Raw genomic sequence first — 140,101 nt, 5'->3', positions numbered from 1 at the left:
TCGGGCAGACACTTGGACCCCAGCTAGCTGGAATAATAAACCTCTTGCTTGTTGCATCGATCTGCCGTGGCCTTCATCAACTCACTGGGAGACGTTGGGTCTTACAACTGCAGTCGTAAAGGTGAAACAGGTGTTTCGTCATGTTAATGAGACTTTGGATTCCCACCCAAGAGCAGGAGCTGGAGGCTGAATCAGGCAATGGCCAATAATTTTGTCAATCCTGACTATATAATGAAGCCCTCACAAAAAACCCTAAGAGCATTTTGCTGTCTCTCTCTCTGCTCTGCTTTCCCTTCACTGCTCAGGTGGATCCTACTTCTTGGTTGGAGAAAGCTTCTATGCTTAGGAAACCAGAACACCTCCATATGCCACTGAGCCAGGCCCCAAGTTCCATGAGGATATAAACTCCTTTATTTGGGACTTTGCCCTATGTCTCTCTTCATCTGGCTATTAATTTGTATCCTTTATTAAACTGGTAAAGTGTTTTCCTGAGTTCTGTGAGCTGCCCTAGCCAATTAATCAAACCTAACGGGGAGGTCATGGGAACCTCCAATCTGTAGCCGGTAGGTCAGAAGTACAGGGAACTGCCTGGGGCTTGTGACCAGCATCTCAGGTCGGGGGTAGAGAGCAGTCTTGTAGGACTAAGCCCTTAACCTGGGAACCTGTGCTGTCTCTGGACAGACAGCATCAGAACTGAGCTCTCCAACGCGCTGCTGGTGTTCAAGAATTGCTTGGTAAGTATGTGTGGGAAGCCCCCCTCACGCATATTTACACACACTGGAATTGGGTCCAGGTAACCAAATGAAGTTATACTATTACTGCTGTGTATAATATTGTTACTGTTATAAATACATGTAGGGGAAAAAATAGACCATTGCATTTGGTGCTGGCAGAGTGGGAATCACAGGCTTATAACCTGTGTTAGTCCACGGAAAGGAAATCCCGGGGCAAAAGTACCGCTAAAAAACTAAATCAGTCAAAGAGAGAAACTAAGTTTAAAATCCGTTGATTGCTTACAAAACTGCAGTCCAGCCCATTCTCTCTTGCTCAAGCAGCAGCAAAACCGACCCTCCCCCTCACCTCTCAGGTACAGATAAGCCCTACATTGCCCGGATAATTACCCATTGATATGGAGATGAACTTCTCCAGCTCTGAGGAAAGATGCAAATGCACTAAAATCATACTTCTTTCAACCTCTGAATGCCTGTTAATATGCAGATGTACCAAAGCCAGGCAAGATACTCTAGAAATGTTTCAATTTTACTCACAGGACACCCCTCCAGAAATCTTGCCTTACAATTTACTCATACCCCTCTTCTGACCAATTTAGTAACATACAACAGCAACAGAAATAAAATCTTGATAATCCTCAAGCCAGAGGATTCAGCCTATGCAGATTAAGTAAATGTACTTTACAGCGCAATCTCTCATGAAGCACAAAATGTTTCCAACTTGTTTACTCATTCCTAACAACTATGCTAGATTGCTCACAAAACTTTTACCAAACATTAGACAAAGTCAAGCCTCTCTTTAACCATTTTTTTCTTGACAACAGCAACACAATCATGATAATTCTCAAGCCAGAGGATTCGGCTAGGTTCAAAGTCCCATGCACATTAAGTACAAAGCTCATCCATTCCAGCCATGACGCAGTAGCTGCAACCAGGGGGCGCATCTGGGACACAAGAACTATAGAAGCAAATAACCGTGATTATGGGGGGCCACTTTGCTGTTATTCCAGGAATACACAGGAGGCCAGCTTCCAGGCCTTTTCTCCAAGGTGTCAGAAGAGCCAGCCATCGCCTGTGCATGTGTGGAAATGTCCAGGGCCATGTCCATTTTATTCGTAATTGCTGCACCCATCCTTGCAACGCATGTCCAATAAAGTAGGTGCCTTGATTGCCCTCAACCAGCGACTGGCCACAGACTGCAAAGACTCCCTCTTGGTGGTTTGCTGATCTGCACACGGTGCAGGGCACTCATTCCGGGCACAGCTGACTTCTTCAAATGTCAATGGCAAGCCCCACCAACAGGCTACAGCCCAGTCTTTTGCCCCACGTGCAACAAATGCTGATGTAGCCATTTGGCCACATCAGAGGCAGGCTTTCCTTTCCTTCTAGCCAGCGCACCTGAGCCAGTGCATCTGCTTCACCATTCCCTGGGGATGCCAAAGGCAAACAGCCAGTCATGATATATGGTAGGTGTCTGTGCCACACCACTCTGTGGCCTTTGGGTCCAGTCTCTCACTCACCCCACAATGGGATAGGTGGTTATTACCTTGGTCGGAGTTTCTCCAGCAATGGGCTCTGTAGCCAGCAAGGCATGGTACACAGCAGCCAGTTGCATCTCTGTTAAGATGTACCAGACCTTTGCTCCTTTCCATAGTTGGGACCAGGCTCCAGCTGGCAGCAGAATCAGCAGCAGTTGGCAGAAGCAGTTTCCTTAGACTCAGGCCACAGGCCGGGGTCCGCGCAGCCAGAAGCGGTAGTGGTGCCTCCCAAACCACACAAGTGTAGACACATGTCCCTTGGCGCAAGCGCCACTTCTCCCCATCACTTCTTGGGGCAGCCCTCCCAAAGGTTGCACCCATTATGACAGATTTCAGGTTTAGAGGAATCCTACCAACTGTGCCAGATGTAAGTCCAGGTAGAGGATATCCCAGGGCAAAATAACTCTAAAAACCGAAATCAGTCAAAGGGAGAATTAAGTTTAAAATCCATTTATTGCTTACAAAACTGCAGTCTGGCCCATCTCTCTCCTGCTCAAGTAGCAGCAAAACCCGCCTTCCCCCTCACCTCTCAGGTACCGATAAGCCCTCAGTTGTTACCCAGGTAATTACCCATTGATATGGAGATGAACTTCTCCACCCCTGAGGAAAGATGCAAATGCACTAAAGCCATTCTTCTTTCCACCTCTGAACACCTATTGATATGCAGATATGCTAAAGCCAGGCGAGATATTCTGAAAATGTTATTTTACCCACACCTGTAACACTGTGAAACACTGTTTTCAGAAGCGGAAACTGAGTTTAAGTAGCAGCTTAAAGATGTCAGAGATTTGAACCCAAAAGGACTGACTCAAGTCTCCATGCTCTTAACCCTGCCTTTTGGTACAAATAATGCCTCCCTGGCCCAGGTGAGAAGTCTCAACCTCTCAATAAACTTTGAGGGAATCATCCGGATGTAGAAAGACATCTAACTCAATTCCCCAACTGAAGGTTTCCTTCCCTGGAATAAGATTTTATCAAATGTTTCAAAGCATCCCATGGGAACAAGAAAAAATAACCTGCTTAGAAAAAGTTTTGTTAAAGTCCATAGTATATGTTCCTGGCTTACTTCTTCCACTAGCCTTCAGACTCCCAGAAGGCAAGGACTAGAATATTGCAGAAAATAAGCACCCAATTAATTCTTACATGCATGAGAGAGAATGAATAAATGAGTGAATGAATGAATCCAAAAAATGTGTAAAGGGTTCTGGAGGTCCTAGTCCCACAGAAGCTGTCTCCCAGTTTATCCATGGCAATAACAATACCAAATTCTCTTTGGGTGCATGCTGATAAAATAAGAAAAAGGAAAATCCTTGTTTTTCTTCTAATCCCACACATAATGGCTTTGAGTCAACATTTACTCTGGCATTAGCACAGAACAGCAGTATTCACTCTATTTTAATCCCAATCTTCATTTTAGCCATTCATGTAGTAATCTTGTCTCCACACAAGGCAAACAATGTATATCCCCCATTTTATATTTAATAATCCTGATCTCAGCCATGCACATAATGCTAAACTTAATTTCACTTTTCAGATTGAGACAGGGACCGTGGGTGTAGTCAGAGTAGGGTGAGGGCCTCCAGAAAAAGACGGCTACCAAAACTCCATACTAAATAATTAAACAAAGACAGTCACATTAATTCTCTAAAGTAAAATATCAAGCTAAGAATATAAGCATTCTTCAGTGAAAATTAGTTAAAACTAAAAAGCCAGGAATAACCTGGCCTAGAATGTTTGAACATCCCCCAGATAAGAAAATACCGCAGCATAGCCCATGTCTTGTTTGTGTCAATTAAATGAGGCTATTGTAAAATTAACTTTAACCTGCTAAAAAGCCCAGTTTATCTTTAACTTTATCCAGATGTTGCTTTTCCTCCTACAGTCCCTAATCAAGTAATATATAACCTAGGCAATTAAGTCACAGGCAGGCCCAGCCATAAATAACATAGTGAAGGGCAGGAAGGGTTCCATCTTAAGGATAAGAAATTAAGACTATTTAACAGACAGACAATAACTCAGCCCACCCTGAAAGAAAAACAAGCAGCCTTGATTAATACGCTCCCAAACCAAGAAACTGTTCGTCTAAGAAAGAATCAAAACAGTAAATTTCTTATGTTAACTCTGCAAAATAGTCTGGAAAACTGATTAGAAACTTAGTGTCTCTTTAAAAATAAACACTTAGAGACCATCTGGTGGATCCACCTCCCTAACTCTTGATCTCTCAACTGCCTATAAAACCCCTAGACCACACACCACCACGGACTTTCTTGTCCCCTCCTGGCGTAAGCCAGGAGCTCTGTCCTTTCACTTTATCTCTAAATAAAAGCCTGTACCTTGCTCTCCTACCTTGACTGTTTGTGAAGCTTATTCTTCGGCTTCGTGAACAAGAACCCCGGCATCAAGATCACTTACGTAATTTTTTCATGACCATTGGTATCCTTTCTCTCACTGATACCTGGAAACCTCTACTTGCCTATTTATCAGCTCTCTGTTCCTGAAGGCCCTAATGTTTGTATACAGTAAAATCCTTTCTAGACAGACTCTGGGGGAAATAACAGAGAATTAAATGAAGCAGTCTGAAAGAATCTGTTTTAATGAAACCGGATTTGTTGAATAAATGGTTTAACACAGGCTTCAAAACTAATTCTACATGGTCAATAATCTATTGGATGCTCTAGGAGAGAATCCAACATTAAGTTACTCAGTCACAACCCTCAAAGTATCCAGAGATGGTCAGAGACATATTTCCAGCATAAGTTAACTGTGGGTAAAACTGTAACATTTCCAGAATATCTTGCCAGGATTTACTCCATCTGCATATCAGTAGGCATTCAGAGGTGGAAAGAAGTATGGCTTTAGTGCATTTGCATCATTCCTCAGGGGTGAAGAGAAGTTCATCTCCGTTATCAAAGGGTAATTACCTGGGCAACAGAGGGCTTATCTGTACCTGAGAGGTGAGGGGGAGGGTCGGTTTTGCTGCTGCTTCAGCAGGAGAGAGATGGGCAGGATTGCAATTTGTAAGCAGTAAACGGGTTTTAATCTTTATTTCTCTCTTTGACTGATTCCGGTTTTTAGAGGTATCTTGCCCAGGGATTTCCTCTACCCAGACTTACATCTGGCACAGTCAGGAGGATTCCTCTAAACCCAAAATCTGTCATAATGGGTGCAACCTTTGGGAGGGCCGCCCCAAGAAATGATGGGGAGAAGTGGCGCATGCGCCAAGGGACATGTGTCTACACTCGTGTGGTAGTGGAGGTAACCACTACGCTAGCTGCGCAGACCCCAGCCTGTAGCCTGAGCCTAAGGAAACTGCTTCTGCCACTGCTGCTGCTTCTGCTGCCAGCTGGAGCCTGGTCCCAACTATGGAAAGGAGCAAAGGTCCGGTACATCTTAATAAACTGGCTGCTATGTACCATTCCTTGCTGGCTACAGAGCCCATTGCTGGAAAAACTCTGACCAAGGCAATAACGACCTATCCTATCACAGGGTGGGTGAGAGACTGGACCCAAAGGCCATGGAGTGGCGTGGCACAGACACCTACCATATATCACGTGACTGGCCATTTGCCTTTGGCATCCCCAGGAAATGGTGAAGCAGATGCACTGACCCAGCTGCACTGGTTAGAAGGAAAGCCTGCCTCTGATGTGACTATATCAGTGTTTGTTGCACGTGGCACAAAAGGCAATGTGGGCTATAGCCCATTGGTGGGGCTTCCCATTGACCTTTGTAGAAGTCAGCCAAGCCCAGAATTAGTGCTCTGTACATTGTGCAGGTCAGCAAACCAAGAGAGGCCTACAGCCTATGGCCGGTCACCGGTGATTGAGAGCGATCAAGGCACCCACTTTATTGGACATGCGTTGCAAGGATGGGTGCAGCAATTAGGGATAAAATGGGCATGGCCCTGGACATTTCCACACATGGAGATGGCTGGCTCTTCTGGCACCTTGGGGAAAAGGCCTGGAAGCTGGCCTCCTGTGTATTCCTGGAATAACAGCAAAGTGGACCCCCACAATCACAGCTATTTGCTTCTACAGTTCTTGTGTCCCAGATGCGCCCCCTGGCTGCAGCTGCTGTATGATGATTGCTCTGAACCCTCAGCTACTGCCTATGGAATGGACAAGCTATGGATTTAATCTGCATGGGACTTTGAAACTAGCCGAATTGCTTGGGAATTATCATGATTGTGTTGCTGTTGTCAAGAAAAAAATGCTTAAAGAGGTGCTTGACTTTGTTTAATGCTTGGTAAAAGTTCTGTGAGCAATCTAGCATGGTTGTTAGGAATGAGTAAACAAGTATAAAAACATATTTTGTGCTTCATGAGAGACTGTGCTGTAAAGTACATTTACTTAATCTGCATAGGCTGAATCCTCTGGCTTGAGGATTATCAAGATTTTATTGCTGTTGCTGTTGTATGTTACTAAATTGGTCAAAAGAGGGGGATGAGCAAATTGTAAGGCGAGATTTCTGGAGGAGTGGCCTGTGGGTAAAATTGTAACATTTCCAAAATATCTTGCCTGGCTTTACTCCATTTGCGTATCAGTAGGCATTCAGAGGTGGAGAGACTTGGTTTTAGTGCATTTGTATCTTTCCTCAGGAATGGAGGTTATCTCCATATGAATGGGTAATTACCGGGGCAACGTAGGACTTGTCGGCTTGTCTGTACCTGAGAGGTGAGGGGGAGGGTCGGTTTTGCTGCTGCTGGACCAGGACAGATGGGCCACACTGCAGTTTTGTAAGCAATAAATGGGTTTTAAACTTTATTTCTCCCTTTGACTGATTTTGGTTTTTAGAGGTATTTTGCCTCGGCATTTCCTCTGCTCAGACTTAGAGTAACCATTGTAAAACTGATTGAAGGCAAATAGGAGGCCAAAGGAATACAAAATAAAAGAATAAAGTGTGTAAGTGCTTGGGGGATGTCGGGATCAGAGAATCCTCTCTAAAGGTTTGAACCGCAGCAGGGGGAACAAAATTAGTATGAAATACTTGCCTATTTCTGTGTGGAAAGAGCTAAAGCCAAGTGTGCATTAAGATTAGAGGATGCAGAAGGAATTACACCAGGTAGCTAAATGATTGAGGAGAATATAGATTATTTTAGAAATATACAGAAACTACTGAATTGAATAGAACTGGAAAAAGGGATCCCTTACAGATACTTTAAGACTCCAAGATTTAGGTCCCATGAGTCCAGGCACATACCTTTCCACCTAATACAACACTTTGAGACAGGGACCATGGGGTGTAGTCAGAGTAGGGTGAGTGCCTCCGGGAAAAGTAAGGCAGAATATTTAGTCAGAGCAAGGAAACCCCCCTACCAAAACTCTGTGTTAAACATTAAGCTCTAGAGTCATTCTTAAGTGAACTCAAATAATATTCCCCTGATAAAGAGAAGCACATGTTTTTATTATGCTAATCACTTGTAATCATGTGTAAGATTCACTTTAGCATGCTAAAAGGCCCAGGCCTATGTGCTGTCTTTCCTCCTTCAGACCTTATGAGGTGACTTGCAAACTGGGCAACTAATTTAGCATGCAGACCCAGCGGTAAACAACATAGTAAAAGGCAGGAAGGATTCCACCTTAAAGATAAGATTGCATTTTAACACTCAGGAAGTTAAAAAGATTCTTAACTTACTCTTTAGCAAACAGACAATAATTCAGCCCACCTTGTGTGATATGCTCCCTGACCAAGACGCCAGTATCCCAGGGAGAAATCAAAGCAGGAAATTCCTTATGTTAAGTAATTCTAAATATTCAGAGACCACTTAACAAGTCCACACCCCTAAGCATTTTTTCACATTCCCAAAAATCCTCAACTGCCTATAAAACCCTTAGATAACACACCACTGTGGGTTCTCTTGTCCCCTCCTGGTGGGAGACAGGAGCTCTGCCTCTCACTGTCTCTCTCAAAAAAAGCCTCTCCCTGGCTCTCCTACCTTGGGTGTTTGCTAAGTTCTTTCTTCGACTCTGCAAACAAGAACCCTGGCATCAACTTGAACTGGAAGCATTTAAGGGACATTATTCAAGAACCTCAGGGTTTTAGTTGCCTATTCAAGTATGGTCACCAATTCAATTTGAAGGACTCACTGAATCATCACTAGGTACAGATGCACAGGCCCAGCTCCTGTTGCATCCCTCCAGCCCCCAGTGAAGCTGGCCTTCCACCTTACCCACTGCAGAATGACTCCTGAAGGATACCAAAAAATGCCACCCCCAAATAGGCCTATTTCACATAGGGATTTTGAGCTGATGGCCATTAAGAACCAACAGATACAGGAAAAGCTCTAGAAGTTGCATAATTTTCCTTTTATAAAGGAAATTTACATTTGCAAAGGTACCTCTCTTTCCTGTACCAGGAAGAGGACTTTAACAACTTTAACCAGGAAAGCATTGAATTAAACGTGCGTAACAAATTGTAATGTAAACAAGCTTTGTTTACCGCACTTTCCTTGTTCAACTTCCCATAACTTGCCTCCACCACCCAGAAGCTTAAATCCTTTTTCCTGTTTAGTCTAAAATGGTACAGAAGCCCCAGTTTTAACCACTCCCCTAGGGTTACCCATCACTGGGTGCTCCTGCATGTATGCACAATGCATAAATTAGGAAACTTCTGTTTGTTTTCACTTGTTCATCTGTCTTTTGCCAGTTTAATTTACAAGGCTGGAGAACCTAAGATAGGTAGTTTTCCACCCCTCCACCCCCACTTGGGAGGGGACACTGTGTGCTCTGGGGGCCTTACTTACTGCATGTCTCCCCTGCTCTATTGCACCACAGTCCCTGCCCAGTGCCTGGCCCAGGCAAGCCTCAGTACACTTCACCACAGCAGCCACTGGGGCTGGGGCTCATCTTCCAGAAGGCAGTCTTCAGTATTCCCTTCTTTGCACCAGAGGGCTATATAAGTGTGGGCCATGTAAGCGGGGGTCATATGATGAAGTATTCTGAATATCAATCTATTTGGGGGAACACCCATCCTGATTCTCATTAAGTTAATGGGCTATTAAGTGCAAACTAACATACCTCCCTCCTTTTAAAGCCTCAGTGAATGAGTAAAAACGTGCCAGTGCAGAGTGGCCTGAAATTACAAAAGACAGGAGGAGGAGCCACAGCTGGCAGAAAGTATTAGTGTGAGACTGCCCAGGCCCTGAAGCATCCAGAAGGAACTAAAGACTTGCTAAGAGACTGAGAACCAGCAAGCACATAAGACTGGTGATCTGTTTGGAAGCCCAGACAAGCAGCATGCTGAGGCGGAGTGAACACCTTCTTCAGAAAAGGCCGACCGTATCTGGGAGATCGTTTTTTCCCAGGAAGGTTGCAATGATGTATTTATCCCATCCCACGTGCTCTTTTCACAGTGTGATTGATGCTCATCCCACTGTTTCCTCCCCTTGAACCTGGACAAGGTCTTTTAACTGCCCAGACCAATAGGGCACAGCAGAAGTAATTCCATGTTATATCAGAAAGAAGATACAGCTTCAGCCTAGCTGGCTGGCTCCTCCTGTGTCTGTCTCCCTCTCTCTTTCTCTTGAGGACACCAGACTTTGCAATCCAGTAACCATGTCATGAGGAATCCCAGGCCACACAGAAAGGCCATATATAATGGTTCTAGCTGACAGCCTCAGCTCGAGTCTTAGCAGACAGCCAACTCCCACTTTTAGACCTTTCAGATGACTCCGGGCACCGCCTTCAAATCTTCCAGGTATCTCCCTACAACCCCATCTTTGTTCTGACCCATAGAAACCATGAGAGATATTTAAATAAATGAGTATTCCTTTAAGCCACTGTTCTAGGGTAGCAGATCTGCAACAAGAGATAATAATAGTACCCACAACTTGGATGCTAGCTCAACTCCTTAGCTGCATGCCTCTCAAAAAGTCTTCCTCTTCCTGAGCCGCAGTCTTCTTCCACATAACAGGTATGAGCACCCAACACCTTACCTGCAGGACTGTCCCAAGCCTCAGAGCAGATGACTGCAATGCCAATAGTCTGGGTTCTCTCTCAAGCTACCTTGCATGCTTTTTATTCTGCCTATTTATTTCATCTTCCCACTTTGAGAAAGTATATCCCATGGAAGCCCATCCTGTTCACTGCTCTAATCCCAGTGCCTACAGGAGTGCCTGCCACTTCAACTTTCCCAATCAAAACTTTATTAACTGATTGAAAAGATGATAAAACTAATGGGAACAGCAAAGTACCCCCAAAATGTTCCCTGTTAGTGACCAGGACAGGGAAACAAAAGGCGATTAGGGAAGATCAGATGCCCCCAAGGTCTGACAGGCAGTCTAGAACCTAGGGTACTTCCCCATCAGAAAGATCCAAAGCCTGAGAGAGAATCTTATCCTGACCCAGGCAGGGCTGCAGATGCCAAGGGCGGGACTCTTCCAGAACTGCAGAGCGGTGGTCTCATTACCCGGCCGCAAATCCCCTTCTACTCGGAGCCTCTGCTTGCCCTATCATTTGGCTTGTTTCCTGCATGCCTGCTGGCAAAAAATGTCTGACTCACCCTTGGCCACAGTAGAACTTGACTCTTTGTAATTTATACCCCATCTAAGTGTAAAGAAGTTCAAAGTGTAATTCTGGGCTAGAGTCCTACTCTAGCTGGTACATAGCTCCTGCTGCTGCTTCTGAAGTCAACTGTTCATTTTCCACACTGCAGGCTTACCTACTCCATAGGCTTCTTCCCCTTTCCTTGAGAATGTTCCACTGTGGGAAGAGGGGAAACTTAAATTAAGTTTAATTGGCCCAAGGTGGATAATCACAGTGGACTGGCTTTCAAGAACTAGTCTGAGATTTAACCCCCCCATGCTCTGGGGGAACTTCAGAAATTGGCTTTTAAATGAGATCATGAAATGACAGGGACCTGCCCAATCCTGCAGATCTTTTGCAAAACACATGAGAATCACTTAAAAACAGCACCAAAGGGAAAGAGAAGAACTAAGCTTCAAAAAGAAGCACTTCTCCAAGAGGACACAGAGAATTACAGATGTCCCAAGTAAGTCCCTCTAACAAACACACAAGCTGGCCATTCAGTATCTCATTTGGAGAGCAATTTTCTTCCAAGATGCTCAGAGTTCTTGAACAAAGGCTTTAGGGTTGGAAGTACTCAGGGGCCATCTCATCCAGTATCTCCCAAGCAGTTATTATTTTTTGTTACTCTTAGTTCCTAGGAAGGACAGTCCTCACATCTGTTCAGCCGTTTGCTCCAGCCCAGCCTCCCAATTTGTACTCCACAAACTGCCAGAGAATTCAGTCAACAGTAGTGACAGTGGCTATCATTTACCCAACATACTCCACAGGCAGAGAACCATCTTGAGCAGAAGTCCTTACAACCACCCTGTGGAGGAATGTATGGCAATGATAATGACTAAGGAACTATTTGGCATGTGGTGGCAACTGACTCTGGTAGTCTGACTCCAGAGCACACACTTTTAACCACTAACATCTTCACTCACTGATCTCAGCCCTAATCATCTGTTGCTCTGCCCTGAGAAACCCTCAGTGGATTAACACAAGTCTTTCCACCCCTCCACTTCGATGCCTTGTCATCAACACTGAATGTGCCCTCCCCCTTGGACTGAAGCCCACTCTGTTCACAGTAAGGGACACGGCGCTGAGTCACACTGTTCACTGGTTTATTGAGATTGGGGGAGATCCTTCCCCAAGAGAAACACCATAGTATGAAAGGAACACTACCTCCCGCCCCATAGGTCCACCTGTCCATGTCAACAGTCAAGCGCCTTCTTTGGTCAGGATTCTCACCAACTACCCACCGGAAGCAGCTCCCCAAACCTGACCCCGTTTCAATAGCTCCAGAAAAACACAAAACCAAAGGCAGCCCTCTTGGGAAGGATGATTTTGGATGTGGACTAAGGGTAGTACATGAATGCAAAGGTGAGATGGGGGAAAGTTCCAGCAAAACCCAGTGTGACAGTGTGATGAGAGGGTGTGGCCCCACCAAACATGAATTGGGGAAAAGTGCATAACAGTGTGCAGGGCAGGTACATATGGCTCTGTTGGAAGAACACAATGACTTTGGGGTGCAAAGGGGGAGGGTAGTACACAAGGTACCATGAGTACACAGGGAAAGTGTGTGTATAAACCAAGGTCTATCCAAGTCTGGAAGCCAGGGCTCAGCACACTAGGCAAATGGCACACCCATGACAGCAAGAGGGGCACGTGCATCCACGAATGAAGGGAATACACAGGAGCCCACGTGCCCACGGGAGGGTGAAGAAAACGTGGGAAGTGCATGTGCACATGAGCACGGCAGTGGGAACAAGCTGGGGAGGGAGGACCCAAGGGTGTTAGGAAGCATATGCAGCCCAGAGGGAGGGAGGACCCAAGGGTGTTAGGAAGCATGTGCAGCCCAGAGCAGAGGCAGGGGCAGTGAGTTCGCCGAGGAAGCAAAACTCAAGAGGGACAAAACTAGTGGATGTTTGGAGTGGCAGGCAGGATGGAAGGAGACTGACGGGAGAGAAATAGAGAAGCCCCCGTCAAGGAGGAAAGAGCACTTGGGGGAGACCCCTGCTGGTTGTAAAGGGAGCAGCAGCGTTGTCACGGCAACAAGAGGGGCATGTTGCACAGAAGGGAAAGGTGTAGGCAGTGAGGCTGCCCAGGAGCAGGTGAGGGGCAGGCTTCAAGGCAGGCACAAACTAGACATGAAGTAGTGATATAAAGGTGTGGGAACGAGTAACAGAGAAAAGGGTCTACTTTTCCAGAAAAGCGTCCTGGAAAGCCAGATAACCCCAGACTCACAGCAGGGTGTGGATTTACAAGAGATGAGATGAGGTGAGATGAGATGGGATGGGATTGGATGGGAGGGGGCCCTGCTTCCTCCCAAACCCTCCCCTCTCCCTTTCAGCCTGCCTTACACCCCCTCACTTGTAAAGTAAATGGACTCGACTCCCATCACAGCTAAGCCGGTCGGGGGGCTCAGGGGGCCCCCTAGGCAGGCCCCCTGAGGGGTCTGGGGGTGTCGGAGGGTGGCGCCGCGGGCGGAGCTGCTGCCGAGACCGGAGCTGATGGCGCAGCTCAGAGACACGCTCCTCTTTCTGGAGGAAGAGAATCAATCGGGAAAAGGAAAAGGGCAAGTCACAGCAGGGGTTGTGGGGAGGGGTATGGAAGGGAGGAACAGCAGAGAGAAATGTGGGGAATATATAAGGGTGGATGGACAGAAGAAATTAAGGAATTGATAAAGAACACGGGAAGACAAGAGGGCAGAAGGGGGGAAGCCAGTGAAGGTAAGGGAAATAAAGGTGGGGGCGGAGAGTGGGAAAGGAAAGGGAAGAGAGGTCAGCACACACAGCCTCCAGTAACTCAGGCACACATCTGCACCAAAGCAGCGGCGAATGCCTGCTCCCCCACTCTGGCACTGCAGGAGCCCAACCTACAGCCTGGGTGTGTGGACACATGGGGTGCAGGGTACCTGCCCACATCCCCCTTACAGGACAGCACTCAAACATCCAGCGGCTCAGAGTGTGGGCTTCTGTCAGCTCAGGCTGCCCCCACAACCTGCCACCCACAGCCCGCAGCACCCCCTGGCCTCCAGGGCAGCTCCCACTCCAGAGCCCCCAACAGCTGCCAAGGCCAACAAGACTTTACCTTTGCTCAGCCTTCTCTTCCCTGTCGTCCTGCACCCACTCCCCACATCTGGCACTACGTCAGCAAACCTAACCTGAGACGCGGGCCTCCCAACCCCACCATCACCACCACCACAACCACCGCACACCTCAGCAATGATCTTCTCCAGCTCGCGGTTCTCCTTCTCCAGCAGCCGGGACTTCTCCTCCTCGTTGTTGTTGGTTGATGACCCTGTCTTCATGGTGTCCTGCGCCTCAGACTGCCATTCCCCTCTGGTGATCAGCCTGCGCATCTGGGGGTAATGTTTGGGGCGTGGGATGGTGGAGGGGAACTATGTCTGATTAGTTGATGGCAGGATGGTGTTGGAATAATTGAAAATGAGAGGGACAAGCTGGGCCCAACACAAAGGGCGGGGAACAGAAAGTTGGGAGGAAGGGATGAGAGGCGTGGGCTAGAGAGGTGAGAGAATGCCCAGAACCTCACCTTGGGCACAAAGAGCACAACCAGAGTAATGTAGGAGGAGAAAACAATGGCCAGAGAAGCAAAGGCGAAGGCTGCATCCTGCTGGCTGGACAGGATCATAGTGACGGGGGCTGTGATGAGACACAGGACCTGGGGACAGAACATGTGTGAATCTCAGGTCTGCAGGCTCAGGTAAGACCTTCTTCCCCCAGGGGGGAATCCAAGAGGAAAGGTTCCTGGTGAACTTTCCAAACTCAAGATCATCCTTAACTCCAGATGGAAAAGAATACCAAATAAACTGTCCCAAACAAGTTCTTCCTCTAGGTCAATCCCTCCCAGAATCTCTATGCACACACTCAAGAGTCCTCAAAAGTCACTCCCTGGGCATAACTAGCAGGAAGTCAATTCAGATTCTGGCCTGTGAGTCACAAGCTAAAATTTAGCCTGTTTCTACTTCCTCATTTATATGAGGATACTAATACCCACTTCAATGGGTGGTTGTGTGAAGATGAATTAGTGTCTGTAGTGTACTCCATCATATGTGAAGGACTTTACCAATCCAGGGCATTAGAAACTCTTTGAGGCTCCTCCCAATGACCCCAGATTTAACACCTGATTCTTCCTAGGCTGCCCCACGGGGCTGCTGTAGTCGGCCCCAGGGTGGATGCCAAGTGTTCAGGGAGCTTACCGCCACATTGTAGATGGCCATGCCCACAGCCCGGTGGTCATTGATCTTCTCAGTGGACACACTCTTGGTCTCGTAGGCAAGAAAGATGCCCAGTAACAGCAGCAGGCCCTTGTAACCATAGAAAATGCCTAGGACGGCAGGGAAGGGTCATTGGGGCAACAAGACCTCCATACTCCCATTCACTCCTGATCCTCTCCATGTCCTTCAACTACTGATGCTCCTTTCTACAGCTTCACAACAAAAGGGACGCCTCATCCCCAAACCAGCCCCTGACCTAGCACATCCCTCCCTGTCCACTCCTCCCAACATCCACCCAAACCATCCACACCTCACTGCTTCCTAGGACTAGAACATTGCCACACAAGGAGATGATGGTTGTGAACAGCTTTCAGTCAGGCAAGGGAAGGGGCCACACACTGTCAGGCTCAGGAAGACAGCTTTCCAAGTCGAGGCTAGGTTTGCCATTTGTGGTCACAGATCAGAGCAATGTTAAAATGGCCAAGGGGACCTAAACCCATGCCCTCAAGCTCTGGTCTTACTTTGACCAGAGAGATGGTGCCAGGTCTGGAGATGAAGATAAGGACATCCTCACTGGTCCCTCCACCGAATCCCAGTTCTGCTTCATCTCTGCTTTAGACCCTAAGCTCCTCACAGAAACAGACCAACCCTCCCCCACTCTCAGAAAACATTACAAAAGAAAATGACAAAGAGAACATTCACACTAGGTTGACATAAACCCTCCACCTCTTCTTCCAAAGACCTTTCTCCCTCCCAACCTACTCTCCTTGCCCATTATCCCTGTCCCTTTCCCCCACATCCTACAAACCAAGCCATGTATTCATCTTCTTGGAGCTGCAGTGCTCCAGCTGGGGCAGAATAGATACATCAATATCTTCCTTGGGGTCCTCCTTGGCAAAAGTCTAAGGGAGCAATGGGGCCACAGGAAAGATGGTTGTCATCCTTCCCTCTCCCCACCTCTGCTCAGTCCATGACTCCCTGACTCTTTCCTGTGAGACCCTCAATACAATGTCAAGTCCCACTGCAGGCCCAGGAGCATTTTCCTGAACACCTTGGAAGTGCTTTTCCCCCTTTTTCCATGATGCCCAGGAAGTCTATACATCCTTCTCAAAACCCGCTTCCCACTTCCTTTCTTCAGATGAATCCAGTGGCCTCTAATGCTACTCATTCTAGGAAGGAGAGTAAAACTGCTGATATGCAGAAAGCTGGAAAGCACTCTCATGGCCCTGACCACCCGGGAGCCCCTCTCGGCCCTCGGACCTCAGCACCTCCTCCCAAGCGGTACCTCAATGGTCCGGTGCAGGGGGTCGATAATCTGCCAGATGGCAAGAGTGAGAACATCCATGCCCACCAGCAGGCCCACTGTGGCATACAGCTTCCAGGGCTCCAGGGTCTGGGTAAAGAGACACAGGCATGTAGGGGGCTCCTGAGAGCTAAGGAGCTAGGGACTGAGGGATAGGAAGCAGCTCACCTTCCTCCATTCCTTCTTTTCCTCCTTCTTTGTGAAGACAGTGTGAACCCACCAGATCTTGGTGAACATGGAGCCATAGCCCAGACTAAAGCCCAGACCCAGGAGCCAGAGACGGGCCTAGGAAAGGGGAGAGGTCAGGACAGAATATAGCAAGGCAGTGACCACTCACCAATGCTTACAGGCTGCAGCATGACACCCCCAGATGTGGCACGAGGCCCCTTCACCATAAGGTGAAGGCTGCACGAGGGAACAGATGACCACACAGGTAGGATGGAGAAGACAATGAACAGGAGAGGACAGGGCCAGCAGAGGAGGCTCTTCCCTTCAAAAAATTCCTCCCATTGATCTTATACTTTGCTACCAGGGCAATCTTACTAAAATCTGGTTTTAATGGCCAGTCACTTCTGACCACTCACCAATGCTTACAGGCTGCAGCATGAACACCCCCAGATGTGGCACGAGGCCCCTTCACCACAAGGTCCTACCCATCTTCCTAGGCGGTCTTCCAGGCCCTCATCTACCCCACACTCCAGCCATGCTTAACTGCTGGCTCTCCCTTGATCTGCTATTTTCTGTGTCTTGGCTAGCCCCCGAAGCAACCATCCTTAATTTCTCCAGCTGACAAAATCGTATGCATCCTTCAATATTCAAATGCCAGCTCTTTTGAGGTCCACCCCACAGCTCTGGGAACCTCTTTCTCGTCTTTGCTCCCACAGCACTATGTGCAGATCCCCAACTCATGTTGTACTCCCTCTGCCACTGCATTCTGGTCCCACTCAGGACAGGGAAGCTCTAAGCTTTATGTGCAAATGCCACGTGCATAGATGTATGACCAGGACAGGCACAGGCAGAGGAAAGGGTGGGTTTCCCTTTTCCCTGTTTCCCATCAGGATAACAGAGAACCACAGAAATAGGGCTACAGAAGCCGGTCTTTCTCCACAGCCCCAAAACCTTCCACGTACCAGAAGCCCCAAATGGCCTCTTCCCTGTGTAACAGTGGCCCTGCCCCCCACTCTCTCTGCTGTTGGTTCAGATCTTTGCATCTGTCCTTCCAAACCACAAATGAGGCTCCCACGGGAAGTCCGCAGTTCTTGTTCTCAGCCCCCACATCACAGACAAGCCATCATTGTTCAAGAGCTCTTTGTGCAGACCCCCTTCCTTTGCCTTCAACACCTCCCCCTCTTCCCTGCAAAGCATGCCATGGCAACCTCAGAACTAACAAGTGAACTACAGAATGGAAAAAAGAAGTGACAGAGCCAGGCAAAGACCAGGGGGTGACACTGGAAGAAGGAACAGGGACAAGAGTTGGGGAAAACAGAAGGAAAAGCACGGAACTATAGTCACAGCAGGCACTCCTGAGGGGGTGGAGAGTCATGTTCTGCGAGTACCTGCCCACTCACCCCTCCTCACCTGGCAGACAAAGGGAAACTGGTTTCGCCTGATGTGGTAACCATCCAGCCCAAGGGGGAAGACAGCAGCTAATGCAAGCGAGCAGCCCACAGCCGTCAGATTATTCAGGTTGGGCTGTGAGTTCTGAATATAACTAGGGCAGAGGCGGGAAGGGGGGAGGGAAGAGAGTAAAATTACCCATCTTCTTCAGGGAGGCTCAGCTCTCCAAAAGCCTGACCCCACTCGGCCGTGGGAAAAGGCAGGCTTATAGCCAGCACTGCCACCTTGGAGACAAGGCCAGCTCCCCCAAGGGGCTGGCAATGGGTCTGCGGAGGGCTTCTCCAGCAGACACAGTTCAGAGTCCCGCACTGTGTTACGCGGCCCCAAACGCCTTTTTGTTTCTCAGTTAGCTGCTCTAGAGCAGGGATGGGAGTTCTGTCTGGTTTCCCCCTTCCATTCTCAGTAGTCACTGGGAAAACAGTCAGAGGGAAAACCTCAATGATACGTGACCTCAGGAGTTACACAGGTTTTATTCTCTCTCCCTCAAGGGGCATGTCATTGTCTTGGAGAGGCAGACAGGACAAGGAAAATGTCAGCAGAGAAACTTACCGGACATGGGAGTTGTAGATGTTAAAGGACAGACAGACAACAGCTAGGACAATGCCCAGGCTGGAGAGAACCGAGACGGAGATAAAGAGTTTCTGTGACAGGAAGCGAAATGTCTTGATAACCAGGGTCTGGTCAGCTGGGGGGGCCCCTCCTGCATGGCACAGGGGAGAGTCGGGGGAGGGGAAGAAAAAGGAAGGACAAAGGAATGAAGGCGGGAAAGGAGAAAGGGAACAAAGGCATGGACACCTGTGCCTTCAGCTCTGAAAACGTGCGGCCCTAAACGCCCTGAGGAAGGGCTGTTTTGGGTTGGACACTCATTGCGCTGGGGCTCTGAGGAAGCAGTCAGAAACGAGATGAGAAATGGAGATAGAAGCTGGGATATTTCACCCAAGTTGAGTTTTTGTTATTGTTTGTTGTGGTGTTTTTTTTTTCTTTCTTGCCGCAAAGGAAAATGGGAGGGGAAAGAAGGGGATAGCATAGACACAAATTTTATGAGGTCTCTGTAACTCAAATTAAAAGCTGCCAAAGACTATAGTAGGATCATAAAGCTAAAGAGCTTCAAATGATCTAGTCAGGCCTCCTCACCTTAGCAAAAAAACAACTAATCTTTGATTTTGACCCTGGCATTGGGATATTCCCAAAGGTGTTTTCCAGTTATTATTAAGGGGAAGCTCAAATTTGCCAGAGTTCACGGGGGGGGGGAACAGCTAATTTTGAATTGCTTAGCTTAAATTTTAAAAAGTTCAATTTAGGCCATGAAGCATTTATAGCAATAACAGAACACTGTCCTAAATTCAAATTATTAAAAAAAGTTTTTTTCAAACCCCCAGCAGTGCTGGGAACTACTAGATTTCAGTTGGATAGTGTATTTGGCTGCTGTCTTCAATGGCTGTGCCTCCCCTCCCACGCCCTGCCACCCTTCATTTTTCCAATAGGTCCTTTCTTTTGCCCACACTGAGTATCTTTCCCATTTCCTATAATTTTTCCCACCAAGCACACAAGGACAAGTTGCTTACTTTTTCTCTCTTTAAAGCACATTTTAACAGAAGACAATTATATGAGGTTTTGCATCCACTCCTATAGTTCCTGACAGAGATGAAGAGTCAACTCTAGGCTTGAAGCAGCTGGTTCAGATAAATCAAGAACAGAACATCTGGGAAACCCAAAAGGAGTTTCCATTTCCTGCCCCCTGCCCACACCCTGCCTCTAATACCCAGTTACCCCAGGGATATACTATTTTTAATAGTGCATTGCCACCAATCGCCCATTCCCTCCTCTGAATATACCCATCTTCCCTACCCAAGTCCTGGGGTTCTAATCCCTTTCTCTTAACCCTGGCCCCCAGCCCATCTCCCTGGCACATTTCAACCTAATGGCACCTTTCAACCTAATGGCACCTACAGCCCCACCCTCATTCAAATTCATTAACCCTTTTCCTTGACTGTTGAGAGGGACTGAAGGATCCACTTACCAATCCACTTATCCATTTTGGACCAGGAAAGATCATCCTTGGTGCTATCATAGTAGCCAATCTTCTTGTAGCTGCCTCCTGGGCACATGATGATAAGGGTGACCACAGGTAGGTGGAAGGCTGTTCCTAGGCATTCCCGACTTCCCACTTCCCCAAAGCAGCTTTCCATGGCTTATCCGGTTTTACCTTCATCTGAGCCCCTGAGGAATACTTGGAAAGACCTGAGGTCGTTTGAATCAGCATTCTGACTTAAAAGCAATAAACAGTGGATCCCAAGGCAACATAAATAAGGAAGACTAACTTGTATATTAAAGCCCATTGGTAAAGAAGGCTCCACGGTATGTCTGCCACCCATTCCACCGCCTCACACCTCTCACAGCAAGATGTCTCTCACTTTGATTCTGGCTTCTAAAGCTTTAAACATCTCTGCCTATTCTCTCATGATAGCACCACAGGAGCTATTTTCCCTGTGGCTTTCATTTTAATTTCAGAACTTTCTCTTCCGCTAGCTTACGTTCTAACTCCTTAAATGAACTGTGTCTGCCTCCTAAAGAGCCATCAAGTGAAATCAGGCAGTCCTAAGATTTCTGTTCTAGCACTGCCCCAGTTACCATGACTTTTCCTTCAAAGACCAATTCATACCCCTTTCGGCATGGCTGAAATCCATTCTTCTTGCCCTGGTTACAAAGAAGATCTGAGAGGATGTGGAGGTAGGGAGAAGGAAAGAAAGAAACTTTCCACAGGAGGTCAAGAAATGGCTCTCTTGGCTGTGGCACAGAGGCTGAGGTGGTACAGAGTTGAAAAATTAACTCCCACAAGGTTTGCAAATAGTAAGTGTGCTAAGATATAAGAAAATGTGATCTAGAAAAGCCAAACTACACATACTACAGAAAAGTTAGGAATGCTTGTTTACACAGCAAGGAAATTCAATAGACTCCCTTTCAAATTAGCAAGTTTCCTAGATTCAGCTTTCCTTGAGTCCCACGGGTATGTAACTGACAAGTCACTAAGACTCAACCCAAGACACCATGGGGAAATTTCTGAAATTAAAATGGAAGCCACTGGGAAAAGAGAGTCATTGCTTTCAGTTTGCATGACTCTTTTCAAGAACACAACTGCAACTCAGAGAAACCTACTCATACCTCAGCTTATCATTATTAGTAGTATTTAAAAGCCTGATGAACACAGTTAAAAGAGAAGGAAGGGCAGGAGATGCGGAGGCACCAAGGCAATCATGTGATGTCTCCCACTGTTCTGCTCCCAGGCAGTGTCCTAGCCCAGCCCCAGCCTGGCCCCCAGCCTCCCCCATCCCATACGCCTGCTCACCCTGGAGCTGCTCAATAAGTGTCCATGCCATCCGAGAGCCGCTAGCATCAAACACCACATGGCCCTGAGGGAGAGAAACGTGGAGGAAGGCAAAGGGGACAAAAAAGCAAGAGCAGAGAGAGAACATCAGGGCTTTTTGAATCCTTATGTTTTTGATGTAATTGGGCTTCTGAATGAATTCTATTTATGGCATTGCCTGCATATAGGACATATCCCAGATGCCCATACCCTAGATTTTAGAAACATTATTCTTCTTTAAAAGAAGCTTCACACTTGGGATTTGAATTGGAAAAATCCCCAGATAGAGCACCAGGAAACCTAGCTTTCTGGCTGTGTGACCGGAGCAAGTCACTAAATCCCTCTGGATGCTAATTCCCCCACTTCAAGAGGAATAAGGAACTGATCTTTTAGACTGTTTCCTCTTTTAAAATTCTATAATTCTCATCTGACTCATAAATATCTGGACTAAGAAGATATGAGGGGAGGAGGGGTTTAAAGAAACATAATACACCAGTTTTCCTTCTAGTCCCTTGTGTGTTTTTCTGGTTTACAGGTCCCTATTTCCCTGGTCTGAGACTGATTACCGCAGAGAGGTAACTGAGAGAGACAGAAAATGCATGTTTCCAGGAGAAGGAGTGATGTGTCTCTTTGAGAGGCCAGGGGAGTGTAAAGGAAGCTGTTCTAACTCACGGAGACACCCTCAAAGGACGAGGAGTTCATCGCCCGGTAGATCTGGTCAGTGATGGTCTGGTTGTTGTAGTTGAAATCTTCCAGGCGCACACCCGAGTGGCTGCTCCCTCCAGACGTCTTGTTCAGGGCTAATGCCAAGGCCCAGATGGCATCGTAAGCCAGCGGTGCCTCCTGGAAGCCACCTGTCTCCTCAGGATGTCTTTTTAGTCGCTTGGTCAATTTCTCTACAAACTCCTGGGATGTCTGCGAAGAGAAGAATAGGAAGAAAGGATTGGAGTAGGGAAGAGTGGGATTTGTTATCTTATTCTGGCTCCAACACTTCAACCTGAATGCATGGTTTGTGTTCACATCATCAGACTGAGCATATGTACTTTCAAAATCTTTAACTATAACCATGTGTCTGTCTTAGATTAGGAGCTACTAGACTGCAGCAGGGATTAGTGGGTCCAATGGTCTCAGTGTGTACAGCTAGTGCAGAACTACAAAGAAAGATGTTTAATGACTATAGATACTCTGCATAATGATAGCAAAGGATAGAAAGTAGAGATAGAGCAAAGCAAAAGATACAGATATTCCAGTGAAGAATTGCAACACTGATGTTCTCTCATTCCTCAGACTTTCTCTATAGTGTTGACCCAGGACATAACAGCTCCTGCAATCCTGAAAGATCCTAGAAAAGGTGACACCTCAGCCTCACTCTGCTTGTCAGCCAGGAAGACTTTTATTAATGTGCTACCTTCTTGCCATTCTCATGTGCTTTCAGTTTACCTTCTCTTAGAGGGTTTTCAGAAGATCGAGGACTGCAGAAATACCCCTCACATTCTAAAGTCTATTAGTCAATCCCTACCCACACCCCTCCCAACCCTCAATCTTCTTTACCCAAGAAAGCTAAAAAGAATGACAGCATCCTTAACTGTTATGAAATAGGTCTAGAGACCTGAATTTCTACATGTGGCAGTAACCTTCTTTGGGCTAAATAACTGTAGGTAAATTGCTTACATTTTTAGAGAAGTCTTCCATGCACTGGAGGAAATCACATCTGCCCTTAACTCACAGAAACACTACCAAAAATGGTTCAGTGGCTACCTCTTGACAAGGCACAAGTAATAAAAAGGGTGCCACAAAACTGTCTAGATTTGGAGTGTATTAACATATACCCACTCTACTGAAGGAATGAATAGTGAATTAAGAACTAATAAAAATCTGTTACCCACACCCTGCCCATTTTTCTTTTTACTCAACTTTCTAGAGACATGGGGGAGTAGGAAAAGCAAAGGACAGGCAGGGTGGTGCAGTGGAAAGAGCCTGGGCCTCGAAAACAGATAGCTTGGGCTTCACTACGTGGAGGGTGGATCAGGTTCCATTCCTCTCTTAATCCAGCATCCAGCACTGTGCCCTGCCCATAATGGACCAACAACAAATATCCACTGGATTGGGGTAGTAAAAATACTGTGTGATACTGTAGCAATGGACACAACATTATACATTTGTCCAAACCCACAGAAGGTACAACACCAAGAGTGAGCCTCCATGTAAACTATGGACCTGGGTGATAATGATGCATCAGTGGGGGGTGATGAGTCATAAACACTCTGGTGGGGAATGCTGAGAATGGGGGAAGGAAGCATATGGGAAATCTCTATACTTTCCTCTCAATTTTGCTGTGAATTTAAACTGCTTTAAAAAAAAGTCTCTGAAAAGAATGTCCATTTGAAAGACAGATAGATGGATGGATTCCAATTCTAATTAATCCACCAATCTACTGCATAACTTCAAACACGTTATTAAATCTCACTAGTTGTTTATTCAGCTTTAAAATGGGAATAATACTACTTACCTTGAAGAGTTTTCCGGATAAAATAAAAATATATATAGAATGCTGGGTAAAAAGTAAGTTACATTTCTTTTTGTGAATTTCCCTCTTTCACTTTCATCTTTGTCACTGATACTCAGATCTATAACCCAACTCAGTATCCCAAGTCTTATATCTCCAACATCTCTAAGGCATTTGTAGCTGCATGATCAATAATCTCAAATTTAAAATATCTAAGATTAAGCTCGATTTTCCTCACTCCCCAACATTTCCCAATACGAGACTGAAACCTCAGGATCACTTTAGACTCTCAAATTACCAAGTCCTTTTAATGTTAATAATAATAATGTTAATAATAATAGCTAACATTTATATTGTCTTTACAAATGTACTGGGCACTTTTCTAAAGTATGTATATCAATATATTTAATACTGAAATAATCCAGTGAGGTTTACTGCCCATTAGAGATAAGGAAACTGTGGCACAGAAGAGTTTAACTTGCCTGAAGTCATATTGCTAGTGCATGGCAGAACTTGGATTCAAACCCAGGAGACATGGCATCCAAGTCCACACTCTTCCCAACTCCCCTACACTGCCTGCACAAACTGAAATGCATCTCTCCAAGAGTACCTGCTGGGCAAACAGCCGCTAGGCTGATGCTTTCTGAGCAGTTCTTCAACCTCCAAGGCTATCCAAATCTGTAGTTCAAGTAAATACTGCATTCGAAAATCACCCATATGGAACTGCTCTGCATGATGCCTTCCCCACCTAGATCCTCAGACTCTCCGCTGGCTCCAGGTCACTGCCACTGACCCCCCCCACACACACACACACCGGCCCCAGCCAGCACGACTAAAGTTACAAAATAATCTTTCTCCTTGGGTCAGGAAAGACATGGTTTAAATTTTCAAATTGAAATGTTAACTAGGCAGCTTAAAGAAAACTAAAAAACAAAAATTCCACAAGCCACAGGAATGAGCGAGTACAAATTTATGGCACTAATTTTTTAACAGCCCTGCCTAGCTGTCTTTGTATGTGAGCATGGATGCTCAACCACTATCTAAAATGTGTATCCTAGGCAGCTTTTTATTTTCCATTTCATCCAGATTGAGGGGACCTGTATCCCAGGACAATCTGCTGAGAATCTTATCCCCAGGTAATGCCACCTCCCACCTGGTCCTTGAGCTACACTTCTCTCAAACCACATTAACCCTCTTTACACTATTTGGCTCCTAACCACGCTTTTTCAAAACCAGGTTTCTCAATCTCTGCACAATTGACATCTGGAGCAGGGTAATTCTCTGTTGGTGGTAACTCTCGGGTGCACCTTAGGATGTTTGAAAGTATTTTTGGGTTACCCATTAGATATCAGTATGAGAATCAAAATTATCCCTAGATATTGCAACCTATGGTTGAAAATAGTCCTGCTCTAATCAAAATGTGATCCCCAAACCAGGAGCATCAACATTCCCAAGGAACTTGTTAGAAATGTAAATTCCCAGGCCCAACCTAGACCCACTGACTCAGAACTTCCAAGGGAAGAAAGAGCCTAGTAATCTGTGTACTTACTAACCTTCCAGGTGGTTCTAATAGAAGCTAAAGTTTGAGAACTACTGATCTGAAGTTGAGGCCATACTACGAGTTAAGGCAACTCTACTTCTTTTCTTAATCTCAATGGCTCTGGGTCCCCAGGTACGACCTGCTTCTGACCACTTCTCTTGGTCCTGTTTGATTCATCTGGAATCTCTTCTAGTCCATTGTTAAGGCTGCCTCTACCTTCTTGAAAATCTTGGCTTCTCCACCTGGTGTTTTAGGCTATCAAGTAGGCCTGGTGTCCCTATAAGTCCTAAGACCTTAAAAAGCAGGCACCATCTTTCTCTAGAGAACAAGAGCTAGAAAAAGACCCTCCAACTCATCCTGCTCCAAAGCCCAGATATCCCTTTACACTCCTAACCAAATCCATACTTCCTGTCAGGGGCTCCTTTATTTCCTACTATGGGGTGGAAACCACACGTGGCAGGTCCTGGCTTGGGGCACCAGCAAGGCTTTTGGCTTTTGTTACCAGCTCTTCTACCTCCCCAGGTTCCTGAGGACTCACTTCTGAGGTGCTCTGTAGGAAAACAACCTTCCAGAATTTTTCATTGCATTTTTCAACCAAGATATCTTAAACAGAGTCCCTTGGGCTGTCCAAGAATAGTGTCTGTGATCAGAGTCCATGTGGCAACTGACCCTTGCATCACAACCCACTGCCAGAATAAACTTCCTGAATCTTCTTTCTCCCTTGCTCAAAAACTGCCACCAGCAAAGGACTGTTAGCCAATCAAAGTACAAACTTTTCAGTCCAACTTCATTGTTTCCCATGGAAGGTGATGGGACAGAGTGGTTTGCAGTTAGATTCAACTAGGATTCAATTCCAGCTTCACCACTCAATACTTACATGACCTGAGACAAGTTGCTTAACCTCTCTGAATCTCTTTCCTGGTTGATAAAATGGAAATGAAAAATCTTTGTCAGAGTATTGCTGTGAGGATCACTGAAATCATGCATCTAAGCTCCTGGCTTACTACACAAAAGCAACTAATACTACAAATTTGTTCTAATGAGATATTCAGGGGCTTTACAACCATTAACTCACTCAGGTGTATTTCACACCTGGGCTACCCTTGGTATAACAAGCAGATACCAGTTGCCCATCAAGCCTACCCAAGATTCTTGTATTCCTTAAGATGTAACACTGAGCAAGGAAGGAGCCTCTTCCCTGTCATGCCCTACTCACTGTCCCCTCACTACAGGGCTGCCCCAGGCTTGCCAAATCAGAGATGTGTCTTCCAGCTCTAGGCCTGTCACTAACCAGCTCTTGGGGATGAGTGATTTCAAAAGTATCTAAAATTCTAAAAGAGGGTCATTCAAAAAACATCAGGAGCCAAGCTAATTGAGTATCCATCAGGAGTGAATAAGCAACTCTAAAGTGCTCTGAAATCGCCAAGAAAGTAAATTGTATTTCTGCACAGGAACAGTGCTCATGTAAAGGTGCGCTTTCGTATACAGCATCTATATCATCATTAACGCTTCTCCCCCATTTCACTTCTTGCAAACTGCTCCCTGTTTCCATGGTAATGGCCCTTTCACTCATCAGGGCCTGCAGAACATACCACTGTCTCTTTCCTGCTCAAGGAAGTCACAGCAGAGGTGGAAATCACAGGAAATGCAACATAAACAAGTTCTGGGTGGGCTGAGGCCCTCTGCCCACCTGTACCTGCAAATGCCACACCTGCTCCCCTCCCCTGTAAGGCTCCCTCAGCTGGCACCCACACTCTCACCATGTTGGAAATGCTGCGGGTGTTGGCAGGGTTCAGCATGACAATCTCAGTGGTGATGTGGCCCTCCACTGCCTCGGTCATCTCGTCCACTGTGCAGTTGATGGACGGGTCATAGGTCTTAAACCAATTGTCAGCATACCACCCAATGAGGAACCAGACGTACTTCTTCCCAAAGAGCCGCTCCTTATACACCTGAATGCAGAGGAGAGGAGGGTTGGGTCTTTGTTCATTTTCTTGTCTTACCTCACTTGACACTATCTGGCCTCCTGGGAATCAGAGAAGAGCAGAGAGAACTGGAAAGAAAATTCTACAAGTCTTGGGGAGCAGTAGGAAAGGCTCAACCACTCCTCCCGAGTTCCCCTGCAGCCTCTATTTCTAAATGGTCTTTTCCAGCCAGTCAGGAAAGAGGGGATTCATGGATTCCTTCAGAAACACAAAGCAGCAGGAAAATAAGATCTGGGCAAAGTGCCACGTGTGTGAGAAGCCAAGAGAGGGAGTCAGAGCCAACCAATGGGGGCCTCTTGTTAATCAGCTCAGATCATTTGCTATCAACGTGAGCAGAGATGCAGAGAGGAGATCCCATGAGACCCCCCCAAGGCAAAGGGCCCACCCAGTTCCCCTCCCTCTTCAGATTCCAACTCCACCTCACAAAACACTTTCCGGGCCTCTGTCTCATAGAAAAGTCCCACGATGATTCGGGCATCCTGGCGCTACAGAATGGAGAGAGAAACAGAGCTCCTGAGGGAGGCCTGGACACGCCGGAGGGGCCAAGCCGAGCACATCTGCAGGTTTGATTTCCTGTCCCAAAGTGCTGAGTGCAGGGTTCTATTCAATGCATAGTGGATAAATGTCAACTGGAAGATAGAGCTGAACCTCCCCAGGAGCTGCTACTGCCTCACAGACTCAAAATTATGTGACATGATAGAGGTGTTAGCTAATTAGAGTGGTAATCACATGGCAATATATAAATCAAATCAACACGTTGCATGCCTTAAACTGATGCAATGTTATATATCAGTTATATCTTAGTACCAAAATAACCACCTGCTCCTGCCTGGCTCTCCTCTCCAAGCCACACCTTTCCCCCTACCCACCTGGTCTCTCTGCAGACTGTGCCCACCACACCCAGCCACCTCACCTTAAGGTTTTTGACAGGCACAGCTGGATCGGAGAAGAAACTCTGGCGGAAAGTAATCTCGATTCCAGCCTCCTTCACTCGTTCCTCTAAGTCATCCAGAGTCTTGGGTAGGAATGAGAAACAAATGGAAAAAACATGGGGTTGCACAGTGGGGTAAAGACCAGAGATATTACCTGGAAATTGCATGGTCAGAGCCAAGGAACAGCAGTTCTGCACCTTCTTTCAACAGCTCTGTCCCCAGGGTGGGGAGAGATCAATGGAGCACATCGGGAGTCTTAGGATGTGGCTTCTATGTGGGAAGGTACATGGTGAGCCCCTCGTGAGGCTCTGAGCCCAGAGAAGTCAGACCATTCATCCCACTCCTACCAGACAGCGTGAATAGGGGAACGGACAGCAGAGGGAGCAGGAGAAGGTGGGGTAGGGTCTGGTATGGACAGGATGATGCCAACCTTAAGAAGCAAGTGGGCAGACAGAAGAAGTAGAGAAGAATGCCCTGAATCACTAACAGTAGGGGCAGGATTAAAGGGCCACTGAATATAAGAATGGATAGAGGATCCAAAGAACAGAGTAAAAGAGAGAGAGCAGACTGTCTTCTTCAGGTAGAAAGTCAGAAATTCCTCTTTGAATTTCCACAAAGTTCCCTCACCCCACTTCCACCTCTCCTTGTTTGTCCCCATCACCCTGGAACCATGTGCATGAGCTTGTCTGCCTGCCTCTCTCTCTCCTCTCCCACCTCCCTCTCTCCTCCCTCAGGTCCCATTCATATACATACCCAACCCCTTGAGTGACTCTGAAATCTGCTACCTCCCTGGGCTCCTATTTCTTATTCACTCCCTCATCTTGTCTCAACTTTGGAGTGAACCTACTTTAATTGAACTGGGTCATCTTGAGTCTGTCTGGGGAACAGAACATCAAAGGGGAAAAAATGTTCTAAAGCCAAAAAGTTAGAGAGGATCCTGAAAACTTCACTCCTGTGACTACAGAAAGAACATGCACTTAAACCACTCGGAACATGTCCTCTTCTGACAAAGAAACACAATCTTCACCCAAAATGAATGCCGAGTCACATCGCTCTCCACTGAAATCTGAGCAAATGCCCCCTTGACCCCATCCCTCCTCACCGAAGTGAAGACCTCAGTGGTCTGCTGAATGGTGGCGATCTTCTTCCAGCCCCACTTCTCAAAGAGTTTCACACGGGTGGGATTGTGAAGTGTGGCTGATGGATGTGTTCGAAAGAATGTAGGGAAGCGCTGCCGGTTTGACAGGGCTGGTGAGCTGGAGCCATAGGAAAGCTAGGGGGACAGGAACAGTGCAGGCATAGGCATGGCACTCAGAGCCCTTCCTTCAACCCTTCCCTGCCTCTGGGCATCTCTTTCCCACTCTCCAAGCCTCCCTACTTCTGTCCTAGGAAACTGGCTTCTCAAAGGCCTGCACACTCCTCACAACCCGGACGCTCTTTCACTGCTCTAACTTCAATTCCTCCTGATGAAGAATGGGGTCAGTGGCAACTCTGCCAGGCCACTGTTGCTAGGATGCCGAGAGCTCAGGTCTGAAAAGAACTCTGAATATTGGAAGCAGGTCCCTCACAGTCTTCTTAAATACAAACCTGCAATATACCCCCTCTTCAGTACAGCAACAAAGGGAACACCCCCACCTCCTCACCCCGACCCAGCCCAACGTACCACAATGAGGTTCCACATCCTGGCAGCCTCAGCCACAAGTGTGGAGACGGAGCTACAGCCAGGCATGAGGATGATCTTGATAGGGTCATTGTAGAGCAGCTCATACAGGTATTTGGTGGCCTGGCCTGGGTCACACTGAATAAGGACAGGGTAAGGATAGATCCTCCTAGTGCTCTTCGCCCACCCCCAAATCCTACTTGCATATTTCTCCAACAACCTTGTTACTTCTCCAACCACCCATGGGGAAGCCCCTTTTGTCATTATTACCCTTCTTCAACCACCCCTTCTCCACCCTGACCATTATTACTTCCCCAACCCATTGCTGAATCCCTTTTGTCATTATCACCCTTTTCTTATCCTTCCTAACACCTCTTCCTGTCCAGTTTCTTATTTGTTGAACACCTTCCTTCTGCCCCCTGGCGCCTCCCCCATTTCCTCTCCCGCTCAGCCTGCTGTCACTATTAACGCACACACCACCTTCCCTTCTTTTAGCTCAACCTCAGACAGCCCCAAGCCCACCTTCCCTCCACCACCCCTGCCCCTTACCTCATGTTTCTAAGCTCCAAACATCTGCAAGGACAAGAGTCTGCAGGAATATGAATACACCCTCCCCGAGTCCCCAGACAGCCTCCTCAAAGCCGTATCAGGAAAATTCCTCCCTCTCCCCTCAACCTTCCATTTTTTTCTCCCTTTTCTCTTTTCAGGGCTATTGATAAATATTACCAAGAGAGAAAGGACAACAAGACCACTAGGGGGTCCGGCTCCCCTCCTGCTGGGGCCTGACATTTGACGGGTCCATTAGAAAAAGAAACGCTCAGGGATGGAAGTGGGGAAGAAACCAGATGCATTACAGGGTGCTGAAAGAGAGAGATGGAAAAGTAAACAATGCAGAGCTAGGGAGGAAAGGAATCCGAGGGGAGGAGAGGAAACGTGGTGGGGAGCAAGAGCAAGAGCCAGCCCCGGTCTCCCACTGCCTATTTCCCTCCTGCTGACCATGACATTTCAGAAGCTGCTGGAGCACCAACGAAGTAGAGAAGAAACGGAAGCCAGTGGGGGGCCAGGGCTGAGAGGACACAGGCAGGAGCTACAGGGGACTGGGGAGAGTGAAATGGGGTGGGGGGTGGGGGATGGGGGAGCCAAGATGCAAGGAAATAAAAAAGGCCTCCTACAGCCTGCTCACTTCCCACTGAGGCCTGACATTTGGGACCCTGTGGGAAGTTGGAGGAGGGGACACAGGCAGGCAAATCTGAAAAACCAGCACCCACCCCTTCCCCCTGCTAAGGGCAGTGCTCCACGCATTTGTTGAAGGTTCTTCATCCCCCCACCTCGGCACCTCTGTGTATCTTTACTATTCTCAGGTACCACCTTCCTGAGCCCTCCCAGCTATTACTCCAGACCTTGCCCCAGCTTCTCCCCATGTCACTCCACACTTCCTGGTCTGAAGAAAAGCTTGGTAGGAACAATGAGGATGTAAAAGAACATATAAGATATATATGTAAACACGGTAACATATGCTACCCCAATGTCTCCTCTTTTGTTTCCTCACCCTCCCCTATCTTTGCTTACAGCCCTTTCCCCCTTTCCCCCTTCCATGCCCCAGTTAACACTGCGGATTTCCTCCACCATGTGATTCTCACCCCCTCCCCAATACACTTCCTCTGCTCTCCTCCCTCTCTGCTCTCCCAAGGACCCGGATTTGCAACAGGAAAGGACACATTCCAGCTTGTCTGCTGTTCCATCTCCCCCTTGCTGCCTCTGCTCTTTCCTCCCCCATCTCCCTTCTCAGGTCCCCCATCTGCTCCCCAGCAACTCCAGGGAATCACCTGTCACAGTAGATGAGTTTGAGCTCATGCACAGGGCAACCCTAGCTCCCTGTGGGCCCCATGAAGCTGCACCCATCCCTCCCTGCCTCTGTCCCCATATTCCCACCCCGCCTCCAAGTCAATCACCTCCAAGTCAAGCTCTCCTAAGCTTGACCCCTCCATCAAATCTGCCCCTCTACTTCTCTTCCTACCTCTCTCACCCTAACACCTAATTCTTGCACTGAGCCCTGCTGCTCTTCCCATAGGCATCCTGGGGTTAGCTACAAAGGCATCCGCCAGGACAGGATTTTTATTGGAAAAATGCAGATCCTTGGGAATCATCCCTGACCAAAGATTAGAATCTGTATTTTTAACAAACTCCTCTGGTAACTCTTACGTACAATGAAGTTTGAGAGTCACTGTGAAAGTGTCAGAAGGGATTTGAAGTTGCCTCTCCAAGCTCCTAACAGTCCTGTGCTCTTCTCCCCAAGCACCCTACTTTCAATCCCCACTTCTTCCACCTCTTCCCTCTCATACCGATTTCTAGGTATAGACCACTGGTCTAAGGAATGAATATAAAGACTCAGTCTACCTCAGGTGTAGGGGGTGAGGAAATCCTCAGCTCTGTGCTTTACTTCACTCCCCACCTCATCCTTTAAGTCTTCAGGGCCACATGTCAGAGACAGTAAATCAAGTCCCAAATCTCCTCCTCCCCCTGTGCCACATCCTTCCCCATACTCCCACTTACTCATAAAAGGAATAGGGGTGGGAAAGAAATCTTATAGGACCGCCCCCCTTCTGGCCCCCAACCAAAGTTTCTTACCTTCCCCCTCTCCCTCTTCCCCACCTCCCTAATCCTACACCCCATCTCCCTTCTCACATCCTGGAGACCACAGTGTTGTAAGAAAAAGAAACTCAAGACCTAAATTCCATTGGATGCCCCAGGATCTCACTAACCCCTCCCAGCCTTCTTGCTCCCCTCCCCCACTGCCATTCTTTCCTGTTCTTTTTCCTCCCCATATCCTGACTCCTCTCCATCCCAGGGCTAGAGTGGGGGCTTCTGCATGGACCTCTTAAATTCAAATCATTTTCTCAGAGCCTCTGTCTTCCTTTCCCAATCACAATATGCCTTACAGTCACACAGTCCAGGAATCCTCAACAAGGTTAGGGATGGAGGGATGAGAAGCCAGGTAGGGCTCACAGCTACCCTGCTGTTTGTTGTGATAAACTAGAGGGCTCAAGTCCCTCAAAATTTTCCTCATTCAGTTCCTATTCCTTCCAGCTCCAACCTGCTGCCAATATTTACCTTGTTACTATGGTAAATGTAAACCCCAAACCCAGCTCCCTACCTCTGACATCCCCTCTATCACCCAACCCATCCCAGGGTTAGTTTACTCCCCATAGGATCAGTATCAGCTTGTATCCTACATCTGTGACCGGTCTCCCCACCCCCCTGTACTTCCATGGGTTTGGGGGAGCAGAAGGGTCTGCCCAGCAGCATGACTAACAATCTTAAACTCCAAGACCCTCATTTTGAATCTCCAGCAGCTGCTACTCTCCCCAAGCTCGCACCCCCCAGCCCATCTCCTGCTGGTCACACATGGGAGGGGTCTGCTTTGCAATCCCAGAAGCAACTCAGACTGAGGCAAGTGCGGCGGGTCCCCTGCTCCCCCTGCCCCTCCCAGCACCCCCCTCCCCCCCAGTCCCGTGTTCGGGGCTACCTTGCTGTCGTGGTGGATGAGCTTGAGCTCATAGTCCGGCAGTATGTCCCTGCGGCTATTCACGTCCTCCAGCGCCATCTCCACCGCGGGCTGGCAGGCCTGGCCCCCGGGCCAGCCCCCGCTCATGGGAAACAGCGCCCCGATGTACACTGCGCGCCGTTCTGAGGAGGGGTGCGGGGGGACCCGCGGGTGAGGCCGCGGGAGATGAGAGTGGGGAGCCCACACCAGAGCCACCCCCACCGCCATCACCACCAGAAGCGGCAGTGGCCACCCCGCCCGCGCAGAGGGGACCCCCGAACCCATGGCGAGAGGGGGGCGGAAGCAGCCGCTTGGGGAGCGGTAGCTCAGGGAGGACACTTTTCCTGGGAAGGGTTGCTGAGGGGGTGTCGAGGAGGCGCCTCCATCCCTGGTTCTGTGAGGAGGAGGCGGCTAGGGCCCCAGGGAAGCAGGCAAGTTTGGCTTCCTAAGGCCCCCAAGGCTCTGCCTCCCGCCACCGTCACCGCGGACTCTCCTCGCGGACAGACCGATCGACCGAGGGGATGAGGAGGAGGAGGAGGAGAGAGGTAGGGCCGGGGGGGGGCGCTTACGTCACGGGCGGCGCGCGGCAGCGGCGGGGGGCGGGGCGGGGGCTAGGGAGAGAGGGAGGGAGCGGGGCGGCGGCGGGCGCCGCGGAGGGCCGGGGAGTGAGAGCGCGAGGACGCGATCGCTGGGGAGAAGGAAGGGGTCCCACCAAGGGGACACTAGGGGAGGGGAGAACAGGGAAGGGGCGTGCCGGGAGGGAGCCGCGGGAGATCAAGGCGCGGAGGCCAGAGGGCGAAGGGAGGGACGAGGGTGGGATGCTAGAGAAAAGGGGCTGGCGCCCGAGTGTCGAAAATGGGGGTGTGAAGAGGTGGGGTGAAGGTCTGAGGGTTGTGAGAAAGGGGGCGAGGGAAACGGTTTGGAGAGATAGTTGGGGGCGGGGGTGTTGTAAAATGGGGCGTAGGGATAGAGGAGGGGGACCGGGGCAGGGTAGGGAGCAGATTCGTTAAGGGTGATAGGAGCTGGGATGAAAAAGAAGCAAACGGTACAGGGAAGAAAAGGACATAGGGAAGCACTGCAGGAGGGAGAGTGAGGCCTGGCCGGGAGTGAGATGGGTGGGCTGGGCGGACTGAGCCGTCAGGTGAAATCCTAGGAAGGGGGCAGACAGGAAAAGGAGCCAGAGAAGGTCGGAAAGAACGCCCCAGGGGAAGACGAGATGGAAGCTCAGGGTCTCCCAGCACCCTGCCGCCCCCTGCTGGGGCTCTGCCTTTTGGCTGAAACAGAGTCTGGGAGGAGGCGGAGCCGAGGGAAGTGCAGCCAAGCAGGGAGACGGGAGGGACAGTAGCCTCGCAAAAAACCGAGACTGGAGGAGACAGAAAACAGGTAGGGAAAGAAGGGGCAGGCTCCAAATTGGAGTGGGTGGGGGAAGGTGGGAGACGGGCGAGATCACACAGCCTAAAGGGCAGAACCCTTGAGGGTGGAGGGTGAAGAGTGAGAGGTAAGGGGTTGCAGTGCGCGCGATAAGGGTTTCTGATCTCACCTGAGTGTGGCGTTCGATTCACTGGCAGCAGGAAAGACGAGGATCAGAGAAGAGTTACCACTGGCGCCCAGCTTCCCTGGCCTGATCCCCAGCCCCCTCCCACACCTGTCCATGCCGAAGAAGACGGGGAAGAGCAGAAGCGTTTCTGAGGGGAGGGTGCCTGGGGATAAGAGCAAGGTGGGGCTGTGGGTCAGGACTTGTTGGTTTTCTTCTTCTATTTTTAATAGGACAACAGAATTTGAGACAGGAGTGCTAACAGGTAAGCTATGGGCAGATTACTGGTTTTGTGGAGCCTAAATATAAAATCTGGGGGTTTCTCTTTAAAAGAAAAAAATTACAAACTACAAATACAACTGGTTTTAAATTATTGCTGTTAAAATATCTTACTTTTTCAATTTTTACAAAAATCTGTGACTATGTGAACAATTAGAGCCCTCTACATTATCAGAGCACAGGAGGAGGCCTGTGTAAATGAGGAACCCTGAACTTTCTGTTGGCTTTACAGTAAATGCACAGGACTCCCAATTTCCAGAATGTAATGGTAAAACGACAAGCAGAACAATAAAGTGAGGAAAGCCAGGTCTGAGGATCTTGAAAGAGGGTAGCTTAAGCATGAGGTATTCCTGCATCCCGGGAGACAAGACTGCAGAGGGAGAATCTGGGTGCCCAGAGAAAAGGGAAATTTGCAGAACTAAATGGAAAAAAAGGTGGTAGACACAAGGCCAGTTAGTTCCCCCAGGGGAATAATGGAGGGTGTCTGGGAGTATGGGAAAGGACTGTCCTCTTCCCACTCCATTCATGCTCTGAGAGTTCTGCCCCCAATTTTAAGTCTTTTAAATTTTTACCCTGATAATTTTCCACCCCAGATATTCTTTCCAGTCCTACTAATTTTTCTAAATATGACATGATTTGTTTATGAGTCTTTATAGTAATTCACTTATATAATGAATAAGGAGGATCAATTCTAGAAGAGGGTTATGCATAGAAAGTTCTAAGTTCAGAGAAAGGTATTTAGGCTAGGGAATACTAGAGTATTTAAACCTTAAGAAGGTTGATGGAAGGTAAGATTCACAAAGGAAAAGAGAAAACGTGAGACCCAAGAATTGAGAGCAGGAAGAATATATAGAGGAAGGCAAAAGGAAGGAAGCCCCCCAATGTAAGTAAAGTGAAAACTGGGGACTGCAGCAGGAAGTGTGAGGCATGTGGATGGAGGAAAGAGTTAGGCTTTCACCTCTGCTTCCCCAAAACCCCCCACTTTGTATGGCACCCCACCCTTCTCCCATCATTTCGCAAGCATCTATCAAGCAAGCTGCATGCAGGCAGCTGTTCCCCTCACCCTGGCAGTGGGGCTTGGGGGTGCTCCACTGGCCCTGAATACAGATACTCCGGGAACTGCCCACCAGATGGAAGTCAGGGTCACACCGGAAATCCACCCTGGCTCCGTCCAGAGCCGGGAGGTCCCCACCCGTCAGGAAAGCCTTCCCATTTTCCAGTGTCAGATAAGACTTGGAGCAGATTCTGACTGTGGAGAGATAGCAAAAGAAAGAAAGGCAAGTTGGAGAAGTCTCCTTCCCCTTGGAAAATAAGGGGCTCAGACTTGGGTTTGGGTCCACAGCATTCTACTCTGCGGGAAACAGGTGTAAAAAGGATTCCCCTGGATAGCTTCCCCTCCTCCCTTAACCCTGTAAGCATCTACACATTCCCCAAATAAAAAGGAAAAAGCATTTCCATTGTAGGAACCCAAGATGGAGCTGTAAGCACATAAAATGGGATCTACTCAAAGTCAGCTACAGTGGGCGGTTCTCGGGCTTTGAGATTGTGGATGTTTGTAACTTTAGACGCACAATCAAATTTGACTTTCTTATTATAGTCAGCTTATATTAATGTTAAGCGGGGATTTGTTTCTTGATATATGATCTTTGCATTGCGGATAGAAATATTAGAAAATGTGATGAGGTCAATTTAGTATGTTTTTGCATAATCCGCTAATATTCCTCAAAGACAACAATTCACAAGATGAATAATCAAGTTATTTTATCAACGGCGAGTGACGTATGGAGAATGAAATGAAATGTGCAGGCTGCTAACTTCACTGCCTGCAACTGCACACAGCAAAGTCCTTTTTGCATAGCAGTGATCCAATAAATGTGTTTCTGAATTTAGTTACACTGGATTTAAAGCGCTGACTTGCAAGCCATAATGCTAAATTTGGCTGGAAGAGGAATGGCCTTGAAGAGGGGGGACTCGGCGAGGCTACTCACCACAGCGGCTGGGTGTGTCCATATCCGTCCAGGAACCGTTTGCCAGGCACTTGCGGACCTTGGGCCCCACCACCTCGCGCTCCCCCCGGCACACATACTCAATCTCATAGTCCACAGGTAGGAAGTTGATAGCCTTCACCTGGTCGCGAGTCAGTCCCCTGTACCTGATGCCCCCTTCCCAGGGTGGGTGTATGATCTGGCAGCCTGGGAGGTAAGCCCGGTAAGCATAAAGACAGGAATGGTGGGAAAAAAGGAAAAGGCAGGATCAGCAGCGGGAAGCAGGGGAGCGTAGGGAGTGGTCAATGGGCAGGTGGAGAACAGAGGGAAGGGGATGGGATGGGATGCTGGGAGGTGGGAGTGGGGCTGGGTACACAACCCTGAGCTAAGGACCCAAGAGTAATGAACCAGGGGTAAGGCCAGTAAGGAAGCCCACAAGTGGGGATGGAAGGGAGCTGGTTGGAAGTAATAGAGAAAAGTAATTAGGAAATTGTGAAGGGGTATGCGAGTATGTTTGCTGAGCAAATCTGAGTTGAATTCGGATGAGGGGGGCAGTCTTATAAGACCACCTGGGCATCAATGTGGGACCAAGGAAAGGATAAGCTGAGGTGGTAATGTTGGGCCAGGAATGAAGGTGCGGTCACCGAAAGGTGGCCTAGTGTAGTAATGTGGGGGGGAGGAAAAGGCGAGCTGGGTGACAATGTGGGGTGATAGAAAGGAGGTCAAGAGTAGTAAAGTGGGGCCGAGCAGGCGGGGTTGTCAGACCGGCTGACGGAGAGTAATAAGGACCAGGGAAGAGGGGTTTAAAGACGGGAAGTGGGGTGGAGGGTGCCCGAGATCGCCGGAGAAGGGTGCACCTGCTGAGGTGGCGTTGGGGGCCTGCGCCCCGCCCGTGCCCGGGGGCCCGAAGAAGAGCGGCGCCAGCAGCACGAGCAGCATCTGAGCGAGAGGCGGCCGTGAGCGCCACCCGGCCCGCCGCCTCCCGCGCTCCGGCCCCGCGCAGCCTGCGATGCGGAGGGCATCCCGCGGAGGCGGCGGGGGCGGAGCCCGGGGCTGGGTGGGGGTAGAGGAGGGGAGAGCCCGTCCCCACCCTCCTCCTGTCCCCACCCTCTTGCCTCCCTCGGCCCCCCACCCTCCCGGGACTCCACCTCTCACCGCCTCCCCGCCCGCGGCCCCCGCGGCTCGCCCGAGCCCGGTTTATCCACGCTCCCCAGGCCGGCCGCCTCGGCGCTCCCCGATTCCTTCCCCAGTCCCGCTCGGCCTCCCCCGCACGCCCTCTCCAAGCCCTGCTTCTCCGGCCCTGGCTCTTACCTCGGCGCGCCGGCCCGACTCCCCGGCTCTCCCGGGCCTCAAGGCCCCAGGCCCGGCGGCTCTTCCCCACTCCCCCTCCTCTCTCCTCCACCTTCCCCTCCTCCCGTCCCTCCTCCTCTCGAATCCGGGCTCCAGCCCAGCCAGGGTCTCTCCCTCCTCTCTCGCTTCCCCCAAATCCCACCCCCGTCTCTCTTTCCCCGGGGCGGCGGCGGCCGCCGAAGCGGGGAGCGGGGAGAGAAGGAGGCGGCGCCGGGGACCGGGGAAAGCTCCCGGGCGGAGGGAAGGAGGAGGGTGCTGGAGAAGACAGGGCGGGGGCAAGAGGGGGGAGACCGGGGAGAGGGCACCTCCCACAACCCAAGCCCCGGGAGCCGCCCCGGATCCCGGCCCCGCCCTGGACCGCCCACCACGCCGGGGAGAGGTAGGGGCGGAGGAAACGCTGGTGCACCCGCACCCACCGGCGGGCTCCCGGGGCCGCACTGCTGGAAACCGGACTGGCGGCAAGGGAACCCGAGCCAAAGGCAGAGGAGCTGGCGCTGAGACAGGGAATCTGGGATGCAGGCGGAGAAGACGGTTGCACCAAGAGGAGGCAGCCCTCACCCGAGTGAGAGGAGAGAGGCAGAATGGATGAAAGAGAAAGGAGAAGCCAGGGTCCGACAGAGGAGCACGGGAGGAGGTGGGTGAAGGCCGGGAGCCGCCTAAGCGCGTCAAGAGTTGGGTATAGAAGACAGATGGGAGAGAAGAGCCGCCGCATGGGTCCAGCCGCATTGCTATTCCTGCTCAGGCAAGGGAACAGGGAATGGGGAAGAGAGGGTTGGAAGCAAATGACTGGGAGGGGAGCATCAAGGAGAGAAACTAGACTAGTACCGGGAAAAGGAAAGACAGGAAAAAGGCAAGAGAAAAAAGAGCCTCGAAGTGGGCAGGAACCAACATTATTCTACTCCAGCAGGGCCTAGCCATCAGTATTTCGCGACTAAGGGAGACTTGGAAGCCCTGGAGGCAGTGGGGAAAGTGAGGGCCTTCTGACAGTTCCTGAGGCTCCTGACCATTGTCTGGAAGGTGTGCATGGTGTTCATGGAGGAGAGACAGTAAGAGGGGGCTCCTTATGAGAGAGAGAAAAAAACCTTCCTTTCTGGCTGGTGCTGGGAAAGAGGAGGGAAAACATCAAACACTGAGACTGATTGATTAGATCTGAGCTTCTCAGCCTTCAAACCTTTTTATAACATAAGTTTGCAATGACTGTTAATACAGTAAATTGAAATTTATAGATATAACCTAGGTACACATGTAACTTTAAAAAAAAATCAACATGCTTCCCTGTCAGTAACATAAGGAGAAATAAAAACAAACGTAATTAGTAAAGTAACATAAACAATATTTTAACGTGTGAGTGTTGAGGCCTGACTACACTGGGAGTGTAATGAAGTTGGCAGATGCTTGCACTTCACAGAATCACAGGAATGGAACTGCTACAAATGCGGGCTGATACAGGTGCTGAGTTGGTGACTCAGCTACCTCCAGCATGTTGCCATCAATGAAGTGATTTAACAAAATGTTGAACAATTCTTGGTGGCAAAGTCAATCTTCCCTAAATTTACACAGCACTGTAATTGCATTCCTAGAAAGTTCGTTGTATATTAAAACCATTTTTAAACTGTATTAAATTCTAGACTCAGATAATTAAACACAGGTTTTCACCTGCATGAATGTCCTAGGGGACATTTGAGAATCTGGATGAGGGACAGTTCTTCATTGTGCAGTCTGTGCTTTGAAGAATATCTTATTCCCCTGCCCTACCATAAATGCCAGCAGTGCCCCGGGTCTATCATTGTAATTACAAAAAAAAGCCCACAGAATTTCAAAATGTTCCCCAGGGAGTGGTTGAGAACCACTGAGCTAGAAAATGGGCAGAAGAGAAGGAAAAAAGAGTGGGACAGGATTTCTAACCACTCAAAATTATAGCCACCCCTCCTGAGTGGCCTGCTGTGTCCTCTCAGCAGGGCAGAACCAAAAAAAGTGGTTATCAACTAAAAGTCATTGACACAGGAAAAGCATTATGTGGATGAGGAGTTTCCCAGATTGCTCTGGAAAGAAAAGTTTCCTGACTGTACCTAGTCTACAGGCTATTTCAGCTGTCTGGCCAGCAGGACACCCTCTCTCTGGACTCCTATGTGGTCCTGGCAAGGCTGAGTACCCAGAGGACACCCTCCCCAGACCCAGCAGGGCCTTACCATAGGGGAGTATCAGAGAAAGCACTCCCTCAGGGCCCTACAAACACGATCTCAAGGTCCTCATCTACTCTTTCCTTCTGGCAGCTTATCTCTGGTTTCGCTGAAGTTCTGACTTCTTTACTATGCTGAATTGCAGGGGATGGAAATGAGAGGAATGGAAGGATGGAATCTCCCCTAGAAAAGAGGAGACGGTGATGCTGTGAAACTGAAAATTACCGTGATGCTATTCATTGCCACACTGCTGATCATAAATCAGGAAAGGAAGCCATGTTAATGTCCAAATCACAAGAGTATTGCATCCGTAAATTGGAATGTATCCACTCAAAGGAATAGTTATGAGAACATGTTTAAAAGAGTATCTAATGACATTAACCTGGGAAAATACAAGTTTGAGAGAAAAAAGAATATAAAAGTTGTACAACTGTGGTTTAGGTGTGTTGAAAAATTTTAAATCTTGAAGAAAATACATGAAAATGTTAGGAGTGATTGCCTCTAGGACAATGAATTCTTGGGCACCTTTTTTATTTTATCATACTTGTTCAATTTTTGTTCAAATGCTTTACAAATGTCACCTTTATAATCATTGTTTTAATTTCCTTCCTAAGCACACTGAAGCAGTACAGCCAATATCTGTTACTCACTTGGGCAGAAGCATTTGAGAGCGTGAACAGACAGGTATATTCACTACACAACTGCTTACCTTTTTCCACTAATAGCTGCAACTTCCTCCTTTTCACACCTTTTCATGCTCCATTGTCACTTCCCAGATTCCTGGCTCTTATTCATCAGGACATTTACTGTTATTGAAGTCCTCCCCCGGCACTACTTGAGTATCCTAACCACACCATCTCCACTGTCCCCACAGCCAATCCACTCCTTTCATTTCCTTCCACACTAAGCAAAAAACTCCTGTCTTCTGGGCAGGACCCTGGACTTCATCCCATCCTTCTTCCCTCACTCCTGTATTCTTTGTGCTTTCAGCAATACCACCTCCTTTTACAGTCTTTGACTGTCTTTCAGAGATGCTGGAGCTCCTTGATTACCAGAGAATGACCACAATCTTGTTCATTTTATTTCCCATCCTTCCACTTCCTCTCTTCAGCCCCATCTGCCCAGTCCTGAGAGAACAGAACCCAGAACTTGACACTCCACATGCCCTGAAAACATACTAACTCCAGTAGTTCATTACTGATGATCTGCTAGATACTAGGTGCTTTCAGGGAGTATCTACTTTAATTCTCACATGGTCGTGCAAAGTAGATTTTGTCCTTATTTTGGAGCTGAGTAAACTGCAATCTAGACAAAGTAAAAATCAAATCAAAGGTCATTCAGCTATAAATACTGACAGAACCAATATTTGAACTCAAGTCTCTTGGTCCATTTTCAGATTCTTTCTAATGTCCAAAGATTTAGTTTCAAAGTGCACCTCCACCCCAAAGCAGTTTTTATCAAAGGTCAAATCACTTCAGTTGTTTCCCATGTGAAGGAGTGGTCACTGCATAAAGGGAGAATATTCATGCCTTCTAACACTGGGGTGAAAGACATGTCTTCATGGACAGTTGTCTGTCCTAGACAGCTCTTGCTATTTAGGAAACCATGTGGGACAAAGTTTAAATTTCAAACATGAAGTCTTCACATGCCAGGCTTTTTAATGAGGGTTTGAACCCTCTCCACCATATTTAACATCACTAAGATTCTCCTGTTAGACCATTGCCCTCATTTTTCATTTGTATGTTCTCTCCCTTGCTTGATAGGAGTAGGCAGGCCAACTCACTGAGCCAGAAGGTGGTAAAGGGATGAGGGAAAATATTTAACAAATCCTCTGGATTGCTTCCCACACACAGTTCTAGTTTGGTTGTACATTCTTGACACTCTTGGCCTTGGTTCTTTGTGCCAGGAAAAGAAAACAGGAGAATTCCAAAGCAATTTCTATTATGCCTTTACAGGGGAACCCAGTCTGGAATTCACAAAACATTAATGAAATAAAAAAGCCACGTTATAAACGCCTGCTCTAGTGCCTGCCTCCCCTCTCCACAGGATGCTCCAAGGTGTCTAGGGAAGTGCTGTTTCACGGGTGTTTGGAGCCAATAACTAGATTACAAAGTTAGCACTGTGAGTTGCTTCTATAATTTCTCTATAACTGAGCCCTTCTATAATAAACAATGTACTAAAATGCTAGGTTAACCTAAGCAACAAAAGTGAAAATATTTAAGCCTGTTTGTCCCTTTTTCTAGAGGGTGTAAGATATCAGATTAACAGAGTTAACCTTAAAAATAAAAGTTTGTTATTTTACCAGCAAAAATGAGTTTATTTGGGAATAGCAGAGAATTACAATTCAGGACATGCAAGCTAGGGCAAAACCATAGGGAAATCCAATAAACAAAGGAGAGGAATATTATTTTATGAAGAAGAAGGAGGAAGTTAGGAAGAGTTGTTTTGAAGGAAAGTCCATTGGAGAAAACAAGAGTTCAGGGTTTAGTCTGAGTTACATCAGCTGAGTTACAGGGATAGTCAGTTTCTTATAGGAGATTCAATATATGCCTTTCCTTGTTGGGTCTATAATTGATAAATTTTCCTGTTAACAATTCTTCCCTTGGGGTCTGTGATTGACAGTTCTTCCTGGAATTGAGGGGGAGTGGTAAGGCTTCCCCTTTTAGCCTCCTGACTCCACTTTAGTGAGGTTTCTCTTCTATTAATTTCCACAACAGATTGAGAAAAGATTCAGTTCTTATAAATTTGCTGAATATTTCTAGTCCTGACACTACAAGAGAATTGGATTTTGTAGGATTTCAAAATAAATAAGTATTAGGTTTAATTAAATACATATAAGTTTATATAGCTATGAATTATTCATACCAATTTGAAAGTATATGCATCATGCATGTATGCACTTGGTTGGTGGAGGATTTTGGTCATCCATTTTGTTGCAACAGATTTCCATCATGTCTAATTCAGTAACTATAGTGCTTATGCATTTATTAAAAGCACACTAACACACTCTCCAAATAAAACTCAGAGTGAAAAGATACATCACCTAGAATTTTCTATTAGCAACTACAGAATGCTGAAAACTCCATTACTTGATAGGTGTATGCAGGTCTAAGGCCCATAAGCACAATTATGATTCTGCAGTAAAATGCATGGTTATTAACATTAGGTGGAGTAAATAAAGACTATAAATGGCTTCACATCTGGTTTTGCTGCAAAATGAATACAAGTCAGGCCAGGTTTCACCACCAAAAGAGTTAGGAACAAAATTTTTGTTTTCAGAGCGTTGTGGATTTTGGATTTAAAGAGAAGAGTGTGTGGAACTGAGTTTAGAACATGAAAGAATATTTACAAATGGATGTTTTAGGAGTCAAATGAACAAATCTGAGAAAACAGACTAGAAATTCTATTCATGGAAATACCATAAAAACACCCCATAAAGGCCCTTTATGGAAATCTGACCCTATTACAGTGGGTCAAGTGGGTTGCCCTGTCCAGAGACCTAAAGGTACCATTCAAAGCCAAGAACTGATGTAAAGTTAGCTCTGGTTTTAGCAAGCTGGAGTAAACAAACACCTGCTGAGTTTTAATTCTTCCTTCCCTATCTTTTCAAGCTGTCACTCTGAAATTCTAAAAACCAGAGTGACTCATACACACCTCCAGGTGCTTTCAGTATTTGTTACATTTAGATCAGATCAGCACAGAAACATAATGCCTTATTGGTACATAATTTACAAAGAATTCATGTTATATCTCTTAATCCTTTCAACTATGACCATATGGTAAATATCTCCATTTCTCAGATGAGAAAACTGCAGCTTAGAAAGTTTAAATGACCTGCACAAGGTCACTCAGCTAACAAACAGCAGAACTGGGTCTCAAACTCAGATCTTAGGCTGCCTTCCCTCTCACTCGCTGTGTTCCAGCCATGTGCTCCAGCTATGCTGACCTGACTGCATTCCTTAAACTTGCTCAAATATTTTCAACTCAGGCACCAAGCACACCTGGCTCCCTCTGTCTGGAGATGCCCTCCTCAGCTTCCCAACCCCATGCCATCTTTACCTCATTAACAGCCTAAATGTCACCTCCTCAAGGAAGCCTTCCCTGAATTCCTCAAACTAACCTAGACCCTCACCCCACCTCACCCTGCTAGATACTGTCCTAGCACACTGCCTTCATCATTCAAAGCACTTATCTCAGTGGTAATTAGAGTAATTATGGAATCATTTATTTAATATCTGCCTTTCTAATCAGAATGTAAGCTCCATGCAAGCAGGCCTCTGACTATTGTGCTCATTTTATCCCAACTACAAGAGCTGCATAGTGCCTGCTACCTGGTTAGACGCTTAGTAAAAGATCAAACAAAAACACCTTCTGGCTCAAAAGTCAGTTTTCACTCCACTGTACAGAATTATCACATCACTTTCCAAGCCTGTTAACCTCTTGGTGGTCTCTGTTGTTGGTCAAAGATCTTCTAAGTATTGGTGAAACGGGATGCTTCCTTCCATCAGCCATAATAGTGACATATTCACACATTTAAATCCTTCCACAGGATCATAATAGCATTGATTTTTAACTATAACCAGTTTGGGGCTGTTTTACTTAGACTGTCTCATTTGCTCCTTGTAATATTGTCTAGCATAAAGATTATTATTTCCATTGTGTAAATGAACACTGAGATTCAAAAGAACGTATTAATTTGCCCAGTGTCTCATAATAAACCAAGGTGAGGATATTTGTTTACTCCAAAAGCCCTGCTCAGCCTAATAATCAGCTGTGGGAAGCATCCCCAAGGCACCTAGGGGTCTGCCTCCCTGGGAGTCCTCAGTGCGTCAGCATTGCTGCTGTAGATTAAGCCACTGGGGTCAGCATTACCTGATTTTGATTTCTGTTAAGAGGAGATTCACCCTGCCATGGAGTGGGGGGCCTGGCTGGGACATCAGCAGAGTCCCTCCCCAGGAAGGCTTCTCCAACTGTGACCAGATAGACAGAAAGGGGATTAGTGGGGAACCTAGAACTGAATGTTGACATTCTCTGCTAAGTGGTTCTGCAGAAGATGTTCAGGGAAGAGCAAGCTCTGAAAGGCCGAACTACTATTTGCCACCTTTCTCTGCAAGAGCTCCTCAGGCTACCCCTGGAGGCGCTCTCCCTGTTGCCAAGGGCTGAGGGTTCTGGCCAATTGCTGCTCCTCTTCTGTACACCAATCAGAAGAACTGCACTGATTTTTCACTCTATTGGCATAATCCATGTGCCAATCAGAATTGCACTTATTTTTAACCTAATTTGCATGGGGACCCAAAATGCGACCTGATTTGTCCCCATAAAAAAGTAACCCTGTGATACACTTAGGGATTTCTTGCTTTGGAAGCTCTTCCCAGAAGCTTATCTATTTGCTGCTAGTAGTAACTTCTCTTCCTGACAGTCTTGCTGTGTTGAATCTTAATGACCTACACATAGAGATGAACCTCCAAGACTGAGAATCACCAAGAAAAGAAGCTAATATTTCCTGAGAAGTGAGCTCTATGTATAGTTATGCAGTGTTTATCTAAATGTTTCCTGTTGGCAGTATCTGTATTTACTTGCCTTATTTGCAGGTGCTATTGTTTTGCTGACATGCCTAGAATCCTTACCAAACAGGAGCTTTTTCTCCATCATTAGGTTTGGCAGGACCTCTGTCCGTCTGCCAATCATGAGTTCTCTAATGCATTACAGGTATAATTCTGGTGTATGCACAAGGCCTTGTTCACATGGCAGCACTAATGGTGACCCAAGTCAAGACTACTAGAACAGTAAGGTGTTACCAGGACGTGGTCTTCCTGCTCTTAAAGTGCCCTTCCAGAGGCCAACTTTCTTGGTCTTACTCCCAAGAATCTTCTATGAAATAGAAAAAGTGGAGAATTTCTAACTGTATCTGTAGCAAACTTTCCTTCTGTCTGGATAGTTACAAGTAGCACAGAGGAGTTAGAGAAGGAGACCAAGACTTGATGGACCTTAGAAAAAAGACAGGTGACCTTGCTGTCCCTGGTTGTTGTCAAGGAGCCAGCAGACAAGATAGTGTCTTCTTTCCCCTTCCTCCTGTGCTTGCCATCCTCAGTTCTAACACCAGGGCCCTGCGTGAAGTGTCCCTCCCTATATCCAACCCAAGTGAAGCCATAGTGGGAAAAATATAAAATAGCAGGAGGAATGTATTAAGCCAATACCCTTGACTTTTAGGTTCTTGGCAACACTTTGCTCAGGGACCTGGGGGTAATGTGCCTTCTAACTCTAGGGGCCTTTGATGGAAGAGTACAAAGTATCTATCTGGTGGTTAATGCCCAGGAAAGGGGGATGGATAAACTCATCAGGGACCAGAATGAAATGGCTCAAAATACAGGCACAGCTGAAATGGGCTGGGTTCCTCCAACCATTGCTCTTGAATGTAACTCCTGAATAATTTCCTTTCCTGGGCACTGACGGGTCATGTAATCCCCAAGTTCTATTTTGGAGTTATTTCAGCCTTGCAGAATAAAAGGTTTGGGATTTATTTTTTCAAGGGGTTGGTTTGCTTTTATTTATGGAAGCATGGGGTGGTGGGTATATCTTTCTCAGGTAAGATCAATAAATAGAAATAGAATAGCTTAATTTCAAAAGATTTAGAATAGAATCAATGTAAACTTCAGGTTTATCTAACAAAGTATGGATTGTTCAATTTATAAAAACATGGTTTATAAGAACATTTTTATTCCATAAATGTGAGGCACACCTATGTATTTGGTTTATAAATAGTCCTTTTTAGCAAGGATTTTTTGGTGGAAAAGAGCTAAGAGAGAGCCAAGTGTCATTTCCTTGCCTGATGGAGAGAGAAGGGGAAAGAGGGTGAAGACATGGAGCAATAGAGTTTGGGGGATTCTCTTAGATGAACAGCGGCAGCAAGCCACAGGTAAAAGAGACCAAGACTTCCAAAATAAAAAATATAAAAATAAACTAATAAATAAATAAATAAAGAGACCAAGACTTGAAGTAAAAACAAACAAACAAATGCTAGAATCAAATCTGCTGCAAAACAGCAGCTGTCAAGGGGACGACTTGACTTCCCTGATCCCTAGCTTCCCTACCTATAAAGTGGGGCAGAATCCTATACCATCTCATGTATTTCACCAGATAGTTATGAGGCTCAAACAAGAAAAAGTGCCCTATAAGCTTGAAACACTGACAAAATATTAGTACTTAGAATTTTATTATGGGAGAGAAGTAAATGATAGAGTAAAAGATGATGTAGGCCTTGTAGAGAGAGACACCAAAAGAATATATGTTTCTGTGTAATGTTACAAATGTGAGAGCCACTCACTGAATGTTTGTGGTTGATTTAGGCACAGAAACAGGGACTTTTTCTGATTTCCCAGCCCAAACTCCGCCAAGAACCATTTGGAAAGATCCAGGATGCTGGAGGTGAGAGAGGCTGCCTCCTTCTCCATTCCCAGAGGCCCGGGAGGCCATGGGTCTCCTCTCTGAACTCTAGATCTTTCCCATCCGCAGACACTGCCACTGCACCCAGTCCTGAATAACTCAGGAAGGACTCCAGAAGCCAGCACCCTAAGATTTACAAAGATGCTTAGCCTCTCTCTGCCTCACTGTTCTCATGCTTCAATGGAGATAATAATCTGTCCCTCCTGATGGTGTTGTGGAGTTAACTGAAATCAATTAATCATGTCTGTGAAAGTACCTAACCACAGAAGTTCTCAAAAACAACTCCTTCTGCCCCCATACATCCCCTCGCCAAGTCTCCGTTCAAGACCCCTCACAATGGATACAGAAGAGCTGTCCTGGCCAGGCCTCAGGATGTATTTCTTACGTGTTCCAGAGACAGACTGTGGCTGTTTAAACAAATATATTTACCCCTTCGTGACACAATAGTAGTGTACTATAATTGAGATAATTATTACATATCAATACACAAAGAGCTCCCTTTTGCTTTATTATCCCTAAATATTTCATTGGATAGCCATCTCTAGTGTATTTAATCAGTCTCCTTTTGCTAGACCTTAAGGTGTTTATAATCTTTTACAATTATAAACACTACTGCATTGAATAACTTTGTATATATGTTTTTTCCCACATGTGGAGATTTATCTGTAGAATCACTTTCTAGAAGTAAAGTTGGGTAAATAGTGTATGAATTTGTTATTTTGCAAGACTATCAAACCAGGTGTCAAAGGTAACTCTTCCCTGAAAAAAAAGTACATCATCAAGAGGTCTCTTATCAAAGTGAAAAACAAAGGACTCAGACTGTTTTCCTACCTATACACTGACATTATTTTTAAGGGGCTCATAAAAAAAATGATTTGTTGGTATCATCTTCCCTAACTACCACTGAAAGTACTATAGGTGTGTGAAGGAAAATCTTAGCTGGCCAAAGTCTTTGTTTCCATTTATTCAGTAAATATGGAGGAAAGCACAATGCCAGGCACTTTGGGGCAAGAAAATGTGTCAGCCTTCATAGTCCCTATGGTCTGCAGAGGTAATTTAGGAGCTTGCTCTACTTGTACCTAGTTGGCAGCAACATATCAAGCTTCCTTACTTTGTGATGAAATAATTCACACACATACACATGGTGGTGGCTAGAAGACTATGGGGAGTTACAATTTAGAATAATTTAATTAATAAGAAACAAAAAAATTATACATAAATTTATCTTTGTTGTTAAAAATCACCTCTCCAGATGTTTTGTTGCCCTTGTCTAGCTTGGATTAATATTTAGTCTATAGGCACACACTTGATCATCTACATTTGCCCTCTTACAGCACTAAACTATGTTTTCTACCTTTATCTTGCATCTACCTACCACTTCAGCATTTTATTAAAAATAATAATAATAATAAGGGAGAAATGTGGGATTCACATATAAATCAAGTATAAAAATCAAATGAATATTCATATTTGACCTGATTGTTTATAGTTCATAATGCGTGATCAAAACCAAAAGTTTCTGTGATGACTGCCCTTGCACTGTTCACCATGTAAGAACTTATTCACTATGTAAGAATTTGTTCACCATGTAAGAACTTGTTCGTTATGCTTCAGAAGATTGGAGACTGTTGAGAATTAGGCTTGGGGTTGATTAATGATTGTGCATTGAGTCCCCTATACAGAATTTTATTGTTGTTAACAACCATTTGATCAATAAACATGAGAGATACCCTCTCAAAAAAATAAAAATAAAAATCACCTCTCCAGACAGAGTTCAGGTCAGGGCCAATAATATAAAAGTATAGAAAACCAAACAAAAGCTACAAAAATGGCAGAGAAAAACAGAGAACCACTAGGTCACAGTTCCTAATAAAACATCTAAATATAAAATTAAGCCTGCACGGCACTATTTGCAATAGCCAATATATGAAAGCAACCTAAGTGTCCATCAGTAGATGAATGGATAAAAAAGATGTGGTACATATACACAATGGAATACTATTCAGCCATAAGAAACAAATCCTACCATTTTCAACAACATGGATGGAGCTAGAGGGTATGATGCTCAGTGAAATAAGCCAGGCAGAGAAAGACAAGTACCAAATGATTTCCCTCATTTGTGGAGTATAACAACAAAGCAAAACTGAAGGAACAAAATAGCAGTAGACTCATAAACTCCAAGAAGGGACTAGTGGTTACCAACGGGAAGGGGGTGGGGGGTGGGGAGGGAGGGAGAAGGGGATTGAATGGTATTATAATTAGTGCATATTGTGTGGGGGGAGATCATGGGGAAGACAGTGTAATACAGAGAAGACAAGTACTGTCTCTGTGGCATCTTACTGCAGTGATGGACAGTGACTGCAATGGGGTGTGTGGGGAAACTCGATAATATGGGTGAATGTAGTAACCACATTGTTTTTCATGTGAAACCTTCATAAGAGTGTGTATCAATAATACCTTAATAAAAAAAATTAAGCCTGCACGTCTCTGCCCCCAACTGCAGTGGAAACACCTGGAAAAGAATGTCAGCCTGGCAGCCTAGAGTCCAGGGTTCTAGGTTTTGTCCTGATAATAGCCATGTACCCAATCTTGGGCCCCTCACAACATATCTGTAGGAGGGAATAAAACTATTTGATCTGCTTACAATGCACATTATTGTGAGGAACCAACACAAAGATGTTTTGACGAAGTTAAAAACTGCACGACTGCAAATTAGTATTTCCTCCATTAATTGGCAATCAGTGTTGGTGTGTGACACACCACCAAGTCCTTAAATGTGAGTTCATCAATGGATTAATATTCCAGTAAGAATAAACTCGGTACAACTTTGGCAAACGACTGTGGTATGTTATCCACTAAGTACTCTCACCTGCGGGCATATCCCTGCTAACCTCACCGACTGAGTTCCCTGTGGCTGCTTTTCGTGTCCAACATCAGAACAATAACTCAGTTTGACCATTAGATGGCACTAGTTGTAAGGCAAGTACTAGGTCCCTTCAGAAATTGAGCAGTTTCCCCAACTAAGGAGTTTTTTCAGGTTTGTTTGTTTTGTAACTTAAAAAAAAAATCGTTATTATAAAGCCATATGCTCACTTGTGAAAATATATCAAATGGGATATTAAATAAAAAGGAAATCCCCTGTTTCTGGTAAGCCTCCTGGCAGTTTCCTCTGCATGATTCGAATACAACAGTATGTAGCCCTTATTAACCCTGGTTAGGCAGGAACCTGTGCTGGACTAGATGAAATCACTGTAATGTTTCAAGGCTACCCCAGAAGTATAACCATACCAACACAAAACCACTGTGCCCACATCTACCCTACTCTACTCCTGAACACACACGTCACATTCCACTCCTCTCACCAATGTTAAGGCCCCAGCCCCCATTATAGTTTACTGGCTCTTTACAAAGTCCTTGTCCTTCTTTGAGGAAATAGCATTAACAGACTAACTGAGCCGGTTGGATTTTGGGGGTTTAGTTACTTCAGTAACTGAATCAACAGTTTCAAGCATATGAAAAATCTTACAATCAAATATATTAACATACAGCTTTTTCCCCACCTCCCCATACTTTTTCTGGGATAAAACTATAACTACATAGTGCTTCCGTTATCGGATCACTTGGCAAAGCCAACCATTCAGAATGCTGCTCAGAACCACGGGCAAATGGAAACCAAATCTTGCCGGTTGGTCAAATTGGCTGTCACCAAATTCATTCAAGAAAGACTTTGATTCAACTTGGTTGGGCTCAATTTTTTTAAATCTGGACCTCAGTTTCCTCATTTAGCACTTGGAGGATATTTGAACACCCCTGATCGGGGTGCTGTAGGTCCAGAAGCACCAAAGCTGCCCGGCGGGCACACACACACATAGACCGATTGCCTAGGGGAAAACTAACACGTCCCCTGCTGGAGCAGAAGGAAGGAGACACAGAAAGAATGTCTCGGCTTCTAGACCTCCGAGAGTCTTGGAAGCTGCGGAAGTGGCTGTGGGGAATGACATTACAAAAAGGGAAAGGAGAGGGACCTGGACCCAGGTAACCCACCTCCGTGCCTGGCGCCCAACGAGGAACCAAAGCTACTTTATCGTGGCCGCCCCTGACTCTCCAGAGAGCTCCCCCTAGGCCAGCAAATGGTAAACGTTCCTCATCAGGACCCAAGGCCCTTCACCCAGAATTCAAGATCAAAGCCAAAAATACTACCTCTGAATTAACAAATTAGTGCTATCTAGAGAAGCGAGTGTAAATACTGACCTAGAGGAGTTAGAATACAAGAAAGTGCCTGAGAGGAGAATGCTAGCCTGAAAGGAAGACTAGGAGGCTGGAGATTTAAAGGTGGGGCTCTGCTTTGTCATTCATCCTTTCAACCAACTCATTCTGTTACGTATGCCTCACGGGTCTAGGGTAGGCGAACGCAGGAGAACAGAATAAAAACCTTGCCCTCCTAGCCCACGTTTCTTTGCACAGGCCAAGCACAGTAGGTGTTGTTATGGTTTTTAAAAGCCAGACACAGGCCTACCCACTTATGTGCCTTGTCTCATATATCTTTCTGTCAACCCCATAAGGTGGGTGGTGTAACCCCCACGTTACAATTAAAGGAACTTAGGTTTCTTTAAGCTATCTGTCCACGGTCACACATCTTCCCACGGGACAGTAAACTAGAGGCTGACATGGCCATCAATCAATTGCATAAAGCTGAAGTTGGCATCTGAGCATTCCGAGGTAAATGAGATAAATTATTACGAGAGAGAAACAAGGCAGACGGCGTAGGAAAGCCGCTAACCAAGCACTGTACAGGGAGAACTGGGTGTCGCTGCGCCACCCGTGGGAGCCTGGCTTTTGCCCCTCGGGAATCGCCGCCTTAATCTCCTCCCCCAAATGCTTCTGGCAGCCAATTCTCGGTGGGGAATCCATGACGTCACTGTTGCGGGGCAGATTGGGAGTCCCTCCAGGTCTTTCACCGGCAAGATACGACACGGAGGTTTGGCGAAAAGTGAAGGTGCAGGGAAATGGAATGGAGGCGAAGAAGACTGGGGAAAAGGGTGGCACAGGAAAATTTATATACTTGTAAGATCCTACAGCTAGGAGAAAAGCTTAGAGTTACCTAGCCTAACTTCCCGTTCAGTGTTGGCTTGAATGTCCAGGAAGGGGAGGCTCACTCCCACTGTCGGCTCCGCCACGCTGGGACAGTTCTGATGGAGAGGAGATTCTTGTTTGTGTTGAACTGAAACCTGCCTAACAGCTCTACCCCACGAGGACCTACAGAACGACTAATGTCTCTTCCACAGAACAACCCATAACATTTTGGCCAGGAATTCATTCCCATTTCTGGAAAAAAAAAAAAAGCCCAAGGTCCTGACTCACCAGATTAGTAACAAGTTGAATGCTTTTCTTTATGAAAGGTGAAAATATCGGTGAATTTCAAAATAGTAATAAGGAAGATACAAAAATGGATTAAAATGTTGATAGATATAATTGAACCTTTGGCAAAACATCACTGGTTTTATATTCTCTACATTTTTTCCAGTTTTCTACACTGTGTATGTTACTTACAGAAATACACCAGCATAAAGGAGCAGCCCCTGGCTTTGCTACAACACAGGCTCACAGGCTCACAGGCTGCTTGCACTCATTTGCTGGTGCATTCAGATCAGTGTTCTCATTTCTCCAGCCCACCTATGAAACATCTGGCTAAATGGACATAAAGTAAACACTTTACGTTTATCAGTCATTGAGTCTCCATGGAATACCCAAACCAATTTAAACTCTACTAAGAAAGCAGGGCCACAAAAAGTGGTGAAGAAAATGACAAACTCCTCTTAACATTTATGCCACCAGAGGGTGTTCCACAAGAAAAGTCACTGCCATGTGGGCCACTGACAGTACACCATTAACTCTGTACCATTTGCAGTTCACCTGAACTCATTCACATAATTCTCATCATAACCCTAATAAGGTGGATGTTATCATACTCCCACTGACAGAGGAGAAAGCTGAAGCACAGCGTGTACACTTGCAAAAAATATACAATCTGGTGTGGGGCCATTTATCAATGTGTATTAATATAAAATGCACATGCTCCTTGAACCAACAATTCCACCTGTGTAGGAGGCAGTAAACTTCATGGGTATGTGACCAAGACAGTTGCACAGGGCTATATGCTTAGAAGGGGACACTGTGCTTGGGTTTTACTGCTCTGTGTTACTGTCTTGAAATTCTTAATAATTTTAGCTTTCAGTTTGTGTTTTGTAAGTGAAGTCCACTGGGATCACGCTGGGGGTTTGAAGCTTAGGCTCAAGCTGGGTCTTGCCTCTCGCTCCTTCCAGCCTCCCCAGGACTGGTTTTCAGATGCCTCCAACTGGTCCCTGGAACCCCTGCCACCCTATGTGCTGCCCTTTCCCAGGAGGGACCTGGGCACAGGGGAGAGCAGAGCCCGGCATATATACCTGTCTTGCCAAGCCTAAGGGCAGAGCCTTAGGCATTTGTGAAGGACTGCATTCACCTGTAAGTATCCCTGTGCCTGAAGGAGTGTGACATTAAATAGAAAAAAGAAAAGCCACTGTGACAGATCAAGAGTTGAAGTTGCAGAGGAAAGAAAAGGCTTTTTTCTTGTTTGAACGTGGGGCACCATAGCGTGATTTTATACTGGGCCCATCAAATTACATCACTGGTTCTTGTAAATAAATATTCATTGCCAAACTATATGAAGGTTGAAAATGATGGTCTTATCATCACTGACTTTGCCTTTGGGTAACGTCACAAGAATATCGTTGTACTATAACTGGAACATAAATTTCATGAAGCCAAAAATCTGTGTGTCTTACTGCAACTTTAATAATCAGAACCTAATATAAAGCTTGACACATAACGTTTTCTGTTAAATATTTATTAATTCAAATTAATGGAATGCATTTTTATTTATACTAGTCAAAGAGACATTTAAAAATTTAAAACAATCCAGGAGTCCCAGAACTAAATATTTAAAGTATGATACATCCATGCAATAGAATATTGTGCATAAAATAACAAGGATGTCCTTTGGGTACTGATAAGGAAAGCTTTGCAAGATAAATTGTTGCTACCATTTATGTAGGAAAAAAGTGGGGAGTGGGTGCATGCCATCACTTGTCCTCACATGCAGTGACCTTCCTGGAGTTCTCTCTAGTGGCCTATATGTGGAAGGATTCAGAAAAAAAGTTCAGGTGGCTCTGGATGGCTGGGAGGGAGATTTTCAAAGTACGTTGTTCTATAGCTTTTGGATTTTGAAACAAAAGCAAATAAACAACCAAGTAAACAAATAAGTAAGAATCCATTTTTTAAAGTACAACAGTGCTACATTGTGTATCACTGTGGAATTATGCATACTTAAGTAAACAAAAGAAGCAGAATATTGTGTCTATTTTCATTTGTGTAAGATATATTTTGCACACTATAAGGAAAAAGCTTATACAGTACTGTTATTGGGTAGCTACCTGGCACTTATGAAGTGCTTACTAGTTCACATGTAGAGTTTTGATTAACATGAACATTCCTTGTATTCACAGTATGTCACTTTGCACATATGACTGTGTACATGTCCTGTTATCAAACAATGGTGAGACATGCAGATTAGGTGGAAATGACTGAGGAGAGCAATGCATTCACAAAACAACCCGAGAAAACTTGCAAGGTCACATAACATATGCTACGTAAAATCAAAGTGACATTTAAATGCTGAAGGAAATGACCAGCTGTGATCAACACAGGGGTCTTGTCTCTTAGAACATCCACATCATGCTCTGTACCCAATGACAACCTGATGCTCCTACACTCAGATTTTTGTACACAGCAACTCTACCAGCTTCGTTTTTGCAGGTGGCCCCTGCTCCTTCCCTTGGCTACATCACCTTTGCCCAAAGGCCATGGGACTGCTCGGCCAGCTCCAGGAATCCACCTCCTTCCCAGAGAGGTTGTTGAGGGCATGGAGGGAAGTGAGGTGACCTCTTCAGAGGTGAGTGCTCTAGTCATCACAAATACCAGTTCTGGGGCTAGAAAGCCTGACTTCTAGCCACTCTCTAGTGGGGACCTTGAGCAAATTACTTCACTTCTTTTGTATCTTTATTTCCTCATCTGTAACAGAGTTAAAAATAGTTTGACATATGTTATACTGTTGTGACAACTAAATGAATTATCAAGTTAACCACTTAGAACAGTGGCACATGGAAGCATTCAGTAAGATATTTGTTGGTGTTCTTGTTTGTCTTTTCAGAAATGCTGTGATTTCTCCAAAGTGGCAGCTTTGATGCCTAGCTCTTGACCCTCTTTGTTCTCCAACGCTCCACTCCACCCTGATCTCCCATCCAGCTTTTCACAATTGGACTGGTGCTGGACAATTTCAAGCACGCTGTGGCCTCCAAGCCCGGCCCAGGCAAGCACCTGTGTATAACTTTCTTGCCTGAATGTGTATCATGGAGGAAGAGCATGGAAGGATATTTTAGGTCTTGGAAAAAAAGAATCCCCACTGGAGAGGAAGAGGCTCCTCTTCCCACCTGATTCATCCCTCCTGATCTTAACGTTCACCCTCACAGCTCCAGAGTAGTCAATCTGCTTGTGCCCAACTCCAGCTGCTTTTGCTGGGGAGAAAGAATAAACAACTCCCAGACTCAGCTGACCAGAGTCTGTCCTTCCAGCCTCTTGTGCTCATCTCAGACAAAAGCAGAAAATATTATGTCCCATAGTGATCCTAGCCCTTGCACGATGCTGCCCAGTATCATTTTTCAGGATGCTGGAGATGTGCTGTCCCGTGCGGTAACCACTAGCAGTACATGCTCCTGAGACTTTGAAACACGGCTAGTGCAGTCAAGGAACTGAATTTTTATTTTGATTTAATATAAATGGCTGCTTGTGGCTAGTGATTACTGTATTAGACAGCATGACTTTAAACTGTCCACCCTGACCCTTTTTTCTTGTTTGATGAGACATCCTTGCTTTAAGATTGGCACATATGTTTTTCAGACTTGGTGCTGATACTGGTCTTACCCTTCACTGATCAGATGAGTAAGGGAAAAGGTTGTATTTCCATTCTGGGTCTCACTTTCCCCTGTAAGGAAATCAGAAAATTATACCAAGGGTGGCAGATGCATCCTGTTATGGGCTCTGTCCTCATGCCTGTGTTGAGTGACAGTTATTGACCTCCATGATCTTCCTTCCTCCATGTTTGAGTCACTGAGCACAGGTGGCCATCAACTCCTGACTTTCCTAAGTATATTTTTAGGAAGCAAGATACTAAGCCCAAGCAATCAGCCATGGATTTGAACAGAAAGAAGGGAGTTTGGATTTGCAGGGAGAGGGAGGTTAGATATCAAAGGACATGACCTGGTAATCACAGTTATGGGACAGTAGAAATAGAAACCAAGTCTAAATGTCCTTTCTTTTTTAAAAAGCCAACAATAATCCCTCCCCCTTGGCTAATACCAGGAAGAGAAGGGTTGAAAGGAGCTTGCAGATCACAGGGGTAAGCCTCTTCCTGAGGTCCAGTGAATGATCGATTCCACCTGGCCAGACCCTAAAAGCCCCCTCAAGGCTGAGTGATCAGGAGGGACTGGGGGGTGGGGGGACAGTACCAGGCAGCCTCTGCTCCACAGCCCTGAGGGGGTGGGGAAGGCAAACCCTGGTCATCCCTCTGTCTGTAGCCCTTTTGTGTAAGTGCCTGGCGGGGATGACGTGAGGCTGTTCCTCAGAGCACAGCTGCAGGCAGCCAGGGAGGAGGTGGGGCCTGGGCTGCCCTGCCCCCCCATATCCTCCCACCAAGGCTTGTCCTGAGGTAGGGGACATGTACCCTGAGGTCTCTGCTTGGCCTGACCCTGCTGCAAGGGCTGTCTGACCCCAGTAACAGTGGAAATGGCAAGTTTATTGAGCTCCCCTTTGCCCTGCTCTCTCCCCTCCCTCCTCCTCCTCCTTCAGCTGTCTTCCAGCTATGCAGGTAAGTTTTATCTTTATTCCTGCTCTGGGGAGAGCCTGAAAGCAGAAATGCTAGCGTCCCTGGGCTCACTTCCTTCAATTCATCCTCAAGTTGCTATGCAGCTTATCTTACCCAAACAAAGCTGTGCCGGACCTGGTTCCCCTCCTCAGAAACCTTCAGTGGCTCCCTACAGCCTTCAGAATAGAACTGAAATTCCATGATGTGACCTTAAGTCAGAGCTCTCCTTGAACTCGTGCTTTCCTAATTTTCCAGCTTTGGTTTCTCACCTACCAAAAGGAGATATAATAACAGTTTCTTGGAGTTGCTTGTCAGGGTCCAATGAGATGGAGTATTTAACATGCTTAGTAGTACCTGTGCCTGGTAAATCTTGATAAATGTTTGTTGAATTACAGTATCTTGTCGGGTTCAAGAGCTTGATCAGTTTTTATAAAGGAGTCCTGCTTTCACATGCTGTGGAGAGAATGAAAAAAACAGAAGACAGATTCCCAGACTCAGGGAATCACCTAACAAAGGAGGCCCAGTCCACGTACTCCCTTGAGAAATCCTTGCAGGTGTAATGGAGAAACAGGCCTTATCTCCTAGTAACTCTGAGTTGGGCTGATAAGACACAGTCCACATGGGAAAGAGATTGGGAGCATGTACAGGGCAGGGTCCAGGAGCTGCAGTGAGGGTTGCAGGTACAGAGGAAAAGAAGGAGATAGAGCCAGCTGCAGGGTGGGAGACCTAAAAGGAGAACTTGGGAGCAGGGTGTGAACAAGGACGGAGGGCTGGGAAGTGGTAGAGAGGCAGTGGTGGAGAAGTGGTAAAATCAAACCTCTACGGGGAAGGGAAGGATCAGTTTGGCCAAGCTGGATCAGGGAGGCGCAGGAGAGAATTAAACTGTAAGATGCTGGGCCACATTCCAAGGAGGGACCTAACCCTGGGCAGAAGAAGGTGCATCAGAGATGGATGCAGTTGGCAGAAAGGCAAGCAGCCTCTAGCAACAGCCACTTGCTAGAATGTTCTGTCCAGGGGCACCCATGGTATCTGTATAACCAGAGACCTTTAAGAAAAATTGAGCTCCTCCCTGGCTCTAGAATTCTATTTAAAAAGCTAGTGCCTTCTTCCTTCCCTGTTTTGAAGCAGCCCCCTCCCATGACATGCTTATCTGTCAAAGTTCTCTCTGGAGCTCAGTTTCCTTTCTTTGGTATCTTGGACAGGACAGTTCAGAGTAATAGGACCAGGGCATCCCATCCGGGCTCTGGTGGGGGATGAAGTGGAATTGCCATGCCGCATATCTCCTGGAAAGAACGCCACGGGCATGGAGGTGGGATGGTATCGTCCGCCCTTCTCGAGGGTGGTCCATCTCTACCGAAATGGCAAGGACCAAGATGCAGAGCAGGCACCCGAATATCGGGGCCGAACGGAGCTGCTGAAAGAAGCTATTGCTGAGGGGAAGGTGACCCTCAGGATTCGGAACGTAAGGTTCGCGGATGAAGGAGGTTTCACCTGCTTCTTCCGAGATCATTCTTACCAGGAGGAGGAAGCGATGGAACTGAAAGTGGAAGGTGAGTAGTGCCATATTAATACTGGGTATTATCTGCTGGGTGGCCAAGACCTCCCTTTGAGACTTTAACCGTTCTCTCAATAGAGATGAGATCCTTCAGCCCAAACATTTCACACCTGGGAAACACTTCCCTAGAAATGCACACATCGGTACAGAGGAATCGTATGTTCATGGGTGTTTGTGGCATTGTTATTTAGAGTGGGAAAGAAGCTGGAATCCAAGTCCATGACCAGGAGTAGGCAAGTGACTGAATAAATGTTGTTATCCGTACCCTATTATGCAGCCACTAAGAAGATTGTTTTAGGGCTACACCAGATGGCTTGGAGGCACTCGATGAGGTGTTGTTGAGAGGGAAAGAAAGCTACAGAATGAAGGGAACAAAGATAAAGCCAAATGTTTGTGAATATAGATATGTTGCAGAAAAATTTTAAGAGGATAACCATAAGAAAGTTTATATAATTCACTTTGGAGGAAGATGGGAGAGGAAAGAGGATGGGGTATGGTCCAACCAAAAATTAAGACTGTAATTATCCACATGATCATATTTATGAATTATTATGAAAGAATATATAATATGTACATTTTTGGGTACATATAGAGAAAAAATAAAGAAAAAATATTTTAAATAGAAAGGAAAACCAAAAGAGGCAGCAAAATCCAAAATAATCAGTTTCTGATCATTTTGCACTAATAGAGGGGAATATGAATAATCTGAAAGTTAATCCCCATATCCAAGTGAACTTTCTTATCTGTTTTGCTTTGGAATGTGTTTCTTTCTTGTTGTTGTTGTTATAAACAAGGGCGGCATTCCTAACAAGTCAAATTAATTAAATCCTGTTACCATGAATTCCTCAGTTGATGTTGCTTGTGGTGTTTTATTAGACAAGGAACATTACTGAAAAATATGTTCCTGATATAGTTCAAGTGAATAAACAAGTAAAACAAATGTCTGAGTATCATAATATGTCTGAAAGAAAGAGACATCTCCTGTAGATTTTACCTTCACCACCTCCTTTCTCTGGAATCCCATTTTCCATGTCTTGTGTGATGGATGACTTCGGAATTTATTTTTTTGTTTTATCCCAGGTTAGTTAAGATGCAGACAAGGCGAAGTGGATGGAGGGAGAGTTTTAAAGTTCATTGCTATTTAATTGAAGAACAAAAATGTTCCTAGGGCTCAGCTCAGGTCTCTCCCTTTCCTCCTCCCCAACCTGCAGTGCCAACACCAGACAATCCATCACTTTTGTATCCCAAAGGCTACTGTTGCAGAGCTGGGCCCAGAAGATGGCACTGTATGGGGAATAACAAAGAACTATTTCTGAGACAGATTGCAGGGGTATGAAAATAGCTTTGCATGTCACAAAGTGTTCCCAGAGCTGTCACTGGGGATTTTTACCTGCAAGGAAGTTTGATAGTGAGGACCTCTCCCATTTATAGATTTTCTCCTTCCTGTTCAATAATGTCCTAGTTCAATATCTGCCTTCCCCAGACACTCCCTACTCCCACTACACAAAGGAGGGAAGGAAGAAAGAAAAGAAAAATGGCTTCAGGGGAAAGTTTTCCTTTGGGTTGTTTTCCATAGTCCAACCCCTTCCTACCAACTTATAGTCTGCATGCCTTAAGAGTCTTAAATAAGTGTTTTACAAGTAAAACAGGAATCTGAGACAAAGTTAGGACTGAAACGCCACAATTGTGTATTGTGAATTTCAGACAGAATTACTTCTCCTCCTCTATAGCGTTTTTGATTTATCTCCCGAACTCCTTTTTGTCATTTTTGTGACTTTGTTATTAGTTGTCTCAGAAGTATCTTTGTCTAGTCCCCTGAAACAGAGAACAAGATGAAAAGGGGCTGGCCCTGCAGCATGGCACATCAAGATTAGACAGATAGAGCTCTGGGCACTGAGGACAGGATTCTAGAATGTGAAATAGGTAGGAGCCAGGGAGAGCTGAAAGCATCCTCTCCCCCCTTACTCCCCCCACCAACCCCAGGCTCCCCCCACCACCACACACACACCACTCAGGGGCCAAGTCCTCAAAAGCTCTGGAAGAGGCGTTCTTAACCTCTGTGTCTCTCTTGGCAGATTAGTGAAGTTGGTGGACCCCCCTCTCAAGATACTTTAAATACACAAAGTTAAATATATTTGGTACTGAAGTAGTTATCAAAATATTAAAATAATGAGATATGGGGTGGCCCTAATAATTACTTTCAAAATAGTGATGAACATGTGATATTTTGAGATTTCTACAACTCTGATATAAAAATATTTGTGATTTTCACTGATGTCCAAGTCACAGGTCCTATTATTGTGTTGTCTACAAACATAATCGCAAGAAACACTAAATTTGAGTTTAAAGGTTACTGAGAAAATTTTATTTTTCTATTTAAGTCCACAAATCCCTTGATTTCCTACACCCCCACCATTGTACTAGTTCAGGCTCATGCTGTTTTTTAATTTCACTATTTTCATGACCTCTTAACTGTCCTCCCTCCCTCCCTCCTGCAGTGGGTAAATTGGATCTTCTCACCCCAGCCGAGACTCCTCCAGTGTACCTCTGCGACCTGGAGTCAGATCTTGGTCCTTTAGCTGGTTCTCAAAACACTCCAAGACTGTTCCAAAATACAACCTTGAATCTTGTTGCTCTAAGCCAAGCTCTGCCTGGGAACAAACCCACTTCTTCAAGGCTTGGCTCACAGGTCAATTTGGTGTAATCTTCTTTGAGTCTTGGTGATATTTGTTCCTTTATTCAACATGATTTATTGAGCCCCAGGCACCATGCTGGGTGTTGAGAATAGGGCACTGGCCATGCCACTTCTGCCTTTCAGATAGTTAAAAAACAAAATTCATCCAAGTAAATTTGAAGATCTAATTGGCCCTATTAAGTGATTCATGATTCCAACAGCATCCCCTCTAGCAAGGAGACCTCCAAGGACTCCTACAGATGTGAGATTTTGATAGACAGGAAGGTGGGGGAAAAGTTACTAGCAGATGAAAATGGATTGTTCAGTCAAGGCCAGTTCTCTCAGGCGGAAGAGCAGAGGGCCTAATAATGCAGATTAGCCTAGCTTCTTTTAGAGAAGATGGAGAGGCTCATGTGGCGGATTGTCTAATCCACTACTAACCAGGAAACTCCTGACCACATTTCTGGGGGAAGTTGAATCTATAATCGGGTTTAAGCATTAGGTCCTGGTTTGATGGCTTGGCCTAGCAGAAGTGACCCCTCATTGGGCCTGTCTTTCTTCTTAACAGACCCCTTCTACTGGATCAACCCCGGGGTGCTGGTTCTCATCGCTGTCCTGCCTGTGCTCCTCCTTCAGGTCACGGTGGGCCTTGTCTTCCTCTGCCTGCAGCATAGACTGAGAGGTGCGGGGACTTGGGGATCTCCCCTGCATAGAGCTGGCATCTTAGAACTTGATCAGCTGTTTATTTTTGAGTGACTTCTGGGTTGGAAAGTCCATAATGACAAGTCTCCCATTTTACAGAATATCTTCATTGGGTAACCTGGCTTTCCCTATGAGGTAGGGTTGACATAGCCCCATGCAGCAGAGGAGGCAGTGAGGCCCAAGGTGTTCAGGGATTTACTCAGTGGCAGAGCTCAGGCCTAACCCCCCACCTCTCGGCCCCTGTGCCATACCTAGAAACTTCAGGAAACTGGGATAGTGAGCTTCAGAGTGGGACATGTCTAGGTCATTAGGAGGTTTAAACAATGACACTGTAACACATTGTAGGCATTCAAAAATGTTCTATTCAACAATGAGGACTCAGGTTCAGTTGATGATCCTTCTCCCCAAAGCCTAACCATGCAGGACCTCTCCTAGTCCTCCTGCCCTTCCCATTCCTCAGAGGAAGCAGCAGGAGGGCTTGGGTATGCGAAGTGTTGGTGGATCTACAACAGGATCTTCTCTCCCTTTGAATTCAGCAAATACCATTACCTCCTTCTTCATGAAAGAGGTTTTCAACCCACATGACTGAGCAGAAAGAACCTGAGCTGTGGACTTAGGCAACCCCAGCTTGACGTGACCCTCCAAGCCCAAGTTGCCTAGTGAGTCAAATAGGGACAACACTCTCCCTCCTACATTAGAAATTAAAGGGGACAGTGTTATGTAAAGTGCCTAGTATAGAGGCAATCCCAAAGTAGCTGTTCAATTTACTGTGGAATTCCTCCCTCCCTCATCAGAAGTGTCTTTAGACAAACAAAGTGACAACCCAGCAAGGTGGAGTGGCAAAATGAATGGAGAACACCAGGAAAAGGAGCAAAGAGCAGTGGGGGAGCAATAAAACCTTAGGTCGGTTTGGAGCATTGCTGTCTACCGAGGCGTTCTGCACCCTTTACCCCAGTATTTAACCCAAACAATAGCCAGAGCTCTTGGCTCCACATCCACAGCATTTCCAGACTCCTAAGGATGCTCCCAGGCTGCAGAGAAACTGCCTGCATAAAAGCCCGAGGCGCTTGGTGAGGGAGGGGACCCACTTAGGGCCAGAGGTGGAACTGAAAATGCTGTCTTTTTCTGTTTTAGGAAAACTTTGGGCAGAGATAGGTGAGTTCCAGGCACCATCCCTCCCCAATTCCTCCTTCCTGGCCTTTTGGTGTAGCCCTTAGACCGTCTTTGCCTCTGCCCTAGGACCCCATTCTCCCTTAGGTGACAATTCACTATTAAAACTTCTGTAACCAGCTGGGAACTGCAGAAAGTCTCATTTTTCTTCCCGGCTGTCAGCCAGGGTAGAAGCAAAATCCTACAGCTTCCTCCTTAAGAGTCATTCACAACTAGAAACAATTTAAAATGACTAAATAGCAAAAACTCAGGAGGGAAAGCATCCCCTCTGAGTGCCTGACTGAGTCCCTTTCCATTTGTTCCTCTTCCAGAAAATCTCCACCGGACTTTTGGTAAGTGCTGGGTAGCCACCCTTCGGTCGGCTTGGTGGTTCACCCGGTTCCAGTCTCCTGGGGAAATAAGGAGCCCTGGTTCCTGGTTGGTTTCCTTCCCTCTCCACCTCCTTTTCTTTCTTTGAATAAGTCTTCTAGTTTGAGGATTGGTAAGATAATGGCAAATACACTATTATGTGCCAGGCACTTGCATTACCAACAGATTTCCCATGTTAACTCATTCTGTAAGAATTACAGGTGCTTCGTGCACATTGTTGATCTTTTCAGGAATTACAAAGGGGAGGTAAAAAGATATTTGGGGCATAAACTTGTTGTCTAGTTGGGGAGGCAATACGCATGAATTAACTAGAGAACAACGTACATATATGCCATCAGCTGTGCCTGAATGGCAGAATGAGTTCTCATGAGTACAGAACAAGTAAACTATACGTGACTCATCAAGGAAGGATTCTTGGAGGAAAAGTGAAGACACCAAGCCGCACAAAAATGTTGGCCCCTCCGGGGTATGGCCGCTGTCCTTTTTGTTTACTGCAGATGCAGCCCTTCCTGAATGGCCTCAGGCCATAGGAACCCCAGCACCTGGCACTTAGCACACTAGAACTCCATCCTAGCATTTATGACATTCCATCAGTGTGCAACACACACAGTTTTTGTGACCCAAAGGGGAGGAATAGGATCTGTGTTGTAGAATCTGAATGTCAAAGGTCTTAACCAATTTTTGGACCATGATTCTCCTCGGCCGTCTGGCGAACCCTAATGCACCCTTCCCAGAATATTTTTCCATATATGCATAAAAGATAACAGAATTTCTAAGAAAACCATTGCATTGAAATACAGGTATCAAAATAAAAATATATCTGATATAGTAACAAATGGAAACTACATTAAATAACAATGAACAGCTCATCTAATAACTTGTACTTTCAAAATACTGATAAACAGTATTTTGAGATTTCTGCATCAACTCTGATGGGAATGAAGGGATTTATTTCCATTGGTGGTAAAGTCACAGGTGCTGCTGGTAACTGTGGTTTGCTGCCTACATTTTTAATGGAAGAAATGTGCTAAATTCAATTAGAGGTGAGTGAAAATATAGATGTAGTGCTTTTCATATCCAAGCTCATAGATAGACTCCCTAAATTCTATCCACTCCTTTGGTGTTCTTGGACCCCAATAATAAACAGAGAAAGGTGGTGGGACATGGGGGGAACACATGTTAATGCTGTTTGTTCTGTGGTGAATGATTCAGATCCCCACTTTCTGAGGGTCCCCTGCTGGAAGATAACCCTGTTTGTAATTGTGCCAGTTCTTGGACCGCTGGTTGCCTTGATCATCTGCTACAACTGGCTACATCGAAGACTAGCAGGTGCAGTGGTGGGGCAGCAAACAAGACTATTGACCAGAGGGGGACTGAATCAGCTCTGAATGGGAACAGGAGGAGGGTGGAACCAGGGCTCAATATTTGAAGAGAAGAGATTTCCTTCCTCTCTGTTCCCACAGTCAACCCCTGGCTCCTCAGAGACTCTATGAGAACCACTTACTGAGCTCTGTGGGGGTCCCTTAGTGGAAAGGGAAGGGTGGGTCACTGCAAATCTCCACAGGGAGGCTGTGGGGAGGGAGCTGGTAATTTTCTACCAATCACCTGTTTCTCTTTGTTTTCAGGGCAATTTCTTGAAGAGCTGAGTAAGTTTTCTTCTCCTTCTTATAAACTAAGAACAAAAAGACAGGAAAGCATAAAAGAGGAAGAAGGCAGATATCAAGGGATCAAAATCCCAGAGGGAAGGCAGGCTTATCTGTGAGGTAGAAGCAAGGGTTCCCCAACCTGCTGCAGATTTGCTCCACCTCTGGTGCCCTCAGCAGGAACCCCCAAGTTGGCCTCCTTTCCCATTTCTTCCAGCAGCTGCCCTGTGCCTTACCTCCAAGACCAACCACTGAGGCAGGCACAGGGTCACGATGACTCCAAAGGGCTTTTCCTCTCCTGGGTTTAATGGCTTCATGATAGAACTACTGGCAGATTTTTCAAGTTATTTTCTCATCCTTCCAGGAAACCCCTTCTGAGTGACATCGCATCTTGGCAGGAGCAGAGGAGAGCCTGGCTGTCGGAGGACCAGTCCTTGGGGATGTCACGCCCATCACACTGCACACTCACTGGCCTCCTGCTGCGGGGACATTCAATCTGCACTTCCAGGGACGCCCTGAATTCCAAATGGGATTGATTTCTTTTGTCATCTACATTTTCTCTTTTCTCCAGCTCCTTCCTTCCTTTCCCCATTTTGCTGCCTACATCTTTCCACTCCACTCTCCATATTCCATCTGGAAGCCCCCTCTGGCTGCGGCCAAGCAGGTGCTCTTCTCTCCACTGGAGGACACCTATATTGGAGAGTGGCAGATAGGACAGTCTCTGCTGCAAAGCCAAGACCAGGAGCCTCCTCATTGCAAATTATGGCAAACTACTGCAAATGGTGCTTGTTTCTTCCAAGATCCCAGCTTTGATGGGCAGAGCTGAGAGGTGTGGAAGGTTGAAGGGATGGAACTGGAGAGTCCAAAGCATCAGAGAGAGAGCTATGTGAGCTCCAGAGTGAGGACACGGGGAGCCCTGACCCAAACGGAAGGTGGGGAGAATCCCACAGAATACTGGCCAGAGCTCCATCTCGCCCAGCAGCCTACGAAGGACCTTGGGCAGCATAGGGTGTGCTTCAGAAGGCTTTCCCTTCCTCTCCCTCTCTTGTATGGCTGGGTGCCTCCTGCTCTCTCTCCTCATGCCCTTTCCACCCATCTCCAGACCTGGATCCCAGATGGGATTCCACCCATCTTCCACACCTCTCAGTGTTCCAGTTTCCTTCAACCATTACTGCTGGATGATCTATCAGATACAAAGAAACAGGCTAGGTGCTAATTAACAACAATACATGTTTCCATGTACCACTTGTCCCTTTCCTTCCTGCATTTCCTTCATTACCCCCTCAAATCTCTTCCTTTACGTGGCTCCTTACCCTGGAGGTCAGTCCTCAGAAAAACCAAGCACAAAGAAAGAGCTCTGTCAGAGGGGCCATTTACTTAAGTCCCAAGATCCTAGAGGCCTGTGCACTTTCTTTCCTTTGCATTCCTTCTTCCTTCACTTCCTCCCCTCTTCTGGGGGCTTGGATCCCAGGGAGAGACCCACTTCCTTCCCTTCCCTAGAGGAGGCATCTCCAAAGAAGCCAAGCCATTGACCCAGGATCAGCCGGCATTTATAGGTACTACCTGGGCACAGCTCCTTGCCTTTGCAGCAACCCCAGTGACCCATAAGGCCCTCCTTCTCCCCAAAGCAGACATCGCAGATAGGGCAGCGGTAGATCTTCTGCTTCCAGTGAGCCTGTTGATGTCTGATCAGCCCCGAGAATGAACCGCAGGACTTGCCACAGTGGAAGCAGCAGGTGGGCTGCTCTGTGAGGTGGGCCTTCTGGTGGCTGGCAAGATAGGCTTTCTTGGTGAAAGTGGAAGGACAGTAAGAGCATGAGAAGACCTTGAGCCTTGAAGGCTTTGCTGGGTGAGGGTTGGAGCAGGTTTCCAGGCAGGAGGCTCTGGTATTGGGTGCCTGGGTCCCAGTCACAGGCTGTGGGGTTGGAATGGCTGGGGCCTGAGTTCTCACAGTGATCACCTGCTTCTTGACTGCAGCTGCCTGCTTCGTGTCTATAGATGGCTGGGTCTGAGTCATAGGACTCTTGGTTCTAAATCTGGGTTCTCGCATCCTGGTCACTGGTGCATGGTCCCCAGCCATAAGGCCCTGGCTGGACTCCTGGTTCTTGACAACAGGCTCTTGGGATCCAGCCGTGTTGCCTGGAATCTGCACAGTATTGTTCCAGTTTCCAGCCACTGGCTCCTGGTTTTGGTGTGTCCTCAGGTGTCGTTTGAGCTCAGACTGGTCCCGGAAGCCCTTCCCACAGAAGGGGCATGAATGGGGCCGGTAACCTAGATGGACACGGCGGTGACGACTCAGTCCAGAAGCATCACAGTAGGTCTTGTTGCAGAGAGAGCAGCAGAAGGGCCTCTCCCCAAGATGCATGCGCCTGTGGTAGCTGAGGGCCTTGGGGCTCCGAAATGACTTCCCACACTGGTTGCAGTTGTGAGTCTGCTTGGGATTGTGAACAAACTGGTGGCTACGGAGGTTGGAGAGCTTGCTAAAACACCTGCCACAGGTGTGGCAGGTAAAGGGGGACCCAACCCAGGATGCTGGGAACACTGGGGTCTTGTCTGTGGACTCAGTGGGAGCAGAGGACGGGCCTGCCCCTCTGCAAGCAAGGCAGACCTTTCTGTCATTGCCAGTCCCCTCATCTCTCAGACTCTCTTGAAGTTCCTCCTTCTTGGCTCCTATAACGAGTAAGGAAGAATAACAAGCCTCACTACGAGAACCCAACAGAAGCTCTCCTCCATTCAGTCACACTATTCCCCCTCTTTCCGCCTCACTGTCCCATTCAGCCTTCCACCCTCACTCTGACTTCATAGGCTAGAGGTAAGAATACACGTCTGTGTTTTCAAATGAGAAGTAATTAAAAATTTATCTGGGATCTTTCAACAAGATCAGAAATCAAAATTTTAACTTATAACCACATTTCTTAAAATGCATATTGTCTCATTTTCAATAGTGCTCACACTCCCATGGACACACCTCAGATATCCACAGTGGAACTCATAATACATCATGGAAATGTAGACATTTGAGATACTATTAATAATCAACCTTTAAGCCAAGATTGTCCTGGCAAACCAGGAATGAGGTCAGCCTGACCTTAAATTTCTCCCAAGACCTTTTTCTATTCTCTGGAACAAGGCTCCCTGACTCCAACTCAACATCAGACTCACCTCCCTTTTCTCTCCTCTTGGAAAGGACTTTTTAATCAAAGGGGTCTTCCTGACATAAGTGACCTACATGTAGTCTCTCAAGCCCTAGAAACTGAAGATGCCCAATTATCCTGAAAGACTTAGATATTCATCTTCTTAAAGCCAAGGGACTTAGGCAGATGATCTCAAGGTCTCTTCCAGCTCCAGGTCTGACCAGGCTGGAAGGTGCAGGTTAGCAGAGGAGATACAAATCCCTGATCCTCTCAGTGAGCTTTCCCTCCTCCTAGGGCATGTCCTGGACCCTTTCCATATCTCTCTTCTTTGCAATTCTTACCAGAAGGGAGGCCTTCTCCACTTGGGGGACAGAGATCTGCTCTCCACTGTTTCTCTTCTTGTTCAAGCTCGGTGATCAGATCTGGATGAGACAGAAAGATTCTGGCTAGTAAATGGGAAAGAGGAGAGTTGAGGTCCCAGGCTTGGCGCCTTCACACCTGATGGGGACAACAGACTACCTTCACCCGTATCCTTGGTTTAGGAACCATAACCTTATGGGCAAGGAGGAAAGCTCAAAAGATTAGCTCCTAACAAAGTGCCTGGTATATCATACCAGTGACTCAGTAAATATTGATTGGATGAATAGGCAATTTGCATATTTGGAGAATACTGTCTTCATATTGCAAGTGTTATCTTTGCCCTCAGGCAACTTTCATCTCTTCGCATTTTATCCTAAGCTTAGTGAACCAGATCTTTCATGTCTGGAAAGTATGAAATCAAGGGTCAGTAAAGTTAACTGTGAGCTTATCTACCTGCCCAAGAAAACCCAATGTTCCAGGACCGCAAGGGGCTTGCTGAGGGAACCCCTCCTCTTACCCACAGATACCAGGTGTTTGAAGGTCTCTGACATAACATCCTGGTAGAGGACCCTCTGCCTGGCATCTAGACATTGCCATTCTTCCTGGGTGAAATTCACTGCCACATCCTCAAAGGTAACTGGCTTCTGGAAGAGTAGGAAAGACTCAGGGAGTCTGCACACATTCAGATACAGACATCCAGTCTCAAGGTTCAGAAAACTTAAAGAAAATTAAAACTGTGTAAGTAAGGGAGAAATATGAAAAGACAGGCACATAGCCAGCTGCAGAGACAAGCTCCGCAAAGCAGCTGAGCCTGAGAGGAGTGGATGGGGAGATTAAGAAAACACAGAGATAGCAAGAAAGACACAAAAACCAAAGTTGGAATCAGGAGGTTCACTGACCGCTGGTGGCGGAACAGTGGTGCAGTTTTATTTCAGAGTACTGCTTATGTACACAGGCTCACTTCCTGTGAGCTGCCCACAATGATGTCACTTTTGGTGTTGTCACTTTTGGCTGATCTCACACCCAGTGATCTCATTTCCGGCCCTCCACAGCCAGCAACTTTAATGTACAGAAAGGAAGGAAAGAGGAGGAAGAAACATGTGAGAGGGAACATGAGGAGTATATACTGAAAATAAACAGAGAAAACAAGTGAAGGAAAAAAGGCTGCACTTGACAAATTTTAGGAGATACTCCACAAAGAATGACAGGGTAGTGGTGCAGGGACAGAGAAAGGCTTGTAGCCTCTTTTCCTGGGTGGTGTTCAGCTTGGAACAGTCTGAGATTCCACAGCTCTGTAGACAGGAGAATGGATGAAAGAGCTCAGTCTAGGAGCTGGTCCTTCCCTCTATCTTGGTCTCACCTTCACCCATGCCTTCCACCAGCACTCTGTCTTCATGGCTTCCAGCAAGGCCTCCTCGGCCACCTGAGGGAGCTTCTGTACAGGTTCCACTGGCTTCAGCTGGCCAAACACTTCCTGTTTCATGGTGTCTCTTTCTAGCTTTTTCCACTCCTAGCCTGGCCCCCAAGACTGACTGAACTCCTTCCTGGAGCTATTTACCTCCCAGTAACTGAATAGACAGAGAGGCTTTGCAAAGTCCTCATGATTTGATGCAGCTTCCAGTAACAAATACACCTACTCCAAGGGGCTTTCTCTTTTGTTCTGCTATCCAAATTCTCTTCTTTCACAACTGATAACACCTGTGGTTCCCTCAAAGCCTAAGCTACATACAGAGTTCAGGGACCTAGCCACCCTTTGGCAGGGTGGTTCAGCTGCCATCATCCAGGAATGCCAAGTTGGGGCTATGAAGGCATCTTTCTGTTTTCACCCTGCTTCTAGTCACTGGTTGGTGCCCACCTCTAGGAACCTGAGGTCAGAGAAGAACAAAATGTATCAGCAAGAGAGGAGGGAGTGAGGAACAACAGTTTCTTTATTTGGTCAGGCAACACTAAGAATTATGAATGCTTACCACTGAATACTCACAGCACCAGCCCATGAGGTAACAATTACTGGCCCCGTTTTAAGGAACCTTAAGTGCAGAGATGCTGAGTAGCTTGCTCCAGGGCACTCTTGGACACTGCAGAATCAGTGTCAAAACCTAGGCTCTGTACCACTGAGCGCATGAGTCCCTCTGTTCCAAAGCACTCTCTAGACTGACAGTATGATATTCTGGAAAGAAAGCATGCGCCTGAGGTAGCCAGCTGGATCTGTCACAAGCCGCCTGGTACAAGTCTCTTCACTTTGATCTGGTTTCATTGGAAAATGAGATTAAAGGAGACACTCTCTAAGAGCCCACTTAGGACCAAAAAAATACAGTTCTGTGGATTTTGAATACATACAGATTCTTGTAAAGAATAACACTGATAACAATCCGTCAGCAAACACTTCCTTGGGGCTCACGATGAGCCCAGCACTGGGGTTGCCAGCCCATACAGGAAGTTCTTGCTCTAAAGCACACATGCCTCATCTCTAGCCTTTTCCTGCTGACAGCCACTTCCTCCACTTCCCACTCTTGAGATGGAATAGTAAGAATAAAGGCAAAAACCTTTTGACTTTATTTCTTTCACATTTTTGGATGGGTGGTTGAATTGACAATACCAGCAAGGAAAAGGGCATTTGACAACAGAGCTAATGGGATCACTAAAAAGAAAGTTGTCATGGAAGGTGCATTCCTGGGCTCAGAAGCTGCGCCCCTCCTTCTCCTTCAGGACCTTTCAGTCATTCTGTGACATGTGCGGGTCTGGATGATTCTATTCTCTAGCCCATTACAATAAAACTAACATTTTGAAACAGTCCCAGTAACAGAATCCTCCATGTCCTGGCTATCCTGTTCTCCAGGACAAAAGACCAGCCTCTGTCACTAGTCCTCAGAACAGCATTTGCTGGGGGTGGTAGAAAGAGGCTCTTTCTCCAGATTCTAAACTGGCTGTTCCGGGAGGGAGCATGGCCCCAGTGACTGGATTTCCACCGTCTTTTGCCTGCTCCTGTCACTTCTTTCTACCTCTGATGGTACCTTCTTCATCCACAACCCCCCAGAGCTTAGACCCGCTGGCAGGCCAGGAAGCAGGCTGAGTAGAACTCACTGACTTTTGGCTCAGTGGGGCTTATCCGACCCCGCCCTTCCAGAACGCAAATCCCTCGAGGGAATGTGCCGCCATTTTCCAGTCCGAGCCCCCCCCCCCAGTCTCTTTCTAACCCAAAACCCGACGATGGTTTTCCACAGCAATTTTGAGAATCATCGAATCCCCAACTCTTCTGTAAGTTTTTGTGCATTCGCCCTCGCTGTGCCCCGCCCGGTGCTCCCGCCACTGGAGTTTTCTGCCCTTTAGCCCTCGCCCCCCTCACGGCCTTCGGGTCTCTGCTCAGTCCCTGAAGGACCCTTTTCCCTACTACGCCGTCCTGCCCCCCAGCTCCCGCACCCCGGCCCGAGGCCTCCTGCGGGCCGGGCCTGGCAGGGCGGGTTTTGTTCCCACTGTGCGGCACAGCGGGCGCTTATTCATTCCCACTGAAAGGGGCTTCTGTGCCCAGAATCGGTCCCACTAACTGGGACGGCGTTGCCCGAGTCTCGAATGCCCCAAAACTTCATTTCTGGGATCCCGACTTTCTCAACACTTGCCAGAAGCGCCTTATCGGCACCCGGTCCCCAGCATGGCCGGAGAGGCGGGCGCACCAGGCCACACCTCTGATTCAGCCGGGTTTCCCCGAAGGGTCCCAGAGGTTGGAAGCTCCTCCAAGATTAGAGGTACGATGCTCCCCTCCTCGGCCGAGGTCAGGGGTAGGGAGTACGGGACAAAGACCTGCATTTGCCTCACCACTGTGAGCTCAACTCCCGGCTGCCCTACTTACCCGCCGCGTGCGGAAGACAGAGACCTCGGGGGCGTGTCCCCGGGCTGGACCGCGAGCCCGCTCCAGCCCAGCGCACCCTCCCCTCCGCGGCGGGCTTGAGGCTCCCGCGACCCCGCCCTGGCTCCTCCCCCGGCCCGCCGCTCTCCCCGCCCACGAGCCCCCGTGTACCCTGCTCGGTGTCCCAGGGAAGGTGTGGGCCCGTCAAGGTCAAGAGTTCACAGCCTAAGAAACCTAAAAGGAAGAGAGCCTGCCCCGCCCCACCAGCCCCCAAGACTCTTACCAGTTGTAACCGCTGGCCCTACCTAGAGCTAGTATCTGTTCTTGTTCTCGAACTTAATTTACTCTTAAAAAAAAAAAAAGGAAACAGTGAATTACTTCTGATTAAACACACAACCACCAACCGGCATCACCTAAGAGCCTCAAGGAGAAAAAAATCACAGGCCCCGGGAAAGAGAAATGGAGGCACTTAGTACCGTAGAAAACCGAAGGCAAAAGGAGAGAACACAGAGTAATTCAAATGATGACAGACGGACAGAGGTGGGAAAGTGGAAAGGGCCATATCCAGGTAAAGTTCTACTTACCTCCCCCATGTACCGAACCCAATTCAACCTTTCTCAGCAATTTTTCTTCAGAAAACATTTTGTAAAAAAAAAAAAAAATCAGTCCAACAGAAATCAATTTATTTTCTGTCTAATCAATTAATTAGCATTTACCGTGTTACATTTTGTATTATGATCATTTTTATATTCCACATTGGCATGGGGTTTTACGATTTACAAAATACTGTTGTAAATGTGGTCTTCATTAAATCCTTACAAACACTGTGGGGTAGGAATTGTTATTCTGTCTTTACAGGCAGGAAAGCCCAGAGATGTTGAGCCTTGCCAAGCCCACATTCTGCTGCACTAGAAACCAGACCTTTTGCTTTCAAGTGTCCACACTTGAAAGTGTGGGCTCCATGGTTCACACTGGATGGCTAGCAGGTTCAGGTTTTAAATCTTGGGAGTGTTCCCAAGTTACTTGGCACAATGCTCTGCCCCTTGTGGACAGACAACTCATGGTGATGGGCTGAGGAGGCTCCTGAGGAGTCAGAGTGAAGTAGCTGGCTGGTGGGGAAGGTTGTAGGATAAGCATGAGGTTGAGCCAGTCATGTATATATTACCACCATCTTCAGACCAGCATGAAACAGACTGGTGAAGGATGGTAAATGCACTTTCTATTACCAATGAAAAAACTAAACCAGCCTTCCAATAAAGACAGGGTCTAACCCTGCACTTGCATGAACCTGCCTTACTTGCCTTGCCCAAATCCTGGTCATAGTTCTAAATTACTTTATTTACAAACTAGGCAGCTGGCCTCCAGACCACAACCTACTGCTTTGATTTGCACCTCAAATCTTAGAATCAGCAAAGAGACATGGCATGAATAGGACATTTATTCATATATTCAATAAGAATTAGACCATTGGTTTGGGAGAGGGATTGGTACAGACCCTGTTTTTATTTATCTCTGCATCTGTTTCAGCAGCACTCAGTGCAATGTTTAATTTGCACAGATGCTCAATGGAATTACAGTTTATGCTATAGACAGGAGAACAGCACCATATGCCCTATGATGCATTGCAAAGCCCTAAAATAGAAAAGAAAACTGGCAATGGAAACTGACTCAACTCTGATGACAGAGACTGAGGAATATTCTGAAATGTGGGATGGAGGGGAAGCCAAGGGAACTACACTGAAGCAGAATAAGACACCAGATAGACATTGAGGTTTGTGTGTGGAGAACGATCGAAGGAGTGCTAGGTAGTGTGGAAGTCTCTATGGAGCCTGGGGTGTAAAGATTCTAAGGACCTGGGTTTGCTAGAACTGAGGGCTGATGAGAAAGGGGAAAGGTAGAAGCTGTCCTGGTTCTCATATATGTGGTTCCAAATACTGACACCAACCCTTGAGCTAACCACCGGATTGATGATGAAGACCTTGTAGCCACAACCAGGGCACCAGTTGGGCAGCTGTTTTTAAATCAGCTTCCTAGTTCTCGGTCTGTACCAACTATTGCCCCAATTCTTTCTCAATAGGCAATAAAATGGAAGACCTCAGCCCCATCCTAACCATCTAGCAATCTGTAGAAAACTTCCTTGGTGTTCCACAAATCTTTTGAGCTACTGTCAAAGTTCATCAAGAGGTCATGACCCTGTTTACCCATGATCAGGACCCAGACAATTGGAAAATCCTCACTCCCTCCCCTGTCCTTGGAATATATATGTTCCACCCACAATTACCATACTGGAAGCTGTTTCAAGGACACAGCCTTGAGAGAGTAATGTGTTGTTGAGACCATCTGGATTGAATATATGACTGAACCCAAAGTCTCTTTATAATGCTAAGACTATGCCAGGCGAGTGCAGAGATCTACTCATTTTGTGACCACCCAACATGAGCCTCATATGTAAGTTCCTTTGTTTATTAGAACTGCTGCCTACCAATATGGAGTGGCCTGCCTCTTTCTTTGGTATCTCCTTGCCCTGTGTACAGGGTCCAAATTTCAGATTTCACCTGCAATACAGAAGTTGCGAACCAACAGCTACAAGTCTCTATGATTGATGATTTTGCTGATTGGAGCCTCTGACAAAGGGAGGCAGCTTGTACTCACTTTTGGAACCTGCCTTTCTGATGTGGTTACTGGATGCACACTTTTTGAAAAATAGTGTTAGCTTGCTATTAAGCTCCTATTAAAACCTGAACGCCTGATTCGTGGAGGCCTTCTTTGCTAGCTTAATATTCACATTTAGTGGTAGGTTAACTTGGATGCTATTTCTAACAAAATAGGAAGAACCCAATATGCCTCACTTGTCAAGTGGGAATGGCATATTTAAGGATGCAGTTGGCCTGGCCCCAGAATCTCTGTTTTAGATGAAAAAATGGCAGATACCCCTTCAGGGAAAACTTTATCTGCCACTCTGCCATCGGAAACAAAGCTGTTGGTTTGATGGGGCTCTTAGTTCACAGAAATTCCCTTAGACACCTGGCCCTGGTTTCAGAAGCTGAAACCCCATGCTGTTCCTGGCTGATGCAGCCATTCAGTCTCAATGTCAGTTATGCAGAACCAAAAATGCATACTGTTGCTCTGGTTGGTGGGCAGAGCTTGGGCCATTTTATGTAGTTCTGCCAACACTCCTCTGGATCAGCCTTCCTATAATCTGACTCACTTGTGGGTTGTTGTCAATATGGTCTAGCTGTTTGGTCTGACCCTTGAAAAACTAGGCTGGTTAGACATCTCTCTTTACAGCTGCAAACTCTGGAAACCGTAACTGCTGATCTGACCATCCGGGTCACTCTCCTGCCCACAGGAAGAGCTTGTTGTTCTGAGGAGACTGACTGGAATCAAGGTGAATGCCCACAGAGAGCCTGTTTTTTTGCAGACTGCGTCCCTCGGGGCCTGGATGCATCATCATACCAGGTATGACTAGACATTCACCATCATAAACTGGGCACAGAGGATTCAGTTTGATTTGGACTTGTGACTACTGTCAAAAGCTACCCCTTTTGTCTTATGGTGAGGGAGGCCACACAGCAAGGGGCATTGTTCACACCTGCCTCTGGCAGATGGACTTCACTGGATCTTTGACCACATCTCAGGACTATGTAGCGCCTTACCACTGTTGACACTTTTTTAGGGTACAGTGTTGTTATTCTAATCCGATAAACCTATTCCAGCCATACCATTGTATCCCTTGAAACTAACTTGTGTCATGTTTTTGGCTTTCCATAACATTTTTTATCCGACAATGGTGTGCCTTTTGTTGCAAAACCTCTGGACAATGGGTTGATAATTAAGGTAATCAATGGACCTTTCGTGCTTCCTACTACGATTCACCGGCTAAAACAGCTTTATCAAGAGTGGACTAAAAAGGAATTTTTACTCTTCTCCCTCACCTCCTCCTGTTCCAAATACCTTAACAAGGCAGCTTACTCACTGAACGCTATCCCCCAAAAAGGATCATGTCCTCTTGGTCACTTCCTGAGTGCCGATCAGGATGAAAGGGATGGGAGGTTATACAGGTCTATTTTGGAAATACCTTGATGCTTCTTTCTTTTCCCTAACAACCTAATAGCAATCCCAGATTTGCCTGGCTGGTACATCCTCTAGGTGGCAGCCCTGTGAAAGGAGAAAAAAAAAAAAAAAAAAGGCGGTGCGGGGTTGGGGGGTAGAGAGGGTGTGGTGCGGGGAGGACACGGTCTAAGAGATTAAAACTTTATTTTGTCACAGCTACTTGTATTGTCTTGTTGGACTTACTTGGTCTTATAAGGACAATGACCCCTGGAATGAGTACATCGCTAAGTCCCAAGTCTCACATAGCCCATTATGTAGGGGGCATAGTGGATATCTCTATGGTTTTGTAGAAATGTTTTTGTCCCTCCTGTTGAAACAGGGTAGGATTCTGATTGGTGCAATTTGGGTTACATGCCAGCTCCTGTAGCCAACCACTAGCTACACTGATGTCAATCACTACAGCCAAGAGGATAGGGTACTATGATTGGCTGGGGCTTTGGACGAAAGCAGTTCTCTAAGAGGAGGAGGGTGGGATTTTGTTTAATAGAAAAAGGGACACTGGACAAGTAAAAGACAAAGCCCACACTTACAGACCATAATTTCATTTATGTAAGATATAAAAGACTATCTGGATACATTATATGCACATCGCAAAATATCTGAAAAATCCTTTGGCTACATTTCTTATTCCTCTCAACAGTTTTCTGTCAACATGGGAGACTTCAGACAATTCATTCTCTACTGTCAGGACATATTAAGCAAGATGTGTTGGTAGTTAAATGAAAAATGGTGTTTGACACCTGGCAGACGCTTAGTAAGTTTTATTTTCTTCCTCTACACCACTACCCTCCTTTATGCTATGGTGTTACCAACAAAGACATGTCATGATAGATGAGGTATAGTTTATTCACTGGACAGTAAGTAGCAGGTGAATTTTGGAAAGGCTATGCTATCTTGGTGTTGCTGACCTGCTCACCATCCCCCTTGACGGATAAAATGTACTCTTGTTCAGCCTTATTCTAATTTGTGGTGATAATCCAATGGAAGATTTTATAATTAGATTAAAACACACCAATCTTGTACACCATACATCCTGAGGCTGTTTTCAAGCACTTCACCTTTTATGGTTAAAGATAACATCAGGCATACTTTAATGAGTTCAAAATTTTAGCTCTTGTACCTCAGTATGAGGGTTACAGTAATTATCTCTTTGCCTCATGCCCCTGTAATTTAGTAATCTGTTTCTATTTTGGGCTTTTTGAACCTTCAACTGTTGGTTCAGCTCAGCCTATGACTGAGGCTTGTCCCATCCCAAGTGGAACCCAACTCTTCTATATATAGCCCGGTTTTGCCCGCATTGCTGCCTTCCTGTTTTGGTCTTTTATCCTGAGCCCTACAATTGTTTTCTTACCTTGTTCCTTTGGTACCCCACTCCAGTTCCTTAAATGGGTTTTAGTTCCCTGCCTGTCTCCAATTTCGCAGTACTGACTTTGCCTTCTTGTTCTCTAAGGACTGGGTTCCTAACCCTGAATTGTCGATCCCTCTTCCACGCTGCCTTTGCTGCCAAATGCCTGTCAGGTCTTCTGCCTGTCATTGGCACCTTTTCCTTTTACCATTCCACCCTTAACTGTCCACTGATTTAGCTGTATGGAGCTCTTTGATGTTTCAGTAAAAGGGGATTTAATGGATTGATGGGCACTGAAACCAAAATGCAGGCAGCTGGTATAGATTTTCTAAGAGAACTGGCTTTAGAAGTAGTATGGTAGCTTAATTAGACCGTATTTATAGGTCAATAGGAATGATCCCATTGAGAAGCAGTAGCTGGACAAAGAGGAGAAAGAATAGCTGTTAGCATAAGGTTATGAGAAAGTGGAGAGGCACCTCCCACTACAAGAATAAAGAGAAAGAGAGAAGAAAAAGTGAATGAACAGATGCAAGAGAAGATGAAGAAACAAAGGTTGGTAGGAATACTTACTGCTTTGGTTCCAGTCTTTAGTGAGGTCCTATTATATGAATATTTTAAGATAGTGTGTTGATTCCCCCTTTTTCTTTATATTAGTCTAAGCAACTTTCTAAGGTTTACAATCAAAAAACTTTGACTGCAGTGTGACTATAGCTAAACTCATCAAACTTTTCAACATTATTTTTAAAGTGTAGGCTCTTGAACTTGAATCTAGTTTAAGAAATCCCAGAGTCCCTAGTACAACTGAAACCCACTACTTAAGACTTGTTTTTCCTGTCTCTAAACAGATGATCTTACCTCCTGTGTCAGAGAAAATAAGCTATATTGAGGAAACTCCTTCCTTTTTACCCCAAATATGTGTATGTCAACTCCCCAACCCTTGTACCTTGCCTCTTGAGAATTTCTACTATATTCACATGGAAAATTGAGGAAAATGGTACCAGTTGGGTGTGCTCCTCAAATATTGTTTCTTTGTTTTCTTAATCTTAAAAAGATTGTAATTTACCAATCTATTTGATAGCTTGTCAGGTGTCTTTCATTTTGGACAGAACTTGGCATTGTAAAAACATATTCAAATGGAAAATCCTAATGGTTTGTAACTACATTGTTTTGCATATGACCACCAAGTTTGCTGCTTGGGCTAAAATTACCAAAATATTGGCAAATACCAATATTCACAAATTTAGCAGTTCTGCAATTGCTTATAAAATCAGAAACCACTAAAAACATCTATCAACAGCTGCTCCTCAATATTTAAATTCACTAAATTTCTTCTTGCTCCCCAAACAAAATACAGGTTTCCCCACTTTCTGAAAGTTCACATTATACCACTTTGCTTTTACAAAAGGTCTATATTATTACTACCATAAAGGCTTTTTTCATAAAAGCAAAAATCCTCTTTGGATTTCTTTCAGTTAGAGAAAACAGGTAAAAGTGGCACAACATGAACTTTTGGGAAGTGGAGGATACTCTTCTTTTTAAGCCATTTTGGCTTATGAAAGGTTTCATAGGAACACTCTACTTTTGGAAAGTGGGGAAACCTCTATTTACTTACTTGAAATCAAGTGCAAATAACATTAAAATTATCCTTAAGGAAACACTTCCCATTGGCAGCAGGGTGGGGCTGTATGGAAGGGGCTAGGCAGGCTTCTCAATCAGCTGCACTTTAGATCCAGGTGGGGCTGATTTATTGTCAAGCGATGTTTCAGTATATATCCCTACAGATTTCTTTTTTCCATTCTTGGTCCCAACCTGTTTTCTGGAGTTTCTCTTTACAATAATTTTGGCTAGATGAGAACTGTACTCTAATGCCTTGATAGCATTTCCTGATCCACTGTCACCTTTTAAAAACTCAGTGTTTTAGAACTCTATTTCCAATACTATTTTAATAAAGGGCTGATGCCAAAGGTATGACTACAAACACTGAACTCTGACCCAAATGGGAGCATTTTGGACAGTGGGGGAAACCTGTTTTATTAATTCAATAATTTCCATTTCCTTTTGCCCACCAGTTTTATTCTTCTGTCACTTCCAATTGTCTGAGTCAAACTGTTGCCATCCAAGATCCCATGTGCTCTGACCCTGACAGTTCTTCATGGTTTCATCTACTGCCTCTCCCCCAGCCCTTAGTCTTGTGCAGGTCCTTTGCACCTGCTGTTCCCTGGGCCCAGGTTTCCTTTCTTGCTTATCAAACCTTCCATCCTTCAGTTCAAAAAGTATTTACCTCTTCTCCAGAACTTTTCCAAGAGGCTTTTTAGTTCTATTCCAAAGGGCTGTGCAGTCCTTCTCCATTGCTTCTGTAGCACTTAGAACACTTCTGTTAGTTTTATTCTTCTTGTAATATAAATAGCAATGTCTTTACCACTAGATTGCAAACTCTCACAGTGCAGAGGACCCTGACTTACCCATCGTTATATCCCTGGCAATCAGCAGAGTGACAGGGTTCAATACGTATGGGATGAATAAATAAAGATGTTTTATGTCTAAATAAACCATGTTTTTGCCTGCTGGGTAATGTCTTGCCATGATCTCTATTATGTTAGCTCATCCCATATTCTGCCTTCCATGGTATCCTGTGCCCATATATTTCAAACAAGCTCCTACAATACATAAGCACTTGGCTTACCTATTATTATCAGCCTAAGTTTTCCCTCTGCTGTTTTTCCTTTTCTACTGACTGGCCTCTTTTCATTCATATCTCCCTTTTGCATTTTAAACCCAAACTATGGGAGTTTTCATGCTTCTATCTGGGTAGACATTTATAGCACACTATGAAAGGAGAGGAAGAAAATTTATGATGGACAATTTATGATGTTACCTGGCATTTTATCCTTATAAAGCACTTTATTTCTTATCTCACTGTAACACTTGGGTGGGGAAGATTTTATTTTCCATACTGTCAGTCCTAAGAGTAAGAGCTTCCTCACATCAGTCAGCATGTCGCAGAGCTGGAACCCAAAACAAATCTCACAATTCTAAACTCAGAACTCTGTTGGGGCTAAGTCACAAAGTGCTTGAGGGCTAAGAAACTTGGACTCTTCTCCAGCAAACAGAGAACTGTTAGATACTCCTTGACTAGCATCTCCAGGAACTTTAGCACCCTGTCCTCCTTCTTTGGCAATCCTTTGTTCAGACTTCAATGAAACTTTATGTTATGATGTTGCCAGGTACCTTGAGAGGAGGGCATGTAGGTGACCTTTTCTAGAAGGCAGCGGAGAAAACATTCTGGGAAAGGAGATAAATAAAATCCGGAATTTTACTGAAGAGGGTTAAAAAGCAAATTAATAAAGATATTTTAAACCTCAGCTGAAATATAAGAACAAAGAAAGGTTGACTATGATTGCTCACAGACACGAGGTATAGGAGTTACAGTTGAATATTATCAGCTGTTTTTGTATTTTGGGCCTGGCTCTCTTGGACACGCTATTAACAAATATCCTGTTTTCAGCAGTTAACAAATGTCCTCCTTTCTTTTGATAAATATTGTCTAATATGTGCTAGGCTCTACAGAACAGACTGAGGGTAAAAACAGAATAGATGGAAATCTAACAAGTTCCAGGACTGGGCTTGTCATATGAATGTACCACAACTTATATACCTTGGAGAAACTCTTGCACATGTGCTTCAGACACATGTTAAGGGAATGTTTACAGAAGTACAACCTGTGGGAGAAAACACAAAAGCAAAAACTGGAAATAACCCTAATGACCTCAATAGTAGAATAGGTAATTAAGATGTGGCATATTCATGTCGTGAAAATGAACTACACTAGAAATATACATTCAGATTGATGGTTTACCTGTGTACAGACAATGTTAAAATCATGAGACTTGGTAAGATTAACAAGAGAGCAAGTTTGGGAAGAAGTCTAAGTATTTAGCCCAGGAGCCCTGTAGAGACTGGAAAGATGAGGAGGAATCAACAAAAGAGACTTAGAAGGAACAATCCACGAGGTTGGAGAAAAAGCAGGAAAGCATGTTATCCTGGAAATCAAGTAAGGAAACTGTTTCAAAGAGGATAAAAGAGAAAGAATGAAAGGAAATTACAGTGCCACGTATCAACATGGATTAAGTCAAAATAGTATGGAGCAAAAGAAGGAAATCATACACAAGTGTATTTCCAGTTATACAAAGGCTATAAACAGGCAACTATTAGTAATTATGCCACTTAGGAATATGTACATAGGTGGTAAAAATTATAAAAAGGTAACAGTTATCACAAAATTGAGGATAGTGATCACTTCTAGGGATGGGGAAGGAATGTGAAGGGGAAGAGCACATGGAGCTTTCTGGGGTGAGGTAACGTTTCACTTCTCAGCCTGAGCAGTGGATACCTGGATTTTTTTTACTGTTCTTCCAACTGTACATATACATTTCAATTGTATATTACATTTCACATAGAAAAGAAAGAAGACTACAGGACAAAAGAAAAGCATTAAGCATGACTCATGATTTAAGTAAGGGTGCTAGGGAGTAATTATGGTATCACTCACACACAGTACAAGGAAATGAAAAGGTGATTAGAGTTTGTGAAGTGGAGATGATGGGTTCAGGTGTGGCCAAACTGGACACTTTAACCACAGACATTTATTTTTGTGCAACTGTCCGAAGATCAGTTGCTTTTATGCTAGATTTGGAGGAGAAAAGAGGGCAGATGACCTCACCAATTTATATGTCCAGCACTGGAAATCTTCACGGTAAAAAGTTATTAATAGTTACATGTTAGGTTACTTTTTAGTCCCACTCAACTCAAAGGGTTTATCATTATTACGCTATTGATTTGGATTTCTAAGTCTTCTGTCTCCTGCATTTGCACAGAAAGTCCTCTACAGTGCTTTTTGAATCTGCAAGTGATTAGGGAGCCTCTCAAACAAAGGAAATAAACTGATACTAATGTAAGATGAGCAGATGTACCATACCTGAAAATACTGTCAAAGACAGAAAGGTGATTGCGGGACAGAAATCTAGAACACAGAAGTTAGGGTTATCTAGTGCCATGCTGTACAATATATGGTGGTCACCATACACTGAAATATATTTTATTTATAAAAGAAAAAATTCACTTTGTCAGTTATACTAGCTACATTTCAAATGTTCCATAGCCACATATGGGAAGTGACTACAGTGCTGAAGAGCAAAGACAGAGAACAGTTATATCACTGGAGAAAGTTCTATTGAACAGTGCTGATCTAGCTATATCTTGGGTAAATGGTCCTACTAGTAAAGAAGAATGGGCATCAGAATGATCACAACTCAAGTATAATATTCTCTAGGGCATCCAGTTTCCATTTCTTTAATTTTCTACTAACTCTGAAACCCTACTTTCCCAACTTTCTGGTGTCTGGAAAGAAAAATAACTGATTAGAAAACCATAAAATTTCATTCTGCTTGATCAGAATTCTCACTGTATTCATAAATTTGCTCTCTGTCTCATCAATGAGTGTTGGAAGACATCTGTTTGAGAGGGTGAATTTGGTTACCCTGAGTATATCCTAACATTGGGAAGGTCTTGCTTAAGTGGGTGATGGAAAGTGACAAACTGTGGAGCTGGAAGAAATGTGAGAGACTTCTACACTCCCTTCTCTGACATTCCCCCTCATCCTGCTTACCTAGGCCAGGTTGGGTGTCCCTCCTCTGTACAGCACCTATACATACGTCTATCATAACCCTTACCACATTTTATTATGCTTATAGAGCTAACCCATTACCTGTAAACTAATCCAGGGCAGGGACTTCTCTTTTCTCGTTGTAACTAACAATGCTTGGCATACAGGAGGTTCTCAAAATTAAGTTTCTCATACAAATAAAATTCTATAGTGCAAGTTAAAGAGTTTTAGGGCCTGGTTAGTAGTTCCCTGATAAAGGTGTGAATGGCGATAAGATGAAAGACCATATACTGACCTATAACAACCACATCAAGATAACTTTTAAGGGTTGAGAATAGAGGAAATGGGAGAGGCAGATTAGAACAAGTCCTTATTTAACATTACTGCCCAATCCAGGTGTTCTGCAGTGAAGAAACTACTATTTATGAAGCATCTAATATATCCTATGCTTTACAAAAATAAAATTACTCCCATAAATGCTATGAAATATTATTATTCCTCTAAAGATGAAGAAAGTGAACTTCAAAAAGGATAAGTAACTTTAACAAACATAAGGCAACTAAAAATAGCTAAGCTAATTTTCAAGTCCAGAACTACCTCATATTTCTGTACCTGATATAAATAGGAATATTCACTGAACCCTGGGGAAAGATGAAAACTAGCATAAAAAAAAGGTTAAGAGACATAATTTTGTCATAAAAACATTGAAACTTTACTAATCTTTTATTTTTCCTATTTGACTTCTCAAAAAGCATGGCATAGTTAAGAATTTTCTTTGATGTGGTTTTATAATTGTATTTTCTTCTTCTCTATTTTGACACTTTTCCATAAGAACATTCACTTTAATCTGACTTCTACTGCATGGCTGGAAAAGTGGATATGCAGTAACGTTTTCAAACTCTTCCATCTCTTTCTTTATTCTCCCATGCTTCTCATGTGTGGGTGGCTGGCTCTGGCTATTTCTCCAGATTCTTTCCTTGAGCTTTGCTCTTTAAGTTCTCTTCCTCAAAGCATGCGTTCCTGGTGATCTTTAATTTGTACCTGCTCCCACTCATTTACCAACTTTCTTCTCTGTATGTTCTGGATGTTATGCTCTTCTGAAACAATTTTTGGGAACATTGTTCGACTGGGGGGGATGTAGTAATGGTATTAATGTTTTATTCTTAAGATCTGTGACCTGTCCTGCTCGATGTATGTGCCTTTCTGTGTGTTTCATCTCTCTCTCAGGTACCCAATAATACTGTTTTTGTCTCTCTATGCTTTGAATTGTTTTCCTCTCCAATTTCTCCTTGATTTCACCACCTGTCCCTTGTTCTTTCACCATTTCCACTGTTCTTTTATTATAGTATGACTCTGCCTTGCGGAGAAAGACAAATGCCAAATGATTTCCCTCATTTGTGGAGTATAACAATGAAGCAAAACTGAAGGAACAAAATGGCAGCAGACTCAGAGAGTCCAAGAAGGAACTAGTCGTTATCAAAAGGGAGGGGTGTGGGAGGACGGGTGGGAAGGGAGGGAGAAGGGGACTGAGGGGTATTATATTTAGTACACATGGTGTGGGGGATCACAGGGAGAAAAGTGTAGCACAGAGAAGACACATAGTGGATCTGTGGCATCTTGCTGCACTGATGGACAGTGATTGCATTGGGACATGGGTGGGAACTTGATAATATGGGTAAATGTAGTAACCACATTGTTTTTTCATGTAAAACCTTCATAAGAGTGTATATCAATCATACCTTAATAAAAAAAAAAAGACTCCGCCTTGGCAAGCCTGTAGTCAAGAGAAAGAGCCTCCTCCCTACAGTGTTTCATGCTCCTCTTGATGTTTTTCCGTTATCAGTTGTCATACTGCCGTTACATGCACACCACCTAGATTCTGTCAAAGTGGGGTACAGAATTTTATGTGACCCAGTTTTTACTTCCAACACATTTAATAACAGGAGCTTACCCTCACTAGGGACACCAAGAAAAGATGTGTGACCTTTTCTTTACATCAGTGTAACTCCCATCACTCCTACATGACCCTGTGAGCTCTGAAAGTTCAAGTATCCACCATCCAAATCAACAACTAGTTTTTAGAAATATACTGTTAAGAGTTTTCAAAATAATACTTTGCTCTGCAAGTATGGATATAGCCAGAAAACATACAGCTAGAGAACATCTGCCAGTGTAGACATACCAGGAGGTATCACTTGGGCTGCTAGGAGGATTTTAAACCTAAGGTCCGTTCTCCTAGTAGTTCCAAACTGTATGTGAAGATAATTTATTTACCAAGATTTTCTTCTCCAGTGGGGACTGTTGATCTGCAGCAATTCTAGGGTCTTTAGATGCTTTAGCCTGGCCAATCTGGAAGATAAAATAGCAAGGGTAGTTAGAATGTCAGGGGGTGCCAGAACACATCTGCTCACTCAATTGTTTTGACCAAGACCAAGGGTATTTTCCTTCAGAAAGAGGAAACCCACTATAGGCAGGACTACAGCAGGGCCATTTCCTCCACGGGAAACCACTGCATTCCTATGGTGAAGAATAATGAATGCTCTTTTAGTAAGAACATACAATCCTACCATGCAAACTAAAGACATACTTCTCCTGTGGATTCCACATGGACCACTCTGAATTTGTATCAAGGGTTGGGAGATGGAACAGACAGGCTGCTTGGGGAAGCATTGCCCAAGCACATTAATATCAGGTTGCTTAGTCCCCCAGCCTCCATTGTCTTCTGAGATAATTCCAGATTCCAGTGTTATCAGTTCATTTTCTTTCTGCAGTTTCTCAATCTGGGCCCTCTCTGCCTCTATGAGCACATACAGCATCTCTGCACTGTAATCTTTTGTTCCGAAATTTTGTTCTTATTTGATTGTCCAGCCTATGCTTGCCTGCCGTAAACTGCAAATCATCCTTCATCTTAAATCCATTACGAGGCCGTTCCATGTTGAAACCCTTAGAATGGGAATTTGTAGTTACTCTGGGTTTATTTATAGGACAGGCTGATGGCAGCACAAATGAAGGCTACCAACTTTTTATGTGTCATCATGGTCTAGTCTGAGTTTACTGTGAGGTTGTATTTAAGCCAATGAGGATGCCTGGCATTTCATGTTTGTGCTTTGTTTATACTATTTATGGTTAAGAACATGGGCTCTGAAGCCTGACAGGGCTATGTCCTAATTCTACCACTCTTAGATGTGTGACTCAGTGCAAGAAACTTAATCTCTATGTCAGTTTCCTCATCTGCAAAGTGGAGATATAATAAGACAAAAACCACCTCTTGGGGTTTTAAAGAACAAATGTGAATTAGATTAAAGAGCTTGGCACAATGCTTGATATATGGTTAAGTTCTCAATAAATAGCAGTTGTGTATCCTCCACAGGTCAAGCCTCTGACTCTCTTATAAAGTCTTTCCAGTCTACTCTATGTAACAGTAATTTTGCCTTCTTCTGAACATTTAACATTTTTACTTCTACAACTCACTTGGAAATCAGTCATTGTTTGCATTGTGATATCTGCAGTCATATACCACCTTTTAGTATTTTGATACTGAAATTAAGACTTACAAAGGATGGGAACTATACCTTCTATCTACAAATACAATGATCTGTTTATATTACCAGAAAGGATCTGCTATCAAACATTGTATCTCATAGACCTCCTAGGTACATTCTTATTTGCCTATGTATACCTACTTTGGGATTTAAAAAATATGACAATCTTGCTTTTGTTTCTCTACATATCATCTAGCACAGTACTTAACATTAGGGTCTATGATCCCAAGTTCTCAAAACTAATGATTTTTGGATTGGTGATTATCCTTATTACATAATATTTGAGCATCTTTCTCTCTTATATTCCCGTGTTTATCTATCTTTTTATTAAAGCATTTAACAGCCTTTCTTAAAGTATACAACCATATTTGTTTTATATACCTGTCCTGGGCTTTGCATTTTGTTCTACTAGTGTACTTTCACTGTCTTCTAATTATTCATCTGTACTATTTAGGATCACAGAAAAGTTTTCAACTTCGTAGCCTCAATTCAAAGACTGACATAGGTGCTTAATACATACTAACTGAACAGATTGTGAGCTTTTGTTGGGAAAGGGCCATGCCATATAATGCTTGTGCTCCTTTACTGCATTAGGACAGTATTCAACTCATGCTGGCTCTAGTGAATGTTTGTCAGACTGAAAAGGGAAAGCTGGGGAGGGAAGGCTAATTTCAATTTCCATTTTCAAAAAAAAAAAAAAAAGACAGAGAAGTGAGAATAAAAATGCCTATCATCATGGGCTCAGCAATAGACCACCCTTTGTAAGACACAAAATGACACCCAGGTAAGTGAAATTATGGGACTTGTTACTCTCCAGTAGCTTGCTGAATTTTGACCCCTTCTACATTGTGTGTTTTACTGTAGAAAAAGGCAAACCCAGAGCTTCTCTCAAGAAGAGACCACAGCTTTTCTTTCAGTGGAGAAAATGGTGATGGCTCCAGAACTTTTATATGTGAGCAGTGTTCACAGCTGTCTGGTTGGATGAGGATGGGTGGGCTGGGAGGGAACTAGGAAACTCATGTAGACGTCCCTTCAGGATGACAAGTTTCTAATTTAGATTGTAGGTTACAGGGAATGCAAATAGAAATATTCTCTACAGATATTGTCATGTTTTACAAAACATTAGGCAAATGTCAACTATTCACGTAATGGATAACAGATGATTTAAGAGTTGGTTGAAAGGAGACCAGGTGGACGTGGGTCCACAACTGAAAGCCAAACTCGACCTAAGTCAAAGTGAAATCCTACCCAGGGCTGCTCCCTTGACGCTAGCCTCCCTCATCTGGCAGGCATCTAAGGGAGGAGCGGGGGAGTCCCAACTTCTATTCCGCCACCTCCAAAGTCCTGAGCCCCTTCCTAAGTGTCCCACTTCATCCTTGCTTCCTTTCGTTTCCAGAGACTAAACATTCCTCCTCCGCCTTCACCCTCACCACTTCCTGCCTCTTAAGAAGATGTCTCACCCCTCCAAGAGCCCAGAACATCCCCCGAAGCACGCGACCAATTATGAGCTCTGCTAAGAGCCCTTGCTTGTCCCACGAGGCCCAATAAGCACTGGAACTGTAACGCCCAATGTTTGGCTTTGCTTTTAAACACTGCGCAGCCGCAGAAGGGAAAGACCGTCCAAGGAACGGCGGAAGTTTTTCTCTAATCATAAGAAATTAGTATTCGGTAAGTACGATTTTCAGAGGGAACGCTCCCCCGACTACGTCCCTGTAAAATGCGAGACTAGGAGAATAAATATCCCAGAGGGCCATGAGAGGCACTGCATCGCTTACCTGTTTCGTTATCTGGTCACAGGACAAGGCTGAAACTGGTACCACCATCTTTCTCCAGCGAGGTTCCTACCCTCTCGAAGTCGCTCGGAATTCTCGTGTGTGATTATGACGTCACAGCCAATAGTGAGTTGGAGGGCGCTGACGCTCTAGCCCGCCATGCGCTCGTTGCTCTTCGGCCACCGCAAAGCCCTAACTCCGGACCTTGGATTTGTCTGGCCTCTTTCGCCGGCTACCCGAAAGCCCTGAAGTCTGGTGTTACTCGAAGCGTGCTGGGAGTTACGGACGCTTGGGCACGTTGGTCGCAAAGGCACGAGGCATGTAAGGGAGGAGGGTTTGGGTTTTGTACTTTCCTATGTGTAGAAACAGAATAGGAATGACCCCTGTGTGGGGACGGGATTACTCCTTTGCGAATAAACTTCTCATCCCCTTCTCAGCCCTCAACTACCTGTCCGTCATGGACCTCAACCGCACCTGCTCCAGCTTTCAGTCGGACCTGGATTTTTGTCCGGACTGCGGCTCGATCCTGCCTCTGCCCGGGGTTCAGGATACGGTTACCTGCACGCGCTGTGGCTTCTCCATAAAAGTGCGAGGTGAGGGGCTCGTATGCAGCGCCTTAGGCTAGGGGCCCAGCATGGAAGGGTCGGAGGCTTGACAGGGACCTTAAGATCCGTGGGATTGGAGAGGGACCCTAAAGCAGGATCAGGCACTTATAATTTTGATATTGGGACGAAACCTGAAACGAAAGATAAAGGGCCTCTTGGTCTAACTGACAGGGAGTTTCGGCTGTCAGCTCCCGCAAACGGTTCTTTTTTTATAAGTAAGAAACAATTTTTACTGCCTGTGCAGACTTCGAAGGGAAGATTGTGAAGACCTCAGTTGTGTTCAACAAAATGGGGACAACCATGCCTGTGACGGTAGAGGAAGGACCTGAGTTCCAGGGACCCGTGGTAAGTTTATAACATCAAGGACTGTCTCCGTAAGAAGAGTGGGAAAGAAATACAGGGGTGATTGCTGAGATCTGGAGAGTTTTGTACCCAATTCCAAGAAGGAAGAGAGGTCTTTAGAACAGCAGTGTCTGAGGACTGTGATAGCCCAATTCCTATGAGAAGTAGGGGGCTATAATTAGGCCACTTTAACCCACCAGTTCTTCCCAGGTTGACAGGCGCTGCTCTCGATGTGGTCATGAGGGAATGGCATACCACACCAGACAGATGCGCTCAGCTGATGAAGGACAGACTGTCTTCTACACCTGTACCAACTGCAAGTGCGTAACCTTCCCTTCCCTCTGCCCTTTGTTTTGTTTGCTAACTGAACAAATCTAATGTTTTACTTTTTGTGCTGAATAAACAATTTTTCCTGTAGTCCCATTCCTAATTGCTGTACAGGTCAGGTAATGAGATTTGTGGTCTTTTTTATTTTTAAAAATGACACTTTTCTTATCCTTATAGCCAGTGAACTAAACCTTTTAAGAAACTTAAAAGGAAATGAAAAAATACAGAAGGCAGGTATTGCTTAGTGGTCAGCATGTTTTTTTGAGATCTTCCTCTGCACTCAAGATTTTACTTGAATGAAGAGTAGTCAAGTGTGATTTAAAGAACATGGTCTCTGAATGGTTTTAAGAACTTTTGTCTTTGGTATTCTGCAGTATCACTGCAATGTATCAGGATGTGGTTTCTTTTATTTATCCTATTTGGGATTTGTTGGACTTTCTAAAACTTGAGGATTGCTTTTTTTTTTTTTCCCCATCAATTTTGGAAAATTATTAGCTGTTACCTCATTGAATATAGTTTTTCCCCCATGTTCTCAATTCTCACATTCTGGAGCTCTATTTTAATTATTAGACCTTTTCTTGTTCCATTTCTCTCACCCTGTTTTTAATTTCCAGCCCTTTTAATGCTGGTTCTGGATAAATTCTTCAGGTCTCTCTTCCAAGCCACTAATTCTGTCTTCAGTTTATTTCAATTATTGTTGCTTAGAAAAAATTCTTTTTTGAGTTTATTATTTTTCAACTCTCATTTTTAGTAATTCCCAATTCCTTAATATTTTAAATTGCCATTTTCCCTTAAAATATACATTTAAATATATTAAACATGGTTATTTATATTCTGTGTCTGATAATTCAGATGACCACTACACTTTTTGTGGGTCTGATGCTGCTCTGTTCTTTTTACTGACTCTCTCATGATTCTTTTTACTTCACTTTGTGATTTTTTTCTACTGTAAGCTCGGGATTTTTTACAATTTGAACTGTGGGAATTCTGAGGCCTGTGGTGAATGCTGTTCTCTCAGCATTTGTTTCCTGTTCAGGTGCTTGAGACACTACCGAGCACTTTACATTCTTAGCTTCAGGTTTTTGGAGCACATAAATAGTATGAATTTGGGCTGCAGATCCATGGATGGGCCGATTTATGGTTAGAAATTCTCAGGGGACATTTTTTCTTTCTCTACCTAGTGAGACAAATTCCCCTTCTGCTGAGTTGATTTTTATTTTTTCTGATTCCCTTTCACACAGAGGGTAACCCTTTGGGGATTCCCCAAGTTTATACAGAGTACCTCCTCTCAGACATTGTAGGTGTTTCTCTGGTTCCTCCATGTGCTTGTCAAAACAGCAAGGACACCATGATAGCTGGGGCTTCAGTTTTTGTTTTTTTGTTTTATATATATATATATTTATTATTAAATATCATTGATACTCTTATGAAGGTTTCACATGAAACACATTGTGGTTACTACATTCACCCATATTATCAAGCCCCCCCATACTGCACTGAAATCACTGTCCATCAGTGTAGCAAGATGCCACAGAGTCACTACTTGTCTTCTCTGTGCTACATGGTATTCCCCGTGATCCTCCCTACACCAGCAGAGGCTTCAGTTTTAACTTACCTGTCAAGATTCTTGGTTTTGTATCATTTTACCCAGTGTGAAGATGGCCTTTACTTTCTTGCCATCTTATCAGTGGATTAAAAATATATAGTAGTTATATCTTTTGAGAGTATTTTCACCCAGTCTAACCTTTTTTTTTTTAATGAGCAGAAAGTTTTTATTTTTATGAGATCCAGTTTATCCTTTCTTTTATGGCTAGTGCTTTTTGTATCTTAAGAAATCTTTGCACACTTTGTAATTTATGTATCTTTAATTCTAGCATTTTTAGTTGCCTCAAATTTAGAGGACTGTTTAGGAGCTAGTACTCCACAATGTCATAAATAAAAGTCCTTCCTTGATTAATTCTCATCTTACACTGCTAGAACCTTTTCCTTTGGTCAAATATATAGTAAGTCCTTCCTTTCTTCATAGGTTCCAGGAAAAGGAAGACTCTTGATGTTTTTTTCTGGGTGATTCAGCACTTGCTCTTTCTCCTTGTCCTTGAAAGGTGAAGGATAACGGATTCTTTGTCCATCCTTTGGCTGCAATGTTTTGCTATCAGAGGGCAGCAGATGAACATGAGCAGATTACCACTGTCCCTCGAGTATACCTAGTTGAATTTCCATATTAAAGTTTTATTTTTCCATAAGAACCAGACTTATGTATCTTATTTATAATGTTTTGTTCCAAAAAGAACTTAAATGAGCTTATAGAGAAATACTAGTTCTTTGAAGAAATATGTCAGCTACAAAAAGATAAGTTAGTGTATGAGAAAGAAAACAAAACAAAACAACCCAAGGACAAAAAATATGGAGCCAGCAATGAGGCTAATATAATAAAGCAATTATAAGTATTCTCTCACTGTATAAATCTGGTTCCTGAATTTAGGGCAACAAAAAGTAGGAGTTTGGATAGTGAGATTTAACAGAAAATTTAAGCAGATCTATTGCATGTAAGTTCGCTTTTACATAAAAAAGTTTTTTTCTTATTTTAAAACATCTTTTTTTTATTAAGGTATCATTGACATACAATCTTATGAAGGTTTCACATGAGCAATATTGTGGTTACAACATTCACCCATATTAACAAGTCCCCACACCCACCCCATTGCAGTCACTGTCCATCAGGGTAGTAAGATGTTACAGAGTCACTACTTGTCTTCTCGGTGCTATACTGCCTTCCCTGTGCCCCCCCGCCCCCACCACATTATGTGCTAATTATAATGCCCCTTAATCCCCTTCTCCCTTCCCACCCACTCCTCCCAACTGCTTCCCTTTGGTAACCACTAGTCCCTTCTTGGAGTCTGCTTCAAAACTTGTTTTTATATACAAAATAATAGTATACTAAGGGATACCAGTGTGTACTACTACAAGTGGACTTTTGAAAATTTTACTGCTTTTTAGATAAATGAATTGTATTCCTTGTAGTAATTCATACACAGAAGGGCAGAAAGAAAGAAGTAAAAGTCACAGGGAATACCACTTCACAGATATATTTGGCTGTTTAAATAGGCTTTACTCTACATGCTGAAAAGTAATTTGCTTTTCTCAGTTTGAACCAAAAATTTTAAAGGGAAATATATAATCCAGGCACAACAAACATTCAAATTTTAGTCTGGGAAACATTATTTCTGAATTCCGTGGCTTAACTGGCAATCAAGGGGTGATAGTAATGATGACTATCTTGTAATTACATGGTCCTTTATAAACTCAGAACTTTCAAACACACTATTTTGTTTGACCCCCAACAGCAACTTGGAGTGATGGGCAGGGCAGTCTTCTCCACTGTACACTTGAGCTGTTCTAATAGTTGACTTTCCTGACCGACTCCTCAAAACTGAAACAGATCAAGCCTGAAACACTGACTTGACAAAGTCCAAGTTTCTTAGCAAAGCATACAGGACCTCCCACGTAACCGCGCCTATAACCACGCCTAGCTGTCGAACGTCATTTGGCAATCCCTACATCCCAGCAGTAAAAACTAGCATTTCCTTCAGAGCACAACCTACGACTTTGTAAGCTGCTATCTAAAAAAAACAAAAAAAAAAACCCAGTCTGCCTATCGGTTCCCTCTTTAACCATCTTTTGCTCCCTGAGAAACATGCACATATTTTCATCACAGCATAAATTGGCCTATATTGCAATTTATAATTCCTGTGCTTCATCTCACTCATCTCCACTCGAGTGTTAGAAATACGCAATTAAATTCAATTTCACAGATGTGATTTACACCTATGCTTATATACCAATATCTTATATTTTTGTTAGTCCTAAATGTCGGTCTTTCCCACTAGACCGGGAACTAAAAGGCAGGGTGTGAGTGTTCTATTCGCCTCAATCTTCAAGGCCTAGCACAGTGACAGGAAAAAAAACCCCAAGCTGAAGGGGCATTAAGCGCCCCGCTCAAACACCTACAGGCACAAGACGAGGACTAGAACCCAGATTATTAATCAAGTGGGTTTCCAACTGCTTCTAATCCCAGACGAAACGAGGAATGGAAACAGGCCATTGGAGGGTCATTACTACTGCGCTTTGTTTGCCCCTCCCCTCCAACCGCCCAGGGTTAAAGATGGGGATGAGGGATGACTTCATCTACAGGCCTTCTGAACCGGGTGCAGCTCCTCCCCCGCTTCCAACTTCGGCGGGCGCTCAGCCAAACCGAGTCTGCAGCGTGGAACCCGATCCTACCCTTCCGGACAGCCTCCTCCAGCTGGATCCCCGCAGTGCGTGCTCTTGCAGCACTTGACCGCCCCCTCCTCCTATAATCGCCGTGTCGCCTCTTCCGCCAAATTTGCGTCGCCTTCCTATGGCGCCTGCGCACTGTTACGTTACGGCGGAACTAATCCGGCGACGCCTGTGCTTTGACACATTTAAATGCCTGGGAAGGCAAAAGGGGGACTACAGAATGCGTCACACCCGGAAGCGGGAAGTCGGAAGTGGGGTTGGACTGGTTTATTCCCCAGGGGTGGGGAAGCGGAGGCCCAGGAGGAGGGGAGAAAAGAAGGTGGAGGATCCTGGCTATTACTCTGAATCTGATAACGATTCTCTTAGATTCTAGAGACACAGAAAAAGGGAAGGGTGTCTCATTCCCCTTCCTCCCCTCATCCCTCTTCTCAGCCTTAGCGATGGCCGAGGCAGGGGCTGGGCTGAGTGAGACCGTCACTGAGACAACGGTTACCGTGACAACCGAGCCCGTGAGAAAGGCGGGGGGCGGGGGCGGTGCTGTTTAGGGGTCTGGGAGATACCGGGAGGGAGGGGATAGGGCTTTGGAGAGTTACTGGAGGGGTCGGGCCTGGTTATATGGGAAGAGTGGGACTGAGTATCCGGGATTGGGAGAATCGTAAGGCATTGGAGATATCTGAAGTGGCAGAGATGGTGCTGGAGTCTGATCAAGTGGCATGTAATAGAGTTAGGATGTAGGTGATGTTGCTTGGGGTGTGTAATGAGAGAATGGGAACTTGGGGATTAGGAGCAAGGGAGCTGCTGGGGGGAAATGAAGGGCTGTGTGAGAAAGCGTGCTTGGAGGCCAGCTCTCGGGGAATTTGACTGGAAGCATGCTTGTAAAATAAATATTTCTTGAAGGGATGAATGTAAAAAGAAATGGAAGGAATGAGGGAACAAGAAAACAGGGATGGAGATAGTACTTTGAGAAATTAGAGAAGATGAAAATAAACAAGTAGCATTTTTGCAAAAACAGGTTAAGGTGCTTTCAAAGAGTAGTATTGGGCTTAATAACCCCTGCATTAATGGAGTTTTGAGTAATAGTTGCCAGAGATGCCAAGATATTAGGGAACAGGTGGAGAGGGCTGGGCTTGAGGATGAGAGAAGTGAGAATGGAGTTCTTTAATAAGAAAAAGAATATGGGGGTCTGGGAAAAGAAAGGAGATCTAAGATTAGGCATTGGAGACTGGGAAATAATTTTCATGTGTTAATACCACCAAGGATGATTTGGGGAGGAAGACGGAGAAACAGCAAGGATTATGTTTTCTTTGAAGATTTGCTGGGACCTTCCCTAGGTTAGGAATTGTGTCTTCTCTACTGGCGGTTATCAAGAACAGGAAATAATACTTCACTGTTCCCCAGATTCCTTGAGGTCAAAGATCTGTTCAATTTATCAAAAGCACTCAGCAACTCTCGTGCTATATCTATGATACTGATGGTGCTGGGGAAGGGGAGAGAGGAGGTCCCTGGGAGGGAGTGGGAAAGGTCTGTAGGAGGGGGCTAGATAGGTATGCCCCTCACTCTTAATGTTCCAGGAGAACAGGAGCCTAACCATCAAACTTCGCAAAAGGAAGCCAGAGAAAAAGGTGGAATGGACTAGTGACACAGTAGACAACGAACACATGGGACGCCGCTCATCAAAATGTGAGTAATTGTTGGCATTCTGACTCCCCTTTGCAAATCAGTGATCAGTGTGCCCAGGCCTAAGAGCTGGAGGTATCAAAGGTGGGAGCAGTGGAACTGGGTTTCTGGCTCTCTAAAAGGACAAGGGTGTTGAGTGCCTTAGTCCTGGGGGATGGGTCTGGGGAAACTGGATCCAGGAAGGCAGAAGAAAACATTGGTGAAGTCGGGATTTTTAGTCAGATCCAGTGGGAATGGAACTGATTCTAAACCTTATTCCTCCTCCTTTTTTAACTGAGCTTCCCCCTCCAAATCCAGGCTGCTGTATTTATGAGAAACCTCGGGCTTTTGGTGAGAGCTCCACGGAGAGTGATGAGGATGAAGAGGAGGGCTGTGGTCACACACATTGTGTCCGGGGCCACCGCAAAGGACGGCGTCATGCAACCCCAGGACCGAGCCCCACCACCCCTCTCCAGCCTCCTGACCCCTCCCAGCCCCCTCCAGGACCAATGCAGCACTAAATTCCTCCCCCCCCCCATTCCTCTGTCTGGCCCTGAATGTATTCATGTGGCTACTTAGGGACTAAACCCGTGGTTTGATTCCTTCTCCAGCCCCCCTTTCCCCTCTCCTCTTCCTGATAGAGGGAAGCAGGAGAGAAGGTTAAACAGAGATCCTGGAATTCTGACTTGCTGCTATTCCAGAACCCCAGCTTCTGGGTTCCTCCAGCCCTCATTTCTTCTTCCAGTACCCATCCTCCTCTCTCCAGGGATCTAGACATCTTGGTCCCAGTCAATTCCCTTTGATCTCACTGCCAAACTGCCTATCTTGGGATCCAGTTACCTTGGCCCCCTGCACTCTCTACTTGAGTCCCAAACACTTCACTTGGGTTTTCAACAGGCCCAGCTTTCACTGCCAGGGTCCCAGTTGGATTTTGGGGGATCTTGCCATAGCTCCTTATTAATCCTGGCTTAGAGTCTTTCACTAATATATTGCTGTTATCTGAACTTTTAGTCCTTGCCTGGGATGTGAGGTCTTAAGAGAGACTTCTGGGCTCCCAGCCCTTCCCCTTCCCTCCTGCCCACTCCCCTCATGCCTTCAAGAGGAGTTAGGAGAGAGAGAGGTCTTTGGCATTCTCACCTTTAATGAGAAGTGGAAACAAAAATAGTCATCTTTTCTCACCCTTCTTGTGTGATCTAGGATTTCTGACAAAACTGGCTTCTTACTTAGAGCCAACTACTTCAGCCTTTGGTCTTCCAGCTTTGGAGACAGATACAGCAGAGTCCCTATGCTGGATTTCCTGGAAAAGGAAGAAAAAGAGAGGGAGCAAAGAGATGGGAGTGTCCGCTCTCCTGCACTCTTACCCCTTCTTTCCTAGGCTTTGATGCCTCTACTAGCGCAAATGTTGAGCTTTCTCAGCCCTCCTCATCCCTTACTTGGATCTGGATATCAATTTCTAGGCCTCTTGCATTCATAGTTGCAGAGATCAGTCAAACCATACCACCACTGAGATCTCATTTATTCCACAGATGCACAAAATAAATAACCCAACATCACAAACCGTGTTAAATATGGGCCCATTTATACATAGGGGGAAAATGTGAGGCTATATACAAGGATAAATTTGGGGTGTCTGGGCCATTCTCAGGCTGAGGAAAGGAGAGGTAGCATTACTGGTTCTTTACTGTATGTGCAGAGGGAAGTTTTAAGAAGGTTCTTAATGGGCAAAGGCTCTGGGCATAGAAAGTAGGCACCACAGAGTAGAACTGGCCTGCCCCACTCCCAGAAAGGATGTTAAACTTCCTAAATGGCCTAGGGCCTGGGCAGAGTCAAGCCTCTTTGTTTCTTCAGGGGAGGTTCTTGTTTCACTTGAGGGGAAACCTCAGAGTGGACAGGACAGAGCATCCCAAGCCTTAGAGCTGTGCAGAAGCAGGAGTGGGAAGTAAATATTTGACCAGCGGGGCCTATTCTCCAATTCAGGCCTGTTATAGCATAAGGTAGAAAGGGAGATTTCGTTTGGGAGGTGCTGCGGTAGCTGTGGGGAGAAATATCCCAAGAGGGAGGGGGTAGGAATGGATTTGGCTTTGCGTGTGGAAGTGGAAATTGGAGGCCAGTTGACCATCTTACTATTTGAGAGAAAAGAGACAATGTATGTGGGTGGGGTGCTTCTCTCTACTCTGGCAATGGGCATGTGGACAAGACCCCGAGAATGAGCGGGGATTTCCGCGCCCAAGAGGAAGCAGCCTCGCATCCGGCGAAACTAGAGTGGGAGTTGTGCTTGAGACTCAGCCTTCTGCGGGCACGATGCGTAGCAGGGCGCGGGGGTCGCGGGTGCAGAGGAGCGGGAAGATGCGCTCCCCCAGGGGGCCTGGAGCCTGGAAGGCGAAGAGCAGGTCAAGCGAGCGGCCGTCGTAGAAGGCCACGCGGCCCCTCTCCCAGTCCAAGTCCACACGAATGCGCTGTGGCGGGGGCCCGGCACCAACCAGCAGGGTGGGCTCCGGTGCCGTGAGTGCCCACAGGCGGCTGCCGCGACCCTCCACGGCCCACACGGCCCCCGAGGGGCACAGCCCTACGCGGCCCTTGCGTCCCACTGACTCCCCGGCCGCGCCCACTGCATAGCGGCTCTCCCAGTCGTCTTCATCCTCCCCAGAAGAGTCTCCGAAGGAGGCGGCTTCCACGGTCTCCACCTCCCAGCAGTGGCGGCCGGCCCCGAAGCCCTGCGCTCCAAGCACCGCTGGGAGCTGATCGAAGCGTGCGGGGCCGTCAGGGGGTGCAGGTGTCCCTGGTGGGGCCAGTCGGACGCTGCGGCGGTCTGCAGAGATGAGCAGGCGCCGGTGGGCAGTGCCTGGGTCCAAGGTCAGGTCGGCTGGAGAGGGAAAGGCAGGGAGAGGACCGAGTGAGCAGGGCTTCTCTGAGTCAGGCGAGACTGGAGGGAAAATACACAACAGATAGCTCTTAAGAGGCCCCAGAGCTCAAGAGGCTGCTTTAGAACCAAAGAGAGGGAAGACAAATGGGTAGGACTGGGCATGACTCAGCCCTCACCTGTGGGCCACTTCTGTAGAGTTGGAGAAGGACCCAGGGCAAGTGGCACAGTGTAGACATCAAAGGAGAGGTGACCTGGTTCCTGGGGCTGGGAGAAGAGTGAGGCTGATACAACTTGCGGGGAGGAGTGAGGACTGGCACCTCATTTTGCAGTATCTGGGGTGGGGTGTGGGAGCTGCTGGGTCAGCAGGATGGGGGAGGTAGATCCGAAGAGAAAGACTGACACCAGATAAGGGAACCCCAAATGATGGAGGGGAGGGGCAAAAGGAGAAACCCAAGGTATCCTGAGAAAATAGCCCACGCACCCACAGGAATAGGTGGGAGTAGACAGGCCTGTTTCTACAGGGAGTGTGGGGCAGAGGAGAAGAGAGAATGTGGAGACAAAGGGACCAGAAAGAAATCATTATTTGCCTTGTGTATATAAGGTACTTGGAGGAAGGATGTCTGGATTTGGGGTGCTAGGAACAATCTGTGTTGGGTCGGATGGTGGGTGACCAAGAGGGTGGAATATTTTCTCTAGTCAGTTTTTAAAAGGATACAAGTTAGTCTTGGGATAAGCAAGGAAGAAACAACCCAGAAGCTGCAGAGAAGGCACAGGGTCCCAGGGGAGGGAGATGGAGAGGTCCCAGGACCCTTCTGGAGAGGAGTGATGAGACATGGTGGAAGCAGAGATTCCTGAGAGGCAGCTGACCTCCAGGGGTCTGTTTGTGTGAGTGTATGAAAAAGTAAGGGGACAATGGTTGGTATATGAAGAATTGAGGATAGACATTGATGTGTCATTTGTTCCTCCCAGAAAGATATGTTGAAGTCCCCTGATACCTCAGAAAGTGAACTTATTTGGAAATAATCTTTACAGAGGTAGTAGAGTTAAACTGAGGTCATTAGGGTGGGCCCTAGTCAGTATGACTGGTGTCCTTATGAAAAGGGGAAATTTGGACCCCTTTTCAGAGGGAAGACAATGAGAAGACACGGGGAGAAAGCTGCCTGCAGGACAAGGAAGGCCTCAGGCCTCTTCCTTCCTTCTCAAGGAAGACCAGAAGCTAGGAGGGAGGCATAGAACAGATTTCCTCTGTCAGAAGGAGCCAACACTGCAACACCTTGATTTTGGTTTTGTACCTCCAGAACTGAGAGACAATAAATTTCTGTGGTTTCAGCTCCTCAGTGTGTGGTGCTTTGTTAGAGCAATCCTAGGAAATTAATATGGACATCTAAAAGGGCTTAATCATTTTTGAGAGCGAGAAGGCAGAAAAACAGACTCCCTAAAACTGACTGTCCCATTAGTTCCCTCCCTTCTGCCCTCTATACCTGTCAGTATGTGAAGCATGTTCTTGACCACAGGGTAATCTTCAGGGAGCTCGTCCTCTGAGTTAGATGACTTGGGCGTTGGGGCATCAAATCTGGATAGATAAGGGAGAAGGGTCAGGAAACTGGTAGACACTCTCTGCCCTCTGATTCTCCCCCTCCACCCCCACTCTATCTCAAGCAGGAAGGGGTGAGGCCACACCCAGAAAACCTGTCTGTGAGTGGGGACAAAGATGTGAGCCCAGTGAAAAGGTGATAGTGGGGTGGCTGGCAGAGAAAAGGAAAGAACAGTACAAATGAAACTTACCTTCTCCATGTCTTCCTTATATCCTGGGGTGGGCAGAAGAAAACATGAATGTGAGCTCTGGACTTCATAACTTTCCCTCTAATTCTCCCCTCTCTGCGTTCCTGATTCTTCTTTGCTCTAACTCCATTACCACTTTCTCTTCCTCCTCCTAGTTCTACCTCACATTTCCCTCCTCCTCTTCCCCATTACTCAAGAGCTCTCAGTTCCCCTTACCGATCTTCATCCATACCTTTATCTAGCCCCCAGAGTCCTTACCTTCGCTGCCTCTGCCCTCATCTGTCTCTTTCAGTGCCTTCTTAGCTACCTTCCTGAGGGTATACCCCAGAAAACTTCCCCCTCCCCCTCCATCACATACCCAGAGCTCTTGTACTAAGAGTTGGTATATAAAAGACTTATAACAAAGTTGCTTCCCCTTTTGCCATAAAAGCCCAGTGGCACTTTTGGGCCCCTTGCTTGGTGTCTCCCTACCCCGTCCAAAGAGGCAACTGGACTTGGTTGTGTCCCAGGAGGCCCAACGGAGCTGCAGGGTACCATGGGAACCAGGAGAGGGCGCTGGATGCTCCCTCCCGTATACCAGGATTCCCCTTCGCCCTTCTTGGTCCAGTGGGGATGACTGGAGCAGACCAGTATGGTGGTGAAGGGGAGAGAGAAAAGGCAATTTGCCTAATTATGCCAATTACACCTAGACTAATTAGGTCTACGTAGACTTTAGAGGGTGGAAGTAAGACCCAGAGACCTGCTCGGCTGCTGGAGAGAAGCGAGGTGGGAATTCCGGACGCTTGGGGGTCAGACAAGGGAATGGGGTTGGTTGATGGCCAAGGACTCCAGGCCCAGGAAGGGCGCGGCGGGTGGGTGATAAGGCTGGGATTTGAACCGGAGCCAGAGATCTCAAGGGCTGTTCTCCCAGTCCTCGTCTCCACCCGTCGCCTCCCCTGCCTGGGGTTCTGGGAGGAGCTAAGAACAACAATAACAAACACACACGCTGCTAGAGCCAGAGCCCGGGATCTACGCCCCATCCCCACCTTGCTACCCCCTTTTGACAGCCCCCTCCTTCGCTGACGCCAGCATTTTCTCTGCCTTCCCTCCTGCTCCTCTTCCCTGAGCTAGTTCCGATCTCACCACCATCCTCCCGGCCGCCTGCTCGCTCTGGCCCCGGTCAGCTCCCCCTCACTCGCCTGCTCCCTCCCCGCCGCTGGGTTCCCTCCTCTGGGGCTCCTAGCCGCGTTCCTCTTCGTCCTCCCGCGCTCTTCACAGGGCCCCAGGGGATTCCTTTCAGACTGACCGCTGATTGCACCCCTTCTCTGCCTCCCCAACCCCTTCCCTCCAGCTCCTCTCAAGACTCAGGAATCGGTCCAGCCTCCTCCCCTCTGAGCAAAGTGTCAACTCCTCCCTGCGTCCTTCTTGGCACCTCACTTCACTTTGAGGACTCGTGGTCAGCCTCCGCCCCCTCTCCTCTTCTCTCCACAATTCCATCCTTTGCCTCAATTTCTAGAAGGGCCCCGGCTCGGGGATGTTATTCTCCGCTTCCCCAGGGAACCCATGAATCTCCCCCCGTTCCCCGACAACTGCGGACCCCAGCCACACCTCTCCTTGCGGATCCAGACAACCCATGGTGGGGATGCGGCCCCCTCGGCGTCTCCCGGCTCGGGCCCCGGGCTCGGCCAGCTTTTCTCGAAGTCCGCGGCTAATGCGCACTTCCACCGCCAGCCGCACGTTAGACCTCAGGCTGCGGCGGGGGCACGGCAGGCCGCAGGAAGGGCAGGCGGTGGGGGGCGCCTCGGAGCTGGTCGCCGGCGGGGTCCCCCAGCGGCTGGACAGGCACGCGCGGCAGAAGCTGTGTTCACACGCCAAGAGCACTGGGTCCTCGAAGGGGCCCCCGCAGAGCGGGCACGTCGCCAGCTGCTCCAGACGCTCCACCAGCCCTGGGACCAGTTCGGGCGCCTCCATAGGAAGCCAGCGTCTGGGCGACGTCCCTTCCGCGACCACCGCGACCGCCTTCGAGTGTGCAGACGGCAGGCGGCGCCTGCTGCTTGCTGAGTCGATGCACCTCTTACCGCCCCCCGCATTAACTTTCTGGCTCTTTTACGTCCCCTCCTGGGATTGCCTCTCTCTTCAACTAGCCTCAGTCTCCGCCAATCTCCCCACCACGTCAGGCTTTATAGGGAGGGAGGAGGCCCCTCCGGGAAGTAAACATCAGGCTTGCGTAACTTTTCGTCTGGATCTCCAGCTTCGCAAGGTTTGGGGAGGAGAATGGGAGGAGGGTCCTCGAAACGAGGAGGTGCTCACTAGGGGGCGCTCTGGGGCCAAGGTAGCCAGTGTGGGGAGATAGCCCCCTGTGACCCCTGCAGGGCCCAAATCTCACCTCCTCCTTGGCCTGTGATGTGCGGGTGGGCAGGGTGCCCAGGTGTTTTGGCACGGGTGCCCAAATCTCCAGGGTGTGAGTCATTCCAGGTGGCTGGCACGCCTACATCAGGTAGCTGAGGGCCGGAAGCATGGATCCTGCCTGGTTTGTGTGGCTTCGGCAAGCCTCAGAGGGTTGTTGCGGGCTGTCATTCCAAGTGCCTCTCTTCTTTCCATCTTCCTGTCTTACCTATTACGGGCACAAGGAAACTGAAGCTTTGGAGTAAGCAGGCGCCCACACTCCCGCCTCAAGGAGTCAGGGTAGGGCTCTCTCCACTCTACCTCTGGCTGGCTCACAGGGCCTCTCTTGTTACTTTCTTCCTATATATCTCTTTCTAGCTCTCTCATTCCCTGGGTACATTTTTAGTTCCACTTTTCTCTTTCTTTGGGATGTGTCCAAGGGTTATCTATTTCAACACTTTTGGCAAACTAAGGCCCAGAGAGTTGACATTGCCAGGGTCATCCAGCAAGGGAATGGCCAGAAGCAGAGCCATGTGGCACCCTATGCAGATCTTCTGAGTTGTGCCCTTGCTGTGACTCTACCATCTTTTTATTTCAGATCCCTAGAACTCCCTTCTGATTTTTTCCTGAGCTTTCCTTGTGCCTTCTTCTTTTACCTCTGTCTCTTTCCTCCTTTCTCCTCCTCTTCCCTCCTCTCCTCTCTTCCTCTCTGTTCCCTCTTCTTCCTATTTCCTCCACCTCTCATACTAGGCCTTCCTGTCTGGACACTCTTTGGGGTTTGTGAATAAGTAAACATCCAGATGTCTATACTATGATCACACACATTGTTATACAAACATGTGTGTGTATCCATTGATATCCAAAAGTCCCAAAGTGCACAAACTCACAGATGTAGTCACAAAATGCAAACATCACAGATATGCCTGAATAGTCACACACACACTGAATATCAGTGGGATGGACACCCAGGGTTATTTAAGGACAGAGAGACGTACTCACAGTAAATATGCAAAGGTACTCTGTCATTAGTTTTATTGTCAATAAGAACAACAATGCAACAGCAATAAGTCTTTATGGAGAAGCTGCACTTTATTTAAGCACCCCCTCTGAGTGCCTTCACCCCCTCTCCATACTTATCAGGGAAACACTCAAATATGCCACACAGGTAAATAAACCTACAGAAATAAATACATTTACACCCGTCTTGACACAAATGTCCGAGCTCAAAGTTCATAAAACACACAGCTATGCAAGTAAAAGACTACAGATACAACCAAAATCTGTTTTGTAAAATGGACTTCTATGTTATGGTAGGTAAAATAATGGTGCCCGAAGATATCCATGTCCTAATGCCTAGAACCTGTGAATATGTTATTTTACATGGCAATGGGAAATTATGCTTGCAGATAGAATGAAGATTTGCTAATCCATTGAGTTTTAAGCGGGAGATTATTCCAGATTATCCAAGTGGGTCCAGTGTAATAACAAGTGTCCTAAAAAGTGAAGGACAGAAGAAGAAGAGGACAACCAGAGAGACAGGGCATGAGAAGTACTTGGCCTGACACTGCTGGCTTTGGAGACTGAGGGAGGTGGCCATGAGCAAAGGAAGTGGGCAGCCTCTAGAAGATGGAGAAGGCAAGGGGGTAGTTTCCAGAAAAGAACCTTGATTTTGGCCCAGTAAGACCCATTTTAGACTTTTGAACCACAGAACTGTAAGATAATAAACATGTGTTGTTTCACAAATTTCAAACAGAAGTTTATGATAATTTGTTGCAGCAGCAAATAGGAAACTAATACACATGCTTTCCCTTTTTCCTTCTGTCTGTAGCCCTTTAGGACTGTCTGCATTGGTCTGGTTTTGTCCCTTCCAATTTGTCACATTTTCTGGATTTCTCTGCCTCTCTCGGCCTTTTTGTCCATCTTCTTCTGTCTCTTTCCTTTTGGATTGCTTCATTTTCTTTGTTCCATACCTATCGAAGTCCTCTTAGACATTGGGTTCTTTCTGAATCTGGACTTGGAGTACTGAGAAAATGCCTCTGAGTCTCTTCAGATACCTAGAATCATCATCACTCCAAGTGCCTTGCTGTGTCCCTAAAAGTCTTTTCAATGGTCCTCATCCTTGGTTCACATTAGGATCATCTGGGGAACTTTTATGTCCAGGAGACATCTCACATCAATTAAGCAGCATATTTGGGGATGGGTCCCAGGCATCAAGAGTTTTAAAAGTTTTCCAAGATGATTCCAATGTTTAGCCACTGCCTTCTGTGATGAAGTGTGCAAGTGGGTCTGTCCTGCACCATTTCACATCTTTTGCAGTGTCTCATATTTTTCATGCCTTGAGTTTGCCATGGCCGATCCTGCTGCCAGGCCTTTACATTCAGTTTCTTTTGCTTGGGCCCCTCTTCTGCAGAGCTTTACATGACTGTTTGCATCTTCTCACTCAGGTCCCAAAGTAACATATTCAGAAAGGACTTCTTTCACCACTGTATCTTAAGTGGGTTTCCTCCAAAACACTCACTACCTCTACCCAGATTTATTGTCTTTGTGGTACTTATCACCATCAAAATCGTCTACCTATTTTGATCTATTCTATCCAATAGAAGGTAGCTTTATAAAATGGAAACCTGGACTTCGTGTTCACTGCTTCTTTCCCTGAACTTGGAACTCTGCCTGGCACACAGCAAGTCTACATATCCAGTCATTGAATTACACATCACCAATTGGGGCAAAGTGAACGAGTCTTTTGACTGGCTCAGTATAGACTTTCTAAATGCCAAAGATAGGTTTATTCTTCTAATCAATAGTCATTCCTCACTGGCAGATGCCAGCCAGGCATGGTACTACAGGATGCTCACATGTATGAATGTTCATGAGACATGGTGTTCAGTAGCTCATGGTCTAATTGTCACTTGCCTTCTATAACCAGATGTAAAGGATTCCTGCTAACAATGCTTCAGGCTCAGCCTTTATGCTGTGGTTACCATGAGTTCACATCCAATGGTTCTAGGACATATAGTACAGGGAAAAGGCATTTTGGAAACCAACGTTGCCAGGGAATGCCTCTTCTCAAGACTTTCTCCCTCTCCCTGCAGAATCCCTAACAACTCTACACTTGATCCTCTAATCCCCACCTGGGGTTCATTCTATCTCCAGAGAGCAAGATGGGTGGAGGTGATTTTTGGTGTGTGTTGGCTTGGCTTGGCTTGCTCCAGTTGACCGTGACTGGATCCTGCCTTTCTGTTAACACCGTAGCTTTTTAATATACATGCCTCTGGCATAACTGTTCCCACGCCTTTCCAACTCCTTCCAGGATGTCTACTTGTGGTGGTGTGGAATGTTGCAGCTCGATGCCCATGCATGGCACCGGGCAATTCTGGAGGTGGGACAGGCCTTGGCCCATCCACTTGTTTCTTTTCCTTCTCATCTCTTCTTTCTTCTCTCTTTTTGTTTTTTCATCAGTCTGTCTCTCCTACATATAAGTAACATCCCCATCCTTTTAAAGAGTCTGCACATTTTTAAGAGACTTCAAGGGGAAGAGGTAGGTATGAAGAGGAGCTTGGGAGACCAATGACAAAATAGCCATGATCCTTGTCCTCAGGAGTGTGATAAGGCAGGTAAAATGCATCCATCATCATCAAAATCCATCATTATGAATTGTAAAAGATGCCCAGAGGGCAGAAGAGTGGGTTGAAGGTTATGTTGACAGATTAGAGAATAAGTGGAAATGATTTTAGGAAGGCTTTCTGGAGGAGGTGTCTTGTAAATGAAGGGCTGTTTAGGTTGAGTAGCAGAGAAATAACAGAGGCTGAACAAAGACTGTGAAGCATCTTTGAGGAAAAAACTAGAAGTGGGAAAAGAAGGCCCAGGGGGTAAGAAGTACAAATTACAGAGACCACAATTCTTTCTCAATCCACACTCACTATGCCCCTTCCCAAAGATTTTCTTCCATCCTGATTGCCTCTATAAAGACTCAATTTTTAAAGACTGCTGTTTACAATTAGTTTTAATGTAACTAGAAGTTTTATTAGAGCAGGCAGGTTTCCTATACAACACTCCAAGAACTCTGGTAAAATATCCCCTGATGGGAAGGGCAGACTTTGGGAGGGATGGATTTAAGGTAGAAATAGAGGATGAAGATTCAACCAGATTAACCAAAACATCCTGATGCTCAGACACATGACTCAAGTTATAGGAATGTCTCCCTCACAGCACAGCTTCTTGTTTAGCCCTGCCACAGCTATGGGTCCCAGTCCAGCCATTTGACAGTGAGGACTCTGGGACTCCAGCACGATAAGGGATTTTATGAGGCTCAAACAGCTAGTTAGAGGCAGAGCCAGCACTGAAATGCAGATCTATTGCTTCCAAATTCTGTGCTCTCTTCCTTGAACATTACTTCCTCTTTTGAGACTTCTTTTTCTATTTTCTGTTCCTCCTGGAAGCCTCCTTCATCCTCTACCTGTAAGTCTCTGCTTAGGGCAAACAGTTTCTCTGTGATGTCATCCCTCCTTCAAGTTCATCCTAGATGTTCATTTGTTTTCTTTCCTTCTGACACCTACCCATCCCCCATCAGTGTCACTGATATTTCTTTATCCATCCTTTGAATTCCCTCTTAAACATTCACTCTTAATTCTTTTTCATTTTCCATAGCCTTCTTATTCCCAGTTTCTCATCAGCGTGCCTTTAAGAGCTGTGCATTCATTCACTCATTGAGTTAATCATTCAGCAACAATTTATTAAGCCCCTACTATGTCTCAAGCCCTGTTAAGAGTTAGGGTCCAGTGGTGAACCAGCGAGCCATGGGTTCTTATCCTCTAGAAATTTAGATTCTACTGGGAAAGACTAACAATAAGCAAGTAAATAAATTAACAAGATAATTGTAGATGTGATAAATGTTTTGAGGAATATAAAGTGGATAATAGAAGAAGAATTAACTGGAGGAGGTGTGTATTACTTTTAGTAGAGTGTTAGGAAAAGCTTCTCTGAGGAGATGACCTTTGCACTGAGCCCTGGCTGAGGAAAGGAAGCCAGCAATCAGAGGTGGGGAGGGGGTTCCAGGCAGCAGGGACAGCAGCTGCAGAGGCCCTGAAGTGGGAAGGATTATGGTGAAGATCCTGTACTGTGAGGTGTGATGAGAAGAGTTTGCAATGATACTGAGAAGTACTAAGAGCCAGGCTGTGCAGGACCTGAGAGACCAGGATAAGGAGCTGCATTTTGTTCTAAGAGCACTGGAATGCCACTGAATTTACACAGTCCAATTTATGTACTTGGACTGAAATTCACTCTCTCCTAGTAGTCTTTTCTCTCCATTTCCTTTTCCAACTCTCATCTTTCTTTGCAAATTTACATTCAAGGTGTGCATCCCATTTTCATGTCCACTTCCCTACTGGGGAGAACAAGTCTTCCAAACAATTATTAAACTGCACCATGCTCCAAATGTAGCTGACTTGATTCTGGTTCCCACCTCTATTACAGAGTTCAAAGAATCATAGATTTGTAGAGTATTAGATTAGAAGAGTTGAAAGGGACATTAACATCATGTGGCTGAATCCTTCCATGACAAACAAGGAAACTGAAGCCCAGAGCGGTGATGCAGCTCATCCAAGCTGACTGCTGTGTGAAGTGAGTCTTCTAGGTCTTCATCTCTCCAGAGTGCAGAAGCAGGTTGCTCCCTGTCCCTTAAACACCTTCGATAAAAAAGGTATTAACTGACCACTCACTGTATGTTCAGAGTTGGGGCCCAGTTTGACAAGGAGTAGAAGGAGCAATGCTGGGGCAGCCATGCTCTCAGGCAGCTTAGAGCCTGTGGGCAAGAGAGACAGTGAACAATTACACAGTGTGTACAAAGTGATATGAAAGGAAAGTACAGGGTGAGGAGAACTGTAACAGGCAAGCTCAGAGCAGGAAGCAGAAGTCACTCTAGGTATTTTAAGTAGCAAGGGATTTAATACTGGTAACTAGATATTAAGAAAATCACTGAAAAGCCTGGAGGATTAGAAGTCAACGGGTCCTAACTAGACTCTTGGCCTCAAGGTCAAATCACCAGAGGTCAGAAATGCTGCAGCTACAACTAGCATAGCAGCCACCACCAAAACTGTGTCATCCCATGGACCTCTCATGTTTATTGGAGCTGGTCCATTCTATCTTTTGGAAATGGTCTCCATCTCTCTCCTACCTTTCAAATCTCATGCAAAGACATTGGACTGGCAGAACTTGATCCATATCCAGGATGCTAGCTGCAAAAATTTCTTAGAAATAGAGTTTTGGTTTTTCACTTTCCAACCTCTAAAAAGAAGGGGAATGAAGTCAGTCAACATATCTAGAGTTCCCAGATAAAACACAAGATGTCCCATTAAAATAAACAATGAATCATTTTTTAGTATAAGTATCCCCCAAATATTGTACGGGCATACTTATACTAAAAAAGGATTCATTATTTATCTGAAATTACAATTTAAATAGGTGTCTTGTTTTTTATTTGCAATTCTAGCAACCTTACAAAGATTCAGCAGAAGTTCTAATTAGATGGGGGTTGAGGAAGGCCTTTCTGAGGAGCTGACATTTAAGAGGAGACCTGAGAGATGAATAAGAGTTCACCAGGCACAGAGAAGAGGGAAGGGCATTCCAGGCAGAGGGAAGAGCTTCGCAAAGACTCTGAGGCAAGAACAATTTGGGCAATTTAAACAAAGCTAGAGCATGGTGAGCTGGAGACAAAGGTGGTACAAGGTGGATGAAGACTTAGGCAAAGATCATGCAGGGTCTAGAGTTTTAAAAACTGGAATGAGACAAGCATGGAATGTGAGAGACCCAGGGCCACTGCTTTTAATGGCATCCCCCAGAGTTGTGCATGATGGTCATCCCAAAGAGAAAACTATTCCAGAAATTTAAGTGAGTTAAGTTAGGTGGGAGCCTAAGGAGCTGGAAATGAGCAAGCTATTAAAATATGTTTTGTAGATGGACATGACGGGAGTGTTAGAGGGGTCATTGGAGGGAGAATCGGAGGAAAATCAAGGATGGATCTTAGTTCCTGGAATGGACAACTGGGTTGATACAGGTGCTATTATGGAAATGGGAAAGTTCTTCAGGGTTTGAGGTGTTGAGATGGGGTCACAAGAGAGGAGAAAAGAACAAAGTGATGGGAATATCTTGTTTCAGTTGGACAACAGTGCATAACCACTGCCTCCCACTGCAGAAAACTCCCTAACATGCACTTAGCTGCCAGCTCCTTCGCTCCCACCCACCCTGCCTTCTTCTCCATCATTTTCACTTTCTTTCTCTCTCTCTGCTTTATAATCTCCCCGATTCCTGGACAGAACCAGAGGCTCAGCCAGTGAGATGGGTGGAGTGTAGAAAGCTAGAAATGGAAAGGTTTCCTGTGATTCTGTGCCCTGCAGTTTCCCAGTGGACTGGCCAATCATTTAGCTCTCTTCCCTGGACTCCAGAAGGACTGAGGCTGGGAAAAGGGAGGAGAACTTGGACTAAACAAGCTGACAAGGCACTGGAGGAAGGAGCAGTCATCATCCTCAAGCAGATAGGAGCTCAATTAGTCCAAACCCCTCATTTTAGAAACGAAAAAGCAGAGGCCTTTCCCATACTGACTAACTAGGTGAGAACAGCACAGTGTGAAGGAACATGCAACCCCACCTGCAAACAGTGAAGCTTTCAAGATTTGACTGAACTTCTGTTAGTTTTGTGGCTATAAAGTAGACACAACTGTACTTACATCAAATAATTGTTTTAAGGATCAAAGGAAATAGTTTATATTGATTTACTTGACAGATATTTATTAAGCAGCTACTATGCGCCAGATATGTTGGGAGCTGGGGACTCAGCAGAGCACAAAGCAGACAGGAATCTGCCCTCACAGAAATTACATTCTAATGGGGAAAACAGATAATTAGCAAGTGATAAATTGAGATGTGTGATAGGAACCATAAAGCAACATGAAGCTGGGAAGGAAGGCAGGGAATGCCGAATTGTGTGGGCAGGGTTACAATTTCAATAAGTAATCTTTGAGCAAGGATTGGGAGAAAGTGAAAGAATTAGTCAATTGCTCATCTGGAAAAAGAGTGGTCCAGATTGAAGGAAAGGCAGGGGAAAGGCCCTTAGGCAGAAGCTGCTGATGTCTGAGATTTTAGCACGAAGGCTACGTGCTGGAGCAGAGGGAGTACTGGGGAGAGTAGTAGGAATTAGGGATGGGCTGGTCTTGCAGGTCTGGAGGCATTGTGGGGACTTTTCCCTGATAGAGAGTGAGGTGAGCCTGGTAGGGGATAGAGGTAATGAGAAGGGGCTGACTTCTGGACATGAGTCAGTGGAGAGCTGATAGGGTTTGCTGCTGGACTGGATTGTGGGACGTGACAGCAAGAGGAGTCAGGAAGCTCCAAGGGATTTGGCTCCAGCGCCTAGGAGGATGGAGCTGCCAGTGACTGAAGTGGGCAAGACCTTGAGGAGCAAGTCTGGGTGGGAAGTCACGAGTTAAATGGTGGCCATCTCACACAGAGCTGTCAGATACCAATAGCTTTGTGAGCTGTGCAGCCCTGTGTTAGCAGATTACATTATGAGTAGTGGCAAAACCAAAAAGAACAAGAATTGTTCATGTTTACACAGGAATTTATAATCTTCAAAGCTTCTTATTTTTATTTTTTAAGTTTCAACTAGTAACGCCAGGAGAGTGTGTAACATCGATACCAGGAAGAAACTGGGCCCATGCTTGCTTGCCTAAGTTCAAAGGCTACAGGGGTCAGAGGCAGGGCTGTGACTCAAGTGCTGCTTCCCACAACACAGTATTAGAACCCTGACTCTTGACTCCCAGGAACACAGAGACACAAAGAGTCAGGGACACGGACTATGAGTCAGAGAAGCCAAATCAGAAACATGAAAGGAAGCTGAGGCAGCAGACAGGAGCCCATGAGGGAAACAGCAACACAGAGAGTGACCTAGAAAAGCCTAACAAGCTGGACAGCAAGCTGAGAGGAGCCCCACATGCCTCTTCGCCGCCCGCCTGACAGGCTCTCCTCCCTCCCTTCATTCCTCTTCCTAGGTGACTTGTCACCAAAGCATCACAGGCATGCTGCTGGCACCCAGCCTGCCAATTAATTCAGGAGCCTCTCCCTCTGACTTCCTCTGGAGCCTCAGATATACACCCCCCAACACGCCCCTCCAGCCCTGAGCTGCCCCACCCTGCGTGTCTGGGAGGGACTCTGGTCCTGGGATCACGGAGGACTTTGCTGCTCCCTCATCCAGCCCCTCCCTGCGCCAAGCTTGACATCCTGTGCCCTTTCAATTGTCATCTCTGAGCACCTTTGCGAGCGTCCTTGAAACCAGTGCTTGATGGAGGCACCCCAGACCCCCAGGCTGAAAGAGCAGGGAGGGGCTTCAGGGAAGCTGAGGAAAAGGACCCCAAAAGCTCTTGGGATGGCTCTGAACTGGGAAGATTCACTTAGCCAAAAAGAAGAAAGGTGAAGGCTGCAGAGAAGTGGACACTGAAGAAATAGGGGAGAACAGAACCCCCAAATTAAATGAAGGGGACGGGAGGTTGAAACACCACCAGATATGAAGTGGAAAGAGATGGGCAGGTGACAAACAGTCTCACACATGTGTCTGGACTTGGGATACGATTTTGTTAGAATGAAGTAAAGTTGGAAATATCTGGAGAAGGGGTAATAATAACAAGCTGCATTTTTTAGCACCTTCACATATTTTCATTTATTTTATCCTTATGAAGCAGATATCTTTACCCCCATTTTAAAGATCAAGAAACTGAGGCTCAGAGAGGTGAAGCACCTTGCCCCAAATCTAAATGCTCTACTTTATCCTTTATATTACAGCTGCACTCCTGTAGGTGGCATATTTAAATAGAAGAGAGTTTAGACTTTTAGGAGAATGAAGAATTTCATCCAACAAACATTTATGAGGCACTTTTATATGCCAGTCAATATGCTAAGCACTGAAGATACTAAGTCTGCCTTCAAAAGGCTGAGCTGCTAATTGGAGAGTGATATGGGCAGACAAACAGCCCAGGGAGGTGGCCCAGAGGGCTGAGAGCTCACTTCTGAGAGAGGGCAGTTCTCCTGTGGCAAGTAACACAGTCTGGTCTTGGAAGCAGGACAGTATTTCCCCAGTGGAAGGTGGGGGTGTGTGAGAAGCCTTTGGGTGAAAGCAGTGTGTGGGAGAGCTCCAAGGAGTTGAGTGTGTTAAGAGAACAATGAAGGGATGTGAGGGGAACAGAATGGAGGACAGATGATATTTAACTCATGATCTACCTAAAACCACAGCCTGGCTGTAATGAGGGCTGAGGAGGGACCTTACAACTACAAAGTTATGGGGTGATGAGGGTGTTTTTCCAGTATGTCGGGGTAGTGGGAACTCAAATGAAGTAAAGAAACATTCATTGAGCATTCCTATGTGCCAGATAGCATGCAAAGTACTTCCACACACATTACCAAATTTAATTCATGCAGCAATTAAAAAGAATGAGGAAGACCTATTTGGATTGACATGAGAAGATTTCTAAGACACATGGCTGAAGAGCAAGTGCAGAATATTTTGTACTATGAGTTATGATCCATATTAAAGGAACACACACAGAGAAAGGTTCAGTCAGAGGGAACAGGGGAAACAGCCAGAGAAGGCCAAAAGAAAGAGGTGTGTCTATGGTCCTAAAGATAACCTGTGCAGGGGGCATAAGTTCAGCTGGAGCTGAAAGAGACATGGAGCTTGCCATGCTGAGGACCTAATAATGCCCACCCTGTTCTCCTAGGTGCATCTCAGGGAGTCTTTAAGTGGGAAGAAATACCCCCTGATTAAACATGTTGCAGAGTTGGTTCTGGCTGCAGGTGGAGGGTGGATGGGAGGAGGGAGAGATACCATGAGGGCTGCACAAGGCTGGACTGTGGGAAGGAGAGGAGGAAGGAAGTGTGTGAGGCTGGTCTGGGAGAATGAGTAGGTAGCAGATCTTGACATGCCAGATGGGAAGAAAAAGGAACACAGAACACAAATTATTTTTCAGGATTTGAATTGGAGTTATACATGCACATAAAAAGTCAAATAATTAGATAAGTTAATAAGAAAAACTAATAGCTCCCATCCCATCTCTACGACTTTCAGCTTTTTTAGCTGATCTGCTTTTAGGTGTTTGCTGCCATATCTATAAACACCAGGATTATATTACTACTGTTGCTTTTTCAACTGTAGATATTATCTATTGATTTGCTTTTATGAAAGATGCAGCCTTTCTTTCCCTAATTGCATTAATATGTTTTCCAAATTATGTTATCATTGATATAAAATCTTATGCTCAGGTTTCACATGAGCAACATTGTGGTTACCACATTCCCCCCTATTAATCAAGTCCCCACCATATACCCCATTACTGTCCATCAGATACAGCCTTTTTTTCAAACCACCAAACTCTCTTGGTCCTCAAACAGATACCTTCACCATCCCCACTTTCTATATGCACATAAATATGTATGTAAATACACAGAAAAATGTTGTGAAGGACCACATAAAACTAGATTCCGGCTGTGGCCAAAGGAAACTTTTATTCTACCTGTCTCGTTTAAATTCTTTACAAATGAATGTATACATTAATTACTTACGAGGTTAAAAAAAAACAACAACGAATCCACACAACAATACTAAAAGGTAATTATCATTATCCACAGTTTACAGATGTGAAAACTGAAGCCCAGAGACTTAAGTAATTTGTTCTAAGTCTTAAAGCACAACTAGTAAAGACCAGATTTGGTCCAAAAGGAGGAGAAGGGACAAGCATCAGTGCAGGACAAAGGGTAGTGAAAAAGAAAGCCCAGGGTCTGGGGTGGGGTGGGGTGTGGGGAGTAAGGAACCTTTAAGCAAAGAGACACCAGCTCAGGCAGAAAGGGATAATGATGGCCAGAGGCAGGAGGCAGTAACCTCGGAGCTGTCTGACTTGAAGGCAGTGTTAAGGGCTCTGTCTGAGAACAGGAATCACTAGCCATCAGGCAGAATCCCTGGACTAAAGGAGGAAAGGCCATGGCCCAATATCCATGGACAGCACCCTCAGAGAACTCAGGTGCCAGGCATCTGCAGTGAGTCACTGGATCCCAGAAACTGACAGCAAGAGTGAGATCGTCACCCCAAAAGGCAAGGAGCAGGGACACCTAGGTCTTGGAGTCCAGGGAGCTGAGCCTGTCTTGTCAGAGGCCATTGTCACAAAACCAACAAAGAATTCATATCTAATAGTTTTCCTCAAGGCCCAAATGAATAAGTATGGGAGTCACTGGGACGCTGCGATACCAGGCAGGATGACAAACAAAAATAGCTCCACCAAGACAACAAGCTGCAGAGTGTCTACCTGGGGAGAATGAGGGATGTCTGGGGAGCAGAAGCCTGGGAGAGGCCAAAGCCAAGGCCACCCAAGGCAGCTGGCCCCTCCCTGATCACGACTCAGCTTCACCAGTGCCCAGGGTCACCTGTCCTCTCCCACAGCCCTGGGGGTGGTGACCAGGAGAGCTGAAACTGTTAGCCTTGTGACCTCAGATTATATGGCTGGGATGGTGGTTGATACTTTGGAGAAAAACTCAAGACTTGCTGTATTTGAGAAGTTCTTGCATTGAGCTGGATTCTACACAGATACACATATGCCCTAACCCCATTATTCACCCTTTCCCCAAGTCCCCACCTAAAAACAGAAAGAACAAAAAAGCAGCCTCTGACATTCAGAAGCTGGCCTGACACTCTCAGCTAAACTAGGCCATTCTCCAATTAGGCATAAACTATTTTACTGACCACCAACCCCAGAAAAGCTTACTCTTGAGAAAATGAAAAAATGAAACAAAGCAAGGCCAGTTCAAAATTTCACCTGAGCTCAAAAGCAAGGTCACTGTGCCACCCACAAAATACCAGACTCCCCTTCTCATGGCCAAAAGCAATGACTGCTACTTCTTTACCAATTACAGCTTTATCTTCATTCTAATTACCCCAGTTGATTGAGATTTCCAGTCATAGAATCTGCCCTGCTTTCTGACAGCATTCAGTCTAAAGCAAATCCTTACTTCTTTAGACCCTCCCCCATATCACCTTAACGAAGCCCAGATCCTATCCTAGGTTTTTTCTAATACTCTCTTACTTAAGATGTCCCATAGTTCCCTACGGTGTGCATTATTTTTTTGTTGCAAAGAGTAATAAACCCAACTTGTTCAGCTACAGGTATGTTCCTGGGGTTCTTTGGCTAGAAGGCATTGATAACATCCAGAGTTCTTTTCTTCATTCTTACCCTCTGGGATCTATAATGAGGATCTAGGCTGTGTGAGAGAAGATCGTACAAAGGCAGGAGGTGCTGTCAGAAGAGACAAAACTAGTCATGCATTCACTCAACAAATATTTACTGGCCACCCACATATGCCAGGCCATCCTAGATGAGAAGGACAATAAGCAAATAAAGTAGATACCTGATTTTTCAGGAAGCTTTCAGTTGGGGGCAGGAAGGAGAAAGATCACTGTGATGTATGGGGATAAGCGCAGTCATGAGTATGTCCTGGCCGCTGCTATGTGCTCCTAGAAGCGGTGCATCTACACTCTGAGGAAGGTGGGATATCAAGAATGCCTTTCTGAGGAAGAAGATTCTTGAGGTTCTGGAGATTGGGGGCAATCTCACAAGAAGGTACAAGAGCAGGTCAGGGAGGTGATAAACAGCATGGTGAGTGGGGAATTTTACATGCAATTGATCTTACTAGGAGTGAGAAATAGGAAGCAGGTCAGGGGAGGAGTCTGGGCCTTATGCTTCAGAGAAAGGAGGCATCACTGGGAGTTCAGTAAGTCCTGTCATGCTGTGATTACATGTTTTTAAAAAGCATTTGAATATGTGCAACTTACTTTAAAAGGCATAAAATTGTAAGATAGACTGATGGATGACTAAAGGAAAGGATAAATGGAAACATTTCATAAAACAATTATAGAAAAATGCTACTGATAGAATCTAATGATGGCAGTTGGTTGGTCATAGTAAAATCCTTGCAACTCTTCTGTTTGAAAATTTTCATAATAAAATTTTGGAAAAAAATTTCTTTTGCCTTTGTCAGGGAGGCTGGATTGGGCAGGGTAAGTCTCGAGGCAGGGCCATGAGGGAGGCAGCTTCATCATAATGCAGATGAGGGCTGATGGACTGGCTAAGCAGCTGCCGGATGATGGCCTGATCTAGGCCTCTAGAGGGTGAGGGAGTGCATGGAGTCATGAGGTAGATGCTGACATCAACAGGGAGTGGAGCCTGCAGGACTGCAAAGTAGAGGATAACACCCAGGTGATGGGGATGGTGGCAAGAAAATAGTAGGGAACAAGGTAGTGGAAACAGATCTGGGGAGGGGGACAAGATGACTTGATGATCTTGTAGTATCTTTAGGAACATGCTTTGCAACTAACAGACCCCTGGCTCCTCGTGGGGCCTTGATAGTGGAACAGGGGTCTCAGCACTGTGGATCTCCTTCTCTTGACCCTAATCCCAGTTTTCACTGTATTTCCCCAAGGGTGGAGTGGCTCTTGCTCACTCTCCCTTCCCCAGGGAGCAGCTGTTCTACCTTTTGGAAGACCGTCACTCTGCTTCCTTTGGTTCCCCAGCCCACATGTCCAAACTTGACTCTTCCTGGAGAATACATCCACTGTCCCCCAGTGCCTTATCTTTTCCTTTCCCCTCATCTTGGCCTCCCTCCAATCTTGCTCCTGGCTCTCTTTTTCTATGTCATTATTTCTCTCTTTTTTATACCTGCACTTTCCAATGGGTGACAGAATTAGGGGTTGAATTGTGTCTCCCTGAAAGATATGTTGAAGACCTAATCCCTGGTACCTATGAATGTGATGTTATTTGGAAATTGGGTATTTTCAAGTGTAATCAAGTTAAAATGAGGTCATTCATACCGGATTAGGGTGGTCTGGACTCCTAGTCCAATAATACTGGAATCCTTAAAAAAAGAGAGAAATTTGGATACAGAGACAGGGAGAAACCCTTGTGAAGATGGAGCAGAGACTGGATTGATGCATCTACCAACCAAGGAATGCCAAGGATTGCCTGTAAACACCAGAAGCTAGAAGAGGCAAGGAAGCTTTCTTCCCTATCCTTCTGAGGGAGCATGGCCCTGTCAACAACGTGATTTCAGACATCTAGCTTCCAGAAATATGAGAGAGTAAGTTTCTCTTGTTTTAAGCCACTCTGTTTGTGGCAATTTGTTATAGCGGCCCTAGGAAACAAATATAGAAGTTAAGGGTGTCAAGGTGGGAGGCAACACCATGGAAAGGTTATTATTTTTTATAACCATGCTATCATATATTTTATGGGATTGTATATTTTCAAGATTGTTTTTGTATGTACTTTGGGTTAAAAGACCCAAGTTTGAGCATCAGTGTTATATCTGGAATGTAGCATGTAATAGCACCTAATTCAAGAGGCTGTGAGGAATAAATGAAATAATGTCTGTGAAACTGTTTAGTAAACTAAGGTCTGTAGACAAGTTGAAATTAGTACTATTATAACTATGTGGAGGGGCAGAAAACACCCTGGACTAGAGAATGGAAATCTAGGCCCTTGGTCTCACTAACCACTGGATCTGCCAACCAGATCTTTGTATTAGTGGCCAGCACCCTCTTCAGGTGTATCAGAATGGTTAAACAGGACTCTCATCCCCCAGGCACAGAAGGAGTGGTCATAGGTCAAGGTTACAGACCAGGTGGGAAGACTGCTCCAGGCTTAAACCTTGCCACAGAGTATCCCTTCATTCACTAAGAACTGTGCAAACAGAGTAGGAGAGTGAAACCAAGATGAGTAAGAGCTGCTTCTGCCCTCAAGGAGTTCACAGTCCACTGCCCTCTGCTCTGCTGGTGTGTGCACAGAGCCTCCAGGAACAGCCCAGATGCCTGCCTGGGAAGGTGTCCTGGGGAAGGTGAGGTGAAGCTGGGCTATGAAAACTGAGCGGAATTTCAAGACATCACTCTTTTGTGGGAGGAATTAGGGGATGGTTCAAATTAGTAAATGTTCATTAATCAACTACCTAATTCTAGGGTCTGTGCTAAGTGCCAGGGGTAAAGAAAGGGAGAATGTAAGTATGAAATTAACATAAGTCAGGCCTGGAAGATCTCCCTTTTCAGTGCAGACGCCAAATCTGCATACAATACGGAAACCTGTCAGAATGTGTGAGGTCATTGCTTAGGGCTTTGAGTATCGGAAATTGGGAATTTGGTCTGCCGAGGGCGATTCTGAATGAAGGTCCTAAGGGAGGTTTCCTGTGGGTTCAGGCCCGCGTGTCCCCAGTGATCACCTAAAAGGCAGGTGAGGGCTGCTTATGTAATCGGCGGCGTCTCGCGGGCGGCTGGGGGAACAGGATGGGGGAGCCGGGCCAGGGCTGACTGCGCGCTCCTGGAATCCGCGCTCGGGGCCCTGGCTCACCTGGACCGACACGTGGGCCCGCCCTCAGCTGCGGAGACACGCGCGCGGCAGCCGGTGGTTGCAGGACGACTCTCCACGCCTCCTGTCTTCCAGCCATCTCCCTACTGGAACCGGGAGGCTGTGAACGCCTCGGGAAGCCCGCCCGCATCGCCTACCCCGCCCCCCTGCCCGGCTGAAGGGAGCCGTATTGGAAGGAACCCACAGTAATCTTGAACGCTGGCCCAGATCCTGGGTCTGGTTTTCCGTAGGTCTTCCTGTCATGCCGTTGGCTCTGGATTCCCAAGCCCCTCGCCCCTTTTAATTTTTCGGGATCGCCGTGGAAACAGAGGCAGGCCTTCGCTGAGTTTAACTTTGATCCCTCACAGGGCAACAATATAAACAATAGAGATTTTTGTTCCTAGTGGTGTTGGTGAGGATTCGAGAAGAGGAAGCATCTGGTCTTGCGATTGATTTTGGTTTCTGAATATGAGGAAGTATTAAAGGCAGAGTGATTTGTCTTTGAGAGGGAAACTATATCCATCCCCCACTCCAGGGGAAACCAGTCTTTGGTGAGACTAAAAATCTTTTCAGCACCCTTTAAAGGATGTCTGAGTTCTGAGTCAGATTCACACCCAAAAATTGACTGTGGGAGACGACATTTAGAGAATGTCCTTTTAATCTTTTTAAAGTGTCAACATTTTTATTATGGAAAATTTCAAACATACACAGTAGAGAAAATAATTTGATGACTCCATTTAGCAGTTATCAACTCATGACCAATTTAATTTCATCACTTACCTCCCACTCTCCTTCCTCCCTTTTTCCACTGTATTGCTTTTAAACAAATCTCACACATTATATTTCATTGGTGAAAACATAAGTATGCAAACAACTTCTTAAGAAGTACAATGATTACATTGTAAAAGTGCACAACTCTTTAATGTAAATGTACAATTTTTAACTTTCTGTCTCTTGTAGAAATTGTATTACAATTAATTTGTTCAAAGCGGAATGTAAACCAGTTCACCAATGTCTTTGGTTGATATTTCCTTCAAGTCTTTTAATCTATAGGTTCCCTTTCTCCTGTTTCTCCTGGCAGTTTATTTGATGAAGAAAACTGGTCATTTGTCCTGTGAATTTTCCTAAACTGCCATTTGCTGACTGCGTTTCTGCAGCATTGTTAAAGCGATTCTGTTCGATCCAGAACTCCAATGAGTTTCAGGTTCATTATTTTCAAGAGGTACATCAAGTTGTTACTTTCTGCTGTATGACATTGGAAGGCACATAATGCTGGGTTCTCTCTTTTTTGATGTTGATAAGTGGGTTCAGGTGTTGTCCGCCTGACTCATCCTTATAAGGTTCCCTATCAGCTTGTCACATATTTCTAGTAGCTGTTGATAATTATTGCATAGGTCCATTATTTCATTAGGTGTTACAAAATGGTGATTTTTTAATCCTTTCTTCATTTATTAGCTGAAGTTTGTAATAAAGAACCGTTCTCAAATTATTTGGTTATCCTTGATATATTTGTATAAAAATGGTAGCATAAATATATAGTCTTTCTCTTACTAGTTTTCAGAAAGTTGAGTGGGTTCCTAGCTTCCTCCAAAAATGACCAATGAGTTTACTTTTTAGTTATTATAATGAACTGATGGAATTATAAAGACATATATTATGTGTTTCAATCAATTGCAGTTATTATTCTTACTGACACTAAAAATATCCTGTCTTTGGCCCTTCAAGTTGACTCCACTAGCTTCCTCACAATGTTTGGACAAGATGTTTCAGAGTCATTTTGTATATTTCTTCTCCCAGACCTAGAATTATCCAGTTCTCTAAGGAGCATTTTTCCTTTCTGTGGCAAATAATATTTAGAGATACCATCTGAGTATAAGCAGTACTCATTGTATTCAATTAGACCATTATTAGGTCTTCCTTATGAAGAGAGCTAAAAAAAACATTTTATTAGTTTTAAGAGAAAATACATCATGAGTTTATGCTGATTTTCCAAGTCAAATTTGGGATTATTATGTTTTTATTTCTCTTCTTATATGTGATAATCATGAGAAAAGTTAATCTTTTCTTTGAGGCTGAAAAATCTTAATAATATTTTTACCAAGATAATACCTGGAAATTTTAAGTTTTATTTGCAATCTTTTTGTCATTAGGATATATCCCACTAAGGATATACAGTCAAATGACTATGTTTTAAAGTCACTTAAAATAACTTCTCTGGGTGTTTAAGCTACCAGTTACACAAGCAGGTTCGGTCTGTCTTGTTTTAATTTAATTTAGTTTAAAATGATGCAAAACATTTACATCCCTTGTGTCTGTCTCAACCAGGACGTAGCCGGACGCTTCTCATCGCAGCGTTTTCTCCATCATCCCCTGTTGATTCACATTTGGGCTGTTTTCAGTCTAGTCCTGTTATAAGCAGTGCTGCACTGAATAGCCTTCTGTGCAGTCTTTTCATGTATTTGTGGCTTTCTTTTCAATATAGGCAAACTGGGGGAAAGAAGACTGACTGTAAGAACCAAGAAGAGAGACATTAAAAGCAGGCTCTGGGACGTCGGGCCTGGACTAGGAAGCGCGAAGAGTGCAACCTTCCTACAGGGCTCCTAGAGGCCTTGCTTCAACCCTACCAGCTGCAGCACATCCCAAAGTGTGGGCAGTAATGGGGCGGAGACGGACAGGAGGCAAAGGAACAGCTCCAGTGCTCAGGCTGATTTGGGGACGGAAAACAAGAGACTGAAAAAGTAGACGATCTGCTCAGGGAAGGATGTGTGCAAGGGGTAGATGTGGTTGCTCGCGGTGGCGTCGCAGAAGACTACCTCCTTGCACTAGCGATCGGCGCAGACAACCGCTTTCCTCGGACGCACGGGGAGATCCCCCCAGGTCCTGGTCTTGGTGAGCTCCCGGCAATGCGGAGCACAGGAACTGAATAAGGATCGCCCGCCACCAGGAAGCCTCGCCTGGGGGAGGGTGGGAGGTTTTAGCACCAAGACCACGCCCACCACCAGGCTCAGGCCCCGTTCCTCGGAGCTCCGCCTCCCAGACCTCGCGGCCGACGGAGAGGCTGGGCTAGCTCAGCCTTTAAGCCGAACGCGCAGCAGCGCGCGGGGCTGGCGGGCTCATCCCAGCGGTTGCGAGAAGCTAGGTCCAGCGTCACTGTCTTCAGAACCTGGGAAACGAAGAGGTCCGCGTGGGCCGAGGCCGCATCCAGTGTAACGAGGAGGCGCTTGGGGAAAGATGAGGAGGAGAAAGAGGGGCAGCCCCGGGTCAAACGGTCCAGTCCCTTGCCTCTAAGCTCTCTAGATGCAGCTGGAGAGAAGCTTTTCCTGTCCAACCGCGTCCTCATTGTCCCCAGAGGAGTCCTAGCTCCCTTCTCCCTAAATTAATCCCTAAGTTTCACCATATGCTGCTCTGTGGATGCATAGGGGAGGCTCCCCACTGGTGGTGGTAGGAGCGTATTATTTCAGCACCGAAAGCTGAGACTTCCCTCTTTCTTCCGCATTTCTGTGGTCTTTGATTCTCATAACAAACAAGATTTGGGGTAGTATAAGAGAAGTCGAGGCTTAGACTTGCGGAACTCGAGTGATTTCCTAACCCTCAGAGACAGGGATGAGTGGAGGGTTGGAATACACGAAGAGGGATGGTCAGCTCCCACCCCACCACACACGCACACTTTTAATTGGATGTGCACATTGATTCATAGTTTATCAAAACAAGTAGGGCCCCCGTCCACCCTCTATCTACAATGGCTTGAGTAGAGGTGGTTCCAGTCTCTACTAAAGACAGGAATGGGGCCCTCGCTCTATCCGGATTTGTTATCTCACACCCTCTTACTGAAATATTAATTTTCCCTTGCTGAATGTGAGGGTTTGAGGGAAACGGAGGATGTGGGAATTTGGGGAAGAGGAAAGAGGAAGGTCAGGTCCACGGGACGGGTTGGGCGGACTGTGACCCAGGCAGGAATATACTCACCTCTAGACTTCAGGTCTGAACGGCTTGCCTGGGTAGAGTTGTTTTTTTAAAAAAAAAAAAGGACCCGAAGGAGTCAGTTACAGGGACTTTCTTTACCCACCAGGGGGCCCCAGAGCCAAAGCAATACGAAGCCAAGCATGAGGCGAGGTGCTAGGCGTCCAGGGTAGCCTTTTCCGCTTTTGGTTCGAGAGCGCTCGCATCCCTTCTGCCAGTCTCACCCCCCTACCATGGCCATCATCAGTAGCCCCGGCCTTCCCCCACGCTCCACTCTCTCAGCTCGGCCCCGCTCACCCAGGGGCCCTGGACCGCTCTCGGCAGCTTCCTCAGTGCCGCCTGGGCTCTTCAGTCCACACAGCGCCAGGGCTCCCACCCGGTTCTCAGAGCTGGCTCAGTTGAGGGAAATTTCAACTAAAGAGATCCAGCTTCGGGCCAGGAGCAATGCTGGGGCGTGGGCTTCCCAGCATGGAGGCCCGAAAAGGCAGTGGAGGGAGCTGAGGGGTGGGATTTGGTGATGCTGGTTGAGTTGTCTGTCATCTAGAAGGAGGAAGGGAAGAAGAGGTCCGTGGGAGCAAAGCAGCCATAATCCTCCACTGCCGGGAGGTGCGCTGAGCTCTAGACACAACAGAAAGGATAAAGGTACATCTGAACAATTTAGGAGAAGTTGGTGAGGGAAGGGGTGGACATTTCCTTCCTAGGAGAAGTGTAATTTGAGGAGTAAGAGAAGATGGACGAGATGCCCTCATCTCCGTCCCTGTCCAGGCCATCTTAGCACCTGAATTCTTCAAGTTTTCAAGACAACCCTTCCTCCCCTCTCCCAGCTCCCAGGCCCTTGTAAGGTCTCTAAATCGCCCTTTTTGCTCTGTTTCCTTTCCCTTTCCTTTCAGGCTGAAACTGAAAGAAGCCTTGATCTTGGACGGGAGGAAGTTCCTTCTGCAATGCGGTCTTCTTTCCCTACAGTCATTCGGCCAGTCCCATCTGTGGATAAGGCATTTTGACCCCCTGTCCTCCCTCTACACGGCGGCAAGCCTCAGGACTCCTGCCTGAAGAGGATGACTCAGACTCTGAGGTTTTGTTCTTTTAGAATTATTTTTCTCTGATTGATAGGCATCCTAGAAATTGGGGAAAGAGAACCAATTTTGGTCTTGATAACCAGAAGCTGCAAGTTAAAAACAAAAGCAAACACCCTTCCACTATCAATAAGAACAACAATCAGTTCTTAGTGAGGAAGCTCCCACTACCCCAGGGGAAGTGTGGAAACCTGTCAGGTTGTCCCTGTGATGGCAGGAAGTGGATTCTTTACTAGCCCTAGTGCTTCCAGGGGCCTGGGATGTGAAACATTTAACAGGGCACAAGGCAGGGAGCATAGTGCAGACTTGCCCTCTGCAAACACCTCTTGAGGAGAACGCTGGTGGAATAAAATCCCTAAATCCTGATCTCTGGCTTTGGAATGCATTTATGTAGTTTTTGGCTTAGGCAAACTGAGTTCTAATTCTGCATCTTCCACTTAATAGTCACATGACCTGAGTAAATTACCTCACCTCCCTGGAGTTGCTGGGACCTTACTTACCTGTGAATTGCCAATAATAACACCTACTTGGAGGACAGTTGTGGGGATTTTAAATGTCACGTGTGGGGTGATTAGCACACAGTGGCCCTTTAAGAAATGGTATTTTATAGTGCTCCTACCTCAGATGGCAGAACCATCTCTGATGGTTTGGCATGGACTCTTGTTCTAGAGGGTCCCCAGTCCTTGGACCTTCCTGACGTCACACCCAGAGGCATTTTCCCAGAAACCTGGCATGTGGCCAAAGGCAGCTGATGCTCCAGAGACTGAGCTACCTCCATCTCCTCCTTTTCCCATCTTTTCCTCCCTTACCCTGAAGAATGAAGAAATAACTATAATTTTCTATTAGTTTTGAAACTTTTTTTTTTTTGCTGTTTTCCATTTATCATAGCATAAGTAATTTGCCATGTTTCAACATGGTATTTACAATTTTTTTTGTAGATAATTATTTTTAATTGAAGGGTAGTTGACACACAGTATTACATTACATTAGTTTCAGGTGTACAACACAGTGATTCAACATTTATATACATGACAATTCTAGGTACCAGCTATCACTATACCAAGTTGTTACAATATTTTGACTATATTCCTTATGCTATACATTACATCACGGTTACTGATTTATTTTACAATTGGAAGTGTGTACTTTTTTTTTTTTTTTGTGAGGGCATCTCTCATATTTATTGATCAAATGGTTGTAAACAACAATAAAATTCTGTATAGGGGAGTCAATGCTCAATGCACAATCATTACTCCAACACAAGCCTAATTTTTGTCAGTCTCCAATCTTCTGAAGCATAACAAACAAGTTCTTACATGGAGAACAAATTCTTACATAGTGAATAAGTTACATGGTGAACAGTACAAGGGCAGTCATCACAGAAACTTTTGGTTTTGCTCATGCATTATGAACTATAAACAGTCAGTTCAAATATGAATACACATTTGATTTTTATACTTGATTTATATGTGGATACCACATTTCTCTCTTTATTATTATTATTTTTAATAAAATGCTGAAGTGGTAGGTAGATACAAGATAAAGGTAGAAAACATAGTTTAGTGTTGTAAGAGAGCAAATGTAGATGATCAGGTGTGTGCCTGTAGACTATGTGTTAATCCAAGCTAGACAAGGGCAATAAAACATCCACGTATGCAGAAGATTTCTCTCAGAACAGGGGGGGTGAGGTTCTAAGCCTCACCTCTGTTGATCCCCAATTTCTCACCTGATGACCCCCCTGCGACTGTGCCTGTCTTAGGTTGTTCCTCCCTTGAGGAATCTTACCCGTCTCTGGCTAACCAGTCATCTTCCGGGGCCATACAGGGAAATGTAAAGTTGGTAAGTGAGAGAGAAGCCTTATTGTTTGAAATGGTTAGCTTTTTACTTCTTTACATATTTATGCCCTATAGCTTCTATGCCCAGCATTTGTCTTGAGGTATCTTTACAACTTGGAAGAATTATGATACTCAGTAAATTTGATATGAGGCATGAATTCTATTTAAGGGTTGTAATTAGGAAGGAAGAAGAAAAGCTATAGAAGTAGCAGGCGGAAGAAAACATGGGAAGATTGATTACTTCTTTGACATATCTTCTTGTAGAGTAACTTCAGCATGTATAGGTTTTAAACTACTACTTAAATTGCGCACACACATTAACATAATAGGAGTATAGTTACATAACCAAAGCATACCTGTAATTACCAGCCATCTCCAGTGAAACCAAGAAAACCAGTTAGGCACCTTAGGCATTTGTGAAAACTGATCTATGATATGGTGGATATTGTCCAACTGAACTTGAACAGTCTGAGAGAAATCAGACAAATTAAAACAACCCATTCCTGGGGAATGTTCACACCCCACATGTTCTTTTAACAGTAAATAGTCTGTAGTTGTAAGATTTTGGAGCACTACAATTTGCACTTCTCCTAATTCTTGGTTGAGTTCCAACAGTATAGATCCAGTCAAATTTGTTGTTTTACTGTATGCACAGGCCAGCTTAGATATCTCCGTCTTCATTCCCATGGCAAGTCCAGGAACTGGTGGGATGAGTGCATCTACAGCTGTAGCAGTGCGTGGATCTTTGTTGGGGTTTTTTGCTGATCATCTTCTGGCATGAGTCTTCCAGAGAGTGCTGATGTTGGAAGTTCTTTTTCATATCGTATCGTAGTTCGTTTTCGGGGTAGCGCAATTAGGCTTTGATCCTCTGTATAAACACAAACAGACCCTTTGCCTACACTTTTATATGCCCTTCATACCCTTGTGTAGAACTCATTGGAGGTTACCACACAGGAACTGCCTTTTTTGTTGTTGTTGTTATCACTAATCTACACTTACATGGCAAATATTATGTTTACTAGGCTCTCCCCTATACCAGGTCCCCCCATCAACACCTTTACAGTCACTGTCCATCAGCATAGCAAAATGTTGTAGAATCACTACTTGCCTTCTCTGTGTTGTACAGCCCTCCCCTTTCTCCCACCCCCCCATGCATGCTAATCTTAATACCCCCCTACTTCTCCACCCCCTTATCCCTCCCTACCCACCCATCCTCCCCAGTCCCTTTCCCTTTGGTACCTGTTAGTCCATTCTTGAGTTCTGTGATTCTGCTGCTGTTTTGTTCCTTCAGTTTTTCCTTTGTTCTTATATTCCACAGATGAGTGAAATCATTTGGTATTTCTCTTTCTCTGCTTGGCTTGTTTCACTGAGCATAATACCCTCCAGCTCCAACCATGTTGCTGCAAATGGTAGGATTTGCCCTTTTCTTATGGCTGAGTAGTATTCCATTGTATATATGTACCACATCCTCTTTATCCATTCATCTATCGATGGACATTTAGGTTGCTTCCAATTCTTGGCTATTGTAAATAGTGCTGCGATAAACATAGGGGTGCACTGATCTTTCTCATACTTGACTGCTGCATTCTTTTTTTTTTTCTTAGATAATTATTTTTTATTGAAGGGTAGTTGACGCACAGTATTACATTACATTAGATTCAAGTGTACAACACAGTGATAAAACATTTATATACACAATTCTAGGTTCCAGCTATCACCCTACCAAGCTGTTACCTTACTGGTGTGAGGTGATACCTCATTGTAGTTTTAATTTGCATTTCTCTGATAATTAGCGATGTGGAGCATCTTTTCATGTGTCTGTTGGCCATCTGTATTTCTGTTTTGGAGAACCGTCTGTTCAGTTCCTCTGCCCATTTTTTAATTGGGTTATTTGTCTTTTGTTTGTTGAGGCGTGTGAGCTCTTTATGTATTCTGGATGTCAAGGCTTTATCGGATGTGTCATTTTCAAATATGTTCTCCCATACTGTAGGGTTCCTTTTTGTTCTATTGATGGTGTCTTTTGCTGTACAGAAGCTTTTCAGCTTAATATAGTCCCACTTGTTCATTTTTGCTGTTGTTTTCCTTGCCCGGGGAGATATGTTCAAGAAGAGGTCACTCATGTTTATGTCTAAGAGGTTTTTGCCTATGTTTTCTTCCAAGAGTTTAATGGTTTCATGACTTACATTCAGGTCTTTGATCCATTTTGAGTTTACTTTTGTATATGGGGTTAGACAATGGTCCAGTTTCATTCTCCTACATGTAGCTGTCCAGTTTTGCCAGCACCATCTGTTGAAGAGACTGTCATTTCGCCATTGTATGTCCATGGCTCCTTTATCAAATATTAATTGACCATATATGTCTGGGTTAATGTCTGGATTCTCTAGTCTGTTCCATTGGTCTGTGGCTCTGTTCTTGTGCCAGTACCAAATTGTCTTGATTACTATAGCTTTATAGTAGAGCTTGAAGTTGGGGAGTGAGATCCCCCCTACTTTATTCTTCTTTCTCAGGATTGCTTTGGCTATTCGGGGTCTTTGGTGTTTCCATATGAATTTTTGAATTATTTGTTCCAGTTCATTGAAGAATGTTGCTGGTAGTTTCATAGGGATTGCATCCAATCTGTATATTGCTTTGGGCAGGAAGGCCATTTTGGCGATATTAATTCTTCCTAGCCACGAGCATGGGATGAGTTTCCATGTGTTAGTGTCCCCTTTAATTTCTCTTAAGAGTGACTTGTAGTTTTCAGAGTATAAGTCTTTCACTTCTTTGGTTAGGTTTATTCCTAGGTATTTTATTTTTTTTGATGCAATTGTGAATGGAGTTGTTTTCCTGATTTCTCTTTCTGTTGGTTCATTGTTAGTGTATAGGAAAGCCACAGATTTCTGTGTGTTGATTTTGTATCCTGCAACTTTGCTGTATTCCGATAACAGTTCTAGTAGCTTTGAGGTGAGGTCTTTAGAGTTTTTCATGTACAGTATCATGTCATCTGCAAATAGTGACAGTTTAACTTCTTCTTTACCAATCTGGATTCCTTGTATTTTTTTGTTTTGTCTGATTGCCATGGCTAGGACCTCCAGTACTATGTTAAATAACAGTGGGGAGAGTGGGCATCCCTGTCTAGTTCCCGATCTCAGAGGAAATGCTTTCAGCTTCTCGCTGTTCAATATAATGTTGTCTGTGGGTTTTTCATAGATGGCCTTTATTATGTTGAGGTACTTGCCCTCTATTCCCATTTTGCTGAGAGTTTTTATCATGAATGGATGTTGAACTTTGTCAAATGCTTTTTCAGCATCTATGGAGATGATCATGTGGTTTTTGTCTTTCTTTTTGTTGATGTGGTGGATGATGTTGATGGACTTTCGAATGTTGTACCATCCTTGCATCCCTGGGATGAATCCCACTTGGTCATGTTGTATGATCCTTTTGATGTACTTTTGAATTCGGTTTGCTAATATTTTGTTGAGTATTTTTGCATCTACGTTCATCAGGGATATTGGTCTGTAGTTTTCTTTTTTGGTGGTGTCTTTGCCTGGTTTTGGTATTAGGGTGATGTTAGCTTCGTAGAATGAGTTTGGGAGTATCCTCTCCTCTTCTATTTTTTGGAAAACTTTAAGGAGAATGGGTATTATGTCTTCCCTGTATGTCTGATAAAATTCCGAGGTAAATCCATCTGGCCCGGGGGTTTTGTTCTTTGGCAGTTCTTTTATTACCGCTTCAATTTCATTGCTGGTAATTGGTCTGTTTAGATTTTCTGTTTCTTTTTGGGTCAGTCTTGGAAGGTTGTATTTTTCTAGGAAGTTGTCCATTTCTCCTAGGTTTCCCAGCTTGTTAGCATATAGGTTTTCATAGTATTCTCTAATACTTCTTTGTATTTCTGCAGGGTCCGTCGTGATTTTTCCTTTCTCATTTCTGATACTGTTGATTTGTGTTGACTCTCTTTTCCTCTTAATAAGTCTGGCTAGAGGCTTATCTATTTTGTTTATTTTCTCGAAGAACCAGCTCTTGGTTTCATTGATTTTTGCTATTGTGTTATTCTTCTCAATTTTATTTATTTCTTCTCTGATCTTTATTATGTCCCTCCTTCTGCTGACCTTAGGCCTCATTTGTTCTTCTTTTTCCAGTTTCGATAATTGTGACATTAGACCATTCATTTGGGATTGTTCTTCCTTTTTTAAATATGCTTGGATTGCTATATACTTTCCTCTTAAGACTGCTTTTGCTGTGTCCCACCGAAGTTGGGGCTTAGTGTTGTTGTTGTCATTTGTTTCCATATATTGCTGGATCTCCATTTTGATTTGGTCATTGATCCATTGATTATTTAGGAGCGTGTTGTTAAGCCTCCATGTGTTTGTGAGCCTCTGCTTTCTTTGTACAGTTTATTTCTAGTTTTATGCCTTTGTGGTCTGAAAAGTTGGTTGGTAGGATTTCAATCTTTTGGAATTTTCTGAGGCTCTTTTTGTGGCCTAGTATGTGGTCTATTCTGGAGAATGTTCCATGTGCACTTGAGAAGAATGTATGTCCTGTTGCTTTTGGATGTAGAGTTCTATAGATGTCTATTAGGTCCATCTTCTCTACTGTGTTGTTCAGTGCTTCCCTGTCCTTACTTATTTTCTGCCCGGTGGATTTATCCTTTGGGGTGAGTGGTGTGTTGAAGTCTCCTAGAATGAATGCATTGCAGTCTATTTTCCCCTTTAGTTCCGTTAGTATTTGTTTCACATATGCTGGGGCTCCTGTGTTGGGTGCATATATATTTAGAATGGTTATATCCTCTTGTTGAACTGAGCCCTTTATCATTATGTAGTGTCTTTCTTTATCTCTTGTTACTTTCTTCGTTTTGAAGTCTATTTTGTCTGATATTAGTACTGCAACCCTTGCTTTCTTCTCGCTGTTGTTTGCCTGAAATATGTTTTTCCATCCCTTGACTTTTAGTCTGTACATGTCTTTGGGTTTGAGGTGAGTTTCTTGTAAGCAGCATATAGATGGGTCTTGCTTTTTTATCCATTCTATTACTCTGTGTCTTTTGATTGTTGCATTCTGTCCATTTACATTTAGGGTGACTATTGAATGATATGTACTTATTGCCATTGCAGGCTTTAAATTCGTGGTTACCAAAGGTTCAAGGTTAGCCTCTTTAGTATCTTACTGCCTAACTTAGCTCGCTTATTGAGCTGTTATATACACTGTCTGGAGATTCTTTTCTTCTCTCCCTTCTTGTTCCTCCTCCTCCATTCTTCATATGTTGGGTGTTTTGTGCTGTGCTCTTTCTAGGAGTGCTCCCATCTAGAGCAGTCCCTGTAAGATGTCCTGTAGAGGTGGTTTGTGGGAAGCAATTTCCCTCAGCTTTTGTTTGTCTGGGAATTGTTTAATCCCACCATCATATTTGAATGATAGTCGTGCTGGATACAGTATCCTTGGTTCAAGGCCCTTCTGTTTCATTGCATTTAATATATCATGCCATTCTCTTCTGGCCTGTAGGGTTTCTGTCAAGAAGTCTGATGTTAGCCTGATGGGTTTTCCTTTATAGGTGACCTTTTTCTCTCTAACTGCCTTTAAAACTCTTTCCTTGTCCTTGATCTTTGCCATTTTAATTATTATGTGTCTTGGTGTTTTCCTCCTTGGATCCTTTCTGTTGGGGGTTCTGTGTATTTCCGTGGTCTGTTCTTTTATTTCCTCCCCCACTTTGGGGAAGTTTTCAGCAATTATTTCTTCCAAGATACTTTCTATCCCTTTTCCTCTCTCTTCTTCTTCTGGTACCCCTATAATATGAATATTGTTCCTTTTGGATTGGTCACACAGTTCTCTTAACATTGTTTCATTCCTGTAGGTCCTTTTATCTCTCTCTATGTCAGTTTCTATGCGTTCCTGTTCTCTGGTTTCAATTCCATCAATGGCCTCTTGCATCCTATCCATTCTGCTTATAAACCCTTCCAGAGTTTGTTTCATTTCTGTAATCGCCTTTCTGGCATCTGTGATCTCCCTCTGGACTTCATCCCATATCTCTTGCGTATTTCTCTGCATCTCTGTCAGCATGTTTATGATTCTTATTTTGAATTTTTTGTCAGGAAGACTGGTTAGGTCTGTCTCCTTCTCTGGTGTTGTCTCTGTGATCTTTGTCTGCCTGTAGCTTTGCCTTTTCATGGTGATAGGAATAGTTTGCAGAGCTGGGACGAGTGACGGCTGGAAGAACTTCCCTTCTTATTGGTTTGTGGCCCTCCTCTCCTGGGAGAACAGCGACCTCTAGTGGCTTGTGCTGGGTAGCTGCGTGCAGACAGGGCTTCTGCTTCCTGCCTGGCTGCTATGGAGTTTATCTCCGCTGTTGCTGTGGGCGTGGCCTGGCTCGGGCTGCTGCTCCAAAATGGTGGAGTCACGTTGGAGGGGGAGTGGCCTGGAGGCTATTTATCTCCGTAAGGGGCCTCCGAGCTCCCTGCAGCCCAGGGGATTAGGGTACCCAGAGATCCCCAGATTCCCTACCTCTGGATTAAGTGTCCTGCCCTGCCCCTTTAAGATTTTCAAAAAGCACCCACCAAAACAAAACAACGACCACACACAAAAAAAAATTTTGTAAAATTAAAAAAATTAAAAAATAAAATAAAAAATGGCTGTTCGTTTTTCTTTATTCTCCAGCACCAGCCTCAGGCGTCTGCTCACCACTCTTGCTGCCCTGTTTCCCTAGTATTGGGGTCCCTATCCCTTTAAGACTTCCAAAAAGCGCTCCCCAAAACAAAACGGAAAAAAAAAAAATTGGCCGCCCACTTTACTTTTGTTCTCCGGCGCCAGCCTCCGATACCCGCTCTCCGGTCTTGCTGCCCTGTTTCCCTAGTATTCGGTTCCCTGTCCCTTTAAGACTTCCAATAAGCGCTCGCCAAAACAAAACAGAAAAAAAAATGGCCGCTCGCTTTTCTTATGTCCTCCGGTGCCAGGCCTCCGGTACCCTCTCACCATTCTTACTGCCCTGTTTCCCTAGTATCCAGGGCCCCGCGCACACACTGTGTCTGCGCTCTGGCCCGGATGGCTGGGCTGTGTGTTCAGCAGTCCTGGGCTCCGTCTCCCTCCCGGTCTGCCTACTCTTCTCCCGCCGGGAGCTGGAGGGAGGGGCGCTTGGGTCCTGTGGGGCCGGGGCTTGTATCTTACCCCCTTTACGAGGCGCTGGGTTCTCTCAGGTGTGGATGTGGTCTGGATGTTGTCCTGTGTCTTCTGGTCTTTATTCTAGGAAGAGTTGTCTTTGTTATATTTTCATAGATATATGTGGTTTTGGGAGGAGATTTCCGCTGCTCTACTCACGCCACCATCTTGGCTCCCTCCTATCGGCTCCCTAGTTTTGAAACTTTTAAATTGGTCACTACTTTGTGAGTTACATGAATTTAAAATAATAAAGTATATCTATATGCTTGTTCTTCTCAGTTGGCTGAGGAATGGGCATTCCCCCATAGCTGGCCAGCAGGTAATCATAGAGACAGAATTCTTCCCCTTTGCTTTTCTCACTTTCCCCAAATGGCAGAAAGAGCTATCTGTCCCCACTCATAGCTCTTCAGGTAGTTTTCATTCATGCCTTTGAAAAACCTGCTTTTATCTTTCTTCCTATCAGCCTGGAGGTTGTGTGAGGGGAGAGAATGGAATGAGATGGAGAGACTCCAGAGAGGTTGAGCAAGAAACCCAGGACAACACAGCAGGACACTGATTTGAAATGCCTTGGAGAAGTGGGAGCTGTCATATTCTTAGTGGACCTAGAAGGTATAAAACACTGAGAGAAATACTTTTTCTGCTTCCCTTGATGGGGCTGTCTAGCCCAGCCCAGGAGAAATATAATCTGAGCTACAAATTTCATTTTAAAATTTACATTTAAATTTAGATAAAGCATTTTAATTTAAAATAGTCACATTAACAGAAAAAGTAAAAAGAAATCAGTAAAATTAATTTTAAGTATAAATTCTATTAATCCCAGTATTTAAAAAACACTGTCATTTTCAACATAAAGTACAATAAATTATTGCTTTATTTACATTCTGTTTTCCTACTGCATCTTGTGAAATCTGATGTATTCTCCAATAACAGCATACTTGAATTTGGACTAGACACATTTCAAGTGCCCAGCTACATCTAGTCCCTTCCTCACATCTGACAATGAGGAGAAAGTGCTGCAGACAAAAGATGCTCTGGGGCCTCATCCTTCTGAATAAGGCCTGCTGTCGTGCCAACAACCAGGAGCAGGGTGTGGCAAGAGGGGTTCCCACCCTCTAAAGCCTGGATGGCAATCCCATCCCTCCTCTTAGAGAGCAGGCTTAAGAGGAGAAAGGAGATAGAGCTTCTGAAGTAGGAGACTAGGTCTGCCTTCTCCGTCAGTGCTGACAAGGAGGGCTGTGGACTTGTGTGTTCCTGCTGGAAATAGGGGCAGATAACAAAAGACTTCATGTGGTTGGAGGATGAGCCCAGAATCTGGGGACAATGGCCCATGCCTGGCCTGGGCCCTGTTGGGGTGCTGGACTGGGTGAGGAGCTGTAGGGTGGGACACTCAAGTGGGGGGCTTCCTTGGGCCTCTGCACCCTTCTAGTGCTCTGTTGCTCCAGGAGAGCACAGAATGGCCCTAGGGATGGATACGTGGGGGAGAAGCATGGGAAGTTTGCCTAAGAGCAACCAGCCCAGCCATGGGGAACACTGAGCAACCCTCTTTTCAGGGGTCCATATATCTAGAACCAGAATGGAGGAAACTGTCCCTGAGCACTTTGCCTACAAGGCCCGTTGGGGTCCACCACCGCCACCTCCACCCTCAAGTTCTAGACCAAGCTGTTCCCCCACTGACCTTTAGACTAAGGAACATGGAGATTGGGCCAGCTGAGTGAGTAGACTCCCCAGCATCCCTCCATCCCCTGGGCTTTAATAGGACCAGGTGTGTGGTGGTGGCGGGAAGGGGAGAGAGAACAGATCACACTCATCTCCAACACAAGGTGCGCCTTTGTAGTCCCCTGCCAGCCCCTCAAATCTAGCCTGAGCTGAAGGGTAGGGGATCCCTTCATGGAAATTCGAAACTGGAATCGAACTATTTTAAAACCTGAAGTGACTGTTGCTGTATTGGATGAGATTACACCCAGTGGGATGGGAAGGCTGAACAGAGCAGAGAAGTTACTGGAGGAAAGAACAGTTCAAACCAAATTACAGACTAAAACAAAATACTGTTCCTTGTTATGCCTGGCAGGTGGAGAGTCCTGGCTGAATGGGTGGACTTCTTGATCAGTACCCTGATCCTCCTTAGCCACAGCATGTGGGGAGGGGTGTGTGTGTGTGTACGGGTGGGGGCAGGGGTCTTCTTAGAAGAAAACTCCATCCAGCTGTGTGCCCTCCTGGCTTGGACAGCTGCAGCCTTTGCAGTGAAGGGAATCCTTACAAATACCCAACCTTCTTACTGGTTGCAAACCCAGCCAAGTTTTTGAAAAATATCTGATCAAACATTTAAAGCCCAAGTTATGCATTTCTGTTCTGACTAATTTCTGTTTCCCTGTAAGGCTAGAAGAGTGGTTTCCCTAGAATATCATTGACTTTGAATCTGTTTTCTCTTTTTCTGTTGTCAGGAATAGACAGAGCTCCTGTGTGTACCAGAGAAGTAAAAGCCACTGCTCTACATCACACGGTCCCTGCCAGCAGGCCCCAGGAAAGCAGGGCCCTGCTTCTGTCTGCTCCACCACACAGCTGAGTACCAACTTTCCAAGACAGCCACTGTACACAGCAAGGGCACGTCTGTGGTTCTCACAGGAGCCAGGGAGACAGACAAATAACACATGATGAAGACAGAGTGTAAGAAATGCCTGAAAGGAAGCACATGGGTACATGGAACGTGCTCAGCAGAAAGCCTGGCATTTGAAAGGCCCTGTGATTGTTTCCAGCAGGTAGGAGTAACAGTCCAGTTTCCATGGGCTGATAGGGAAAGAATCCCCTACGGGTAGGTGAACAGAGAAGGAGATGGCCTTTTCCTTGCCTCTGAATTTCTTCAGGCTCTCTGTAATGGAGCCAGGTCTTCATTTTGCTTCACTGAGTTTTTCTCCAGGTCCAGAGGAACAGGGGTTGGGCTGAGAAAGCAAAACTCTTAGCTCTTAGGAAAATATGGTTCATCTGTGGGTGGTGAGATCAGGAAATGGGTGCAGGGGAGGATAGACTGTGATGAGAGGGATCAGGGGATGGGGTCCTGGGGTTGGGGAGAAAGTCAGGGGATAGCTTGGGCGCATTAGGAGGCCAGGGCTAGGGATGCAGGGTGGGGGATGAGGTGGGATGCAGGGAGATATGGAAATGAAGAGGGAGATGGGGACAGAGAAGGAGAGAAGACAAAGGGGGTAGGAGGAGGGAGTAGGGACTCAGGAGCCATTCAGTTGAGCAAGGGGTCATGCAGGAGGTGCAAAGAAAGAGAAGAATTTATGCCAGCAATAAGAACCTGAAGATAACAGATCCTCTTTAGCAACCAACCTACTTACTAATACCCTCAGTTTAGGTCTTCCTATCTGCAGCCAAAGTGTTTAACTGCAAAGTTAGAGTGGGTGGGAATTTGTGAGGGAGGCTTGTTGAGTGTCTTTGAATATGTGTTGAGCATTGTAGGAGAAATGAGTCAGTAGACAAAGTGCATTCAGGATAGCCTGTCATACCTGCAGAACTTTGATGTCCTAGAAGAGAAAGAAACAGCACAGCTTCAGCATTTGGCTGACTCACTGGAGCTAAAGAGGAAAGTGCACACCCTGCCAGGTGGGCAGAGCAGGTAAAGTGAGGACACCCCCAAGCTCACTTCTCCCTACCCACCCACCATTAGGGGCTCACCCAAGAACTGCCTGATATGCCAGTAGGCAGGGAAATGGTTAGACCTCAAGAGGAACTGCATGAAGAAGAGGGGAAATAGCTATGACAATGAGATTTTGGAGATGACTTTTGTCTCTGAGACTGAAGCAAGGATGGTGCTTTGGGATTATCAAAGAACCCCCAACAACTTTCCCTCATTTGTCATACCAATTCTTTTTTTAATTTAAAAAATTTTTTATTGTTATTTTTTTTGTATCATTAATATACACTTACATGAACAACACTGTGGTTACTAGATTACCCCCATTATCAAGTCCCGCCAACACACCCCATTACAGTCACTGTCCATCAGCGCAGTAAGATGCTATAGAATCACTACTTGTCTTCTCTGTGCTATACTGCCTTCCCTGTACACCCCACTTTTATTATGTGTGCTAATCATAATGCCCCTTTTCCCCTTTATCCCTCCCTTCCCACCCATCCTCCCCATCCCTTCCCCTTTGGTAACTGTTAGCCCATTCTGGGGTTCTGTGAGTATGCTGCTGTTTTGTTCCTTCAGTTTTTTCTTTGTTCTTATACTCCACAGATGAGTGAAATCATTTGATATTTGTCTTTCTCTGCCTGGCATATTTCACTGAGCATAATACCCTCTAGTTCCATCCATGTTGCTGCAAATGGTAGGATGTGTTTTCTTCTTATGGCTGAATAGTATTCCACTGTGTATATTTACCACATCTTCTTTATCCATTCATCTACTGATGGACACTTAGGTTGCTTCCACTTCTTGGCTATTGTAAATAGTGCTGCGATAAACATAGGGGTGCATCTGTCTTTTTCAAACTGGACTGCTGCATTCTTAGGGTAAATTCCTAGGAGTGGAATTCCTGGGTCAAATGGTATTTCTATTTTGAGTTTTTGAGGAACCTCCATACTACTTTCCACAAAGGTTGAACTAATTTACATTCCCACCAGCAGTGTAGGAGGGTTCCCCTCTCTCCACATCCTCGCCAACATTTGTTGTTGTTTGTCTTTTGGATGGTGGCCATCCTAACTGGTGTGAGATGATATCTCATTGTGGTTTTAATTTGCATTTCTCTGATGATTAGCGATGTGGAGAATCTTTTCATGTGCCTGTTGGCCATCTGAATTTCATCTTTGGAAAAGTGTTTGTTAACATCCATTTTTTAAGTGGGTTATTTGCTTTTTCTTTGTTGCAAAGTGTGAGCTCTTTGTATATTTTGGATGTCAACCCCTTATCGGGTATGTCATTTATGAATATATTCTCCCATACTGTAGGATGCCTTTTTGTTCTACTGATGGTATCCTTTACTGTACATAAGCTTTTTAGTTTGATATAGTACCACTTGTTCATTTCTGCTTCTGTTTCCCTTGCCCAAGGAGATACGTTCGTGAAGAAGATGCTCATGTTTGTATTCAAGAGAGTTTTGCCTATATTTTCTTCTAAGAGTTTTATGGTTTCATAACTTACATTCAGGTCATTGATCCATTTTGAGTTTTCTTTTGTGTATGTAATTAGATGGTAATCCAGTTTCATTCTCTTACATGTAGTGGTTCAGTTTGCCAACACCAGCTGTTGAAGAGGCTGTCATTTCCTCATTGTATATGCATGGCTCCTTTGTCATATATTAATTAACCATATATGCTTGGGTTAATATTTGGAATCTCTGTTCTGTTCCACTGGTCTGTGGGTCTGTTCATGTGCCAGTACCAAATTCTTGATTACTGTGGCTTTGTAGTAGAGCTTGAAG

The 140,101-nt window shown here is 45.5% G+C and overlaps 8 protein-coding genes and 1 long non-coding RNA gene across 23 annotated transcripts; 5 read left to right on the top strand and 4 right to left on the bottom strand.

The window, feature by feature from the left end:
• Positions 1-11,880: 11,880 nt before the first annotated feature.
• GABBR1 (gamma-aminobutyric acid type B receptor subunit 1) lies at positions 11,881-38,692 on the bottom strand. 3 transcript variants are annotated; one of them, XM_036908644.2, is made up of 23 exons: positions 38,571-38,692; positions 38,117-38,198; positions 37,263-37,466; positions 36,338-36,523; positions 35,002-35,022; positions 33,444-33,604; positions 29,921-30,055; positions 29,360-29,530; positions 28,239-28,340; positions 27,745-27,810; positions 27,101-27,292; positions 21,967-22,209; positions 21,277-21,340; positions 19,951-20,028; positions 18,480-18,630; positions 17,892-18,024; positions 16,482-16,598; positions 16,296-16,403; positions 15,819-15,912; positions 14,993-15,120; positions 14,326-14,454; positions 13,991-14,134; positions 11,881-13,313 (listed from the first exon to the last, which is right to left on the bottom strand). In XM_036908644.2, exons 2-23 carry the CDS (start codon positions 38,196-38,198, stop codon positions 13,140-13,142), a joined length of 2,883 nt encoding a protein of 960 aa, XP_036764539.1. In that variant the 5' UTR covers positions 38,571-38,692; the 3' UTR covers positions 11,881-13,139. The 3 variants fall into 3 exon arrangements, with proteins under 3 accessions (XP_036764539.1, XP_036764541.1, XP_036764540.1); XM_036908646.2 differs by lacking the exon at positions 29,360-29,530; XM_036908645.2 differs by lacking the exon at positions 35,002-35,022.
• LOC118924147 (basic proline-rich protein-like) lies at positions 38,206-41,224 on the top strand. The gene is made up of 3 exons (XM_036908659.2): positions 38,206-38,988; positions 39,129-39,243; positions 40,935-41,224. Exons 1-3 carry the CDS (start codon positions 38,269-38,271, stop codon positions 40,991-40,993), a joined length of 894 nt encoding a protein of 297 aa, XP_036764554.2. The 5' UTR covers positions 38,206-38,268; the 3' UTR covers positions 40,994-41,224.
• A 16,130-nt stretch (positions 41,225-57,354) lies between these two features.
• On the top strand, positions 57,355-66,799 carry MOG (myelin oligodendrocyte glycoprotein). The gene is made up of 8 exons (XM_036908660.2): positions 57,355-58,190; positions 59,390-59,737; positions 62,985-63,098; positions 64,253-64,273; positions 64,600-64,620; positions 65,870-65,986; positions 66,283-66,303; positions 66,665-66,799. The coding sequence occupies exons 1-8, from the start codon at positions 58,109-58,111 to the stop codon at positions 66,676-66,678; spliced, it is 738 nt and encodes a 245-aa protein (XP_036764555.2). The 5' UTR covers positions 57,355-58,108; the 3' UTR covers positions 66,679-66,799.
• On the bottom strand, positions 64,905-90,238 carry ZFP57 (ZFP57 zinc finger protein). 8 transcript variants are annotated; one of them, XM_057493711.1, is made up of 8 exons: positions 90,073-90,238; positions 87,030-87,104; positions 74,220-74,264; positions 71,155-71,659; positions 70,312-70,438; positions 69,776-69,856; positions 67,864-68,970; positions 64,905-67,483 (listed from the first exon to the last, which is right to left on the bottom strand). In XM_057493711.1, exons 4-8 carry the CDS (start codon positions 71,275-71,277, stop codon positions 67,317-67,319), a joined length of 1,605 nt encoding a protein of 534 aa, XP_057349694.1. In that variant the 5' UTR covers positions 71,278-71,659; positions 74,220-74,264; positions 87,030-87,104; positions 90,073-90,238; the 3' UTR covers positions 64,905-67,316. The 8 variants fall into 8 exon arrangements, with proteins under 8 accessions (XP_057349694.1, XP_057349696.1, XP_057349697.1 ...); XM_057493713.1 differs by having other exon boundaries at positions 64,905-66,779; XM_057493714.1 differs by lacking the exon at positions 70,312-70,438.
• On the bottom strand, positions 85,456-86,488 carry LOC118924112 (putative uncharacterized protein ZNRD1-AS1). Its single transcript, XM_036908617.2, is given in 3 exon segments — positions 85,456-85,739; positions 85,742-85,884; positions 85,886-86,488. Coding segments are annotated over 3 exon segments (606 nt in total). The 5' UTR covers positions 86,080-86,488; the 3' UTR covers positions 85,456-85,470.
• Positions 89,858-93,589, top strand: POLR1H (RNA polymerase I subunit H). 5 transcript variants are annotated; one of them, XM_036908663.2, is made up of 6 exons: positions 89,858-89,965; positions 90,095-90,386; positions 90,507-90,662; positions 90,919-91,019; positions 91,227-91,336; positions 93,370-93,589. In XM_036908663.2, the coding sequence occupies exons 3-6, from the start codon at positions 90,527-90,529 to the stop codon at positions 93,392-93,394; spliced, it is 372 nt and encodes a 123-aa protein (XP_036764558.1). In that variant the 5' UTR covers positions 89,858-89,965; positions 90,095-90,386; positions 90,507-90,526; the 3' UTR covers positions 93,395-93,589. The 5 variants fall into 5 exon arrangements, with proteins under 5 accessions (XP_036764558.1, XP_036764559.1, XP_057349699.1 ...); XM_036908664.2 differs by having other exon boundaries at positions 89,947-89,965; positions 90,095-90,195; XM_057493716.1 differs by lacking the exon at positions 89,858-89,965 and having other exon boundaries at positions 90,076-90,195.
• A 2,320-nt stretch (positions 93,590-95,909) lies between these two features.
• Positions 95,910-98,834, top strand: PPP1R11 (protein phosphatase 1 regulatory inhibitor subunit 11). Its single transcript, XM_036908662.2, has 3 exons — positions 95,910-96,130; positions 97,193-97,301; positions 97,596-98,834. Exons 1-3 carry the CDS (start codon positions 96,062-96,064, stop codon positions 97,796-97,798), a joined length of 381 nt encoding a protein of 126 aa, XP_036764557.2. The 5' UTR covers positions 95,910-96,061; the 3' UTR covers positions 97,799-98,834.
• Positions 98,773-104,095, bottom strand: RNF39 (ring finger protein 39). 2 transcript variants are annotated; one of them, XM_057493715.1, is made up of 4 exons: positions 103,510-104,095; positions 101,926-101,948; positions 101,622-101,713; positions 98,773-100,200 (listed from the first exon to the last, which is right to left on the bottom strand). In XM_057493715.1, the coding sequence occupies exons 1-4, from the start codon at positions 103,870-103,872 to the stop codon at positions 99,560-99,562; spliced, it is 1,119 nt and encodes a 372-aa protein (XP_057349698.1). In that variant the 5' UTR covers positions 103,873-104,095; the 3' UTR covers positions 98,773-99,559. The 2 variants fall into 2 exon arrangements, with proteins under 2 accessions (XP_057349698.1, XP_036764553.2); XM_036908658.2 differs by having other exon boundaries at positions 98,773-100,140; positions 103,510-104,087.
• Positions 104,096-125,551: 21,456 nt separating this feature from the next.
• LOC118924152 (uncharacterized) lies at positions 125,552-138,464 on the top strand. The gene is made up of 3 exons (XR_005029471.2): positions 125,552-125,726; positions 135,145-135,290; positions 137,123-138,464. It is a non-coding gene; the product is annotated as an uncharacterized LOC118924152 (long non-coding RNA).
• The last annotated feature ends 1,637 nt before the right edge of the window (positions 138,465-140,101 follow it).

The sequence above is a fragment of the Manis pentadactyla genome, chromosome 16 (assembly GCF_030020395.1).
Source record: "Manis pentadactyla isolate mManPen7 chromosome 16, mManPen7.hap1, whole genome shotgun sequence".
Classification (NCBI taxonomy): domain Eukaryota; kingdom Metazoa; phylum Chordata; class Mammalia; order Pholidota; family Manidae; genus Manis; species Manis pentadactyla.
Note: the sequence above shows the minus strand (reverse complement) of the source record. Positions and strands in the feature narration are given on the sequence as shown.

Bases quoted from the DNA above. Each gene is read 5' to 3' on its own strand.
- ZFP57 (XM_057493711.1), bottom strand. From the start codon at position 71,277: ATGAAACAGGAAGTGTTTGGCCAGCTGAAGCCAGTGGAACCTGTACAG. The intron at 70,439-71,154 runs GTGAGACCAAGA...CTACTCTTCCAG, and splicing joins GGTGGAAGGCATGGGTGAAG to AAGCCAGTTACCTTTGAGGA. The intron at 68,971-69,775 runs GTAAGAATTGCA...TACTCGTTATAG, and splicing joins TGGAGAAGGCCTCCCTTCTG to GAGCCAAGAAGGAGGAACTT.
- MOG (XM_036908660.2), top strand. From the start codon at position 58,109: ATGGCAAGTTTATTGAGCTCCCCTTTGCCCTGCTCTCTCCCCTCCCTC. The intron at 59,738-62,984 runs GTGAGTAGTGCC...TCTTCTTAACAG, and splicing joins GATGGAACTGAAAGTGGAAG to ACCCCTTCTACTGGATCAAC. The intron at 64,621-65,869 runs GTAAGTGCTGGG...TGAATGATTCAG, and splicing joins AAATCTCCACCGGACTTTTG to ATCCCCACTTTCTGAGGGTC.
- POLR1H (XM_036908663.2), top strand. From the start codon at position 90,527: ATGGACCTCAACCGCACCTGCTCCAGCTTTCAGTCGGACCTGGATTTT. The intron at 91,020-91,226 runs GTAAGTTTATAA...AGTTCTTCCCAG, and splicing joins CTGAGTTCCAGGGACCCGTG to GTTGACAGGCGCTGCTCTCG. The intron at 91,337-93,369 runs GTGCGTAACCTT...CTTTCTTCATAG, and splicing joins TACACCTGTACCAACTGCAA to GTTCCAGGAAAAGGAAGACT.
- LOC118924147 (XM_036908659.2), top strand. From the start codon at position 38,269: ATGCGGAGGGCATCCCGCGGAGGCGGCGGGGGCGGAGCCCGGGGCTGG. The intron at 38,989-39,128 runs GTAGGGGCGGAG...TCTGGGATGCAG, and splicing joins GCCCACCACGCCGGGGAGAG to GCGGAGAAGACGGTTGCACC. The intron at 39,244-40,934 runs GTGGGTGAAGGC...GCTGAATTGCAG, and splicing joins ACAGAGGAGCACGGGAGGAG to GGGATGGAAATGAGAGGAAT.
- PPP1R11 (XM_036908662.2), top strand. From the start codon at position 96,062: ATGGCCGAGGCAGGGGCTGGGCTGAGTGAGACCGTCACTGAGACAACG. The intron at 96,131-97,192 runs GTGAGAAAGGCG...TTAATGTTCCAG, and splicing joins TTACCGTGACAACCGAGCCC to GAGAACAGGAGCCTAACCAT. The intron at 97,302-97,595 runs GTGAGTAATTGT...CTCCAAATCCAG, and splicing joins GGGACGCCGCTCATCAAAAT to GCTGCTGTATTTATGAGAAA.
- GABBR1 (XM_036908644.2), bottom strand. From the start codon at position 38,198: ATGCTGCTCGTGCTGCTGGCGCCGCTCTTCTTCGGGCCCCCGGGCACG. The intron at 21,341-21,966 runs GTGAGTTAGAAC...TCTCTCCCTCAG, and splicing joins CGTCCTTTGAGGGTGTCTCC to GGCCATGTGGTGTTTGATGC. The intron at 18,025-18,479 runs GTAAGTTTCTCT...CCTCTGCCCTAG, and splicing joins ATCTACAACTCCCATGTCCG to TTATATTCAGAACTCACAGC.
- RNF39 (XM_057493715.1), bottom strand. From the start codon at position 103,872: ATGGAGGCGCCCGAACTGGTCCCAGGGCTGGTGGAGCGTCTGGAGCAG. The intron at 101,714-101,925 runs GTAAGTTTCATT...TTATCTATCCAG, and splicing joins ATAAGGAAGACATGGAGAAG to ATTTGATGCCCCAACGCCCA. The intron at 100,201-101,621 runs GTATAGAGGGCA...TTTTCCCTCCAG, and splicing joins CATGCTTCACATACTGACAG to TCTCGCCTGACTCAGAGAAG.